This window comes from Pleuronectes platessa, chromosome 8 (genome assembly GCF_947347685.1).
Source record: "Pleuronectes platessa chromosome 8, fPlePla1.1, whole genome shotgun sequence".
In the NCBI taxonomy this organism is placed as follows: Eukaryota; Metazoa; Chordata; class Actinopteri; order Pleuronectiformes; family Pleuronectidae; genus Pleuronectes; species Pleuronectes platessa.
The window spans coordinates 25,027,661-25,163,270 of NC_070633.1; the positions used below are offsets into that span (position 1 = coordinate 25,027,661).

The 135,610-nt window shown below is 42.6% G+C and overlaps 3 protein-coding genes across 4 annotated transcripts in view; 2 read left to right on the plus strand and 1 right to left on the minus strand.

Annotated features, from left to right (window-relative positions):
- Positions 1 to 27,864: 27,864 nt before the first annotated feature.
- pdgfc (platelet derived growth factor c) lies at positions 27,865 to 73,232 on the minus strand. Of its 2 annotated transcripts, none has more exons than XM_053429597.1 (6): positions 72,245 to 73,232; positions 44,425 to 44,617; positions 38,497 to 38,677; positions 30,003 to 30,210; positions 29,669 to 29,886; positions 27,865 to 28,937 (listed from the first exon to the last, which is right to left on the minus strand). In XM_053429597.1, exons 1-6 carry the CDS (start codon positions 72,420 to 72,422, stop codon positions 28,824 to 28,826), a joined length of 1,092 nt encoding a protein of 363 aa, XP_053285572.1. In that variant the 5' UTR covers positions 72,423 to 73,232; the 3' UTR covers positions 27,865 to 28,823. The 2 variants fall into 2 exon arrangements, with proteins under 2 accessions (XP_053285572.1, XP_053285571.1); XM_053429596.1 differs by having other exon boundaries at positions 29,669 to 29,889.
- An 11,660-nt stretch (positions 73,233 to 84,892) lies between these two features.
- Positions 84,893 to 106,880, plus strand: glrbb (glycine receptor, beta b). The gene is made up of 9 exons (XM_053429070.1): positions 84,893 to 85,035; positions 87,753 to 87,859; positions 89,549 to 89,616; positions 94,618 to 94,844; positions 96,012 to 96,094; positions 96,606 to 96,746; positions 99,649 to 99,801; positions 103,194 to 103,486; positions 106,584 to 106,880. The coding sequence occupies exons 1-9, from the start codon at positions 84,914 to 84,916 to the stop codon at positions 106,878 to 106,880; spliced, it is 1,491 nt and encodes a 496-aa protein (XP_053285045.1). The 5' UTR covers positions 84,893 to 84,913.
- Positions 106,881 to 116,613: 9,733 nt separating this feature from the next.
- Positions 116,614 to 135,610, plus strand: part of gria2b (glutamate receptor, ionotropic, AMPA 2b) — a 35,464-nt gene continuing 16,467 nt past the window's right edge. The window contains exons 1-2 of the mRNA XM_053428379.1: positions 116,614 to 116,698; positions 116,844 to 116,984. Of these exons, the coding sequence (XP_053284354.1) occupies positions 116,614 to 116,698; positions 116,844 to 116,984 (226 nt within the window). The remainder of the gene's footprint in view (positions 116,699 to 116,843; positions 116,985 to 135,610) is intronic.

Sequence of the window (135,610 nt, forward strand, 5' to 3'; positions counted from 1 at the left end):
CCTCACACTGTGAAATAACTTTATCAGCTGCAGAAACTCTATTGCTGCTTTTAAATCCTCTCTTAGAAACATAATTTTACTTTTCAAAAGCCTTAAGCTCTGGGTGAATTACTATTTATGTTGTTTACTTTTATTTTTGTTTTTATTGTATTTGAATTAATCTAATTGTTTTTTTTCTGTTGTTTTATCCTGTTGTTAAGCTCTTTGTAATTTTGTCAAGGAAAATCCGATTAAAAGAGATTATAATTATCATTATTATTATTATAAAAGTAGATAATCAGTAAATATGTGATTTTAAACAACTTTATGTGTGGATGTACCTTGTGAGTATGTGCAATTTTTTTTGTCAATGCTTTAAACAACGTTTTTCACATTTTGAGTCATAAATAGTGAGAGCCACATGTTTATATATAACATCCAGCTTTACAGAAGTGAAAGAAATCTGCACATAAAACACTTTACGAGCATAAACATAATCAGGAAGTCAATTTTAGCATCTAACAAGCACTGGAGTGGACGTCCTTGATTGTCATTGGTCACATTCTCATTAATATGTCCATGCTGTGTTGACAACAGCAGATTGTTGGAGGTAATAAATCGTGATCGTTAAATCTCAAAAACAATATCCAGTTTGCATCCACATCACCCACCAGCTCTTTATACTAATAAATTACTTTTACTACACAGAAGTAATTTCCTTACGATCAGCCGCCCATTTGATGGAGTGGAGTTGTCCCACAGAATCTCATCTGGTAGTGATTCAGTTTGCCCGGTGCAATAACTCTGCTGCTGCTTCCCGCCTTTTAACTTTAGAGATGATCCCGCCAAGTGATCAGGTGGAGAAATCAGTGTGAATTCCTTCAGGATGGTTAGATGAACTGAGGATTTTAACATCCATGACTTTGGATTTAGTATTAAAGGTGAATTAGGAAAGATTGTCGCTGCATAACCCGACGATAACCATGATGACCAGCGGATCTCTAACAAACCTTCAGGCTGTTTTTCACTGAGGATTAAAGATGCACCAGTAAAAGGAAACTAGATTTTAAGACAAGTTTGTACAAACAACTTTAATTTGACTGATGAAGAGATTCCTAATGTTTCCAACTCATTCACTCCAGTCCTGCAAAAATCTATATTGTGCAGCTGTTGATGATGCATTTACATAAACAGTAAGTGAATGGGTCTTATTGTGCATCTATATACATGCACTGCACCTGCATGCATAAATAATTAATGCATGTGTTTGTAATCATAACATTTATCTGTGTGTGTGTGTGTGTGTGTGTGTAGGGTTATTAAACAGATAATGAATAAAATACAATTCTTTTCATCCACATGGCTGTTTGATGAATACTTGATGAGCTCTGAAATGAAATAAGATTTCATTCATCACGAGTGTGAAAAGCCTTTTCAGCTGCAGGGACATGGAGCATGACCTGGCTATCTATTTGCAGAGCATAATTAATTAATTAGAGTTGACCCCATAAAAGAATAGTCAGCTACGTGATTTTGGATGTCTTGTATAAAAATAACCGACTTGAATTTGGACTTTTAACTTCCAGGGTGACTCAATATACAGAGGAGTGAGTATATTAAATTTCGACCCTCAGACAGAACGGTGTTTATGTTTTTTCCTCTGGAATAAGTATAAAACTGTGTGAGAAGCAAATATGACAGTTGTTCCCTCGCTGGCGAGGAGCTTAACTGCGGATGGAGATGCGTTGCTATGCAACTGGGATTTCAAAAGCACTTGCAGTGGCAGGGTCACATTTCAGCGTCTGTCTCCACCGGCTCGGCAGCAACTGATGACTGCTAACAACGCTATTTTTAAAGCTCCTCATTTGCACCTCTCTGAATGTGGAGATATTCTGCAGCACACGAAATGCGACACTGTTTTCATCAGGTTATTACATCTTGCTTTGCTCAATCATACATTATTATTATTATTATTCCAGGGACGAACTTCGAGTAGCACTGTAAACATTATATATCCATTATCCATAATCCAGAGGATAAAAACACAGAAATGAGAATATATTATTGGATGGAGATGTAAAGGCCGATAGCTTTCAGCTTCTTAGCATCATAATATTGACTTGTTGTGTTATTTTTCATCAAAGCAAAAGGAAAGCACGTTTTTCCAATAGACCCACACTCTCCAGCTGCTACTCTATAATCTACAGGGTGAGTTAAATTTACCTCATGTATAAGTGGTTCACGATTTCAACCTCCCTGCAGGATTTTATATATTATTGTCCAATAACTATCTTTATAAAGCCATGGATTGTGAATAATATCACACATTAAGGCAAGGGAGAAAAAACAGCTCTTCACTCCAGCGCTCCTCCCTGAACACACACACACACACACAAACACACACACACACACACACACACATGCAAGTCCCAACATACCTTTATCAGAAAGTCTCTTAAAGTCTTAAAGAGCCCAAACCTTTAATCTGTGTAAATGTCAGAGCTCATGCTACCCCATTAAATATCTATTTCATTTCTTAATCTCAAGTAACATCCTTCTTTTGTGCCGCAGAGGTAAATTAAGCAATCGCCTCAGGCAAGAAATGATTCTAGATGAGTGTGCAACCATCTGTTGATTTAACTCTTATTAAAACAATGTGAGCTGTATTATATAAAAGTGTTTTTCCAGTCTTTTCAAACACTCACTTCCAGCGTTTTATACCGATCACCACACAAGCAGCCATCAGGGGGCAATTAAGAATCCAACATCTTGCCCCAGGACACTTGGGGAAAGTAGACTGGAGGAGCCGGGTGTTGAACCTTCTGGTTTGTGGACAGCTCGCTCTGCCTCCTGAGACACAGCCGCCCAGTATGGGACGTCGATATTGCAGAATTAAACCCTGGTATGGTCACCAGAGTATTGCAGGGTCAACATACAGAGACAAACCACTACCCACACTAAGAGTCTCTTACAAACATCACCACAGCCTGCATGTGAGGGAGGAAGCTGAACCAGGAGGGAACACACGCACCAGTAGAACATGTGAATTTCGGGAACTGGGAACTGTCTCGGTGTTAAGCAACAGATCAAACCACCACACCACCATTTTTAGTTTCTTAGACTAAATATAAGAAAAGAATGAGTCGTTAAGACGGCTATGTGTTTTCCTCCGGCCGCTCTGGCTCAGCTCACCACATCAAACCACATCCCAGTGCTGGAGTCACACACGGCACCTTTCATAGCCAGAGGCCAGCTGGGAGATCGAGAGGCCGGCGGAGCAGGGCCGGGTCTGTGGAGTCACGCACTGACTCAACCGCGGACTGACCAGGAAAAATAAAAACAGGATATAACAACTTTCTTTAATGTGAAGTCAACCACCGGGAACAACACTTCACAGCAACACTCACAGGCTGGTGCCGGAGGCCGAGACACTGGCAGAAAGGTCAACGCAGCCGGACGCACACACCCTGGAGCTCTGTCACAACAGCCAAGTGAGTGTCTGGCTCTTCTGACACGTTACTGATGAACTGTTTCACAACAAAATGGCTGCAGAGACAGAGGGAAATCGACAGATCAGTGTTTTTCACATTTCCCCTCTAGGTGGCAGCGCTCCCTTGCTGACCAGCGACGCTCTCTCTTGAGGAATTGGACAAAACCACTCATTTCACTGGCTGTGCTTGTTACTGGGATAAGTGGTGAACCAACAGGCATCAAAATAACTGCATTAGCTTAAACCGAGACGTGCAGCTCTTTCATCCAGACGCTGCCGCTGTCAGGAAGAGGAAAAGTTAATCGTCAGTCGACATCATTACTGCAGCCTCTCTTTCCCCCATATAGTGCACGGCCCGCTGTTAGGCTAATTCGATAATGGTGCCTTTAATTAGATGTAAATGATGGCACTTGCAGTAATGGACATCGCAGTGAGGGAGTCTGAGAGTAATGTCATCAGACCAGACTGTGACCGAGCTTCCAGCCCCCGAGCAGCAGCCACGATGAGATGTCCTCGAGCAATGCAGAGGTCACACGTCCTCGTGACCTTTGACCTGAAGCGGATTTGAAAAACAAACATGGGCAGATGACGAGTGAAGCGACATCACATTAGTATTCTTTTTGGGAAAAGAGTCGGGCTGATTGAAGTGAAAGAACGATTAATTTAATATGGTGTTACAATTAGGAAAGACTGAGGGACAGACTTTGACCTTAAGACCCCAGCGGGGGGGTAGAACGCTATCATCATATGAATCAGACTGAAGGAGACTTCCCCCTGGAGCCTGGTGGTGATGAAGAGGAATGGACGATGCAGCCAGGACGTCTGATGAAGAGCTTCTGATTGGACGGTCTGATCCCGAGGTGGAGGTGGTGCAGGGGTGGAGGTGGATCACCGACGGATCAATGACAGGGAGAGAGAATGTTTTTAACTTTGACAGGTTACAGGTAATTGGCTCGAGGCGAACGTGTCCGGCTGGGATTGGATGAAGTGAGAGAACGAGCTGATGGAGCCGAGAGGAGGAAGGAGCGGTGGCGCTGACGTAAAGGAGGCGTCAAGAAGACGATGTTGGAGAATATTAATCCGACATCCTTCTCTGTTTATTTAAAATTAACATTAAAAGTGGATAGACCCTTAAGGAACCTCAAGGAACTCTGGAAAATTGGGTCTTGGACACGTTCACAACAACAACAAATCCTCCAGAGGATCAGGCGAAGGGGGGGGCAGGCCGAGACAGGACGTAACAAATTGATTCTGCTGTGGAGGTCACGTGTTTTTTCAGAACATCCACACTGACATCGGCTCTGATCACCACAGACTCTCCTGACATCTTTGTCTTTGTGTCTTGTTCATGTGTGGCAGCGCTTTTTAAATCCAGAGAAAATGTATTTTGTATCACGTCGCTCGTTGAGAATTCTGCAAGGATCTCCTGCTGTGCTCCTCCGGACTTTCTGCAGACTTTACACGAGGAGGAGCAGGAGGAGAAAGTCTGTAGAATCTCCAGAGGCTCTGACTCTCCAGTGCTCAGTGAATCTCCAAAACAAGCTTCAAACATAAGAGTCAACACCAGAGGGGATGTAAGGAAACCACCATACATCTTATACTGGTCAAATACTTTCTTAGTATTCAATAAATTGAAAATATATCCTTTGCTTCAAAGCTGGTTTTCATTCACAATATTTGTCTCCAGGTTGTTTTTGTGTCATGTTAGTAACAACTTGTCCTTTAGCTAAATATACTGTTTTCAAATGGCCCTGCAGCCCAGTATCATTACAGTCCTTTGAATGGCTCTCCTCACTGTGTTTCAGTGAAGTATCCAGGCAGGTCTAAATGCAGTACCCACATCTTAAAAGATTTTCTCAGGGGTGGATTAAAAAAACCCACCAAACTGAGCTCATCAAAATTGGAAGTAATTTATTTGCAGAGCTCGGACACGCACGTAAGTACAAGTTGGTAATAACATCTCTTTAAAGGGAAAGTGCTGAAATGCAGAAACAACAGCACGGAAAGGCCGAGTCTCAATTTGCTCCCTAAACTGTTTGAGATCTTTTTTAAAGTTTGGACACACGTGCAGGAACTCGTGTCAGTGGTTTGTTGAGTAACTTGTGGAACACAACTCGAAGACTTGGACTGTTACTCCCTGACATTCGATTGCATCAGCTCCTATGAAGCTAAGATATCGATTTGATCACACGTGTGTATTTGATGTTTTTCTCAGTGATCAGCGATGCACAGTGGAGAGAATCATCATTACACAGAGGATGCGGTTCCCATTTTGAAATATTCTCTTTTGAAGTGGAGGCTACAAAAGAAATATTCCAAAGGGGGTTATCGCCTTTTTCCAGGAAGTCTCTCTTTCAACGCCAACTCCAATTTCACTTTGACTGACTTCTATTCTGAATTAGCATTTTGCTCTGATTTATTATCCAGAACTGAAGTTGCCATCTGCCGCTAACGACAAAGATGTATCTGATCTCAACTCGGGATCATTGAGTATAAAAGGAAAATCCTACACACATTGTCACACGTTCAACAATTGTCTCTATAGTTGTTTTTCATTAATTCTCAGACTTAAATCAAATGATCATTTATTTATCATCTTGTTAAATGATCGTTAATCGTCTTCACGCTCAGGTTCATCTGAGATTTGGCTTCACAGACACATGAGTCACCGGCTGAAGAAGTCTCCCACCCAATGAAAACCTCACACATGTTTTCATTTCACCGTACAAGGATGAGTCATCACAGTTTGTACCTCGACAACTGAATTCCTCAAACTTCATTATCCTAACTAAGTGGAAATGGTCAGGAGAAAAGTCAAGAGGCTGCCGTCTTCATTTGTTCTTCTCTCAACGTTAAGATCATAAACACATCCTCCTCTTCTCTTCTCGTTAGAAACATGGATCACGTCCCGACAGCATCCTGAGTGATTTATGTTTTTAATGGTTGATCTTGTGGAAGGATCTGAGATAAGATGTAGAAAAGGAAAGAAGGACGATAGTTACTGCCTTTAAACTGCTCTATATATAAGATGGATGACATGACAGCTGTACAAAGGGAAGCCAAAATGTCTCCATCGCCTCCTGGTGGCTGACTGCAGTACAGGTGATTAATCCCACCTCCTCAATGTTAACGTATGAGACATGGGCCAAATTACCAAGTCAAAACAGACTACAATAACAGAATACATTTTTCTCAAAGATGGTTTCTGTCATTTTATGAATCACACTGTTGGATGTTCAAGTTTTCATGTTTGTGGTTTTAATTACATATTTGATGCAATAAAAATGATGACAGATGAGACAGACGTCCGTATGTTTGGCTTCTTTTCTATGTAGCTGGAGGAAGTGGACACGTGTCGTCCATCTTTGTGTTGCTGCCACACAATCACACACACACACACACACACACACACTGCACTGCCGATAATCATGCATTAATATTCTCAGCCCGCGTCTCATTTAAGTGAAATATGATCAGAGACCGACAACAAACAACACAGTGAAATCAGCGGTGACTCAATTAGTGCGACCGGTAGATCGACCATTCGTCATTTGAATTCTGTGCCTCTCACTTACACAGTTCAGAGATAATAACACACACACACACACACACACACACACAAACACACACACACACACACACACACAAACACACACACACACACACACACACACACACACACACACACACACACACACACCAGTGCAGCGCTGAGCCATTACTGTGACCGGTGCATAGATTTCCTCAGATAATCTTTTGATCTGAGGCCTTGATTTTCTTGTTGAGGAGCTGCCGTGTTCACAGGCGCCTCAGGCTGCATTTGAGTTCTATTATTCATCAGCGAGTGTCACCGGGGCCCTGGAGGGAAGGAAAGACGAGGGAAAACAAGACGCTTCTTCTATTATTCTTTGATGCACCTCCTCACACAACACGGAGTGCTCAGCGTCAGTGGGAGCTTTAATTGCTGAGCTTCAGTGAGCGTCTCTGCTTCAGCAGAACAACCTGCCTCATTGTCCATTGTTTTCAGGATAATAAAAACCGGTAAATTCCGAGATATGACGCTTTTTTGGCAGCTTCACAATGTGGTGAATTTACGACCATTCAGTCAAAGTGTAATAAACGGTGCTATTAATATTCTTTGCCTTTTGAATAATGTGAAAAGCAGAGAGGAAACATTTGAAGAGAAAGATGCAGCATGTTTCCTGTTCAGACTTGAACTGTTTAATGTTCGAATGAACAAAAATAGATCTTTAATCTTAACTTTGATTCACAGGAAGTTGACTGAAGTTCTACCTGTCGATATTCTGCTGTATCCATTGTGGTTATGTTTCCCTATGTTCTCTTGGACTGGTAATTAGTGCAACAGCCAGAATGGGAGCACTGGTCGGTGGTTGAGCACAACATTGAACCTCAAACTGCCCATTAAGACTTTGATATATATTCCAACTTTTCCTATAACCTGAGTCGTGATGTCCAGTTTCACACACACATGTTTTTGATATATTTTAGACTGGTGACTTAAAATGGTCCCTAAGTGTTGAGTGAATGGGAAATGGTTTCTATTTTCAAACTGCTTTACAATACAGTTTTGCCTTTCACCCATTCACACACACGTTTTCATATAGCGTGCGACACTTTCTCTATCATACACCTCTCATGCATGGCTATCAGACACTTCGGGATGCACATGACCTTCTGGTCAGTGGACCACCCGCTCTACCCCCTGAGCCAGTAGAACCTTAACTTATTTAAGCACCTTAACATACGTTAAAGATTAACTATTTGATATCTTTAACAAAAAATGTAGAACGCCACAGAGTAGAGCGCTTACCCAATGCCCAACAGTCCACTTATGAAACCACGTTTAAATCTGCTGAAACCATATTTCTATTTGGATCTGCACAAAATTGCACAACCTCGTTGTTATTAGTCCTCTAAATATGCCTGAATATTTTCTTCAAGATTTGTGAATAATTCCTTGGAAATCTCTGCATGTAAGTAATTAAATATTCACTCCTTTCTTTGACCAGGTCCCATCCTTCCACCTAGTTTCATGGAAATCCGGTTAGTAGTTTTTGTGTAACTCTGCTGACAAACATAAACTCTTAGGTGGAGATAATAAATAAGAGACTGTGTTTGAAATGAGCAGAAATGTGTCATCCAGCTCCAGAAACAGCCGGTTCTGAGGGCAGGATCCAATCCAGAACCATCCAGATGTAATTATTCTCCCCAGTCTGCGATAGTAATGACTCGGGTTAAGAGAGTAAACAAGTCCTGTGGTGAACTGACAAAGACGAATGACGAACTCCTTCCTCCACCCTCCAACCTCCACCCTGGTGATTTGTCCCTGAGCGCCCGCGGCTGAGCCAGAGACGTTTCCACTTCTCCAGGCTTGAACTTGAAATGTCCGTCCTGAGCAGGAGAGCTGGAGAAGCAGAGGGGACGACATGGAGGAAATGATGCTCTAATTATCTAATAGGCCACTTGTGGTAGTCCCTCAGGAAACGGCCTGGTAACGGCTCTGTAATGGGCTCCGTCTCACACAGGTGCTTTCCCAGTGTGACTGCCGCCACCAGCACAGATGGAGGAACTTCATCTTCCTTTTCCTCCCGCCGTCATTTTCAATTTTCCTGTTTTATCTCTATAATTCAGCGCCGCAGTCCCTCACTGTGATGTCCTCTAACTGCACTGGTCATCTGTCTTTCTCATCGTCCCTCATTTATATTAAAATACTTTAATTAGACCTGTTTTTTCAATTTGGAATATTCTTTAAAAATGTTACGGTGACTTTTAAATTTTGATAAATGTTAAATAGAAGCTTTCTTAGCATTAGCAAATAACTAGCATTAGCAAATAACCCTGAACACTTTGTTTGAATGTACAAAGTTACATCTGGCAATAATTCTTTCATGTTGTAAATGTTAGAGTGATTATGTGTGTGACACAATGATCACAATCAGCTCGTGGGCTGTTCTCTTTGAAAGGTGTGATTATTATAATCCAACACACTGAACAGGATGCATTATAAAACAGGGACAAATTATACAGTATTGTTTCTCAGAGGATGTTTTAAAAAAAGTGTATTTGGTTGAGATGAGACTTTGATTCAGACTCATTTATTCACAATTGCTGTGTCGCCCTCCATCTCCTAATTTTTTTAAATCAGACAGTAGATTTTAATAATCAAATTTTGCCACAATCTTAATCAGCCGGTGATGCCGTCTTCTCCTCTGTCTCACCCCCTTCAATCCTGATCACATTTGAGTAAAAGCATCAAAAGACTTGTATCTATATCACATCACGTTCCCCTCTTGTCGTGCTCCTCATTGAAATATCCATATTTTTTAGTGTAACATCTCAGTTCAAATAAGAGGTAAACACACGACAAGGCAGGTTTAAGTATTTGCCGTTCACATGCAAGAAAGAAATGGAAGTGAAACCACTAAATTGAGCTGATGCAGTTAAACCATCGGAACATAAAAATGTGGGAAAAGAATATTAAACCTGTGGAAACGCTGTTTCTCAACCCTGCTCCAGCAGAGCCACAGAGGAATGATGAAGCATCCTGATTCCCTTTAAACCATCGATCCACTTTCATGTAGAAAGCGTGATTACGACGAGAGAGAAATAAACCACGGGGAAGAAGAAGAAGAAGAAGAAGGAGGAGGAGGAGGAGGAGGAGGAGGAGGAGGAGGAGGAGGAGGAGGAGGCGTGGGTGGAATCCATCTTCTGACCAGACAGCAGAGCTTTAACAAGGCTTGAAATATCTCCAGGCAGTTTAATGGGCACATTTTCCAGGTCTCAACATTCACCCAGAGAAGGAGGGAAAAAATCACAAGCTCATATTCTGAACTGAATTTGAAGCGTGATGTTAAAATCATTTAGCAACTAAAAAAGACCATTTAGATAAACTGCTGAACCACAGGGGGTCGTTGCTGGGTTAGTGGGAGCAAATCCCAGTTGACGTGGGTGAGAAGCGCCAACGTACAGACACGACCATTCACACACTCCCAGTCACACCTATGGACAAATCAGAGTGTCAACAGAAATCTGCACGTCCTTGGACTGGGGGGGGGGGGGGGGATGGGGGACCCACACAGAAACAAGGAGGTGCTTTAGTTATAAATCAGCGTTTTCAGTTTATGTTCTCCTACTGTTTCCCCCTCTGCTGTACTGATCACAGTTTGACTAAAAACAAGGTCAGAACTCGAATTAATGAATTGTTGTTGTTAAGTTGATCATCGTTCATTTTCATTGAGCATCACGAGCGATTTGCCTCTGAAAGAACTGTAGGAAAAAAACATGACTCAAAGTAGGGATGTTGGAAATGCACATTTTAAAATTATTATTTCTATCATCATTATTATCCTCCATCATTATACGTGTGTGTGTGTGTGTGTGTGTGTGTGTGTGTGTGTGTGTGTGTGTGTGTGTGGTTTAGCTGATAGACACTTCACGTTCAGCAGCCATCCACATGCTGTTGCCTGGCAACCAGTTGTATTGTCTCAGATCAGAGCTGCAGCCGGAAAAATATAAAGTCTCGGCGGAAACGACCAAACTGGGAGTTTCCTCCTCGTCAGAGGTGTCTCTGCAGCTGTGGATCACACAGACAGCTGTTTATAGACGGTAGATACATAAACACGATGCTGCGTCATATGCTCGAAACCTAAAATCTGTGAAATAGTCAGATTTATGGATAAAACTGGGATCTCTTCACACTTTTCACTTTTATTTCAGCCCCTTCATATGTAGTGAAACACTCTAACCCCCAAAACGTCATGTGTCAACATTAAAATTGATCACCACACTTTGTAATTTCCCTGAGATCATAGACGGTAAAAAAAGATGGACGACGTGACGGCTCCCTAAAAGTGAAGCCGACAGTAGCTCTATCGCCGCCTGGTGGCTGGTCATAAACCCCGCCTCCTCTATGTTAGCAGATGGGACACGTACAAGACAAAAAGTTTATTTCTCAAAAGAAGATTATATTGTTGTTTCCTCCCTCACACAATTTATACATCAATAGTTTTCCTCTTGCATACAGTTTAATGATGGATGTAAAATACATGTTTGGCTATAAGCTTCAAACAATGAGCCAGGGGAAATTATAAACTTCCTTAAAGACATCATGAATTAAAGCCTTTTGGCTAATTCTGTGCAAAACTAAAAATACTATCAGGTGCAGTTGGAAGCTCTAGTAAATACACTTGTGCATTTATATCTGTTGTCTACTTGTTGTGAGGAAGTGTTAATATTCTCCAAACTTGACCATCGCTGAAGTGACGCAGCAAACTATACTGATGAGCAGGTTCATGCAAAATGACTGAATGCACTCTCTGAATCACACATGAGGTACTTTGTGCTGCAGAGGCTTCAGCCTTCAGTCACTGAAGAGCGAGGGAACAAGGTCCTGGGCTTCAAGGGGGGGGAATCCTGTGAGAGCTGCAGAGGGACGCTCCTCCTCCCTGCAGGACCTGGGTCTGGCCTGAGGGGTTGTGTACTTATGCATTAAATAAACCAGTGAAGGCTCCTGCTTGCTGAGTAGCTTATGTGATTGAGTCTCACTGTATCGGTTGAGAATAGGATGTAAGTTCCTTTGTTGTCCACTTCATCATTGATATGCATGTGTTTACGTTAGAGAAAGATATGAAAATATTTCTCATGCACGACTGTCAGTTTATCAATATTCATGTAATCAAAGTATAATGACAGTATGACCCCTTTCTCAACAGCTTCAGTCTCATCTATGTGACGTTTGAATCAAGCAACTCATTACTTTTAACCTAAAGGCCGACTCTCCTGTGGACTAAGCTGGGATGCCTAATGCCATGGCAAGGCTATCTCCAAAGAACAGGAGAGAGGAGCTTTGACTGAGCTCTGCCAGTCATATACAGCTATGGATATCACATCAAAGACAAAGATTTCATGTGTTAATGCGCTTGAAATTCTTAATATTTGAAGTCCGTCTTGTCAACTGGACGATGCAGGTGTTATTTGTAGAGATTATTTATTTGAAAGCAAACACATCCAAGGATTTCGTCAGACTCGTCTCCTTCGTGAAACATTAGGTTCAAATCTGCAGAAGAATGAACACGGCTGCAGATGTTTGTGTGTGGATTCAGTGGTTTCAATATCTGGTTCATATTTTGACACATGGCAGCAGAGTAAAGCTCATCTCTCAAGTATGTCAAAAACAAAAAATTCCAGTTTCATATATAAATGAGAAACAAATGTTTGAAGCGCTGACTTGGAAAAAAAAAGAGGCTCATATAAGGAATATGTCGGGAAGCTGCAGTGCATTATCTCCCATATTTCAGACGGAGTAAACAAGGCTGAACATCTTCGTGCTTGTTTTCTCACGATTAAGTAGGCCATGTTATTTTCCTTTCAAAACCAGCACAGATGTGGACAGAGAGCGGTCAGAGCTCCGGTGGTCAGGGGTGGGGCCGGCAGCACGGAGGGGTTTGTTTTAATATGTCCGCTCGGGGAAAATCCTCTGGGGGAATATCATTGATTCCACTGCAGCTGTCTCACCGTGTTTGCATGCCTGGAATTGGGGTTGGGCCCTTTGATCTAAATGAAAATGTACCGCAGAGGTTTTGCAGCCCGGGCGAGTTCGAGCTCAAATCAGAGAGAGTGCTCCCACCTCCAGGTTTTTCCCCAGGTTCCCCTGCAGAGTTTACCTTCTGTGATCAGAGACATGGGAATAGCACGGCCCGTCGCCTTTGATTCATCTCTCTCTCCTGGCACAGCCCCGCGACCATTTGGGTTCTCCGGTGGAAACACTGGGAGCCGGTGCCAGCAGTGGCACAGAACCAACGCCTGCACGATTCCACCCACAGAGTTCTTTTTTATATCAACTCTGCTCTATCATCAGTCGACAGCTTCCCCACAAACTGGATAATACCGTGAATGTAAAATAGATAAACAAGCAGGGAGGCTGAGTTTTCACGATAGTTTTTTGCAACGTCATTTATATAATATATAATACAAGGAACAAAAATAATCAATGTTATTTCTACAACAATCATTTTCAGGTTATAATGTTATGTTGATTTAACATTGCAAAATAATGTTTTGATAAGTCTGAATACATAAGTCTGAACAACCCGCAAAATAAAATACTGAACAACATAAACCAGTTCACCTACAAAATATAAACCAATCAATTCCCAGTGCAGAGAATAGGACACTGTTGTGAGAGAGAAGAAGAAATAAGATCAAAATCCCCCCAAGATATGAGATTATTAGACCATAGTTTGCCTTCTGGGGGGAAACAGGAGTTTCCTGCACTCCGCTGAACAAACATGAACCTGAAAGGTGTTGTGGGTAATGGTTTCCTGAGGTGACCCAGTAAAAGAAAGTGTCTGACCGTCCCCATGGAGACAGGCTGGGGAGCGGTGCTGTGTGTGAGCAGTCGAGTGGAGAACCAGACTGATCTCAGACCAGCGCTGGACACAAACCCACTCCCCCCCCCCGAATACACACACAGGACATGGACACCTCCGACTTCACAGTGTTGTTGTTGTCAGCGTGTGGTCATATTTAACGTGTAAGAGACACAGGCTGAGAATATTTATACTTGATTGTTATTTATATTCATAGATAGATAGATAGATAGATAGATAGATAGATAGATAGATGGATATATGGATTTGTAATGCAAGTTTAAGACAACACTGTAAATTAATCACATATTTATAACTGCTTTACTACATAATACCAATATTAGTGTTTGTGTATATGATATATAGATCTACAGTAAACCTACGGCTGCACTTACTCTCCTGGCCAATAGGTGGCACATGTAGACACGTGTGGAACTTCTGATCTAAGATTTGTTGTCTCTCCGTAAATCAAACTCACTTCAAATTGTTTTTTGTAATCTTTTCTCTAAAATAAATATATTTATTTTTTGTAAACATATCTCATCATTTTATTTTTGTATTGCTCGGATCGAATGTTTCTGTCTTTCGTCTCCTTGTGATTTCTTATTCCCTTTATCATCCCCTCTTCAGAGTGTTTGTTTATATGAACAACATTTTCAAAAGAGTGATGTTGAAAAGGTTAATACCATCTGGAATTACGAATAACTTTTATCTGTAAACTGGCAAAATTATGCTTTTAAGTCTTTCGCACTGTCATAAAAACAAAAAATTTCGATCCAACAAAAAATTTGGATTTTCTCTTCAAGTATTTTATTCTTTCATGTTATTCCCTCTCTATTTACTTAATAAATCACTATATAAATATATTCAAAATATTTCATTCAGAATATTTAATCTGGTGCTTCTTTAACAGTGATGGTTTTGTTAGTAAATACGATAATTTTTGGTTATTTTAGAGAAGAACACTGATGGTGGAACTTTCCCTTTTGTACAGACTGAACTTCCCATACCGTTCAATTATAGGACTGTATACAACCAGATGTACATGTTTATATACTAACTGGGTTTATATACTGTACTGTACATTCAACCTAGATTGTACACTCAAATTTGACCCACTTTAATCTGATCATCTATAAATATGTATTTGCCAATTATCCAATGTCTACTTCTGTAAATAAGTTATAGCCTCACTTATGCTGGAGTTTTCACTTTCCTGCATTTAACTGTACATAATACTGTCTTTGCACTTCTGGTTAGATGCAGACTCTCATTGGCGTTGTACTTGTACTCAATGCACTTTAACAATAAAGTTGAATGTAAAGTTGAATCTAAGATATTGAACTGTTTGTCCTTGTCCCGTCGGAGACCCCGACAGGACGCTGCAGCCTTCAGCACCGATGATCATCACAAGGACCCAAGAGTCGTCCAAGTGTTTGATCCCCTTTTCCCAGGGACATCGTCACACATAGGATTTTTCTGTGAGATGAAAGTGCTGCATGGTTAAATGGACCATTCACATCTTTCACACATAAAGCAGCAGCGCCCGACTTTTACCCCGGAGCTATTTCCTCATTAAAAACACAGGCTCGTACCGCAGATCCACTATAAGCTGTAAATGAGGTATAGCTCCTCAAATGAAAAACTCCCATCACGTTTGGCACAGTAACACCGGGTCCATCCATGCGTCAGTGGCACTTCGGCAACATTGTGAAGTGTCGTAAAAAAATGAGCACATGTGGAGGTGAAGCTTTTTGTCAATTAGATGGAATGTAAATGATTGTTTGGTGGTTGAACTAATGACAAACCGCCTGCGCTAAGCTGGCGAAGTTGAAAGCAAAGTCAGGACCTCACAAGCTCCTGGAGACACCGCGGGCTGTGCCTGCTGGATCTAAACTCTCCTCGAGCCAAGCACTGAAGAGCCAATAAAAACAGCCCCGCTCCTGCAGTCACTTGGCACAATGCGCCTTCAGATGAAAACAAGCCTCTACGCCCCATCAATTTCATGTAGTGCTGTGTATGTACAGCGTGCATAAAAAATAAAGAAGAAGTCATAGTTAAACGTTAAGAGACGTCAGAGCGTGTTCTTTAAACAGCCAATATAAATTACAGGCCTGTGCTGTGAGGCCTAAGCACAACTTAAATGACTGTAATTTCAAGTTTAGAGTCGAGATTTCACCTGTTGAGAATCGTTTTCAGTGGCTTATGTCGTTGGAAATGAGAAAATATAGACTTCTACGTTCCTAAAGATGTTTACCGGGGTCGTTATTCAGAGCACGACCTGGTTATCGATTTGTCGTTTGGATGTTTCTGTGGATTTTTCCACTCAGAGGAATATGAAACAAAAGGTCCTCAACAGATTGCAGATTTGTTTTTGTGGCCTTCATCAACCTCAAGGCTCTTGTAACTGGGTTATGAATTTCAAAATGGTTCGGCCGTCCTCAAGGAACATGCCCAAAAAAGTGCACCCACTTGTTGGAGCTGTGTGAGCTGCTCTCAAGTCTCATCATGCTCCGTCACCGTTTTCAGGCCAATACCCGGGGGAGTCGAGAGGCTTTGATGCCTTCTCACACAAAGGGAAGGTGGATAATTCCTTTTAATAAATTCTGTATTTAATAATTCTGTTCAAGTTTTTTTTAATATTAAATTGTTTGATCTTATCTCAGATAGACTTCAAAGACGTTTGTATTAGAGAAACTCCAGCAGCCGATGATTTACAAAAATATAAAAAATTGCCAGATCGTCTCGAGACAAAAGAGGATGTGGGAAACTGAGGCTCTGAGATTGAAGGGTGTGTTTTTGCATTTTCTACATCAAAGCTTCCTCAGTTACGTTATACACTGAAACCCTGATTGTAAATCTGTCCACGGGTTCTGGTGAACGCTCCCAGTGGACAATGGGAGATCACCTGCGCACTGAAGATCACACCAATTTACTGAAATTATCCCCCTTCCTGTATCACCCCCACAGCTGCATCGCTTTGTCTCACAAACAAAAAGCATGATGCAATTATTTCCATAATTGCAGTATGTATTGCATTACGTATTTTCCATTTCATTATTGTCCCAGTATTTGAAAATAATACGTATTCAGACAGACATGTGGCGGCAGAAACAGAATCTGGGATACAATATTTAATTCAAGAAAAGAAATTCACTGTGCGTCCATTCCTGCATGAAATATCCTTCCTTCATAACTCACTGTATGGACATCACGACCAGGAGGTAAGGAGGGTCGCCCACTTACCAGAAGGTTGGTAGTTCAATCCCCTTCTTCTCCAGTAAACAACCAGTGGTGTACTCAGGCAAGTAAGAAGTGCCCTTGGGCAAGGCACTCAGCCCTTAATTGCCCCTAATGGCTGTATCAACAGTGGATTAATGGTGTGTGACATATACATTGAGGAATTGAGCATGAGATAAGAGTAGAGGAAGGTGCTATTACAAATACAGTCCATTTATTGCGTGAACTAGTCCCACGTTGCTTTTGTTGTGAGACTCTAAAAGGCAGTGACACACAAATTCAACCTTTTCTTTAATCGTCTCTTTCTCTCTCATACGCCGAAACAGATTCCAACCAAGAAGGAACCTGTTGAATTTGAACACAGACAAAGGATCGGATCCCGGAGTGAGACGGGAACTGTGCTCAGTGCTCGTTAGGACACGTTCCTCAGAAGGAGAGAGGAAACTCGCTGCTGCTCCGTGTCGGCTTCTACGTCTCAGTGTTAGCAAAACACAAAGGCTCTTTGTCAAGCGCTGCACAGAGAGTGATGGCTTCTGATGACACGTTGTGTTTCTGTCTCAGGGTGGAAGTGAACACCAGTGAAGAGACCTCTGGTATTGTGCTGGTTTACTCGGCTTAGCCTTGTCTTGTTGGTGGTAACATTGAACTAACTCTGCAGAAGAGAACACTAGCACTGACATCAGCAGCAACACACGTTGAGTGCCCACTGTGTCGCACAATTAATACCCACAAGGCCACCTTCTTAAAGGACCAGGCTCCGGTCGTAAAGTGGCTTTCATGTAAATTAAGACATTTTGAAGTTATTTTTGAAAGATGCAGATTATCTCAAGATGCAATATGAACGATCTTTGGCTTCTTATCATTAGTTTATATATAAAAAACTAGAAAATAGGCTAATTTGTATTATAACTGTTAGTCTGAGTTTATTAAAAAGTCTAGAAAAAGATTTGCAGAACTAATCTTCACTGTTATCTATCAGAGCATGAGACCGAAAGTTGAATTAAGAGGAACTGTTTCCAATTTCACATCTCCTTTTAGAGTGGAATTCCAACTTGAATATATTAACAGAGGAAATCCTATGTGTCGGTTATATTTACGTATATATTTTTATATATAGGTTGTGGTTTATAGTTTGCTTTGCATCTCAGGAGCCGAGCATCGGATCGTGGGCTGAACACAGCAGGAGCAGGAGCCTCGGACCATCAGCGAGTTATTTTCTTTGCTGCATGCCCGGACCTGCCCCATCGCCTCACTCTTAGTCACACGCACAAATGGGCCGAGTCAAATGGTTCGGGGCATCCTGTTTTCCTTTTTCAACACTGTTTGGAACGAGGGTCACAGACCACATGTGAGGCGCAACACAGGCCCCAGTCAGCAGAGCTCTAAATGTCCCATTCATGTCCAGGCACCGCTGAGCCAGTTCTGTAAAAAAAAAATCTCCCCGATTGATGTGGTCACCGGGAGAAAAAAAACAAAAACACAACGGACAGGGTCAGTTTACGCTCTGGAAGCGGAGGTGTACAAATTTAGGAAAACCAAACCCCCGGCTGATGACACAGGCATCTTCTCTCGTGCAGACTGTTTCCAGACGTTCAGCTTCTGGAAACTCTCAACACACAACGTCGCTGTAGTTGTGCGACGTACCGGTGAACACCCCGAAAAAATTAGTGCACTGAGCGCCGATAGCATCAGAGTCGCACTAATCTGAAGCAAATGTTTGCTTTTACTTAAAAGCAGTGGAGCACACGGCCCCTTAAATACCCTGTTTTATTTAGTGACACACATACACACACACACAGTCACACACTATGAATAAGTCGACCCTCCTCTGTTAACAATGTAGACAGAGTATTTTTAAATTAAGTCCTGAGTGAAGCTAAAATAAACTCTCCCATCACGTTAACCTTGTAAACACAGCGCAGCCGCTCTCCTTTTAAGGAAGACAAGGAAGCCATGCCGCCATTTCTGAAACCTACTGACACGCACTTTGACATCAGTGTTTGTCTGTGCTGCCAGTTTCTCTCAAACTTGCTCAGACTATTTATTTCTCGCTTGCTTACATTTTTTTTTTAATCCCCAAAACGCCCGGGCTGGAGCCGAGCTTGACTTTGATCAGCAGCTGTGCTCCTCCAAGCAGTCGTCAGGATGAGATGAGCTCAGAAGAAATGTGCAGGTGTCGGTTTTTACAGTGTGTATCTTCAGCGGTGATTACTTGAAGGCTGCAGTGTAAACTCATTAACCTCACACTCATTCCTTCACGTTGCTTTATCGGAGAACATGTTTGGAGGCCATCACGTGTTTCACCCCCCCCCCCCCCCCCCCCCGGTTAGACAAGGTGTGTGGAGACGTACCTGGTGAATCTCGGCTGTTCATGTAAAATGCTCCGCCGGCGGTTGCGCTCATTAACGGGCCAATTAGCAGCCGGCACAGACACGCACCGCCAGAAATCTCTGCGCTAAAGAAAGTCCCTGCAGCTGGTCACCGTTATCCAGTGGAACCACTTCATCCAGAGTAAATCTTGTGTTGTGTACACAGACGACAACAGAAAACAACAATATCGCCCCACACTGCTGCATTGTGTTAGCTTCGGGATACAAAGGAAGGGCTGTAATCATTTCAATGAATCTGATAATGACCCAACAACACTGAAACGCTCTCGAGACAGATAAATCCTTCGGTATCTAATTTTAAAATTACACCAAGATTAGTATGAAGTCCCAGCACCAAATTAGCCACACTGATAGATACTGGTGCTTTTGTCTGGTAAGATTTTTAAGTTTCTTTCTTGGTGCATGTAGCTAGCTGTTGTGTGACAAACAACAAACAGGTGAGAACCTAACTGTCAATGCAAAGGAGTAATTACACAGTTATTACAAGTGAAGCAAACTGTAGTTAAGAGGTATTTTTCATCACAACTATGTTTGAAAAATCTGATTTTTTCCCAAATGCATATAAGCAAAACAAATATTCAACATTTTTTAAATAAAGTCAACTTTTGATGTGTTATTCTAGATAAGACAGAACTTCTAATCTGCGTTTTGCCGAATGAAATAATGTAAAATTCTCTCTTATGTATATTTTATGTGCAATCTGCCAGGTCTTTTCATGAATCTCCAAAAAGTCTCTTTTGCATTTGCGCTTTGAATAAATCCCCTTATCTCTTAAGTGTTTTACCCGAATTATGAGTCATACATTATAGTTTCCTCCACATCTACTCGGCTGATTAAACATCAAAAACTGATTATAACACAGAATTCACAGTAAAACATTCATTGCTAAATAGTAAACATCTCACGTCTCTGTGTGTATGTCTGGTTTGTAAAAGTCTAATCAGCTCCAAACATGTCCTGGAGTGTCCGGAGGAGTCTGGTTGAATATCTGTCAGTGTCGCCCGAGTATCGGGATCCACGTCCCCTGACCACCGCAGAGAGCTCCCAGCGAATGATTGACCCACAGACCCCTGGGAGACCATGTGACCTTTAACGCCCGGGGGCCAACTGGAGCAGACTGTCAACTACGTGCCCACAACGTATCAATCAGCCGCCATGACACCTCAAAGTTAATATGCACGCGTTAATGGCATTTCAGCACCCAGCGTTTTATTTGTCTCGCAAGTACGGCTCCGTCAAACGCCAGACCGCTGCAGGAGAGTTGGATAAAGAAGAAGAAGAAGAAGAAGAAGAAGAAGAAGAAGAAGAAGAAGAAGAAGAAGAAGAAGAAGAAGAAGTCCCCTTATCGCCTGCAGCTTCATAAACTACAGAGTAAAACTTCATTGCACAACCAGCTGATTATGTAATAAGTCAAACATCTAAACACACATCTACATCTCCTATAACATGTAAAAAAAAAATTGTGTTAATAATGACAATATTTCCTCAGTGACACGTTCCATTTCAATTTCAGTGATTCAACCAAACTGATTCTGTTAGCTGGTCTTTCCATGAATGTCATTTTAATCTCTACCAAGGAGGTTATATATATAAACTTGGTGAAAGGATGCGGTTCTGATCGGGGAAGATGTTTCGGCAAAAATTAGGTAATCATTAACAAATCAACAAATCCAATGCATGCTTTTATATCTCACACGTTTCTTGCATGCTATGCACCATTTATTACATTATTTGTGTTCCTCTTTCCAAATTCTGTTTGACTTGTTCCTCCTTGGAGCCGAAGCCTCTTTAGTTTCACTCACAAAAAATGAACAGAACCCATTTATTTGAGTTGCTTGAATCTCATTCGATACTTTATTTGAGCTCTTCATAATGCTAAAGGAGGAAACCTAAGACTAGAACAAGACGGAGCTGCCTTCTCCTTTGTTTGAATTCATCATTAGATGATGCACAGTGAACCTCCGGGCCGAGGGAAGCTCTCTGCCAATTAACATGACGACACAGGAATCTGTGACTTTTGACCTTGTTTTCTATTAAGGATGCGTTTCCCTCATGGCCGTCGGCCGCGTGTGTCAGAGCTCATCAGTCCTCGACCCTCGGCACTGCCACCATGTTGTGTGTGTGTGTGTGTGTGTGTGTGGGGGGGGGGGGGGGGGGGGGGGGGGGTTCTAGGAGATAGGCTGTGACACTGAAGTAGCTCACACACGATCACAAACCCCAGATGTGTTCGGGGTTAACGTGAGGAAGTCAGTCACATGGCATGAAAGTGACAGGATAGGATCGAGGCTGAAGAGGAGTCAGCTTCTCTTTACACCTGATTGTGATTGTTCCATGAGGGCGGCACGGTGACACAGTGGTCGGGCCTTTCAACTCACAGCAAGATGGTTCTTGGTTTGAGTCCCAGTTCTTTCTGTGTGGGGTTTTGCATGTTGACCCCTGTGTCTGTGTGGGTTTACTCCCACCGTCCAAAGACATGCAGGTTACGTTTAGGTTAACTGACCGTGTGTGTGATAGGTTGATTTTAATGAAAATTTTCTGGAATTATTTGACTGATAATTTAGATGTGAAAGGATTGAATGTAAGTCTGACGTTAAGTTTTGTAATAAGCCTGAATTTTGATTGAAAAGTCAAAACAAGATACTCGAGAAGCTTCACACTCTCAGAACTCAGAGCCTGGTAAAACCACAACTATATTATTTAACATCTGATGATTTGCATGGCGGCTTATGAAACTGGGACTATCTGCAAAACATTAAACTCTCTGCTTCTCTCAGGTACAGTGCTCTACTTTGCTTGTGGTTTCTCAGATTGGTAAAAAACCTGTTGTGTGTGCTGCACTCTCACGTATTGGATTCATGGCCGGATGTTAAATGCATGGTGCGTTATAGAGTTTGGGGTAAATCTGAAAATGCTTTCATCTCCGTGTGGTAACGTGGAGTGGTTACACGCTGGACGTAATGAGGAGATGAAGACTGAAAATGGGAGACATCTGTCAAACGTCTCTTAACGCTGAGCTCTCCTCCACCGGGCGGCTTTTCTCACAAACGATTTCCTGACCCATGATTAATACTGTACGCCGAAGTCGAGAAGCGAACATTCCCAGCGAAGGCAGCCGCTTCCTCGAGAACCGCAACTGCAGCTCCCCTATAATTATCAAAACATAACATGCACCCGTAAATTTGGCCTTTCCGCTCATGTACGGGGAACCAATTAGGGAATGCTGGAGTCGTCATCTGGACGGGGCTGCCATACCCCCCCCCCCCCCCCCCCCCCCCCAAGAGACCCAAGCAGCCCCGTTATGAACGACCTGGAGTTGCAATCGATTCCCAGGCTGCAAGTCGAAATTTACAGTCAGTTGTCGGTTACAGCAAATGGATGGTTGCAAATGTGGAGACGCTGCAACGGCTGTCGTGAATCTTTCCAAATCCCCCGTATTTAGGTATGACAATAATATGACTTGATTGGAAAATAGAACAGGACTGTAACGCTTAGTTTTAAGTTTAATGTTGTTTACTTTTTTTTCTTTATTCCAGCAAACCTCGACCACATGTAAATCTACTCGATACAGAAATTAGGGATGGGAAAGAATAGAAAATAAGAGCTTCTACTATATTCCTTTCTTTCCATTCTATGCACAGGATCAGCTGACAGTGCGCGTGCAGCATGGTGTGACCCGTGCTCTTACTGGGGGCTTCCTTTATCACAGAGAAATACATTCAAAAACACAAAGATGTCACAATATCCCCAGATTGTTGGGTAAGTGTGAATCAAGATGTCAAGTTTTTCCTTGAAGGAGAGTTGACAACTTATATTTTTAAATACTGCACATACACTTGCAACACAGCAGGGATGTGGAAATGACAAGAGGGAAGTGAAACCTGGAGAGGACGAGTGTTGTAACCACTGGATGAAGAGCAGGAGGTCGAGGATTGAGACGGAGCCGGAGGGTTACTTCAGGTCCTGGGAGACGGAAACAAGATTCTGTAAGATAAGCAGAAATAAATCAAGGGACGAAACTTTGTGTCTTCCTACAACCATTTGTAATTTCTCTGTCAGAAACTTAAAGGTGGACAAAGCATCTCCACAAATAAAATCAAGGTCGTGATGATGCAACCAATCGCTAGTTACAGCTGTCAATCATAACGTTTGAGCCCACTTTAACCCCTTAATGCCTGAATTAATTTCCAATTACATAAAAAATAAATATTATTTGTGTTTTTGGTTGTCTTACAGATGCTAAATTAATTGGAGATTGTTAATTTCAATATAGCAAATACAATAGATAATACATTTAAGTATGAGGCAAATTAGCGACATTAGGCATAAGGGGGCATAACCTTAATTTAACAAATTTTCCAGTCTCTGTTATGTAGATTGATGCTGCTTTTGCTTGAAATTGAATGACAACATATGTTTCTGTACAATCATTGCTGTTCCATCATCACAGTATTTCAAATACAGCTTAATATCTAAAAATAACTTTGCTGCACAGGCCCAAGGGGCTAGTATGTATTTTCCACTCCGGCCACTAGATGGCGGCAGAGTGCCTCCTATACCTTCCTTGGTATGTTTAGTATTTGCACCATCAGGCACAATCAATACCTCGGCGGCATTAAGACCGGAATGGGATTTGAGGCCAATTCTTAACATTCGTCCACAAGGGGTTAATCAAATAACAAATTAAAACTTAATTTACTGGAAAGATTATTTCTGATGTTAATAGAACACAGAAACCATCTTTTAGGAAAACATACATTTGACTTGTACTTTGACTTTTGAGTTTGGTCCATGTCCCATCTACTAACATCGAGTAAGAGGGTTTATTGATATTGTTGTCAGCCACCAGGGGGCAGTCAAGATGTTATGGCCTCACTTCTGTGTAGCTGTCATGCCACATGTCTTTACAAACAGACTGTGGGCAGAAACCACTGAAGACTCTTCACACAGAATTATCTGGTTTAAGTCTTGTGGACGAACACTAATATTTAATGTGGGATTTAAAACAGTAAAGTCAACATTTTTAGGGAAAGACACATATATATTTTTCTTGACAAGCGATGAATGAGGTGATCAATACTACTCCCACGTATACACTCAACGAGTATATTACAGCCAGCAGCCTGTCAGCTCAGCATAACAGATGAGGAGAGGTGGAAAGTGCTTGATTAGCTTTGTCAGAAAATAACTAAATCTGCCGATCCCATAAACGCAGACGTCTATTATATGTCCACTGACAGAAAGAAGAGACGTCAGGGACAAATCTTTTCATACGTGTGATGCACTGCACTGAGTGACTCCTTCGTGATTGTGTGAAACGAGGTGTGGGAAGCTTCATCATCTTCGGCTTTTCAGAGATGCAGCGTTAAGGTCGCAGCAGCATTTTATTAGAGGTCAGTGCAGTGGCTTCGTGAAAAGAGTCTCTGTGGGAGGAGATGTTGGGACTGAGAGCTCTGTGCCTGTTATGAAGATGATTCATCTGTGGAGGAGGGAGATGGAGACACTGTCACTGTGGCTCGGTCTTTGGTTAGAGGGAGTTTCAAGCTAAGATGGACTCAAAAGACGACAGACAGTGATCTCTCTCTCTCTCTCTCTCTCTCTCTCTCTCTCTCTCTCTCTCTCTCTCTCTCTCTCTCTCTCTCTCTTGTCTCCCCATTCACCTCTCTCCCCCATTTATCTCCTCTCACCCCAACCGGTCGACTTCAGTTGAGTCTGGTTCCTCTAGAGGACTTTTTCAACTTCTTTATCGCCAAACGCTAAAATCATAGGAACTATTTGGTTTCTCCATTGATCTCGACTCAATATGAAGATGGACGACATGTCTGCTCATCGAAAGTGAAGCCGAAGCATCTTGATGGTCTCCTGTTGTATGGCAGCATGGTGAGTCACAAACCCTGCCTCCTCCATGTTAGCAGATGGGACAAGGGCCAAACTAAAAAGTTCACGTCAAATAGTGATGATACGTCATAATTAATAGCGGTACCTTAGTACTGGGGATTTTTTAAGGGAATGGCAGATAGACACTCTAGATCAGTTTATTGCACATTACTCTCAAAACACATCAAGGATTCATGAAGACACACATCTGAGTCATTAGCCCGGTGCAGCAACTTCTTTTTCACCACTAAACAGAATTTGCAGGAATCAAAGTAGATTTTAACAAGTCTCAATGGCTTCATACATTTCAGACCATGGCAAAGTCTGCAAATCTGCTTCTACACTTTAAATGTTTGCATGTTTAAGAGTAAGTTTGGTTTTAATTACTTATTTGATGCAACAAAAAAATGGATTCAAACCTTGAAACTGCGAGTGGGAGGAAGTGGAAGTTTTGACCTCACTGTGCATGTACGTTGGGATTCGGTGCAATAAAATAAAATCATTCTGTGCTCTTCATTACCTTTGACGTCTGTGGTGTTAGGTAACTGTTCCACCATGTGTAATGTGCATACTTAATATTTCCTGCACTTTGTGGAGCTCCTGCCCTTCTCTTTGTCTGCAGCCCACAGTGGCTGTTACCACTCACGCTAATTACCCTGTTAGACTTTTATTTTTTCGTGAGCACGTCATCAGGAGCTGATTATTTTTTAAAAAGCGCTGGTTAAGAGTTTGTTTTTCTCCTCAGACAAAATGAATTAGAACTCAGTCTCAGTCGGTTTTTAAGTAGAGACGTTTAAATTGCGCTATGATGCTGCGGTCTAACCTGACTGAGGCGGCTTCGGTTTCACGGCAGCGGAGGCAGCGAGCGGCCGAGGGTCATGCGGGCGAAGGGCGGAGGCGTCAAGTGCCGGACGGCAGTCGGTCACATCCTCACTGAGCACTCCTGTGTACGCGGCCCCGCTGAGAGGAAGGCCCCACTGCCCGTGCTGTGTCACATCTTGTGCCAGTGCATTGAGGTTTCCTCTGCAAAGTTACCCCCGCGCCCACTAAGGAAGGCCGTCTGTTTATCATAGAAACCACACTGGGAGCCGGTGTGTTTATACAGTAGCATCTGGCGTCACCGCACATGGATGCCAGGCCGCACATTAGATCTGAATAATTGGCCGGGGCGGCAGCGTGAGATGGACAAATGAAAACCTCCTCCTGGGTGACCTGATGGCTGGGGGGGGGGGGGGGGGGGGGTGAATGAACAACTCTGGTCATTGTCTGATAAGGAGAAAGTGGAATTAAAAAAGAAGCAGATAAGGCTTGAGGGAGAAGTGCTCACTATTTGGGTTTTAAGATAAAACTTGTTATATTAGGATTAAAAAAAGGCTGTTAGGGAACATTTTTGTCACTCGTACAAAATCCTGAGTGCACAGCTACACATTAAATTAAATCAAACTATTGCATTTATCTGCTGTATTTGTGCCGATGGGTTGAATTATGAGGTCCAGCAGGAACCCAGAGTTCAAACTTGGTCTTGTGTTGAGTGTTGTTTCCATTTGTCCTTCTGTATGCTCACCTAATGTTTACCAGCGCAGGTGGTAGGTTCCAGGCAGGTGAGGCTATAAAGCAAAATGCCAGTCAGTGGTGAAAGGGGGGAGATGGCTGCAGATTTTTCGAATTTTGTGTTCGTTGTCTTTCTCTTGTATGATTTAGTTTAGTTGCATTTCCAAGGGATCTTTTAGTCTTTCTGTTGTTGTACTTTTTCGTTAATAAAATGCACATTTTGTTCATCTACTCCTGCTTCTTCAGTATTGTCTGTTTTGAGCCATAACCATAAACCACATAACCATGACATAATTCGGAGCCGGATTCCGTGCAGTAGTGATCACGGTATTAAGGTCGGGATGCACAACCCATGATGATACACTCAACCAATTGTAGGTCAGTTTTAACGTGTTATTCTGGTATGAAATTACTAACTAAAACCGCATTTAAAGTCTTTGCACAACAGTTGCACAACCGTTTGTTTTGTCCCAAACCATCAACTTTAAAAATAAAATCCGACCTCACGTTGTGTCAGTCGCCACAAGTCAACAAGTCCTGTTTTCGGAACAGGTTCGATTTGTCAACCTCATTCAACAGAGTTGTTTGAGCACTAAGAGCCACTTGTCATCAAACATAGCGAATAAATGTAAAGTAGGATTGAATGAGACCAATATATTATTTTTAAAGAACTACCGAAAAAAAAATCCCTTCGAAAAAAGTTTTTAACGTGTACTTGGACTTTTTACTTTGGTTCATGTCCAATCTACTTACATGGATGAGACAGGGTTAATGACTTATCACTTTTGGGATTCTATCATGTCGTCAATAATTATGAAAATCCTATGTATGATACACACGTTTATCTCATAGCTCAGTTCAATGGAACCATTTGAAAATACAAACTCAATAGTTTGATGCTGTTTGACATCTTCTTACTTTGTTTACTGTTCATTACACCCGATGCTGCGCCTCCTGTTAGAAATGGAAGAATTTATTTTTGTTGTTCAGTACAATGAAATACACAAACAGCTGTTGCAAAAGAGATAAATAACTTTGGTGTACAGAAAATTGAAAAAAATATCCATGACACAATGTAAAAATGACTAATGATGAAAATGACTAATATCTACTGACACAGTGACACAGTTTGGACAAAAAAGACAAATTCCCTTTCATGAGACAAATAAATATCTAATACAAACAAAAGCAGATTTGTATTTTTGCTAAGATGGATTGAATGAGGAGCTGTAATGAGCTGGTTCTGCTTGTGCAACTTTTATCTTCTCCTTGAGAATCTTTGGTAGAAAAGTTACAAAAGTACAGAAAAGAAAAAGCAAATATTTACATGTGATATAGTCTCATTGAGGAGGCTGCGGCTGCAGATTTAACCTTCGGCAATACACAAGAAAATCAGCTCGTTGAAGAAGCACCTTCCTTTGCCTGGATGGTAATAATAGAGAAGCCGAGGGAGTCAGGCAGCCGGAGCCGGCTCACTTATACAAATAAAAAAGTACTTGAACAAAGAAAGCTCCCATTTTCCATGACACTATCAGCCCACGCAGGCTGAACTTTGAGAAAGACCTCGAGAAGAAGAGGCAAAAAAAAAAAAATGCCTCAATGCTCTTATCTCAGAGGAGCTGAGGAAAATAGTCTTCAGGGCACATAGGTAAGAGTCCAGATCTGCTCCAGTGAATTTGAGTCTCTCTATTGGTATTCCACAGCAGTCGAATCGATTCAGAAGTTTTATTAGATTCCAGTTTGTTCTGCTCCATCCAATTAGCCAGAGGACATTAGGATAAAGGGGAAAATCTTTTTGGAGCTCCCCGGCAGAAGTGGATGAGGCACAGAGCGTCGTGACAGTGGCAGAGGTTCATATTTTTTTACGTGCTGTGTGATTCCAGTGGCTGGTTCTATTACACGTGTGTGAGGTCAGTCCCAGTCATCGTTACACACACAGGCGCACTCCTCGTGGTGCTCCAAGGCCACATCCGTCATGGACTTCTGCAGGCCTCGGCCTCCGCTCCGGTGTTTCAGCAGCAGGACCTGCAATAAAAGAAGGATCTGTGTTTTAATACCAGTGACTTAGTTATTAGTCCCATCAGATGTTGAGATTTCTTGCTTTTAAACCTCACATTTCAAACCTGACAGGTCACTGGCGTTACAATCTGGCATCTGAAGCTAAGCATGTTCTCCAAAATTGTCAAGAAATAGAAATTACTCCATTAGTTTGCAGCGTAGCGTCAGGTTTGCTTTTGGACTGAGAGACTTTCTTTCTCTGCTGAAAAGTTAAAAGTATTCGTCTGTTGGAAGTTGGAAACTTGACAAATATTGGTAATGGGAAGGAATATTGGTTAAAGGGCAGGAAGCTACTACAGCAATTTTCATAACACTTTTCTTAACTTTTCTTAACTTTTGCATGATCTCTAAACTACCCAGTGATTTTTGTTCCTCTGTGTTTCATAAGATATGTAATCAAACACAATTATATATATATTTAATTAAATTGGACATTATTACATATATTCACATGTTCCCTTTGTCACAAAAAATATAAAATATCAACTAAATATCTGACATTTGCCTTCGAAACAGATTGTCTGATGTTACTTATAACATTAGTTCAATGTAAATGGCTATTTTTGAGTTAATGTGCTTTAATATAATGAATAGTGATTTAATTAAACAAAGTAACACTTAAACATGATGTTTATGCTAAATATAAGTGTATCATTTATTTGCTTTAAGGTATTTTGTTGATATCTCTGGTGTTTTACCTCGTGGTATTTCTTGGTGACTCTGGTGGGGACACACTGACACTCGTAGCAGCGGTGAGAGCAGCAGGCGCAGTTTCCACCACAGCGCTTCACCAGGAGGCAGCTGGGCCAGAAAATGGCATCTGTCCTCTTCAGCTCCTCACGCAAGGATACAGAGAAGTTGCGCGGCGTGCAGCTGTAGAGTTTCACCTCCTCTCGCAGCAGATTGAGATCAGCCCCTCCTCAAAGTCACAAAGGAGACGCAGTCAGAATCACTTCATCACCAGAGAAACACACTCTCTCTTATATGAGATAAATGTCCCTCACTACACCTCCATACTAAAAAGTGTCCTACCTCGGGCTTTCTTGTTATGAATGAAGGATTTCCCGAGCACGTGCCACGAGGGTTTGTACAACTCTTCCATATCCATCTGCCATCGTTCTGGCTCCAGGTATTTCATGACCTCCTCCATGGTGCCCAGCCCGGCCACAGCCTCCGACAGATCCTCGATGCCCTGCAGGGACGGAGCGGGAACTGCAGGGACCTCGGGACCTGAAGCACTCTGCAGGAAACAGACGATGAAGAGAGACGGAACAGAAAAGTCATTTATTAAAACATTTAAATATTGAGTTACAGCTGAAAACATGTATTAGATGCATTATTGAATGGGACATTTCAAAATTAGGAAAAAACATGTTCCTGCACTCTCTGTCTCTAACTAACTGTTAATACTAAAACCAGAGAATTACTCGGATGGAACAACTTCTTCATCAGTGACAGGATGTGTTTAATGGCTCCGGTGTGAAAGAAATGAACTGTAAAGAAGGAAAGTTTGACTCTGCAGTTTATGTCACGATAAAAAAACAAGGTTTAAATTGGTTTCAGGCTCATTTAATGCTACAGTGGTTTGGATCTGAGCTGAGTTCAACAGAAACCATGACGGCCAGTGCAGGCCAGCTGGGACCCAATTTAAACTGTACGTGTTAGACCTGGTAATGTGTGACTAGAGATCCCAGACAGACTGGTGTTTTTTTCCAAATCATTCCCACAGCCTTCAGTGGGTGGCATAAACACTTGGCCACTTGATTCTGAGAGATGAAGAAGAAGAAGCATCCACTCTAAATAAAATATTAACGTTTACTTAACGAGAGCCGCCACACATGGTGATTAATTATGTCTTTTCCTTTATCTTTATTCAAGAACCAAGGTGGTACAATTTATTTTTCCAACATTACACTTGGTATTCAGTTGGCCGTGGAGTTTTGAAAGACTTGTTGCACATAAAAAAAACAAGTGCAGAAGAAACAAATCTGTAGCAGAATAAAGCAGATGCTTCCCGCGTTGCAGTGAAGCAGCGTGAGGAGAAGAGCTGAAGCTGGAGCGCAGGGAATCCTTCAGAGCAACAAAATATTTGAGTACAAGCACACAGTTGACAAGCAGGAGCCCTGTGAGTGCAAGAGTGAAGCATTAGTCTGTAAGTACTGCTTTTAAATTGAGGGGCCAATTTCATGAAGGTAGGATACAATAAATAAACAGATTATTTATTTACTTATTAATTACAGAGCCAAACTGCCGTCAGAATCATCTCGGTCGCCCCAATAATTAGCAAGAATGTTTGATATTTGGGATTTAAACTCGGGATCGTAGCGTCCCTACTTTCTGAGCAGAACTAAAAAAAGTAAGCCTCAGTACTCTGAGGCTAACGTCAGCTAGCTACTATTTTCTTGTCTGATTCTGACACTTTTACCTGCAACTTAGTCAGTTGCAAACTTCTCGTAGGAGATCGTACCCACTCACCAAAGTTACACGTAGAGCAAGAAGAGACATTCAGGGTGAGCAGTGGGAATGAAAGCTGCACCATTGTCCTTTTTCAAAGTCAGTGCACCGTCAATCTCATTTCGAAGATGCTATTTTAAAGTAAAAAAGTTGCATAATGATGCGTTAAATGTCACAGCTCAGTTTCTTACTACATGAACTGGCTCCATGCACTGAACTCGAGAGGACATGTGAATGTATATATTTCTTTAACGTGTTAAACGTGATCACGTGTAGGTCGGCTCCTCTCCCGTCTTTGCATGGCAGCGTTTGTCCCCCCAGCTACAAGCAGCTGTGTTATTTGTCTCTGATTTCCAAAGCCTCCAGGCTGCAGCGTCTCAGTCACAAAGAAGATTGATACCTCAGGTGTTGGGTCTTCCCACAAGAGAAGAGGCTAATCTGTTAAACCTTTATGTCCTGTGACGCTGCGTTTGTACAACATGTCAGCTCCCTGGTCTGTCTAATCTCTGGTGACTGACAGGTAGACGGCCGCATTGTGACACTTACACAAAAAAAAAAGGCCGCTTGTGGAACATTTAAAAACGTCGGCTGCTGGGAGTTGGGTCTTGAAGGAGTTTTTGGGAAGGCAGAGATCTTTCTTAAAAGAAAAATAAAACGATTCCAAGAAACTTTGTCTTCCCTTCGATGACTTATAGGGGAGAATTCAAAAGGAATCCAGTGAGGATGGGGGGGGGGGGGTAGAAGAGGAAGAGTTTTCCTTTCAGTAGATGCCATGGCTCTGACATAGCAAGGATTTGTGGTATGATCCTTCTTGAATACTTTTTACCAAATGCAAAAAATAGTAGCATTCATAGCACGTTTAACACCACTTGGGCAAAACATCACCATTAAGACCTTATTTCAAAGTGTATTATTTGTTTTTACAAGAAAAAAAATGTCAAAACATATGAGATTGATGTATAGAAACCGCTAAGGCTCCTTTATGTTGCCTTTATGCATACAAAATTGATATTTCTGTTTCAATAGACATGACTTTCACTGCCAACACAATTTGATGCGTCCTTTAATGGTTGTTAAGTAATGTATCAGCTAGAGAGCATTTAAGAGTTGAGAGTTTCTAAGAAGAAGTGCTTGTTGAAATTTCTTCCTCCCATCCTATCGTTGTCTTGTTTGAATTACTAGCCACACTGCCCCCTATGATTTCTGGTGGTACTGCTTGGTTACTTCTCTTTTTTCCATATCCATAAGCTTTCAAAATGATCTCAGAGTCGAGAAGTTTTTTAGCTTAAATGAGCCTTAACAAAAAAACACCATTTAAAGTTGCATTTTCACATTGAATAATAAGTATAACACAGGAGACACCCCCGAGATTTACAGACAGCATCACTCCATGTAAAACACTCAGAACCCGGGTCCCATTGGTGCAGACATTTGAAATGAGCTGCCAGTGGTTTGAACATGGCAACACCACAGGCTGCAGACACACAGCTGATGCACATCTGTGTTCACGCCACAGATTCGACTCCTTTCTAATGAGGCTGCCTTCACAACCACTGAGCACTTCTTTGGTTTATTCGGCATCGACCGACACAAACAGCCACAAACGTCAAAGAAATATCTCATCGAGAAAGAACCGGTCATAAAGTAGCCGAGAGGAACACGTGAGGGTGAAGTGAAAAAGTCCTTTTTCTCTGAGCAGGAGCAATTAACAGCTTGTGAATGTTGACGGCGCAGCACACCCCCAATTAGCAGCGAAGTGCTCGCCCGGCCCCAGATGGGGAAACCGAGCGATCCTTCAGAGACGCATCAAGATGGTGTGAATGAAGCTGTAAGCAGAATGCTGAGAGCTCCTGTTTAAGGAATCCAGGAAGTGAGTTTGGTAACGGACCACCAACTTTAACTGGCTATGACTTTAGAATAAGTGTGTGAAGATCGACAGTTAAAGATTTAATGACATTGTCTAGAAACAGAACGAGGGAGGCTTCACAGAGGCTTCCAGGCCGAGCTCAGCAAAGCTCCACGGGTGATTTATTGTAAAGATGATAGATTGATGATAGATTGATGATCCTGGAATTTCAACAGTGAGCATTGTAAAGCTGTTTCTAATCACTATAACTAACGCTCGAGAGGCCAATGAAAGTGTCAGCGCAGAAATGTCTAGTTTCAGACTGAATGACTGAGTTTTCATTTTCTCAGCTGACTTTGCTTAAATATCAAATGTACTTTTGCCCATAAGTGGAAAGTGATTTCTCTGTTTGCACCAAAAACCTGGTCCCAAGTCACTGATTTCACTGTTATTCTAATAGTGCATTATCACAATTGTAACACAATGCACAATAAGCAAGTTACAAACACACAGATGTTTATGCACCAAGTGAAAGCTTTCTGTCACCTTATAACAATCCGCCTAGGTGCAACAGCAGTGGGCTTATAAAGTTAACAGGAGATGGCACTCTGATTGGTTTGTTGCATAAATCATGTTTAATTATGAGCCTGGAACCAGTTTGAGCCATGCACCTGATGCACAAAACTTTTCAAACTATAAAACGAACAAAAGTTGATTTGGATACAACCCTAATGCAATTGTATGATGCACTTTTGACCACGTCCTCAGATTGTTAAAATAGTGAAGGTCTTAGTCCGAACATTTCAGGAATGTAGAGACTGGGGAAGGACTGAAAGACAGAGTGGATCCAGTCCCAGGAAGGGATTGGAATAAACTCCAAAGCTAATGCTGATTAGACACAGCATAAAATGTACAGATTACAGATTTACCTTGGCCCACTGAGCCCCCGGGTCAGTCCGGGTCTGGGCGTCTTACAGTATAAAAACAAAGGCTCAATAGCATAAGCAAAGCTGCTTATTTTCTTTAACTCAAAAGCTCGGTTTAAGGATTTCACAGAGGAAAGAATGTCCCGAATCCTGAATGTCTCCGGCATAAATACAAGCAACTGTGTGGTGGCGGTGTTGCAATGACTGAGGTCAACATGGTGCAGCTACAAATTGGGCTTTTTGTAATTTAAGAGGTCTAAGAACTTCCTAAATATCCCATCTGCTAACATGGAGGAGGCAGGATTTATGGCTTATGGTCATGTAACACCTGGGTTAAAATGAACATGGGTTTAGAAAGAGCACTTGCTTTTCAAACTTCCCGAGACAGAGTCAACGTGTCACGTACCTCTTATCACCGGCGACCCCTCCAAGCCCCCCCCCCCCCCCCCCCCCGGGAAACAACCTTGTTCCCGAGCTGTGATTACCTCATTTCCAACTCTCTTTGTTCTCATGAAGCACGACCGCATGATCTTATTTCTGCTCCCTAAAATGACAGGTTCAGCTAACTATGTTGAGATGAACATTCTGAAATAGCATCTTGGGAGAGCTCTGGAAAACAATATCTTGTCTTTCGCATGAAGCTCACAAACCGCTTCCTTGCACGAGAAAGCTCTGAGTAAGCAGCGAGGTCTGTTGTGCGTGAAAAAAGTGTTTTCTTCTCTCACTCTGCGCCACACGCTGCAATTGAGGTTGGTATAATAACAGCCCTCGGTTTCATCATGCCAGCAGTGAAACTCCTGCGTTGCACTGCCGGTCATTAACGTTTGCTTTAAGTAGAATTTGCAGAATCTGCCCTATATCTGTGTAGAGTTCAGCTTGTGCTGTTATTCAGGGGAAACGTCACAGAAGTGATGTTCATCCTGCGAGTGTAAAACTCATTAAACCCATTAAAACAAACAGAGGTGATGGAGTGATCATGGTGGCAGGCGGTGCAGTTTAATTCTGGACCTCACAGAGACAATGATGTATGTCTTGTTTGCTCCTTGGACCCACAACGCCCGCCACTCAACACCCCTCACGCTCCGCTCAACAGACTCCTTCTCTTCTATGTTTTAACAACCTCTTTGCTTCCTCGGCCCTTTTGCTTTCCCCCCCGAAGTCTCTTCCTGTGAATTACAGAGCGGGTCTTATTTCCCCCCCCCCCCTCTCTTCCATCGCATGGAAGTGGTGGGGAGGAATTATTGCTTGTTTAAATATAAACTAAAGTGCTGGCCCCTGCGTGGCACGGGGTTCAGTAGCTGCTGGTTGACCACAGAGGAAACAGAGTGCTGCTGTTCCAGGCCTGCTCCTCCTCTGTCGGAGGAAGGTTCAAAGGGAACGTGCAGAGGCCAAAGCTTCCTCTCCTACCCCCCCCCCCCCCCCACCCCCCCATTCCTCACGGTTTCCGCACCTGAACATGAACTCCCTCCCTCAAACTGTTCCAGGTCGACATTAGAACACCAGAGGAAAATGCACTTTCACATCTGGTGTAAACTGATCAATTTGATTTTCTACCTTTGTATCCTTTCATATATTTTTATGAAATGTTTCTGCCTCATCACAATGACTTTTAGATGATCCGCATTATTTAACGGCTCATTTTAACGTACAACTTCTTTGGCCACTAGGGGTCTCTCAATCACAACAATGACACCAGACCTAGTTTGATAACGTGTCCTCACGACTCGGAGCAACGGATCCACAAAGCAGTTAGACGACAAATGATGTCATCCCTTTCAAGATAAACAAGCAGCATTTCCTTCGAAGCTTCCGAAGCGAACATGTGAGTCATAATTCAGCTGTATGCACGCTGCTATTTACAGTTACTCCACATGACTTCTCTCCATCGCAGTGGGAGTACATGTACATGGTTGAATTTTCACCATTGAGACACATTTGTTTGTCTTAGATTTTCGACCTGGCGTGTTTTTCATCATGTTCAGTGAAGCCTGTGTGAGGCAGCACTGCTATCAACAATGTTGTTTGGGATTTTTTTTGCGGGGGTGAAGAAATACTTCACTAATGATGAATAAAAGAAGAGAAAAAGCTTTAGAACAGAAGCGGAGAGAAAGGAAAACTTTGTGGGGAGAAGACAAATCACTATCCGTGACCTCAGTGGCCTAGTAGTGCTTGTCAGATTTCACACTGCCGCGGGCCATTAGGGATTAATGAGGAGTAGAGCTGTTTACTTAAAGCAAGTGAACAGAACTAAAACATGGCAGGTTAAAACATGGCAGTTGTCTCTTTAGTTTATCTCTGGGCTTTTGTCGGTGACGGGAGAAAAGGACGAAGGGATTCTGTGAGAGTGTGTGTGTGGTCTGAAGACAGAAAGAATGTGATGGAGTGGGAGGAGGACACAGAGAAAAGAAGACTTTAGTCTCAGATCTTTGTAGCGGTTGTAGAAACATATGACAGAAGCAGTGGCTGCTCTGAAGGTAATAATCACACTGTTCTCTTAAATTCAATGTTCTGAGCTAAAGCCAATTAGCTCATTGTTCCTTTACCTTGTTCTGAGAAGCACTTGAGAAATCATCCTGCGACAGAGTTAGCTTACAGAAGATTTGCAACAGAAAACTAGCATGGATATGTAAAGAACTTAATAGTAGACTTACTCCAAAATGCTCTTGTTGTGAAAAACAACTCACGTCAATCAGATAGATCCGTCCTTCGTGACTGGCTGGTTAGGGCAGATTAATATATAAAACACTGCCTTCATCCCAGCAAGATGACATGTGATGTGAGAAGAAGCAGAATCTCAATCTGAGTCAAGCTATCGTCCAACTAAAATCAAGTAAAAGGCCACGTAGAGAGGCACTTTATCAATTCATGTGTGAATGTGAGTCGTCCTGTCAAAGAGAACAAGATGCTCCTTAAATCAGTTTACAATCTGAAACACTGGCAAGAGCCTCTGTCCCTGCTGTTGTAGTTTTTCTAACTTCTCTGATAAAGTTTGTTACGACTGTAGCTTGATTCCATCGATATCGAATTCCTGTCCGTGATCACACTTGTGGCACAAACCTTGTGCCTGGGGTCATGGGCTCTTCAATGAAAGCCAGTAATGTACTGAATGGGTTTTGGCTGATGCTAGGAACACACGCTCTTTAAGTTTTATTGGGTAAATATCTGCCAAAAGTGTAAAAGACGAACGGAAACCAAAAAGAAAAACTAGTGATTATATTCTCGATTACAGGGAAAAGGGAGAAAAAACAGGAAACGGCCGAGAGAGAGACGGGTTATGTTATGTTACGTTGTCTGGTTTACATTTCAACAGAAAGATTAAAGTAAGGTATCAGGGGTATCTTTGTGTCGGGGGGGGTGGTACTGTAAAAACACATAAAGGAAGGTATTACCTTTTGGCTAAAAGGAATGAAACAAGAGGAACAGCAGCCCGACAATTTACCAAAGCAAAAGCACTTTCATCTCTTAATTCCTACTTTCCTTTCAGGGGGCATCAGTGAACCCCCCTCGGGGTCAGAGAACCTCTTTGAGAACGTGAAACTACTTATTTTCTTCCATTTCGGTATCAAGGAACATCACCAGTGACACCGGTGACACCGAGACACCTCGTCTGTCACAATTATCTGACTGGATGTGGAGATACAGCCCGGGTTCAGAGGGTATATGGCTTTATATAGAGCGGTAATGGAGAGCACAACAGTTATTTTAGAGTAGAAACCACACTAGTCCCAGGAAATGTGAAAATTACAGAGTTTGAAACCAAACACACACAAGCTGTAATCTGAAAGTCAAAGAGGCAGCATGTAAGCAAGTGTATTTTCGATATGTCTGTTTGGATTACCCAAGGTTGCTTTGTAGAAAGTCCCTATTTTAGCTCATGAAGGAAAACCCAGGTATTGCTTAGTTAGGTTTCGATTTTATTGTGGCGACTGGGAACATGTAATCTTACTCAGCACATTGCAGAGATAATGGTGATTTTGATGTCCCAGCCTCTGTGTATGTTCATAACCAAAATAAATGGCAGTGCATGAGCCAGATGTTCCAAAGTGCTTAAACATGATTTCTCCCCAACGATGCTCAGAACCTCGGGAACACTAAGGCAGAAACGAATGGTTGCAAATTAAGAAACCGGGTTATGCAACAAGCACATTATTTTAATTGTGCTTGCGTGGGGGGGGGGGGGGGCATCGCTTATACTCCCATGTGAACTCCCCGAGGTTCGAGACAGAAGCAGAGAAATTTAATGCTACGACTTCTCTCGCTGCACATTTTTTCAATTCCTGACCGTTGATAATGTGCTTACCACAGGCTGGAGGGAGAAGCGAAGGCAGAATCCCGGCTCAGAGGGAAAGTACTCGTCAGAGATGAAGCGAATCCTGACCTGGCTGCCCTTGGATGTCTGACTGGCTGGTACTGACTGTGACCCGCACCAGCGACCCAGGACGGTCTTCTCAGTCAGATCCTCGATCTCCACAAAGTCGTACCTGGCAGGGTCGGACACAGAAAAAAAAGTGCGGGAGGAGATTAGTTTGGTTTGAGACATTATGGAATAGCTTTTCACTTATTAAGAACACAGCAGGAGAGTGACCGGGTCAGATGCTTTCACAACAACAGCAAATCGCCTGTAATATTCAGACAAAGGGCGGCGCCTGGTTAGGAGAGGCAGGAGGTAGAACATGACGAATACATTCCAGAGCAGAAGTCATGTGTTTTTGTTTACAGCACAATGACACCACCAGGCATCGGCCCCTATCGCCCAAATCTCTTGAATCCCATAGTTTTTCCATGTTTACACCTTTGTTTGCATCTTCTAAGTGTATGGCACCTTTTTTTCATCCTGAGAAATTTGAATTCTTCCTGGCTGTGAATTTTCCAGACATCTTCTTGCTGTTTTCTCACATCTGTTGTCTGGAACATTTTTCCGGATATTTTAAAGGGAGCTGGCAACTGACTTGGACATTTGCATTCTCAACACATCGCTCTCTGGAAAACATCAGGAAAACATGGAAAGCTTGGTGTGCGGTGTCTGGAAGCCGCTCATGACATCACTCGTTACCGGGCCCCGGGTCCGAGGCTGCTAATTATCATGAAATTATCCTTATTCAAGTAATCCAGCTTCCAACTATGACAGACTGTGTTTGCACTTTCACTCGCCTGCCAGTTGCTGTTTTAATTACGTGTTTGCTCGTCAAGTCTGTCAGCACCTTTAACGTTTGCCACGGCGCTGTCTCCTCAGCTATTGATGGTGATACTGTAAATACAAATAACGCTGCCCAGGGAAATAAGGGGGTTTGACCTCATTAAAGAAAAAGAAAAATTCCTCCGCGATGACAGACGTGTCTGTTATTTACAGGCTGAATTAGACGAGGACTGATCTCAGGTCGGTTGGCGGTGCAGCAGACGCAGCTGTTCTCACTGTTTGGTGGTTAATGTTCGCTGATGCAGTCTCCGAACAGGCCTGTTACACAGACACTACATGTTGTCATTTAAATATGGTCTTAATTAATTCAACATTCCACTTTTTTATACTGTGTGTTGACTGTGGGAGAAAACTCTGTGTCTCTTTTCTTGGACTCGAAAACAAATTTGTTTGAAACACTCAATTTGCAAATCATTAAATTTGCATGAACGTTGTTGTTCGTGCTCGATTTTCGATGTGAATAAAAAAACGGAAAAAAGAAAATGGCCTGCAGACAGCTCTGCTTTCATTTCTTGACTCGATCATATTGAATGTTCAGAATTGCAGTTCCACTCACTGTCAACAATTCCTGTCAACAACCGCAGAAATTATCCATGTAATTGAACTGCACCACAGTTTAATTTGTTCATAATTTTCTTCCGGCTGCAAGCAACAATTTGAAAGTTGCAGTAGCCATTGGCAGCTAAAAGCATTGTGTGTGAAGAGTTCCAATGCAATCAGTGGAGCACTTATCTCCACCAAGGCCCAACAGTCTTCTTAAATTCAATCAAGCTTCAGAATCTAAATTGCAGACACAAACACGCCTGATTCCTTTCATCAAGATCCACGAATTTGAGAATATCAGTGAAAATGTCCAAAAAATCTCACAATGTTGAAGAAAGAAGAAAGAGTCGGTTTGACCCTTTGTTACCATCTGTTTCTACGCATTTTGTGTAAATGAATTTTACATAATCGTGCTAACAAACAGAACAATAAACAAACAGACAGGGTTTTTGGTTATTCATCCATAAAATTAAGTATATTCTATGTTGACAAATTTTTTATTACATGTCTAAGATCTTTCCAAGACATTTCTGTTAGGATGTTCTTTCACACATCTTAGAAGACACAGGTCAAATCATTTCAAGGGACATGAGGGTCCCTGCTACATGTTCTATCTTGTATGGGGTCCATGGTTGAGAAGAAATTTGACACCCAATTCAAGGCCATGAATTTCCCCCAACAAAATGGTGAGATTTTATTATATTACAAAAGGAACAAAGGCATAATTTTGCTTGTTGTGTTGATCAAAACTTCACGACCCTATATTTACTATACATGACAGTCACTCTCTCTCTCTCTCTCTCTCCACCGGCCACCCTGCCAACCCATAATACCAGTAAACATTATGAGGTGCAGAAGCACATGGCCGTGCTCCAGAACCTTCGGAGTGCCAAGGCTAACATTGACCAACCTCAGCACTGAAGTCACGCAGTTCAGGAGTTCAGCCTTTATTATTTATACCTGTGTGTGTGTGTGTTAGTTTGTGTGTGTGTGTGTGTGTGTGTGTGTGAGCCGCGCTGCGTTCAATACAGCCTTGTTTCACTGACTCTTCACAGTCTGGGATTAATCACTTTGCCATTTGCGTCAACAGGCACGCTAACCTCTCATTCAGTGCTGCCAATTCGGATATTTGGATTTCAAGGACATTGTTTACATTTTGCACAGGCTTGACAGATTCAGTTCAATCTGGTTTCAATAAAACAACATGGGGGGACATGAGCAAGACTAAAAATGGATTTTCTCTGATGTTAAATAAACTGAAGGGGAGGGGCAGGGGGGGGGGGGGCAGAGGGGGGGGGGGGCAGGGGTCCATAGATTTACCGACGCCGCTGCCTTTTTGATTTGGAAGGTTACGCAGGAAGTTTGTAATCTGCACAAACCAACTTATTGGGGAAAGTAAGACTCAAACTGCTCCTTTTGCAAGAAAAGTCATGACGAGTGAAACATTCATTTATGTGAAACCCAAACTAAACTTGGCATGACATGTTTTTGGAAAAGGATAAAATATCCGTTTAGCTTCTTTCACGGGGAGGGGGGGGGGTCAATGCAGAGAGAAACTTTCCTCTGTGAGACGGCTCCAGAGCTTTTGACAGATGGCTCATCAATAATGCACGGCGCCCTGATCATTACACATCGCCATGTGTTCAGAGTCACCGTGTCGAACAGCGGTTTCTCTGATTTACAAATGCATTGACACACAAACCAAACTGTGTGAACAGACACAGTGAACACGATCACACCGACGAAAGGAATCTTATATATCGGAGCTACCAGGAAAAGAATCATCTTCCTGCACAATGCAAGGAATCTGTGTTTTAATATTCACAAAGCTATTCTCCTGCATACTTTCCTCCTGGTACATTATTAATAGATGCAATATCTACCGTGGAGACGATGCAGATTAGCAACACAAACACTGTTCTTTCTTTTTTAGTCCTCTCCTCTCAGACAGGGAGCAGAAATGCCTTTTCTGAGAACAGCCCTATCAAGCACGACTCTGCTGCCATGCCAACAGCAGCAAGACCAATCCCCCTCCGCCGGTGGATTTGGTGAGAATGCTTTTCATCGTGCCACAGACAAACAGAATAAAAGATGAGCATCTCAACTACACAGCCTCCCTCTCATCTCTGCAAAGGCTCCCTCGCTCGGGGCTCGCTACCGAACACGGAACACTCCTCAGCCCTGTTGTTTATGCTTTATCATCAGCCGCTGCTGTGAATCACCGGACAGGAGATTACAGCCCTTGTTTATCTGCATCACATTGTGCTTTGAAAACAAGGTCACAGGAGCCTTTCAATAGCACTGTGTTTGAATTTGGCTTTTTGGTGTAACCCCACTGGAATGAAAGAAATTCTGTGATTAAACTTTTAGACAGACATGAAATATGGAGGGGATTTGCAGACGAGGCCAAAGGCTTATGCACAAGAGCGTCTGTCTATGTGTGGGTGTGTGTGTGTGTGTGTGGGGGGGGGGGGGGGGGGGGGACATGCAGGGAGAAGTAGAAGACAAGTGGGTAAACTTGTGAACGTGTGTCTGTTTCTGCTTGTGACTGCATGCTGCACTCATTTGTCTGCTGGCCCTGCCAAGAGTTTGGATCTGGAGATCTGATCAAAAACCCCACTGGGCCTCGGTGGGGGGTGGCGAAGAGAATGAAATATGCGGGAGTCGGGGGGGGGGCAGACACACGGCGCTGACTTGCATGACCCTGGAAAAGGATGTTGTAATTGTCTCTCGCTCTTCTCCCCCCCCCCTCGGGGACGCCGACTAGTGCGGTCTTGTGAAGGCAGGACGGCACAGAAGTTGTCAATCTGCACCCTCCCCCCCCCCCCCCCCCCCGGTGGAACTTTCCCTCACAGGGGTTTTGACAGCGGGTGCATTCGTCAACAGGAACCCGGCCCACCTCAGAGGTGTGCTCCAGGGCTCGAATTACCTGCACTCCTGATCCTCGGTGTTACTGACAAAAACCAATGCAGACATGATATGGAAAGTATAATGTGGAACAGAGGCATGAATCTCTCATGGCAGCACATCACAGCACTTTAGCCGACGGAATCAGCCGCGGTCGATCTCTGTCGGAGCAGAATCGGAGTCAGGATCTCTAACAGTTCACTGATCAGCGTAATTAAATGCACAAGAGCTGACGCTGGAACAGAGGCCGACTGATTCACGGCCACATATTCCTCCGATTCTCCACGCTCGGTTAACTTCTCAGAAGATACATCCAGTGCTGCTACGTCCATCATCCCGAGCCGCTCTGTGGAGAACTGCTGCTGTTGTTCACCTCTCCATCCATTAGGGGGCTCTCCAGGAATGACTTTTGAGGTCACCCTCCCCCCAGAGCTCCTCCATCTTCCCCTGGTCGGGGCTCCTCTCATGCTTTAACCAGTCAGTTGTGATATACTGACAGCAGAGCACTGAGCATAATGCACAGAGTGTAAATCGATTGTCGGCGGCTCAGAATTCCCTTTTAAATTGAACGGAAACAGAGGCAAACCCAGACAGTAATTGAAAGTGATCCCCTCAGTAGAGAAGAGGATGAATGCATATGTGTGTGTGTTTGTGTTTATGTGCTGTCAGTGAGGGGGAGACGCACATCTTTTAGATTAATCACGTGTGCAGCTCAAAATATTGACTACATCTAGTAACATATGTCATCCTTGACTATGTCATCATGGTGTCCTGGGTGAAACAAATCACTCTGCTGCTGGGTTTTCAATATTCACGAGCTGCTGCGGCAAACCAAAGGCAATTTCACAAATGGCCACACTCTGACTCTAAATCTTTAAAGATGGGACACAACGCAGACAGGACACCGCTCTACCTCTGTCAGACATGTGTCCAACATAACAACTGGGGAAGACCACATCTGATTAAGAGCTGGACGAGCAAACAGAGGAAACTACTTCTAACTGCTGGAGGACGTTATCATTCATTAATGTAGGTGTGATAAATGAAAAGACAACAGAGTATTAAGGATTTCCAGAATAAGGTCAAAGTATTTCGAGAGTAAAGTAATAATGTGAGAATATAGTCATAATATTTTGTGAGTAGTCATAATATTATAATTTATACTTTAGCATAGTACTCAGAATTGAACAAATACATACTCTTTTGACACATCAGCACCTTATTATCATAAATATCAAGAATTTGAAACGAGTTTCTTCTTGAAATCAGATTTTTTTTGTTAAATATCTAAAAAAAACTACTCTTATCATCTTTCAAAATGACAAGTGTAAAGCTTTGGAGCGTGTTTACCATCAGCCCACATAACATTGATCTAGAAAACCAGCCAAGTTAGAAGACTAGGACATTTGAATACATAATGTGATTATATGATAATAGTTCCTCTGTTGAATGCAATGGTGCCAATAAAAAAAGGAAAAGAGGTGATAACATTTAGCAATTGTATTTTTCCCTCATGAGCCTCTGCAAGTATTTACACCATTGAGATACTATTGTCAAAGTAGAATCTGTGTAGGTTCTTACTTGCAGATTCCATCTTCTGGGTCCTCCAGACCAAACCTCTCATCAAAGTGGAGCTGGATCCTCATGTTGCTGGGTGCCACTAGTCTCCAGGACAATGCAGTATTCCTGGGATACCTGTGTGGGAAGTCTGGGCTCTGGACCATTCCCTCTCCAGACACTGTTATTATCTTCTCCTGATGGGAATCTTGCACTCCTAAAAAACAGAGACCAACGACAACACATCAAGCGAGGGACTGAAATGATTCGGTCATTGGGTTTGCACAGGAGTTAATACAAAGATCTCTAAGTGAAGGTTTCAACATCTTATTTTTCCATGTCAACTGACAGCATGATAACTGCTTGGATGACATGCTATGAGTCGTTGGCCCAATGGTTCCCCATTAAAAGGAAACCTGGATCTGAAGGTGACTCACACTCAGGGCTTTGCTTGAAATAATAAACACAAGAGGCTGAAAGGCAGAAAGTGTGCAGAGGCAGGACTGAAGTGTCCATTCAAAGAAGGGCGGACAGGACCAGTCTTACACCAGTGAGGTCGAGCTCAGCAGTGGGAATGGCCAGAAAGAGCTGACAGATTGAGGGCATGGGAAATATGAACATAAAAAGTTGTAATCCTGTGTTGTTGTTATCGTGAAGTCATGAGTCTAAAACTTCAGCTCAAAGGTAACATAGCCTGATGGGTTTCACCGGGCTCCTCTCATAATGCCATTAGAGCCCACTGGGACCAGTGAGTGCAGGGTGTTAATCACAGTGATGAAGCCTGTCAGTCAGTCCCTCAGGGCTCCATCAGGACCTGTCACCTTCAGGAGACAAATTGCCAAGCAGCTTCCACCTGAGGCTCGTTGCAATGACATCACCCTGAAGATGTTCTGATAACTGGAGCGTTTTCAACACAAAGACGGATCAAATGCAAGAGTAGGATATGATAGATAATTTCCAAGTAACTTATAATGCTTTTGTATATTAGTCATAAACAGTCACTGTGTTTAAAACTATTGCTATGCAGCCTGACATGCTAGAGGTTTACACTCAGCAAATCACATACTTTTATATTGTGTTAGCTTACATGCTAGTAACAGCTGAGTTTCTACCAAAGTTGTAAAAGTGTGTGAAAATGATCAAATTTACATTAAGTGCAGAAACTTCTGTTGCTAAAATAAATATCTACACAACGGGACAACACAACTGGAACCAAAAGAGAAGCCAAAGCGCCACCTGCTGGCTTGCTGCAGTATAGGTCATAAATCCATGTTAGCAGACGGTACATGGGGCAAACTAAAAAGTCAAGTATGTGTAAAATCAACTTTAGCTAGTTCTTATCACATGGACATACGGTGCTAATCTTTCCAGTAAGTTTGGTTTAACTTGTTCTTTGATATATATAAAATGAAGTGAATTGTCACAATTGATAGAATAATTAACTTAGGATTTGCCAAGCGCATGTATTAGTGGCCTCACCATATAAAGTCTACCATTTACTGATGGGCGTTCCGGGACAGACGTTTCCTGATTAATCAATTCAAATCTGAAGATGACAACAGAGAGGCTGTTGTCATAACTTTGCATGGTGGGACGCTAGTTATTCACATTCAGAACAATCCATAGAATCCATGGAAATGCATTACAGAGGCCAAAGGTTGCATAATCTGCACTTGCACTCGTCAACACCCTCATCGAATTTGTTTTGGCAACAGAACAATTGGCAGAACAACAATATGCTAATATCAATGCTTGCTCAATCCATTGTTAGTAGTATCAACATGCTGTGTTGAAGTCTCGTTCCCCAAGATTACACAGAAATGTGTTCCGTCCTCCGTCTGCCCTCGATCTGTTTGAGCTGCATTTATTTTCGTACTGATGATCATTCAGCATACACAAACCAATCCAATATGTCTAGCCGTCAGTGGAACCAGCAGCGGGGGCTTAATATGCTCAGGAGAGGGAGTGTGCTGCTGCGAGCTTGTCACAGCATTAGACGGATGAGTAACCGTTTCCTCTGTGCAACTTCTGTCATCAAATTTGTATTTGAGACACATTTGGAGCTTGATTACTCTTCATTTTGCCATAAATTTGATTTGGGGATAATTCGTGCCCAGTGGTGTGATTCACTCTGAGGTTATTTGCTTGCATTATAGAAACCAAAACACAGTCAGGTTAAGTTTGTTCCTATGTTCTCACTCTGTGTAAAGTCAAATAACGGTTCCATGAGAGTTTCTCAGGACGGTTCCAAGGACAACAAATGTGTCAAGAGCTGAAAACAAGTGAGACAAACCAACTTCATCTGTTTTTCACTGACAGTCAAAAACCAAAGAATCAACAGTTCTGCACTCTGTAGCTAACACTGGTCACATTACACCTATTAGCGTATAGACAAAGATCATAACATAAACAAATTTACCAACTCAATAATTCTTCATAACTTTTGAAACAACATATTATTATTTGTTGTTTTAAGACGTATAAAACTAGGCTAAAACGTCAGTGTCAGGCAGATTTGATCAGCTGGCTAATCAGCTAGCTAGTCTATTTACACGATTACGCAAAAACTACCAAACCGACTTCCATGAAAGTTGGTATTGTGGTACAGTATGACCCAGGGAAGATTCCGTAAAATGTTGGTGTAGATCCAGATTAAAAGATGGATCTAGGATTGATTTTTCTCACAGGTTTTTGTCTAAAAGAACCCGTATAAAGTTGCCCACGGCACATATTTTTTACAGTTGTTCACACATACTTTTCTAACGCAGTAGTAATTCAATTACATGCAGCAATACTTTCCAGAAGATTGACAAAGCATCATTGGATTTTTCTGTCGTTAACAGGAACTCACTGTCTCGTCACTGATTCAATAAATAAACAACGCTTTTGTGGAAATGTAACTTGACTTCATTTGGACCTTGTGTCCTGGCGTCCCGTCTGACGCTGTCTGTCAACACAGCGAGCAGATAATACATCACTGACACCTTATGAAAGGAAACAAAAAAAAAAAAACTGTTACTTCAGGTTGCAGATTCACTTTGATGTTTTCATTTTGGGTTTGGTGGCGAGCCAGGTGGGAACAGACTGAATGACAGTGTGCCAGATGCAAAGCAAAACATCGCCCAGGCACGACTTCTCAATGAACAGGCTCTTTCATAACTGGGTGAAGAGTTTGACCCGGAGTACAAACTGTCAAACCAAGCAAAAGCCACTTTCTCCTGGCAAATCATCGCTTTTTGAATATATGCGGTTCTTTAGGACAGCAAATAGACATTGGACTTAAAAAAACAAAAAACTTTAAGCAATAATTTCTGCTCTGGGACAACAACTTTGTCAGGGGGGTTTATAAAAACATCATACTGTTCAAATAAATCCAGTGAAATGTTATAATCCTTGAGTCAATATTTCTTTAACGTCATTGTGCAGAAATATGGCAGATTTCTCTGTCAGTTGTGCTGCGAGTCGCTGCAGCACACTGGCTTTGATTGACTGTCTTTACAGTCATCTGCTGGCTCAGGAGGAAACAAGCCGATAGCTTTCATGCTATTAGAGCGCGGCCCTCCATCACAGTGACATGTTTTTAATTACAACCCCATTAGTGTGGACTCTGACATGCAGGCTAATAAAGTACACATTCAATAATGTAAAGGAAGAAAAAAAAAATTGTGATCCAACAATATATGACTCAATATGTTTTGTATCGCATGTGTGAGACACATGGTATCAATAGATGTGGCATATATTTGCAGGATTATGATTACATTTTCTGCTTTTTAGAGCACTTGGGGAAAATCTGTTCAATATTGACTGAAATGCCTTTTTATTATGACTGTAATTAAGATGAGGAAGTGGATATAAAGTCTGTGCTCGATTCAGCAGATAGGGAAGAAAAAGAAGTTCCACATTAAAGCATTAGTTCCTGATGAAAAAGTCCGTCCAGAGATATGCACGGATGAAAGCATGTTCTCTCCAAAAGAAGTCTGCAAATATCCAGCTAAATCCACACTCACTTAACACAAGTTACTTCAGTGTGGGGGGGGGGGGGGGGGGGCAATGTGTTTGCATTCCTCTTTTGTTCAGGTCTCGGTGCATGAAGCTCAGGACCGAGCGATCCAAGGGATTCTGCACTGGGATCTTTTGTTCGCTTGCATCAAAGCAGAAACTCCTCCTGAGCGAGCTCCTTCAGAGTTCATCAGCTGAAAACCAATATTAGATTAAAAAGGAGGCATTCACGAGGTCGTATAAACAGCAACGCTCCTTTGTAGTCCCGAAGCTTTCCTATATCATTTTTCAATAAACAACGGCGTCTGTTCATGCTTCCCTCTCAGCTGGACCCTCCCCGCTCACACCCTCGCCCTCGGATTTACCCTCCGTCTGCGATACTGTAAAAATGCGCAGACACGCCGCCGGCCGCGCAGGACCCTGGGTGTAACGTTCGGGGAATTACCTCACTCCCGGGGTTAACCAGTGTCATCTAATGATCAGAGACGCGGTCCCCCAGAGTGAATTACCTCAAACATGACTTTTCCTTGACCTACTTTTTTTGTTTTCCTCTGTGAGGAAAGTGGAGCCGACTATTAAGGGAGGAAGTGACTCTGAATAAATAGGAGCCTATACAGTGCAGCCATTGTGCTTTGTTCACACATTAGTTGGTGGAACCATTCATGCTGTTAAACATTAACCTTTCCCCTGCCACAGCAGGACCGGTGCGAGCATGTAGGGAACTATAGACATGTGCACATTGTTATGTTAGTGTACACCGAGAGCCTATATTAATACCACTGCTACTGATGGTAATACGAATTATAACAGTAATAAAGGAGTAATATAAATATCCACATACATAGAACACTGCGCAGCGAGGACACAATAGAGCGTAACACCTACTTTTAGAATGCCTCTGGTTCCAGCATCTATCTAGGATGGTTACAATATTATGGCTGATATCTAAAATCTGTGTTCGTGGGAATGGGATTTTTACTTACAAGGCTTTTTATTTGATTTCCATTAATTGTGGACAGGCTAACCAAAACCTGAATCTTAAAACCTGACCTCAGACGATGAGTTGTGCCTCATCAGGACTGAGCTTTGGTCCCCATGAGGTCTACTTGTCCTTAAAAGGTCAGTGTTTATGCTGGGAAAAGTCCTTAAGAGGTAAAAGGAGTGCACACACACACACACACACACACACACACACTGGCAGACTTTGCATTAATAAATATCAGATGCCTTTAAGGGAGGATTAACTAATGAGACCTGCCTCGTTGTCCAGACAGCTGCAAGTTTCTCATATAAAAGCTGCGGGAGGAATGAGAACTATTCACTCTGGCTTCTGTTAGACTCACCAAATTCATCTTTCCTCACATGATATCATTACAGTAACTCACCACATGTGTGTCGGCTTTGGAGTTTATCTGGTGGTCACACTGAATGATATAGGAGACACAACGTTCTGACTTTCTTCTGGCGAGCGAGGTACAGTCTTGGGGGGGGGGGGGGGGGCGCAGCACTTACATCCCCAAAGAATTGGTTCGGACTCGAACTTAAAAAACAAAAAGGGGAAATATATTAATTCCCACTGGAAATCAAACTGGTGAGGATTACACCGCCACATGGTTGTGGTTGCTCCGCTCGTCGGCCCCGATGATTATTTTCACACATGACGTTGCTGTAGATTGGTGCTGGGACTTCCCCCGTGTTCTCCCAGCAGCCTCACGCATCACGGATAACCGCTCACGACAGCTATTTCCTGTCCGATAATCGACAGCCGGGTCACTTTGACACTTAATCCAAATTGTTTTTAATTTCAGCGCTGTTACCCGCTGATCCAAAAGGAATGCAGACCCCCCCCCACCCCCCCGAGCTACAGAACCGGAGCAGCTTTATCCAGGTGATGAAACAGTACCTAACAAAGGACTCCCTTTTTTTTTGCAGGGCATGACTTTTTCAGGTTGGATGCAATCACTACCCACATCTGTTGCTTATTAAAGACAGTGCAGCGGTTACTACAGGTGCAGTAAATTCCCAACCCTGCTTAGGATATTTATTGCTTTTTGGGTTTACAGTCGGTCAGGCAGAGAGAGGGTTGAAACACGCCATGGGAATCTTTCATACCATTAAAAAAAATAATTTGGCTGCGTGGGACCCTTCCGCAGCCATTTAATCTGCCAGGCATATGCTCCTGTATGCAGGACTGAAGCAGAACAGGCTTGACACCCGGGTTCCCACGAGAGGGCGGCTGAGGAAAGATACCACAGATAGCAGGATTTGATTATAGACTGTGTATAACTCACCAGATTACACATGTCTTATGAACTGAATGACTGGTGCATGTATGTTGAGGTAGATAAATTATATGAACACAGATTTACATATCCATCTCTGCTCCATGTTAACTCTCTGGAAGGGAACCGGTATTTACTGTGATCCAATAGGAGCTGCCTTCACTAATATCTTTTCTAGGCATATGGAATACACTATGTGATATTAATATTATCGGTTATTTTCTTTCCCCATGTCCACTGGTTTGTATTGATTGGTTTGTCAGCAGAATTATGCAGAAACCACATGGATTTAGCATAATGACACTAATCCGGACAAAGGTGCGAATCCAGCAATATTTTTAATCACTTTCTTTTACCATAGAATTTAGCTGATATAAATGTAGTTTCATAAAGGGACTGTTGGGCCTCTGCAGAGTAATGATCTCTAACTGAGACCCTGTCTAGTTGAAGATTCTTTAAAATCCAGTAGCGTTGACTGACACCCCTGAGCAAGGCTGCAAAGCATTTCCTTATCTCCACCCTCGACCGTGCCAGAGAGTAGACTCCCTCTCTCTCTCTCACGGCAGAAATGTCCCTGATAATATTGATCAATCAACAACTGTCAATACTGTGTGACCTGCTGAAGTGCCCTTTGGCAAAACAACAGAGCTCTACCTCGATCACTCATGGTGGGTCCCACTGGCAAAGTGCAAGAAACTGCAAACTGCACAGATAAAATAAATCGAGATGTAAAATGAAAACGTTTTGATTGACCATTTTGGAAAAGGGTATTTTAGTCAGAACATCTGTTTTTAAATCATATTCTGTATTTGATATCATATCCACTGTGTTACCAGAGCAACAGAAACACAGCTAGAGATGCAGTTAGGCTCCAATCCCCTCTGTCACCCCCCCCCCCCCCCCCCCCCCGATGCCCTTTACAAGCCTTTCACACTTAACAGGTAGACAATTATGTCAAGAGAAAGCTTTCTTAAGTGCAAAGGTCAGAGGTCATGGGAAACGTAATCAGTCCGTGGGTGTAGTAACATAATAACGTGATGGTTTATAGATCCCTGCAATGAAATGCTCAATTTCACACCGCTACACCTACGGGGGGGGGGGACCCACGAGGGGGGGCGGGGGGAGAACGACCCGATCAGGAACCCTTAAGCAGGGCAGGTCATTTTTCCGAGAGAGCTGCTGCAGCCAGAGGTCGCCTGACTGAAGGGTGTAGCGTCTCTCTCTCTCCTCCCTATTGCTCTATCTCTCTCTCTCTCCTCCCTCTTGCTCTCTCTCTCTCTCTCCTCCCTCTCGCTCTCTTTCTCTGTCTCTCTCTCTCTCCTCCCTCCCGCTCTCCGCGAGGTCAACCTGGCCAAGTAGGACAGAGCGACATCTGTTGACACCTGCTGCAGAGGCAAAACATCTGCAGATCATATCAGATGGCCGAACCTGATACAGCCAGTGTGTGTCTGTGTGCATGCATGCGTGTGTGTGTGTGTGTGTGTGTACAGCTTTCCCACAGAAGGTTTATATTGACCATATGCTTATAAATGTCTGAAACAGATTGAGGGATTAGAGACAGGGATCTCAAACTTAAGGGTTTTATAGTATTAAAACAACTGCAGGCACATTTTGGTGGATTTCCATCTACAAGTGTTATTAACAATAATTAATTAATGCATTATTAAGTATATTTGTTCTCCAGATTATTATATCAATGGTTAGAACATGTTATAAACAGGTAATAGCTGAATTTAGTTTTTTATCTTTCTGCAGCAAGCTCTTAAACATTCAGAAGATTAGATAAATATGGTATTTTCTATTTTAAGCCACAGCGGCAGGTTGTTTACAGTAGTAAATGTAAATTCATGTGCCAGCACCTGTGAGTTTGTGTGAAATGCAGACGCACCAAAGCTAAACAGAAGTCTTTCAACCCCTCAGGCTCCGGCCCCGTCCCGAGTGAAACCCGTCACCACACAACGGCCTCACCTCGGGTTACGGCTCTTCCACGCCCCTCAGTGATTTCTTGGAGCCTCTAATTAGTGCCCACACTTGTGTTTGGCATCCCGAGGAAGGAAGATTGAGTGTCACTCCTTTCACTACAGCCGTCCATTTGTGTTGACCCTCTGGAATTCGGTGTCTGAGCCCCTAAGCCTGGATTTAGACATGATATCAGCCCCAGAATCAGTCATGAAGTGAAATATAAACCCCTCCCGTCTCTGTTTCCTCATTTATGAAATAAACCGCACCAACAGATACAAGCGAATGAAATGTAAGTCTCTCTCATTATGTCTTGAAAATTACTACAGATTTGAACATGAAGAAATCTCTTTGCCAAGGCCCGACACATGCTACATACACTCAAGAGACAGTCCGTCCCCTAAATATGTCAGATCCATGAATTATCCCGTGGGAAAACTCTGAACATGTCATGGATCCACCTCTTTGTCTGGATCCACCCCAAACTGTAAAGGGAACTTAAGACGGGGGGGGGACCTCCTTAGTACAGGTAATAAATGCCCGGTTACCAAATATCTACCTCCTTTTCGATGCAAAACCTCCAGTAGCATTGACACTGATTTGTTGGGAATAAAACAAGCGAAACAGACTTAATTGACAAATTACTTCTGGGAGGGCAATAAACAAGTACTTGGCAAAATCAAAGAACTAGAGCAGTTGCCAGGGACTTCAATGTGCTCAAATATAGAGCGGTATAATGAGCGTAAGGCCACTCGACAAGTTACAACTTGTCGCTCTCACCAAATTACAATCTAGCCCCGTTGCCTTCGGTAATGCATGGTGCCCCAAATCAACCTCAAAATCAGAGTTGATTTATGTTAAGTGGACAGAATGATTTAGTTTGAAAGAAAAAGGAAAGTAAGAAGCTTGTGAGACGTTTCTCACAAACATTGGGCAACGGGACTAACCGCCCCTTCTGGCTGGAAACCAGGCGCTGACAGATGAACCACGTCTTATTTAAACTTCTTTCCACAGCTGTGGATGGCAGCTCCGGGCTGCTTTGTAGTCACATCTGTGAGCCGGACAGCTGGATGTTTGGAGAAAATTACAGTTTGATCCGCGGCCGGAGACAGATTGGACGACAGCTTTGCCACACCAGATCCAGACACTGCGATTAGGCCTGATCAGAGATCCAGGTTTTGCAATAAATGTCGCCGAGAGGATGGATAGCTGATCACAACCCACTTTGTACTTCCCTGGCTCCAAGACAGAAACACTCAAATCTGCAATGAACAGCTTGGAAGAGGTCAATAATGCTTCCAGCTAATGATTTCTAAATTGATCTGGGACCCCCGCATATCTGCGCTGGAATCTCAGTACAGCTTAGGTTGCATCTTGGACGACGGCCAGATTCAGACACTGAGCGAGTTTGTCTTCACACAACTTCTTCCCCTCGTCCAATTACTCGAGTCTTATCTCGAATCATGAAAATCCTAGTGAGACGGACCTCCCGGTGGTTTTAAACATTCAGAGCAACACAGCCAAGAAGCAACGTCCATCTTAACACAACAGCCTTCTGAGGGTTTGGAGAATTTAGAGCTATTGCAAACTGAATGATTTATGCAAAGTTGCAGAAACCAAATATAAATTGATCAGTTTCTTTAAGCATCTTGTCCTGGATCTTTAATCACCTCCACACCACTGAGCCTGTGTAAACCTTTGTCTCAGCCGTCTGGAGAAGTGGAGCTGCTGTGCAGAACTCAGGGTAGTGAACGTGTGCTCCTTTCGACCTCTATTTACCAAGGGAGTGTTTGTGTTGAGCACAACTGCTCTTTTCCTGTTACATCCTCCACTTACACAGACAGGCCTGTTAATGCCGACTCCAGCCTCGGGTCTCTTGCTTCGGTCAGAACCACTGTGACTGCAGTTGTTGCAGAGATGCGAATCACTCTCCCATGATTCAACCGGACGCCCTCACTGGTCAAAAGCATGTTTACCCAATAATTCAGCAACCAACAGCCACACATCCAGTCCACCGCCTCCTACCATCAGTGCCCAAGTCAAACGCATGTCCTCCAAACCCAAGGGAACAATATCTGTACCTACATCCCCACATTGCAACTTGCCAAAGGGCTGCCATCGCTAAACCAAGCAAGTTTGTACCTGGATCTTTGGAGTTGACATGAGTAGCAATTTGAGGATTAGAACATGGGAAAATTGATGTTTCTGAGGGGAAACATCTGCAGGCCAGGGCAGTGACTTAGTGTCTGCAGGTTAATTCCTCTAAGAGGGGAATACAATAATTGTATAATTGCAATGTTGCGCACAGAGAAAGTCTGTATGGATTCATTCATCCGGCGGTTTCCAAAGGATTTGTATTTCAATCATTGTGGCAGCAGTGTTTGAAGAAACACAAAGGGCTGCAGTGTACGCGGCCTTGGAGAGCCAAATTGCAAAAAGCAAAACTCTGAAACACAAAATCTTTTTGATGAACAGCCTCATCCCTCTGCCTCTCACTGGTCTTAGCGTTTTAAAGTGCTGTCGGAATCGGAACTGTTTTCAAATCCGCAATTTCTGGTGTTGATGGATGTTTCCCCCCAAAAAAACAACAGACCAATCAGTGCGACAAACCAATCAGAACTCATCATTGAAGAGATATCCAGAGACAACACAACCATGTTAGGATCATAACAGCTGTTTGTGTTATTGTGAGAGGCGGTGGACTAGTGGCAGAAAAATTGGACTATGGGTAGAAAGCTAAGGACATCGGACTGGAAGGTCTTTGGTTCGACTCCTCGCAGTGACAATGAAAAACATACCTCGATGGAAAACACTTAAATCTGTTCCAAAGAGCACTCTCCCTACCCCCACTGTCTAAGTGCCCCTAAGCAAGGCACCTTAATCCCCCAACATCTGCTCCCCGGGCACCGTGCATGGCTGCCCACTCCTCTGTGTGTCCTGCTATGTTCACCAGATGGGTCAAAAGCAGAAGACAAATTTCCCTCATCTGCATGTAGTGTGACGGTGCATGTGTGTTTGGGATCAATAAATGTATCTTGTACATTCACATGCAGACATTATTATTTTACTAACTATTTATGGGAACTTTTACTAACAGCTTGTGGATTTAGATTTGATTTGTCACCTCCTTGTGATTGATCAGTGTGATTATGATTAACCTGCGTCCATAAAGTCAGTGGAACATCATTTAATCAGTTGCTATGCTAATGCAATTGCAGCCTATCAAATCATGACTTAGTTATTGCCCAGGTTGAGCTTTGTTTCTGAGTATCGAAGGGTTACAACCAAAAGTCTGTATCAGACCTTTAATCAACTCATTTTTATCACCGGAGGATTTCTGTGACGTCAGCCGGTCTCATTTTTATGTGCTTGTTTGGGAGCTGTTTTTCTTTTAGAGAAGACAAATAAATGGAGGAGCCGGGCACTTAGCAGCCAGTTTGCCTTTTTAATTGACGACACAGGTCATTAAGCCGCTGACTGTCCTCAGTTTGACAAACAGAACTCCTCTCCGACTGCTCGTAAATAGGCCTCTCGATCATCCGAGTCCATTTGCCTCTAAATATAACCCCACTGTTTAATGCGGTCTTTATCACGGAGACATAAACAAGAGATGGAAGCCAGTCACACAGCCAGTTACTGAAAGCCTTATTTTATCCGTGGAAACAATAGATGTTCGCGAAGCTGCAGTTAAGGAACAATAGCTGTGTAATCACATGCTAAGATAAGTGGTTACAAAACGGATGCCTTTTGCCACTGCTGGAGGAAAAGCGGATCTGTACATCTTGGGTAAAAAGGCTTCTTACCAAATCTTCATAATTCAGTTCCCGAAAAACAGGCAATCACGAGCTGCGGCTTAAACAGAAACCTGCAATTACCACGGATGCAAAGAAATGCAGAGTTGGTTCACGTGTGTTTTACTGATTGGCCAATTGTTGCCTGAATTATCAGGAAACAGGTGGTCTATGTTAGACCCTGAAGATATACTGTTTATTTATATATCTTCTAAAGTAATATAGTAATGAATGTGTCCTGACTGATGCTAAAATCAATATTTTCAACATATGATCAAAATGATCTCATGCAATGTAGTTTGTAACTCCTGTAAACCTTCAGTTATTTTAGATGATTTCATTTGACTATTTGTATTCTGGCCTAACAACCAGTATAGAACATACATGGCCCTGATAGCAGAGTCAGTTTGGCCTTGAGGAGTATTTAGCCACTTAAAAGCCATATATTTCCCCCATGGAAGATAAAGAAAGGAAAAGCTAGAATAGAAGTTTAATTAGATAAGTGGCTAAACTTTATTTATTGTTACGATAGATTAAAATGTTGCTGGATGTTTAAATAAGCAAGTTTCTCTAAGAAGTTTGCCATAAATTACATAAACTCATACATAAACATGTTGTGTTGGCTATTTGCACTGCCCCCAGGTGGTATATATATATGACCTTATTATATTATTATTATTATTATCATATGAATGAATGCACTTTGTGTTGTCACTGCACGACGCAGTGAAGCATGATCTTTTGCGAACCCTTTGAGGACCGGACCTCTGCAGCAGAGCGCTGACTGCAGTCACCGGGACAAAGCCAACATCGGCTCCTAATGGTCAGTAAATATGTGAACTGTGCACAGACTGTTAAACCACAACGTCTTGTTTATGTTTACACACAAGACAGGAAAATACACAAAACAGGATGTGTGAGTGTGGCGGCTCTGGGGTTTGTTGAAAAGCTGCGATGTTTGAGTTTATTCCTCTTTTTTTTTTGGTTGTTGTTGTGCAAAATAATAAATATTGTAGTAATGTAAAACTTGTGGCTGAAATTATAGTTAAAAAGTAATTTGCGCAGTAAACAGTGAAGTAACTGGGGAAATTAGCGGGAAAGTAATTACACACCTTATAATTGTGTTTATGTTTTGGCCACAAGGGAATTTTCATCAGATTGATCAGTGAGACAATCCAGTGTGTGATTCTCAACACTTGTGTGACCCGATGAGAACTCAGTCTGTTAGTTTTGCTCGTCTTTGCCTCTTCACCTGTTATTCTAGTCACATCTTTGAAAGGTTGAAGGTTTGGTGAAGTCATAGGTTCCTTCTCTTTAAACTGACACGCCTCTAACGACCATATTTGGACATAAATGTGGACAATCTCTTTTTTTTATTCTAAATTATATTCCTGTGTGTTCGTGGTCTTTGTTGCATCATCATTTGTTTGATTCTTTTCCCTATCAATCATTTTTCCATGCACGCTAGTTGACATCTATATTTTGAATGACCATGTTATAATAACTTTGTTATTGTGAATTCAAGTGGAAGAAAGATCTCATTATTATAATTTAAATGTTGATTTCCTTAACTGGCTCCCTTTAAAATCTATAGGACTTTAAAAAACACGACAAAAACAGAGATTCCCCTAAGTCCAGAGCTCTGTTTACTGGGGGACAAGTCTCAATTACCCAAGATAACCAAATGTAATTTTTCTGTAATTTCGGTGGGTACAACAACAGCTTGCCGAGCTATTTTGCCGAGACATTGGAAGGCGCCAGAAATTCCACAGGTGAAAGAATGGGTATGTGCAATGACTGAAACTGCATCCTATGAATGTATGCTTAGTAGATTGAGTGATGACAGGGAGGAGGGGGTGACTCCTTGGGACAGGTTTTGGAATTACATAAAGGTAAATAATGATCCCCACTAGGACCCTGGTTTTGTTGTTTTGCTGTGTTGTTCCTGTATAAAGAAACATGTTTAATTTGCCATGTACCATGCCTGAGAAAAGTTCAATGAAAACTTAAGTTAAAAAAAAAAAAAAACACAGAGAGAAAAAAAAACAACAAAAAAAACACGACAAACAGCTGCTGGACTTTTCAGATTTCACTGCTCGTGTTTGTGTCTGTGAAGAAAACATGCTGTGCAGTAGCAGGTTGCTGAATTCTCCCTGTTTGACATGATGGAAACACGGTGAGAAATGTTTAACGTCTGCAGCGACCATGCAAAGACGTCAACGCTCTGCCTGCGATGATCTGTCAGCACCAACATCCGACGCTGAGAACTACGCCAAAGACGAGTCAACTCACCGGGACACTTTACATCTCAGCTCAGACCTGTCAACAGGTGTGAAGGGAAACAAAGTGTTGAACAAACTTGCCCGTACGTGGCAGCCAATGAAAGATGGATTCTGACAAACGTTGTCGTGCACGAAGGATCCGCCTGGTCGATGGCGTCTCATTAGCCGGAGCGGTTCCGGGCCGTTTCAGCGCTGTTGTGTGTAAAAGCTCTAATTAGAGGCTGCTGAACAGATGTAAGATGTGGAGGAGGAGGAGGAGGAGGAGGAGGAGGAGGAGGAGGAGGAGGAGGAAGAAGATGAACACCTCAACTGGTTAGTAACCTGTCATACTCTTCTCTTTCACTGCATTACTCATTCACAAGGTGTCCTTGAAGCTGTGACCACACAACCTTCCCTGTGAAGAAGAAAGGGGAGTTTAAAAAAAAAAAAAGAAGATGTATGAATAGTGACGGTAAAACATTTAACATTCTGGTCAGTTCCTCTCAGGCAGCACAGAGGGCACCTCTAAGAAGGAGAACGCTCATATTTCTCCAGATTATATATAAAATGTGAACTATTGCTGCAGGAGAGTGCAAGTTTTATTAAATATAAAAGTCCAACACTTTAAATGTGGCCAAAACAAATAAAAAAAAGTATTATATTGTTTAATGCTGCCTCCGCTTCCTGCTATTGGTCCACGAGCCCATGGCTCAGTGTCATCTGCACAGAGACAACCTCTTTTTATGTGAATATTTCTGGGATTGTTGATTTGGACTTTTGTCTCAGGCGTCTTTCACACCTGTTATTTTAGTTCTGACTAAAGCGAACGTCTAAAGGTCCGGAGCAAATAAGAGAAGAGGTGTGAAATGGTTCCGCCTTCTCATTAAATCCTTTGTGGCTCTTTTGTGCGACTCATTGTGTTCATGGACTCTGACCTTGTTGTTTTCCTTGCGTTTGGTTGTTGGATTTATAATTTGTGCACTTTGAGTTCATTATTTCCTGTTTTATTGTGTCTCTCTCTTACTTTACTTCCTGTCTCTGTGTGGTTGAATTCCCAGCTCCGCCTCCACTCGTTTCACCTGCGTCTTGTTAACTTTGTGTATTCAGCCTTTGTGTTTCCTTTGTTCACGGCCACTTTTCGTCTCATCACTTTCTCTGTTTACATTCCAGCATTTTCTTCAGCACCAGGATTTAGACATTTGGTTTCCCCTCAAATTAGTGTCACCAACAACAAACCCTTTCTTACAGTGGCCGTGTTCACCTGTCAACCGCAGGTCTGACTAACAAACACTCAGCCTTCAGCCGTGCCAACTCCGACGCCCCGTGTGTTGTGGGCTGTGGCCCATTGGCACAGCTTCTTGGCACCACCTCGCTGGAGAAGAGCCACGGTGAAAGTTATTTCTTACACCTGTGCTCTTCCTGCTGCGACAGGTCCAAGTGTCTTGAGTAAGAAATCATCGTCATATCATCGACCCGTCAGGATTAAAACTCTCAGGTGAAGAAGGGGAACATTTATTAATTCATAATGATAATTATCATTAATAATTGTATTCCAAAAAAACTAACTAACAGTAATTTACAGTATACCCAATACTTCCTTTGAGATGAAAACATACTGTCCTTGGCGTCCACAGTGCTTTGGCACGGCCTCGGATGAACCAATCAACCAGTTGGAAGAGATCACATTACTTCCACTCTTGAGCCTGTTTGACATCTTTTGATTACACCATCGTGTCCGTGCGTTTGATTCCAGCTCCTCTCCAGACCTGCCTGTGTTTTCAGCACTTGACTGAATTCGTCACATGTGGTTTTTATGCCTCAACTGGTTCTCAACCATCTGAGCATTTAGCACTCCTCTGTCCACACCTTGCACCAAATGCCCGAACCGCAACCGCAATCACATTTAAAATCATAGAGTGAAACATGAATACGCATAATTAGCACGTGCAGAAAAAAAGACAGCTACTCGTGGTACGCACTGACGGTGGCGCTAGGAGAACATCTCTGGAATGGCGGGAGGAGTCAGCGTGTTTCAGCTTCGGGGCTGTTGAATGAATAAAGTGCATTTTTCCAGTAAGTCCATCGCTGCTGCCAAGTTATCGTGCAGGACCAGGACGGCTCGTGGTCCTGTGGCACTGGTTTGCTGCAGTTTGCACATTGTGTCACGTTCCTCACAGCGGTTTCCATAGTGAACAACAGTGGATGGACGAGGCCGAGCCAAGTGTCAGGATATTATGTGCACCGCAACTAATTAAAAAATAATAATTGAACGGGGCTTGGCGTATGTCCTCCGTTAGCCTCGGTGTCAGCTGTCATTTCTTAAGTGAGTGTTGCAGCAAAGTAAAATTCCAGATCAGGGAAAGTACGACGCTGAGAGAGAGAGAGAGAGAGAGACGGGGTCCGAACCCGGAGCTCCGACACAAAACAACAACCCTGTACCACCGAGGGTAATTTCACTCTTATTTTATTAAATGGAGATTGATGTGTATTGTGTTCAGCATGCACGCCCCCTACACACAAACAAACACACACACACACACACACAGTTGGTGAAATCATTCCAGTCCCTCATAAGACCGAATAGCTAATGTGCATTTTCATTCCATTTGGGCCGTAGAAATGGATACTGCCCCCCCCCCCCCCCGCCCTCCTCCCCGTGGGGATCCAATAGTGCGCATGCCGCGGGAGAGAGAGCGTACCCAGTCTGCGCCGAAAACCTATTTGTGCTTTGGGGAAAAGCCACACATTCTCAAAATAGTGTGTGATTGGGTTACCGTCTCTGTACGCCACTGGCATGGCGTCGTATATCACATCTCGCCATGTGTTAGGTGACATAATCCAGGCAGCATGGGACGGCGCGGCAGGTGTGTGTTTTTTATACCCCCCCCCCCCCCCCCCCCCCCCCCACCACACCCACCCCCCTTAATACATTAGGGCCGGGATATTTCACATCTCCATTTTAATGGCTCCTGGTTCTGACTCTGCGACTCGTCGATGGCACATAAAGAAGAAACAGAGGTAGTTTGATTTCAAGGGGCGTGCCTGGCTTATGGGTTTTGGTATTTTAGGTAATGGGAGCTGGAAGTGAGAAACATTCCTCCGTATAAACTTTGAGTGATGCTGCAGCTTTGTGACGCGCTGCACGGCCACATCCGCCATACTGGGAGAATAAGAGTCCATTTTATTAATATGTCCATCAGTTCAGCTCGGTGTGAACGAGCTCTACTGAGGAGAGCTAGTCAGACACATACGTCCCAGTGGCGTCTCGGATATGAAGCACATGAGGTGACCCTGCATTAAAGAGTAACACTGTGAAGTGTGAACACTGAAATGAACTATTAAAGGGAAGATTTTAAACACATAGTTTAGTATTAAGTGGATAAATCAAGACTTTATTGGTGGAAAATGGAAAGTTGAGATTAACTGAAGAGTTAATTTTATTGAGAACCGTTCAATTTAATCTCTTATGTTTCCTATAATAGTGTAATAGGTTTAAAGTTTAAAGTTTCAATAACGTATGAAATCCAAGACATTGTTGGTCCTAATATTTGACAAAATTAGAAGTGAATACATTTACCACTGCCAAGGACGTTAGGTTTTCATTAGCATTAATTTGGTAGTTGGCAGGATTATGCAAAAACTATTGATCTGATTTCCTTTAAATTTTCGGCAGGATTTCTGCTGCACAGGTCCCAAGGAACAACTTATTAAATTTAGATTTAGGAGTGGATGACTATAAACTATTATTTTGAGTTTCTTTAACATGGTGGGACAGGATATTGTCCTGGGCGGAAGAATGTGCCTCTAGTAGCGATAAGGATTTGTATGTATTTGTTATGACCTCAGTTGGTAACAGTTGTATGTCGATGTTGCAAAATGCTGTAAAATCTCTAATAGGACGTTATTATACGATTATATATTACGTATACATGTCTACATTTTTAACCGTCAAAATAAAAGTGTGATCTCTCTGGGGTTAAGGATATTAAAAATAGGTTTTTATTCAGACTATTGGCTTCATGTGGTTTACATTGGAATATTGGTTTAGACGTATAGTGAGAAATAAGAATATTAACAATTTTAATAACAATTCCCCTGACAAAGATCTCATCATCTATACAGTAACACACAGCTCAGTAACAGCAGAGAAAAACAGAAGTGGACAATTGTGTAATTTCTTGTTTAACCTTATTATCTGGGTTTAAATGAGCAATTAATCTTCCATATACATTCTGGACTATCAGCAAACACGTCCCAATAATATTTAGCAGTCACTAAAAAGCTGTAACTATACAAACATCATTTTATTCTCCTGTCGACAGCTGGAACTGTCATTTCTGTGTTGAGGGCTTCAATGTGTTTTCTAAAGTGTACGTTCATGCATCAGTGATTCCCTTTTTGCCTCTTCGCAGAATTAGCATATTTAACGACGGCTGCTTGATAACCATGAAATGCCTCTGCTGTGGCGGGTGAATCTAGAAGCCGGGTTTCACACACCAGGAATCCTTCACATCCTTCTGTGGAAATCTTCAGGATGTGGGAGTTTCACGATTGCAACAGTTTACAAAAAAGAATCAACCGGTGCCTGTGAATTCTGCGGTGACCTTGTCCATTAATCACAAGTTCTCCAGAAATCTGTTTCACCAACAGCAGCCATTCATGTGTACATCGCTTCCTTGTTTTGTGGTTCTGGATGTGTGATATGAATGTTTGTGTATTTGTATTTATTTTAAATGGACAATTACACACTAATTAACATGCATACTTAAATCCAGTGTAAATGTGCCATATTCTGACAATCAGGCTAGTTTTCATCAGACAGATAACATATATAAAATCACAGAACAGATCTCTACCATAATAAATGAAGAAATCAATGACAGCACATGGATGTCACAAGAGAGACGTACACCTGCTGCAGCAGAGACGAAGCAAAAGTCAGAAAAGGAAGACGACCTCTAGCAGTTGTAGTTGCAGTGAACGCTGTTATGACAGATGAGAGGGGGGGGGGATGTATCGGGTGCATGTTCTTTAGCCTGCTCTTTCTATCTTTTCCAGGATTACCAACCCTAGCTTTACTAAATCAATCTAAAGAAACAAGTGAGCCAAACAAAAGCACATAAATAATATATAATATATAATAATATATATCCCTGATATTCTGCCCTTAGGCAAATGTTTGCAAAGACAACATGTAACGCAACACTAACATGCAAAGGAAAGGCGTTGATTGAGACACAGCAGCTTTTGCCAAACATTTTTGATCCACTTCCTGTTTTGTTTCTCACATGATCCTCGGTAACTTCTCTCTATTTTTTTTTTATTGCCAGAAGTGTCACCATGAAACTCTTATTCTATCATAAAAGCCACAGCTGTGGGATCCTTCATCATTTGTTCTGGGTCAAACTGGCTGTCACTCAACTGTGAGCTGATGCCCATGAAGGCCAGTGAATCGAGGAGGACACTTTGAAATACCTCTCTGATAGGAGGTGATGACATCTGCCAAGCTATGCAGACATGCCCTCCAGAGACGGGAACCAAGGTCAACTCATCCCGCTGCCAAGGTTCTCCATCCAACTGGGATTCCAGCAGCCGTAAGACGTCCAACGCTCACAGCACAACTGAGGTCTGTGTAGAAACAGTGCCACCCTGGCAGCGGCTCAAAACCTCGCGGCCTCGACTTGAGCCAAATGTTTTATCAATGGGAGCCTCTGCTGCTCGAGAGGGAATCGGCTTTGCAACAACAGGAATGGTGATCACCGCTGCCAGCGTTTACAGGAGATCAAACAAACTTCCAGAGCTCCTCTTTTTTCAGGCGATCCCACCGTGTCGCTCAGGAGCCGCTGCCTGCCTCGACTCGCTCAGATCTCAGTGCAAAATCCACGGAAATCACCACAGTGTTGCTCAAATGCTGATGAGCCCTTTGTAATGCAAGCATGCAGATGTGGTATGTCAGGCAGGATGTCCTTTTTAGGAAACGTGTTAGAATGACTCTAGTTTGACTTTGCATGAAGATTGGCCTCTGTTCTACGTTTTGATAAAGTTTCATAAACCCTTACATCCTTCAGGGCTGCAGGTAAAACAATCTTAACGGGTCAAACAGAAAAGAATCTGCCAGGTAGAAAACAAAAGGGGGGGGGGGGGAGGGGGGGGAGGAAGCAACGCCGCCCCGGTGAATGACAGGTATTTGCTCTAACAAGTAATCTTGACTTAAGGCAGATACGCTCCACCCTTCATGTTTAGACTGGACCAGGCAGACTCTCTCTCCCCTCCGCCTGCCAGAATCAATGTTAGCATTGGAGCCTTGTTTAGAAGTCTAAATTTAAAAAAATGTGCATTTCTCTGCACTTGACTCACTACTGCCTCTTTGGTTTTTGTTTGATTCCAGCTGTTTCTTGTGGCAACTGGTCAGACTGCAGCCTATTGAGTCATTGTGCAGAGGCAGCTGATAATATTCACCGAGTTCTTCCGCTGAGGAAACTAAATCGCTTTCCGATTTGAGTGATTTCATTCCGTAGATAAGCGAGAGAAAACATGACAGAAATGTTATCGGTATTTATTTTGCTCGCGAGGCAACACGCTGACAAACTGGCGAACTTTGGAAATGAGAGTGTGAAGCCGATGGTGCAACCGGCTGACGACCCTTTTATCTGCAAACTGTTGATATCGCTGAGAGTGTGCAGGGCAGCAACGAGACCACTAGAGATGCCGAGCCGATAAGAAGCTGAAAGAGGGAACGCTGCCACCGCCTCATCAAAGATATCATTTAAATGTGTTATTTGTCCAGCAGTGTTTGCCGAGCATGAATGTGTTTCCTCACCAACACCCTGGTTTCTATTCACACAGATTCAGACACACCTGGGAGCTGCGAGTGCACCCGCTGAACTCCGGGTTCTGGCCACTCAGAAACTCAGGGATTAAATATCTTGCCTCGGGCGCTTCCTTCACCTTTCCAAGAGAAAATCGGATTTTTTGGATTCTTTTTAATCTATAAAACTTTTAACTTCTCAGTTTCTTTTGCAGGTTCACTTTCTTCTTGGATATGAAATGATCGTTGTCACAACATCCGACAGGTTGTCAGGACTGTGCCCTGGTAAATACTAACAGATGTATTCACTCTACTCAACTCGTTTATTAAAGCTGTTGACAAAATGCACTTTACTTCACTTTCCTACTCACCCACAGACGGTCTATAAAAATGGACGACCAGAGAGTGAAGCCAAATGCTGAAGTGCATGAATCCTGTGTTCTCTTGAATAGTGACCAGCAGAGGCATAAAGAGGTCAGTTTCTATCGCAGTCTTAAAGAAAATGACCCGAGTTCTCAAATTGATTTACAACTTCAGTTAAAATTCTCTTCAGGAGATTAATGTCTCGATCACTAGCTCTAAGTTTTCATCAATTATAAATGATGGTCCCATTTAGAATCAGTTAGACAATAAAGCACAGTACACGTTGGTGCATGGAGACTCTATGATTGACAGCTTGTGCCGTCCAATGGCTGCTCCTCCAAATATGGTTACCTCTAGTTTAAAAAATCTAAGATGGTGTTGCTCCTGTGACTCTAAATAAAAACAGATTTTGCTGCTGGATGTTTCCACTGTTTGCTCACATGTTCACTTTATAAGGTAATAATATGTTTCACCGATTGTTTGTGTTTCCCCCACGTTGTCAAACAAATCAATGGTTGCAGGTTTGATGCATCGTGCTCCTCAGGCTCAGCAGCTGCACTCACATTGACTCAGTAGAGACCATTTCTTCTTCTTCTTCTTCTTCTTCAGCAAAGCTTGAGCCTGTGACCCAGATCCCTTGAGAAGTCACTTGGCCTCTCGAGGCGGTGGAGGGAGACGCGGCTCTCTCGCTGCCCGAAATGACAAACAGCAGGCAGGCGGTGGCATGCTCTGCTTGCCAAATACAGCACTCCATGTTCAAATAGTGCTGACAGGGAAAACATAGACACTGTTATCCCGGGTCCTCCACTCCGGAGTGAGAAACTCCTCCTGCCAGGGCACATAGACCTGCCTGTATTCACCGGTCCAGGGGTTGGAGCCTGCGGCTGCTATCGTGGAAAAAATCACTTAACTGCAGATTTAGGCATCTTTTTTTTCCGTACATATACTGAATGTTTACATGGGAACCCGATGTGTTTTGTGACTTTCAAGATGGACGAGGCCATCAATGCGGTTTTAAAAATCCATGGTTCACATTATGAAGTGCATTGACTTCATTGAGAAAATAAGAAACCATCTTGGCCTCGTCCTGACAAACCTCCTCTCTATAAATGTGGTTTTGATCTGACAGCAGTGATATACTTCGGTGTAATTGTTGCCCTCGCTGCTTCCTGCTGAGCTCATTCAACATTCCAGCCATATGTTCTCTTTGATGGTTTTAATTCAGCCGAACGTCCCGGCTGCTGTCGCGCTGCCCACTCCGATGATTAAATGCATAGTGCTGCATTCATTCAGTCGAGCATATCGATCAAAGTACAGCTTCTTCTAAGTGGAAACCAGCTTTCCCAGGGTCCCGGGAAACATCTGACCTGTGTTAAACAAAGGATGGAGATTCCAGCTAGCTGCGTTTCATCGCTTTAAGACCCATATCGCAATTTCAAATTAAAACCCCAGAGCTGACCACTATGGAAAACTCTTAAAATAGCATAGTGGAAACTTTAATGCCAGCTGGCAACACTTGTAAATGCCAGTAGAAATGGATTGAACCTATATGAACCACGTCTGTTCAAGTCAGGCAGAGAAAAAAATAAATAAAATACTTTTGATGCATCTCAATATATAATTTAACATGATGATGCTTCATCTTGAATGTAAGACCATTTAATTTGTCAAATGCTTTAGAGCTAAAAGTGTTTAACTTGTGAAGTTGGAGGAGAATGAATTCACATCTTAAAGTTTTAAACTTTCCCAAGAAAAGAAACGACGGTGTCTCCTGTCTGATTTAATAATTCAGGATAATATTATGGCTGTGAGGATTCTTTTAACACTAACATGAAAGATGGATCTTAATAGCACATTACCCAAACAGTTAATCAGGACAATCAATTCTGTTGTGGATTCTTCAAAGGGGCAAAAGGAATTTCCTCCAATTTTATTTTACTTTCTTAAACATGCAAGATTTTTTTTTTACAATTTCACCAACTTCCCAGGGAGCAACTCAAGGATCTTGATGAAAAAAACCTGTTGGATTTTGTTGACTGTTAGAAAAATTCCATGCAGCTTGATTTAATTCAAGAGGACTCTGCAGAGTTCAGCACTTTACTGAGTACCATCCTATTTAGTGAATGTGTGAAGGTGAATATCAAACCAATTTGAACTGGTAAATGCATTATCAGGTTTCTTTGAACGAGAATATTTAACTTCAACTCACAATAGATGAGACAAATGTTTTGATCTGATTTGTTTGTATTTCTAAAAAACGTTTTTGGGAGACTTTTGGTTCATTTCAACACTTTTACTATTAAGTTTAAAGGTATGAATCCATTTTCTTCAACGATCAAACAGTAAAGCTTGTATGAGCCTTAGAAACGGCTTCAACTATCAGTCACCAAACTTTGCCTAAGCAAAAACTACTTCTACTTGCGGTTCCTTGATTGACCAAAATAACTCCTTAGATCTCTGAATGTGCTATTCACAGATGTTCCCAGTTGCCTGAATGAATGAATGAATGAATGAATGAATGAATGGGCGAGGAACACGTCCCATTCCACCTGAAACAGTCACAAATCCCAACAAGGCCACCCAGTCTCCTTCCTGTTTTTAAATGCCCTCTCTAAACTACTTATTTGTCTGCATCATAATCTAATGAATGCACAATGCAACTCTGTACCTTCAACCCTCCGTGCACGTATCTATGTGTGTATGGCTGGAAACCTGCACATGTTCCCCCTCGGGCCCGTGACCCCTGTGACCCCAGTTCTCTGACTAATCTTGTAATCTCTAGCGGAACAGCCGTCTCTGTGATCATTGGCAGGTCTAGCGCGCTGCATACCTTCCTCCAGTGGCGCTCAGAGGAGGATATGTGGGAATATCTGCAGGTAATCCACATATCTGCAGCCGGATTTTTCTAATAAGACCCGGGCCTGGGCTCATGGGTGGGCCGGGACACGGTGAGAACGTGGTCCTCGATGGGGAAGGCAAAGGCAGACCACTTAGACTCAGAGGAGGGATATGAATGAGGTGTCTCCTGAAGAGATGACCTGCGTGATTAGGGAGCCCCGTGATGCATCATCAGCAGGATGAGCCGTCGCTGTGATAAAACCACCGGCGCTGCCAGCAAATTACGGCCTAATGGAAGGAGGCACTGTAAATATTACAGCGTGAACAAAAAAGGCTTCCTCACTGTAATGAATCACAATCATTTGAGGCAGGTGGCCTCAGAGATGAGGCAGGGGAGGGAGATGCAGTGTGATGTGACACCGATATGAATGGAACTTTCTCTGAAGAGGCACAAACTTTAAATCCTGTTGTTCAGACAAAACAGAAAATATATTGTATAAACATTTCTGCACTATTTCACTGTTCCAAACATTTAAGGTAGAAATATAATCCTGCTTGGATTATTTCATTATTTCTGTATTTATTTGTTCCATTCCAGGATGTATAGGCTAAACAAGGCTCAGCTCTTTCCCACTGCCTGTCTGAGTCTACATCCGGCACCACATGTTGTTAAGTTTACGCAATTAATCAAAAGGTTAGAGAGAAATCATTTGAGTTACAGTTCAGTATTTTAACTCAGACACAACCGAGAGATTTGAGTTGCTTGAACAAAACAATAAGAAAACATCAGGTTTAGTTCCCAGGAGCAAACATTTCAAAAATAATTATGTTTACAATGTTGTGCGTTGGCGCCAAAATGTTTTATGGACACGTTGACTGTAAAGTTTTCATGTTTGCTGTCTGGTGGCCTGATGTCTCTTGTAAACTATATATATACCAATGAAAGCTGTTGTACTGTATATGAACAGAAGCTCTTTGGGCTTGAACCAAACTAACTGTATGTCAAGGGGCCAAGTCCCATCAGTCCACTTACACTCAATCAAGCTGCAAAACAGGTTCACACCCTCTTAGATATCAGTCCCCTGCATATGTCTGACTTTTTATCTCTGGGAAAACAGTGGGAATGTTTAGAAAAGTTCCCTCTTTAAATGTTAAAGAGAGTCATAAAGACTTCCTGGATGTGTACCAACATTAAACGGGGCTGCTTCTTGGCCCAGGCTTCATCATTCCACCAAGTTTCCACCAACAAACCAACCAACAAACAAACAAACAGGGGTAGAGCCTCCTTAAGGGTTCTCTAGAATGTAAAATCACGCCAAGACCCAACACTTCCCTTAAATTCATGAAATAGTCCTTTGGAAATATGTGATAATGACACAAACCCACCTTGTATCGCCCCTTTTTTCCAGATCCACGCCAAAAATGGCTGGATTCCTTTTGAACCATCCTTCTACCAAGTTTCATGAAAATCTGTTCAGTGGTGTTTGCAATCACCTGCTAACAGGCAAACAAAGAAGTGATCGGGGGTGACAACATAACCTCCCCGGTGGAGTTGAAAGCAGAACCCGTGATGGATGGCTACATGCATTTTCCTTCAACCCTGTTTAAAAAATCCCGAAACTGTACAAAGCATTCCACTGATGCAACTGCAGATGTCATTTTCCATGCAATGGTTTTTCTTAATAACCATGAAACCTTATAGCCATGTGGCGAACACATGAAAACAACATGTGCAATGCATGTTATTGTAACCAAATCTTCAGTGGCGGAGGAAGGAAATGTTCTCATTATGTGTGACCACCGCACACAACATTTACATTTCAGGGTTCATGCCCATTGTGTTAGCTTTGTGGGGACGTGTGAGATCGAGTCATTGACTGTAACGGAGAGCTGCTCTGCAACACTGGGGGACACGGCCCCCTCTGGGATCTCAGGGAGTCATCAGCAGCCGCTCGCTAACTTTAATGCCACAGGAGACTGTAACTCTCGAGGCAACTACCACCACTAAATATGCCAGACGGGTCCGGCTCGCTCCCGGCCCTCAGATCGATATCAAATTGTTTCTGGGAGCAGCAAGCCCTCCAGAACGGTGAGCACTCAGACGCTCCAGTCAAAGGTTACAGACGGCCTGGCCGGCTTCGACCCCGGGTCAACGTGTGGCCGTCGTTTTAAAGAGCTCTTTGACAGTTTAACGTCCCTCCTCGCACACTTCCTCCCAACACCATTCACTCCCTGCGCTCTCTCTCCTCCCGGTTGTTTTCCTTTCTCAGCCGTCCTGATTAAACTCGGGAGATCCCGGCGGGAGGCTCTGATTTCCCCGGCCCCGACTGTAACTGTAGTGAAGTCAGCGCTGCGTGTCCTCACCCAAGGCCAGTCCAGCCCAGCGGCTGCACAGGGCTGAGTAATGAATGAGGGTTTGACCGGTGCAACATCTGCAGGGTAGACGGGGCCTGTTTGCTACTTTGAACTGTTCCCTGTGAGGTCCTGTTCTCTCTTTGTGCTGTTCCCTGTAAATCTCCACCAATGTGTCAGCTCACACATGCAAAACACGGCTTTACATTGTTTCTCTTGTACTGCACACTCGGCTGAAGCCGGGGGCCTGAATCTGCATGTGAGGACTCAAACCCTCACATTTTAATGCTCTTGCATTTTTAAGCCCGCGTGCACAGGTTTGGTCAAATGCCAAACAAGGATGGACTCATTTTGTCAAGAGTACATCTCGGATCAATATGTCGTGACTTGGTGCTTTTGTAACAAGCTTCACTTGAAGATTATAATGTGTCTAAGGAAGTCGTGTGGGGGCGAAAGCAAAGAATCAATGCAGGAGCCGGATGAGAGAAAATAAACTGTACATAAATAAGTTCAAAAACAGAAAATGTAAAAGTTGGAATGATGCCCTCCCACTGCTTCTGCACACACACACACACACACACACACACAAACACACACACACACACACACACACACACACACACACACACACACACACACACACTTATAACCACAAAGAACTCGATTGCCAATAAGCCGCGATGGCAAGAGATCCCCGGAGGGTCATTATTTACTCATCCAGCTCCAAGCAGAAAATAGATGGAGACAGATCAGCTTCAGCCCATAACCTGGACGTGTCATCAAACATTAACAGACCCAGGGTCTGTGAATTTGATAGTGCAGCTCAGTGCAGTTCAGAGGGCAACAGAATGACATCGCCCGGAACGACTGCTGCATGAATGGAGCCTTTTTTTTAATGATCACAGGGAAAAAGCTCTCCCTGGGGGGACCTGAAATTTCAGAGGGTTTTCCCCCTTAAACATACACGAGAAGCCTTTAAAGGTAAAGCAGAAAAAAAGAAGGTAATTTTGCACTTCCTATCCGGCGGTTGAATGAATGAAACGCTCATTCATTGCAGTTTAAACTCAAGCAAGATGTGTTCTCTCCATAAAGAATGGATCCGAGCCAAGTGAAAACATTGTGATGAGTTTAACAAGTTCATGTTTAACTTTGACTGGTGAAGAAAAACCAAACGCGCTGAAAACTCACCGTTCTGCTCCTTTATGCTTGGAAGGTGAAACTTGGTGACATGACTTGATTCAGCTTCCGAGCCATAATGTTGGAGAAGCGATGCAAGGAGGAAAAAGAATGGAAGGATCATTTGGATGAGTGGTGGCTGGCGATCGCAGGGCGCTGTAGACGGGATGGTTTGGATCACCACGCACATGGGTCGCTCGCAGGACACCAGTGCTGCTTGGGACACATTTGGAGACGATAGAAGCAAAGTAGAATCCACATAATCTTAATCACCAGTCCCGGAGAGAGTGATTTCTTTCGGTTTTCACTCTTTAAATCAAGACTAAGCCTCCTCCAAAGCTCCCAGACCCTGACGCTGCTGCGCAAAGCAAGTGCGCACCTGTTGGTTTCGGGCGAAAAGTTGGTACACTGAGTTAGAGAAAGTTTTTTTTTTTTTAAGTGAAGATAATCCTGGAATTAGTTGTGTGCTCGTCCACACGCAGGCAGATCATCTGTGGTAGGAGATCGTTTGGAGACACACACGCATTCTGGCTGAAGCGTGCGTCCGCGGTGCGTACTCGCCTCCGTCTGGATAAATCCCCCGCAGATCTTTACGCATTACAGCAAAACCTCACACACACACACACACACACACACACACACACACACACACACACACACACACAGAGCAGATGCGGGGCGAGAGAGAGTCCAGCAACCTGATACGGTGTGTACCCAGAAACCATTCACACCAGCGAGACGAGTTCTGTTGTCTGGCGAGGGCTCGAAGTCATAACTCGCTGGAGACGACGCAGATGAAATATCGCTGCACGACACCGGGGTTGGGTTTTTTGGAGACTGACGGCACAACAGGTGCTGTGCATAAAGTAGAAGTTCACAGCCGAGGAAACTCCCCGGGATGTTAACTGTTCCGCTGCTGCCTGGTCCAATGAGGCGGTTCACACACACAGTCAGAAACTGTTCTGCAGGAGAAGCGTCAGCAGCATCTTCAGAGAACAGAGAAGCAGCTCAGAGCAAATACTGAAGACGATGTGATTCCATGAAGCGACTTCACAGACTGATCCTCCACAGTAGAACACAACATTTAACACTCAAACACCAGATAAGAAAACGATAAGATCTAGACAAATTCTAAACCTTTGTAATTTAGCACACCAAACTTTAAAAAGTTAAATTATCTCAGTATTATTTAATAATAATTATAATAAAAACAAGTGCATCTTATTCTATGGTGGCTGAATTTGTCACTTTTGACAAATATTGAACTTTAATAGTTATTTGAGAAGCAGTTTCCAAATGTAAGAACCAATAAAGGATTATTGAATCATATCATATTGTGTCCCATCTTGTCGCCTCACGGCTTTTCTTAGAGGATATCTTTTTTCATCCTTTCTACATCTTCCAGCACAAAAACTACTAGCGTTCATTTTTATTGATATCATTTTTATATTCTTTTGAGGATTTATGGAAATACAATTGATATGACAGAATTCTTTCTGTAACATACCATCTTCTGTGCCAACAGTTTTGTGGCCCCTTGTGGTCCTCTCACTTTTTTCTGCCCAGAGTCTCATGGTTCATCAAATTCATACGTGGTTAAACAAAGAAATCCACAGATTACATCCACATTGGGACCTTTATGATCCAAAAGGGAAGTTTCCATAAGCAAATATGTCTATGTAAGCTTGTTTTAGCCGCGGAGCGACTGTTTAGAGCCTTGAATCATTTCCCCAATAGAGAGATGAAAGATGAGTGTGTTCCCACACAAGACTCCTCTAACCGGCTGTTGTGCATTCTGCCGGAATGTTTCTGTGGACGGAAATGTTTAAGGGCTCCTCAATTTGTCATATCAAAGCAGAGACACCACTTGGAACAATACTCCCTCCTGTTCCCAATTTCCTTTCTCCCCGGCGCACGGTTGTACCTCATCAGCAGCGTTTCATGTGGTTCCTCCCATCCCTGTTGTTGGCAAAGTGCACTGGTGTATCCCCCAGTCGAATGGTCCGTCTGCAGCAGCACAGACACAACAATCAAAGGAGAGCCGGAGACATATTGAAACCATTGAGCCAGACACATGATGCAATGCTGCAGCAATTCACCCCCGGTCTCACATAGCTCAGAAACCACCACCTCAAAGAAAGTGCAGAGCAGACATCTCCCCAGCATCAAGGTATGAGGGGAGGCTTCTGTGGTTTTAATCAAAGTTAATGGCTGGGAAAAAGGAGGCATGGGGCACTGGTACAGTCATTTCATACGTGTGTTGCCCCCGTGGAGAGGGGCATATAGGGGTCTGCTTGTGCCTGCTGCAAGGGCCAAGGCCCTTTGTGTAAAGGAGAGTATCACATTCCAGCCCTGCAAGGGCCTGCAGCAGATGTCAGCACTTCACATTGTGGAATCCTTCTCCCTTTTGCACACACTCACACACACTCCTTCGGCCCTTGAGGTTTTGTCTGTAAAAATCGGGGTATTTTGTCTCGTTGTCCACGTTTGATTGCCGCTTCCACGGTGGTCCTGTGAAACTTGGAGGCTTTGATACAAAGAAATATAATAAACAGAGGAAATTAGAAACAAGGCAGACCTTTTGGGTCACGGCTAACACACAGAGACATGCCAGCCAGGAGGACTCTGCGTCCGCAGACTGGAGATGGAAATGTATACAATAGAGACTTCACAGTCGTAGGCTCACGGCAAAATCCCATTAGACGTGCTTGCCTTTTTGGGACAGATACTGTCAAACAAACAAATGCCGTCTCCCAAACACTCTGTGTTACACAACTCGTCTCTCACAGCGTCTGCGGTTTTGTTCCAGGTGAAATGAAAAGAAACACAGGGGAGAGGACATGTTTGCTAAATCTAGATTGCAGCTCATTATGGCACCTTGACGAAGAGAAGGCCGGGGAGATGACTTCATTAAGATGGTAAAACCTCCTGTGACAGCAGCAGCAGTAGTTTGCTGCTGTGTGGTCCTGTGGGGTCTTCTGTGGTTTGAGTCCCGGTGGGAAAAGTGCCAACGAAGGAATTTGGAAAGAATTTACTGAAGTTTTCTCACAATCTATAAGAAACTGAAGTCCTGATGAGCCCTTATCATTGTGTCCTCCTTCAGCATGTGGACATTATATATCAATGACATTCTAATGTTATAGGCTGGATGGGAAAGTTTAACTGCCCCTGGCTGCACTTGGCTTTGAAACCAGAGCCCCCTGGTGGTGCCCCTCAGGGCTACAGCGAGGTGGGTGCCCACCTTAACACTTGCTGGCCTGCTTCGGTTCTTGCCTGAACTGAGGAGAAACCTATTTCATCATGTGATTCGACTAAAATAAAAACATGAATGTGTTGTCTCCTAATGGTTTCATCCACCCAACCATCTTCTAATGTGCGTATCGTGTTGAGAGTCACTGGGAGTCGGAGCGCTCATCTTCGTGCATATTTGATTTCCAGCTCTAATTCATCACCACAGCACAGAGAGGTGTGCCACTGCTTTGTGCTTACTGTTCAGATTGTATGCTGCTTCTCAGATTGAGCTGTGCACCAAAGAGGTTCACATTCATTATACATCCTATAATAATAACTTATTTATTAAATATGGAACATGCTTTTTCCCCCTGATCTGTTGTGCTCAACTGAATTGTTCAATGTCTTCTCAGGAGACCTGTCACATTGCTTGATTGTTATAACGTGAAGAACTAAATGATCTAAGGTAATAAAAGTCATCAACACCACTAACAAACCTATCAAAAGTTTTCATTAAGGAGCGTCATCTCTTCTCTGCAGTGACAGACAAGTATCAGTACGACAAAATATGTATTTATATATCTATATTGTAGTGTTTTATTTTTACCCAGGTTACTCAGTTGGAGCTTATTATGATCAGTTTAATCTGGAACATTGCATCATATCGTCGTATATTTTCCATGAGAAAACACAATCAGTATCTACCGTTGACAAGTAGATCTAAATTGAGGACAAAGTACAATAAAGTACATCATGATAAAGTACTTAGCTGTTGGTCGGTGAGCCTATGAAAATGGAGGGATTAGGATATTTTTCACTATTTGCATTAAAGCTGAAAGTTGACACTTCAGTCACATCCTGAAGGCTTCATTTCAAATCCACTGAGAAGGCGAAAATACAAATAATGTGTCAACTACATAAGGAACCACTCTGGTAACGTTCTGACGATGTGTAGAGTTCACGGAGGCCGAGTTGAAAGAGTTAAAGGTTCCAGACTTAACAATGTTCCTGTGTTGTATTTGAAGCTTGAGGACAAATGTGATTTTAAGAACCAAAAACCATCTCCTCATAGTTTTACTTCTCGTCTCTCGTGCTTTTCTCTGGAGCTCCAACACAGATGGGACATTTTGTTCCATCTCTGAGCCTCTCTCCTGATTGGCTGCCTGTTTTCTGAGTGACACACAGTCAGACTAACTTAATAGATGCACGTTTATCTGCAAATTACATTTCACCAACTATTCTTTCTTATTTTGAAATCCTTGGGAGGGTTAAAGATGTATCGGCTCTCTGACTTTTAACAATCATTCGGCCTTTTGGACGTTTGTCTGTCTCGTATCTTTACTCGTCAGTGAAGGGTGTTGTGTTGTTTGTGAAGTTGCAGTGTTGTACCTACAATTGAGATAAGCTGAATAACACTCATGTCCGAAAAAACCTTTATTCATTTCATTAATCTGCAGCTTGTGTTTCACATCAGAACCTGAACTAAACTCGACTGAAATCTACTTTTCTGTTTCATCACAGCTTGATGCTCTGGAAACGAGACGGACTCCTGCTGCCGGAGGACGTCTGCACCGTGACGGCAAAGGCAACGAACCTGATTTGAACCCATTGTGTTGCCGAGATGAAATATTAACTGAGCAGAGAGAGAAAATCTGATCTCCAGCGGGTTTCAAAGTTTCAGGAGCTCCTCTGATGAAAGCAAAACACTGCAGCTCTGCGATAAATTCCAGCAAAAACCCGTTGAAAATGGTCGAACGTGTCGTTTTCTGCTCTTTGAGGATTTCCCCTCCTCATGTTGGAATTGAGACACGTCCAAAAAGCACCGGGGGGAGGATCCCCGCTGCCCATCAGCTCCCTGGCCCGATGCCTCCGTCGTGGTAATCCTGCTCATCGTGAACATCTGCTGTCGGGAGAGACTCAGTTTCCATTATGACAATCTGCTTATTTAATGATCCAGAGGTCAAATCGACTCCACTGCCAGACTTCATCAGGACGGTATTGTACTGGAAGCTGCCGCTGCTCGGTGATGGATTGTATGACGGTGAACATCTGTGAAGCGGCAACGTCTGTACTCCGACCTTCTGAATTTACAAAGCACCTGGAGTATGTGTTGAAGACAGATGATGTTTCAGAAGTATGAAGTATGATGATTCAGAAGTATGTGCTACGTTAAAGCGATTCATTTTTACAGTAATGTTAATTCTGGTTCATTCATGTTTACAGGTTGGACACAGGAAGCACTGTATAAAGTGGAGGAGAGGGGGGGGGGGACCTCTGTCAATAACTAAAGGGAGAACTCAGCAACTACAGGAGCAGGTCGGTAATTGAACGTGTCACTGTGTCACTGTGCCGATGCAATCAGGACATTGATCCAGAAAATAAAGGACTTTTCCTCTCGAGTCAGTGGAGTTAATTATTTTACAACTAAGGGTTTGATTTCTTTCATTTGCACATTTTAAAGTAAGACGAGAGAGAAGCATCAAAGCAAAACGAAGACTTGTTAAAGATTCAAGATTCATCTTCATCGTGAAGTTAATGCTGCAGACAACCACACACATTTATGACACTCATAAATTACAGTTATTCATCCCAACTTTATTTTCTTTTTATTGCCTCCAGGCAGCTGTTTGTTGTCAGCAGAAATAAAGATAAACTACTAATTTTCTTGAAACTTGGTGGAAGTTCATAAACTTTTGGGTCCAATGTGGGCAAAGAGGCATATTTTTGGAATTTCAAGAAAGACTGCGAGATATGTTGTTTTTGCAGATTTTTCTGGAAATTATAAACAGGAATATTTAAGGAACTGATGTCTAAGAGTGTTTGTAATCTGGTGCAGCTTGATTGCATGTTGGGGGTTGGTTGGGTCTTGTATGTGATCTCCTGAGGGCCATTCCACTTTCTTTATTATCTCCATTTGTGCTTTTTGTTTCTGTATCGTGTAGAACTTGTCTCTTCATCAAAATCACTTCAAATCCAGGATGAAATCGACTTTGCACATGCAGAACTGAAAATATATCACATATGCACATATTTTGCAAATCCTCCCTGTCGGTCAGCCCTTTGTTTCATCTCCATCTTTGGGTGATTTACATGAATTCCGTCTGGCAGCTTCTCTTTGCTTCTCCCTCCTCCAAGTCGTCTATCTCGTCGCTGATCTGAAGTCACGTCCTCGAAGCTCAAACAACCGACCATCACTTGTGAATTAAAACGACACACACACACACACAAAGACACACACACAAGTTGTTCAAAAGCTTCATTTTCATTTGAATAAGAATTTGAAAACGAGCGTAACCCTTCCTGGCTGCAGCAGTAGCAGAAATGTGGTTTGCATGCCAGGTATAATACCACAGCAGATTGGTTCAATCCAGCCTGACATATTTCTGGAATGGCACATAGTTGTCCATCGCACTTGGCTCGGAGCCAACCGGCGAGCATTTCTCCAGACAACACAAAAGGATCCTTGTGCTCGACGGCCTCGCCTCCTGATTGTAACGGCAGAACCGTGCCCTGTGACATAAATCATTAATCTCTATGCATGTGGTGCCGATTAATTTGTGTATGGAAATGGCATGCCATGTCAGTCAAAATTATACCACAGGGATCATTACGCCGAGGCCTCCCAAGTTGTTTGACATACAGTGATGAATGAGATATGGATCAAAATTGTGGGAAAAGAAAGAAAAATCAGCTCACTCCTGCTTGTGCGCTGGATTTTATTTCACTGAAAGAAAGGAGAAGAAAGAAATAACATCGGGCTTCCTGTTCATTTCTCCCAGCGTGTTTTCAACCAAATGAAAAATGACACAAACACATCTGACATTTAAATTAAAAAGATCTTTACGCAGGAAAGTTATGACCACAACCAAATCCAGGAGAATGATGTGGTTTGTAGAAGTGAATGAGACAGGGAACATAAGAAATGTTAAAAGTCGTTTCCATCATCACCCCCTTAATTAAGTCTGTCAAGAGTTTGAGAGAACTGTGGACTCAGAAGCTTTTTAGGTATTTAATATAGAAACAATTCAGAGGGATGAATTGGTGTGAACAGGCTGGAAGACTGAGTCCAGGAGATTGTTCCAGGAAGCTGAGCCGATAAGGGCTCTGACATCTACCGTGTCCAGATCCAATCTCCAATCTTCAAATGATTCTTTTATTAAAAAAACACACACATAAGTAATATTAAAGTGGTAGCGCTTAAATACAAACCTCCATCCACATCCTAGATACGACTGAACCGAAACCTGCAGAAGCGATTGTCTTGAAGCTCTGTGGAAGGAGAGGACGTGGGAAATGGAAGAAGTAGAGATTCCTGCTTCAGAGAATGAGAAAAACATATATTTTGAGAAAACAGCCTTTAAAGATGTGTACTGTTAGTGAAATATACAAATGCAGATGGAAAAAGTGCGTTAAAATAAACACCTAAGTGTGTGATATAGATGTTTTCATTCCACTATCATCTGAAAGAAGACGATGTATCGAATGTAATGGCCCCAAAAGTGTCTCCAAATGGACCTGTACATGAAAAAGCTATAAATTTCTACCTGTTGTGTTGCTTGTCGAGCGTTCAGCTTTACAGTTCTGGAGCAGAGGTGATATACGGCCGAAAGCTGAGCAGCAGAAAGCTCGGCTCTGCACACGAGAGCAAAGAGGATCGTCAATCATCTGCCGCGAGTCGTATCCATGCAGCCTTACATAACTTTACACCCTGCAAACTGAAAATCAATGATGTGAACGTGTGTAAAGTTTCGATATGTGATGGATTTGTATGTTTGATCTTGTGCCAACACACACACATGCTCCAGGTTGTTCATTCAGTGGCTCACATCTGTTCATCGAATGTAAACAAAGGGGTCAATATTAAACCTGATATCCTCCCAGAGTGAAGCATATTTAACACAGAGACTCAAAGCTGCATCTCATCAGTTGACCTTTGAAACAGTGGAGACACTTCAGGAGCTTTTGATCATATTACATTATCCTCATCCAGTTGTTAGTGTGGAGGTGCAGCTCTTCTGAATGTCCTTGTTTTTCTAAACACAGCAGTAGGACCCAGTTATCATTATATTTTATATAATTTATTATAGTCCAACCACACAAATGTATTTTATTTAACGTTTTTATAACAATATTATGCTTGTACATCAAATTATATATCACATCATGCTCCAAAATGTGTCGGTCCTATTAAGATTATTAATATAGCACATTTGAAATTATTCACAGATGACCAAAGTAATGTGCAATATAATAATAATAGCTACCATGTGGATAAAATGTGTCTTCAGTCTATTCTTAATTATGTCTACAGCACTGAATTGTTAACTGTACACTGTTCCAAAGCTGTTATTCATATTTCATTTCACATTTCCTGATGCATCATAATCAACCTCGAATGAAACAGAGACATCAATGGCCGCTCTGAACACGTTGGGCCTTCTCCATCCATCATGTTTATCACGGCCTCTACAGCCTCCACCGTCTTTCCGCTGCCGCTAAGTACATCCCATAAATACTGAAGCGTTATGCTGCCGTCACATGAATGAATGGGTGGGTGGGTGCGCTTCATTTACCCACCGCCGCGTCACGTGCGGAGCCGCGGCTGTGGCTGTGGCTGCTGTAGGAGGCGGGAGGAGAAGAGGAGGAGGAGCAGGAGGAGCAGGAGGCGGCTGTCCGTGGTGCTGATGGGAGGACTGATGCTCTCCGGCTCCTCAGCAGCCGCTACTGCGCATGTTGCATGACAGGTACACGCAAACGCCTCCATCTTGGGCATCCGAGGCGCAAAGGGCAGCAGCCATATATACACACACACATACGCACGCACACACACACAAACACACAAACACTGACACACACTGATGCACTAAAAATAACAAGAGCAAGAAGAAGCAGCAGCAGAAAAGGATAAACAAAAATTGGAAATTTGCCGAGATGTAACTTTTCTCTTTCTTTGCCATTGAACCCATTGAGGGAGAGGAGGATGAGGATGGAGAAGCGCGAGAGCGAGCGGTGCGCGCGGCTCTGTTAACCGCTGGATCCGCGCAGGCGGCTCCGCTTCCCTGCAGGAACCGAACAGGTGACACGGTGGAAAGGTGAGTGACACCGTTTGGCACCGTCTGCCATCGAGCACTTTCGCGTTATTTATGTTGTTTACGCGCGCTCCCTTCGAGAGGTGGGGTGGGGGGGATGCACGCTCGCGCCCATATGTATTGGCATCTTCCTCCCACCCCCCACCCAGGCTGTCATGGTGGTCGCTGTTTTTCCCGTGTTGTTCTCCCTCCTCTGCTGCTGCTGAAGGTTCGACTCCGCTACTTTTACTTTGCACTTGTTCCGAGCAGCTCGATGCGACGCGCAGCCACAGGTTGTGGGAGCGAGCTCCGGTCGGTTCTGCAGAATCAAGGTGTGCACGCGGGTTGTTTGGAAGCGAGAGGAAGCTCCGTGTGTTGATGAGCGGAGCGCAGGCCTGACCTCCTGTGTTATTACACTGTGAGGATGTCGTGTTCTGCAATAAATCACGTTGACTCGAGCTAAAAATAAAATCCTGAGTGGCAAATGTTATTTATATGACATATAGAGCTTTGTTGTTTTAATATCAACTAGATTGTGGGCTCTTTTTTTATCTCAATCATTTAATCAATCATTAATGTTTTCACACACATCACATCTACGTCAAATGGCTTAAATGGTCTGTAAATGTCTTCAGACCTCTCTAAATGCTTTAGTTCTTCCTATTCACACGCCTCGGGAGGGAGAGGCGGCTGTTCACAAACCAAAAGGCCGGCGGTTCGATCCCCACACAGTATAAATGTGTGTGAATGGTGGGAACTGTTGGGTTTCTCGAACAAATGTTTATTTCTCGACCATTTATGTAAGGTGCCTTGAGATAATGTATATTATGATTTGTTGCTATACAAATACAATTGAATTGAATATAAACTGTACTATAAAGAGCTTTGGTCTTTAGAATCTACGTGCTGCACTTTCTCTATCACACATCACTTAAACACTCTAAGCCATCAAGGGCAAGGTGGGGTTCAGTATCTTGCTCAGCGACACTTCGGTACACAGACTGACTGAGTTCGAACCCCAAACACCCAAATAATGATATGAACATTTTCGACTGTGTCAGGAATCGACCAGAGTTTAAAAAACAAGATTCCCAGCTGCAGTGAACTAACGTGGTCAGAGCAGAACTACTTCTCGACCTCGGACCCTCGGACCATAAAAGGCGTCTTGAGTCACCGTCAGCTGCTCGACTCTAACGATGCCTCTGCAGTTTTAACTTCGCCAGCAGTAAAACAAAATGAGGACAATGTTCCTCCAGTGGTGACACACGGTTGACTCAGTTAGAGCCAAGGTCAATTTATGGACACGGTCTCAGCCGAGCAGGAATCGGTTTAGTGACCTAAGTGGTTCACATCAGGTCAGTTCTATTTCTACAGCACAAAATCAAGACAGAACTTCTCTCAGGGCACTTTTCATTCAGACATAACTCTTTTTAATGTTATTTAATGGATATTGACAGGTGACCTGTCCAGGGTGAAACCTGCATCTCGTCTAACAGCAAGAGGGTTCTTGGTTCAGGAGTGTTAATATTCTCCTCCCTCTTCCAAAGACGTACAGGTTAATTGGAGACTCTGAACTGTCTGTAGATGTGAATGTGAATTGACAGTGGTTTGGCTCCAGGTGATCCCGTCTCTCATCCAATATACACTATAAATAATTATAAACTATTTGTAGATCATCTTTAATAAAAGAAGTGCCACTTAAATTGCTGCAAATCTCAGGATTCAACATCAACAATGAAAGTATTATGGCTTGGTTTTATCTCTACAGGTCTGCGACTGGACATCTTAGATATTAAACCTCTCATCCAAGAGACGTCTGCTGTTCTCCCCGGGGAAAAAAAACCAGGCCTCAGAAGTGATCAGAATGTATAAACTTCAGGACACAATGTCACCCAGAGAAAGGACGGCATCGCAGGATAAATCTTGTTAAGTGATTAGTTTTGAGATTCAGACAAAAGGACAAAAGGTTTCTAAAACAATTTAGAGCAAGAATTTGAGGGAATGTCCTTGTTTGGTTAATCTGATCAGTTTCTAGACGTGTGTCTGGTGTTGGAGAACTGCACTGAGGCTTTGGGAATTAGTCTCATAATGTGCGGTGCGTCATATCGCATTAATAATTGAGTGTTCCTAATTACACTGATTTCTTCAGTACAGCGTCAGGCTTCCACTGGATCCTTCTTCTCCCTTCTACCAGGAGCAAAGGGTCAGAGACTGGAGCTGTCTTATAGAGAACAGCCTGAGGCAAGATGGGACATTATAGGTCAGACAGTCAGCATCACCATCAGCTGTTGCACTCTGATGTGTGTGGGTCAGCGTGGCTCTATGTTGCCCCTACTTCCTCCTACTGAGTGAAAGCGCTCAAACCAAACCGCCCATGTTCATTCGCTGGACTCTCCCAGAATCGATAAAGCGATGTCGACTCACTTCGGGCAAAGTGGGGCGTTTGCATGAAGACAAACGGAGCCGAGCGGAGCGGGGGGGCCGATTTGTACTGGGGAACATGATGATCAATGGGCAGGCGGGGAGCCGAGCAGACAGGGAGTTACTGGGTCAAGGCCACGAGGAGGCGAGGGAGAGCGAGAGAGAGAGAGAGAGAGAGTGTCTCTGTCTAGACAATAAACACTCTCAGTTAATATACAGTTATGCCTGGCGGGGGGGGGGGGGGGGGGTGGTGGCAGGAGGATGGAGGAGGGAGAGCTTCGCTGTTGGTCTCCGTGTACCTGTGCAATGAAAGGGACACTTTCCTTGATGGGCGGATAATTCACACAGGTACTACAGCTGCTCCATGATTAATGGCCCCCTATCAAGAACCGCTAAACTGCTCTGTTCACGAGTAAAGGTGGTCATTTGTACAATGTACAGTTGTTTTATGGTTGTACCTGGCTTTGATGGCTTCGATTTGATATCCTCCCACGTAATGCAAACAGAGACGAGTCCAAAATATAATTGTTTTAACATTACAATGGATAAAGTGAATCAACAGCTTGAGAAACAACAGTCCGTCAGTCGTCCCTTAGAGGTCACCCCCCCCCCCCCCCCCCTCCCTCGACCAGTCCTGAATGACCGTCGTTACTCAGGTGCATTACTCCACTGATTGGATTTAAACTTGAACTTGCTCTGCCTGATTAAACCATGACCGATTGGTTAATTCACATTTCAGACATTTACTGTATGTGACATGCGTGCAGAGAAAATGGGATTGCATCATGTTAGGGAAGGGCCAAGGTCCCAGTGGTAGATGACGTACCCCGAAGCTTCCCTCTCCCGCCCAAGGGTACATCATAAGCATAAGATGTCTGATGTCACGAAGAACATGATGAAACGATTCCCTCTTTGTTTGAACTGTTTGTTTGCTTCCTCCTCAGGCTCAACTCACAGCAGAATGGGCGTCGCCAGGCTCGTCGTCTTCCTCCTGGTGCTCTCGCTTTGTCTGGAGGGAGGTGATGCCGGAGAGAAAGGAACGAAGAAGGGGAAAAAGAAGGGGAAGCAGGTGTACTGTCCATCGTGAGTACTGTGGTTATCACCAACATGGGCTGTATCCTTATACCCCAACACTGATTGGTTTGCAGAGGGCCGTGGGTCTGACGTCAGGGTGTTGTCAGTTCAGGGGAGTTGTAGTCTTTATGTTTGAATTGAGGAAATTAATCAACCGCTTCATTACGTTAATTTCGTTGCCACTCTAATGTGGGTTTGTGTGTATGTGTGTCGCAGGCTCCCGCTGCCATCTTTCCATCAAGTAAACCCAAGCTTGTGTGTCTGTTTTCCTTCATACTCTCCTGACGCAGGCATCAATCCAAGAATCAGTACGCACAGACTCATCTGCATGGCAGCCGCGTCACATACTGATCCTTACTTTGATTTCAGACGGCGGCAGAAAGATCCTCTGTGCTTGACCTTCAGAAACACTTGGGGAAAACGCGGCATATTTGCACACAACTGCACAACTTAATGAATTCAAGAGATGTGATGTTGAAAATAATTTTTAAAAAACAGCAATGTTACTGCCGTGCAACTGGGAAATGTTGTGACGCCACTCATGCCCAACATTGGTACCAGTACATGTCTCCTAGTGAACACCAACATATCCTGACTTGCCTGTAGGAGAGTGCATTGTCTCTATGCATTGCAGGGCTTCACCCTCTCCTCCCCCTAAACTCTAACAAATGTCTCGACTTTGAAACTCGTTTGATGTCCTCCCAGTATTGGCAAGTCTAAGCCCTGTGACATATTCCGTGTTGCGTGCCGCGGATGCCTTTGTGGATGAAGGAACCACTTGGTTCCAGTTTAGCTGTTGTGCTTGAGGTTGTCAGAAAGGTCTGTTAAGAGAGAGAGAGAGGGTGAAAAAAAAGAAGAGAAGGTTTAGCGGATGGGAATTATGTTTTTCACTTTGATCAGGGAACCGTAGAACATGCGCGCACTGTGCCGCATTCCTGTGGAGCACTTTAGCTCATCCTCAGTGCGTGATAAGGTTTACATAATGATATATAAAGTGCTTTGAGGAGGGGAAATTCTTTGGCAGGAGAAGTCACTGCCACCCACAAGGAGGCTTTCTTTCTCCTTCCTCTGCTGCCAGATCCTCTTCTCCTCTTTCCCTGTCCCTCTCCATCCCTTTGTTTTTTTTCACCAGTCAACCCCCAAAACACAAATGATGTTTGACTGAACGTGTTTGAAAAACAACACTGTACGTTACGGTGTTAATTTTCAGTAGACGGCTTGGTTTTGATTTTCAAAAGGGGAAATTTCTCTTTGGTCTCAACAAAAAGTGGAGATATACTGTGATGTAAACTCTACGCCACCCACATGGCAGATTAATTGACGCTGGCGGGGCGATGATATCCGGAGGTATTTAAAAATAGCATCAGTGTATGTTTCAGTACCTTCACGCACAATGTGTACATATATACACTGAAAGGCCAAAAGAGCACCACTGTCTGTGTAGTTAAAGACACAGGAGATGACAAAACTTCTTGTTAACAACATAATTTGTCAAATAAATAAAACACACTAAGGAAGCTTGCAGGATTTCTAGTTTTGGAAGTTTTATATTCGTAGGTAATAAAAGTTCTTAATGTTTGCCAGTATTGGTCAGATGATAAAAATGTAAATATCTCACCCTTTTGTCATTGTGTCAAAACGATAACCTTTATAACAGAGGTGGCCGCACTACTTAGTGAGCTAGCAGGCGCCCTACATACAGTGCCGCAGGTTCGATTCCTACCAGGCTCTTTAAGGCTAGGGGTTCCTCGTTCTCTCTTCCTATTTCTAAAATAATACTTTACCACAAAGAAATTCATAAACATTACATGAAAAAATCGTAATGTATGGTTTAAGGACGTAAAAGTTGAAAACGACATAGCAAACATTACCATCCACACAACTGCTGATCTTTTTACTGTGAGCATGTTAGCATGTTAGCTTAATAGCATTATGTCTTAGCTCTAATCACCCGATGCCTACTGCCTTGTAGAAATGAGAGTATGATTCTGTAGTTAGGAAAACTGATCTGGGGCCTCAAGCTGGGAAGGGGATCCTGAAAATGACTAATTGCATTAGTTCACAGCAACAACCATTTTGTGAGAATCCCCTTTAAGATCATGAGACGGCAATGACACCATGGCTGGAAACCCCCCGAGGCCCCATGCCACTAACTTTCTGCCAAAAGCTTCATCATGTTGGAGGTTGGTTCCAAGAGTAAATTGAGGGGTTCGGTTTGGGTCAATGTCGGGGCCCCATTTTGCCCCCCCCCCCCCCCCCCCCCCAAAGTCCTTTGAAAAGCTCTGGTGTATAGTTTGGTTATAAATGTGAGCCTTGATGACCTTCTACTTCTGTGTATCCTCCTTTTATGCATCCACAGTATTACTTCAACTATAAAAAAAATACAGCAGATTAAACAAATGAAAACAAATATTTATATGAGCATACTGGAAAGATGAAAAAATTATTCTCCGTCAATCTGTGGGACCAGGATCTGGAAACATCTGAAAATAGCACCACATCACATTTCTAAACACTCCTGCACTCTAACAATACCTGGGTGGTCCAGATCTTAAAAGCTAATTTAATCCCTAAACTGGTAGCGCTCTCAGGCTACGGTTTAATCAAGGAGTACACAGAGCGGCTCGCTGGTGTGCTCTGTGGATCTGTGGCGTTCATCTGCCAGGAATTTGACCTGTTAATGTGATCGTGCCTACAGTTGCCTCTCCGTCTCTTTTTGTTTGCAGACAGCTGTCATCCGAGGATCTGGCCCGAGTCCCTGAGAACTCCACCAGTAACATCTTGAACAGGTTACTGATCACCTACGATCCCAGAATCAGGCCCAACTTCAAAGGCAAGTCTCTCCCCGTCTTCATCTATCTCTGTCGATTTTTTAATTTACGTTTTTTTTGCCGAGCTGCCGTCACAGTAATTAAAGAAACCAGTACATCATGAACTCATTCCTCTGGACTTCTCCTCAGTATTCTGTGCGGGAATAAGTTTTTGCAAAGTATAAATGGTGCTTTTGACATTCGTGAAGATGTATTTACTGCAAATAGTTTCATGTAGTACAGCACTATAGCAATGAGGGAATATTATCCGATGTTTGGTATTGATCTCTCAGTTTAGACTGACTGTAAATAAAGAAGGGCAATGTGGCAGCTCTCCAAAAGTGAAGCCCAAGCTTCTCTAACGCCCCCTGGTGGCTGGCTCTAGTACAGGTCATAACTCCTGCCTCCTTCATGTTAGGGGATCGGACATGGACCAAACTAAAAAGTCAAGTAGGTTACACATCAAATAATTTTTTTCTCAAAGATGGTTTCTGTCATTTTTGGTGATGTTTAGTTTTAATTCGTTATTTAAAGCTATGAAGATGGGGTACCATGCTGTGAATGACAGCTGAGACTGACCTGTGATCAGTTGGTCTATTGGTGACTCCCTCCCCCATCGCTTCTCTGCAGACTCCAAATGCACAAGATGGCCTCATTGATATCAGGACTATTTTGGCTTCATTTGTAGGTAGTGGGAGGCAGTGGAGACCATCTTATAAACCAGTCTATAACCAATTGAGATGAATTGAAAACCCTTAAATTCACGAGTATGATGTTATTCTTCATTCTTTACTGTGCCAAGCGTCCATCTTTACAGTTTTCACAGTGGGCTTTAAACGTCACACCAAAGGGTGAACGCCGGGCTCCAGTCTCTCAGTAAAAACAGCCATGAGTAGAACTCAGTGACGGGCTTCAGGTGGCTCCTCAGATAGTTTCCGTCCTCCGGCACTTGGCAGCGGGAGCCGTATCTGGGCCTCGGTGTTTGATGTGTTGTGGGCAGAATCAGCTCCCTGCCCGGCTGCCTGCGACGGGTCCAGCGGCCAAACATCTGCTCTTGATTTCAGGGTGGGCTGAGAGCTTCCCGTCCATTAACATCCATGTCATAATCTCCCAAATTACATCCTAAACTGTGTCTTGTGCATTACTTGGACCGGGGCCTATAAAATGTGGAACAGCTTTTATGGACCGTATAGAGACTTTCAAGTAGCATCACGAGGGTTTGCTGAACATCAATTACTTTTTTCGAGGATGCCTTCACGTATCGGAGGTGAGAGCTTCACGGCATCTGCATATTCTGTACATTCATTTTCACAAATTGCCTGATGGAGTTTAAACTCGTGAAAAGTCCTGAGCCTCCAGTAAACACCTCAAAGGAAAGAAGGTTATTCAAAGCAGCGCGAGCAGTCTGCATTCGTCGAGGATTTTATTAGTTTATGCGAAGGGCTGAGTGGAGAAGGGATGCCACTATAAATGTTTACAGCGTTAGCTTAGAGCAGGAGTGCGATCCTCTTGGGAGGGCGTTTTTTATTGCTTTGCCGTGTTGATAAAGTCTTTCACAAATCCTGATCGGTCGCACAATCCTGTTCAATCAACCGGGAACAATGTGTGTTGATGTAAAAACAAAGAGTTACATGGAAACACACTGACACTCACTTGAGAGCTGTAAACACGCAGATGATGTGAATCACTCCTCTCACTCCTCTTCAATCCAGGGATCCCCGTGGAAGACAGAGTCAACATCTTCATCAACAGCTTCGGCTCCATCCAGGAGACGACCATGGTAAGAAGCCACTTATCCCACTTCCCCTGACAGGATTGATGATCAATACTTCTGCCAATCAGAGGCAGCGGTTCGGAGCTGAAAACTGCTTCAGCCCACAAGTTTGAGTAGGAACACGTGAGCATGTTCTCTAGAAGGTATCGGGCCGTTTAGCAGTGAATTATTATGAAGACTGTGGGGTTTCACGCCTCATTTGTCTGATGGATTAACAGCTGATAGAGAAATGCAGTTTTAATGCTAATGAACAGAGTGAACTCAAGGACTCGTGATCACTAATGAAACAAAAGGAGGAACATTTCTTAAGATTTCATTTAAAAGTTGCTGGGAGGGGCCAATAAACACTCAATAAATAACTTATATTAAACCCAATCTTAAAGTTATAATACATCTTTAATCTTCAATTACAGTGCAATGTTTTTACCTCCAACAGGGAAGTTATATCTTCAGCCCTGTGTGTTTGTTTGCTGCTTGGTTTGTGAATAAGGAAGATAAAAGTAAAACACCTGAACGGATTCGCTTGAAACTTGGTGGAAGGATGAATCAGGAAAGAAACCATTTAATTAGACTGGTTTTAATCTGGATCAAGGAGCAGGTCCAGGTTTTATTATTTTTACTTTCTTTGATATTTAGAGATTTTTCATCATTTTCCCAAGGAACAATTCGTGGATCTTGATTAAATCAGACATATTCAGGGGACTGATATCTATGAGTGTGTGAGATCTGGTGCAGCTTTATTTGATTTAAGGAGACCATTAAAAGCCCTGCTGGAGGCATGCACAATTTTTGTAATTGTGCCTAGTTGTAGGCTGTAATTTTTACATCAGAACACAATGAACAAATAATTCAACCAAGACAAAGATATCAGTCCCTTAAATATGCCTGAATATTTCATGCATGATTATAGGGGAAATCTCGCCACAAGAAAGTGATAAAATAATTTCTTGATCCCCCCCAACATGTATCGCTTTCTTTCATGGCCAATATCACAAAGTTGTATGGAAATCCATCCTGTCATTTTTGTGTTATCTTGGGGACAAACCCTAGCCTGACGTTGTCATACTCACAATTCTAGTCAACTAGAATTAGCCCCGACCTCAAATGTTGTGGGCGGGGCTAAGTACGTCTGGCATCCAGGCTAGACAAACCCACCAGCCAACAAACAAAAGGACAGAACCATAACCTCCCTGGCGGTTGTGGGTAAACATATAAAGATTGAAAAGAAAAATCTTATACTACCATCAGAAATTTCACTTCTTTCACGCAGGAGGATGGTTTGGTCAGTTACTTTCCAGACAGAGAGGACTGTCAGTTCTGAAAGGAACCAGACAATGTGCATGCTCTCCAAAACAGCGCCAGACAAGAGCAGCGGGCCAACATGTGGCACACTTGGTTCTTACTTTCAAAAACCTGACATCTTTCAAAAGCAGGACGCCTCCGTCCTCACAGGGACAGGGAGGGGATTTATGAACTTTTTCCCTCAGTGTCCTGTTGCAGCAGGTCTGGACAGTGTCTCCGTCCAGACCAGTGATCAATCTCTGCTAATTTAATTTCATGAGGAGTGACACTGTGAGCGCAGCCCCAGCTCCCAGGCTGGATCCTGGAATCGGATCTGGGTTCAAATCTACTGTGGAAATATTTCCTTTGGCTGCAGATCAGAAAAGTGTGTTCACCCGTAATATCTTCCAGGGAAGTTTCACTCTGGGACACGCAGAGAGCAGGACTGCAAAGAATTCAATGTACAGAGGTGTGTGAGGTGGATCGGGAGGAGATGTAAGAGAAGAAAAAGGAGTAAATCAAGGAGAATAAAGAGAAAGAAAGGAAGAAAAAAAGGTAAAAAGGAAACAGTGAAGAAGAAGAATGATGTGAGAGACCATGAAAACAAAGAGAGGCAGGCAGAAAGAGTATGATGAGTATTAGTTCCACAGAATCTGAGATTTCTAGCATAAAGTAATAATATTACGAGATTAAAGTTGTGTCTTTCAAGGGGAAAATCTGAAGATCAGTCTGCTGCCTGCGTTAAAATGTGGAATATGAGGCATCTTGTTAAGTTTTACTTTAGTAGAAGTTTGACAAGTAACAATTTATAAAGATTTAAAGACAAAGACAGTGACTTGAAGGAAATTGCTTCTTTACTGGAGGAGGAAATGTGACTCTTTCAATACGTGTAATTCAAAGATTGGTTCAAGATTTTGGATCTTCCCTGCTGTTATTTCCTAGAAAACTTTATTGTCATTAAATTACGACTTTCTCTCATAATACGACATTTCTCCTTTTGTAATATTACTGCTTTTTTTTCCTTGTAATATCACAAGGGTCTTTTCAATTTCGACTTTATTCTCGTAACATTACGATTGTTCTCTTTCAATATTCCAACTTTCTATATATAATATTTTGGGTTTCATTATTTTAAGATTATGAGTGTAGTCTCAGAATCATTATTTTTCTTTCATCTGACTCTAATACTCTGTCGTAGAAGAGAGAAGATTTGAAATAAGAGACCGGGACGAGAAATGTTGACTGAGCAGAAGAATGTTGGAGGAAGAAGAATCAGACATGAGAAGATTGTTGAAGGCTTAAAATAAAAGGAAAACAGTGACAAGTCAAGAGAACAAGAGGAGAGAAGAATGAAGCCAGAAGGTGGAAAGAGATATAACATCAGGACAGAAGAAGGAAGAGCCAAGAGTGAGACTGAGACAGAGAGATGAGGAGCTCCCAGATGGCCACTTTCCCTGTCCCCTCTTCTCCCCCGGGACGCCTGACAAAAGATAGAGAGAGAAGGAGAGGGACGAAGGTTGGGGAAGAAACAGAAGAGACAGCCGGCCACCTCCTCGCTTAATTCATCACTCTGTGGGGTCTCCGGTCCCAGGGAGCCTTTCTCATCATTCACACCTCCCTGGGCCAAACTGCGCCACATGTCCTCTGTAGTTAACACATCTGCTTTCACTTTGTGATTCGCCAGGAGACGAGCGACTAATCTGATACCGCAACATTGAATAAATTGTGCTTGTGTAAGTTTGTGTGTGTGTGTGTGTTTCTTTATTAGTTTGAGTTTTCCTCGTCGACTACACAGCTTGTGTTAAATCTCTCTGGGATCGAACGCAGCACTTGGCAGCTTGATGGCGAGCCAGAGGGACGATGTATTTCCTTGTCTGGTTTCTCCGAAAGACGAAGGTGTGGGAATTGGCTCGTGTCCCTGACAAACAGAGGCGAGCCAGCAGGAACTGCTCGTGCTGTCGCTCCAGGGCCAGTTGGACACTGAATTTAGGTTGTGTAGAAACAAGAGTAAGACATCAACAATTTGACCACTGCTCACACACAGACACACAAAACAAAACCTCTACTGGCAGTGAAATAAAATACATTTTATGGTTACTGCAAAATCACTTGGACTAATGCAGCACCTGTTCTCAACCTGCCTGTTTGAGATGTGTTATCTGGCTGTTGGTAATTCTGTTTGGGGCTTTTTATTTGTGGAACTGCAAACGTGACCCACGGCAAGAAAAGTACCGGCTGTAAGAATCTGCTCACCTGTTTACTCAAAGTTCAGTAAATCTCGACTCCACGAGTGACCAACCACTAGGGGGCGACCATGAGGATTTGGCTTCACTCACAGATTCCTGCGTTGATTTTTGTCGTAGTGGTCAAAGATGGAACTGCAGGTCTCATGACATCTTCGGCCTCAAACACGTCCATGACAGAAGCAGCAAAGACGACTAACAAACAAATAACAGTTTGACTCATCAGTTCTATCAAAGGCCCCAAACGGATCCTGACGGAGCATCAGCAGTAAACTAGCTGGAGACAATGGAACCAATAAAGGTCACATTGGACACATTATCCACTGTTTACTTCATCTGTGGTTTAATGAGATTAATTTTGTCATTGAATTTGAATCCGAGAGACAAAAATAAGATCTTACATGTGTGTATTCCAGTCCAATTATTTCCATTGTGGTAATAATTGCCTCTGTGTATATGTAATCTGTGGTAATGGTTAGTGACAGTGGTGGGAGGACGGGTGGTCCTAGCACACAGCTGTTGTACGTTTCTACCACCGGTGTCACAACTTTCAACAAAATACTTTCAGCAAATAGAGAAATCTGTGTCTTCTCTCCTTTAATGCTAATGGGTTTATTGAGAGGAGACAAATGAGAAAACATTCCTGCTTAAAAATACATATTTTTAAAGTTGAGTCACTTTAAATGTCTCAGAATTGCATTGGCCCTGAAAGCTCAACAGACAAAACACATCCAGTCATTGATTTGACAACACATGCATGGAAAAGACTCAACTGAATACAACACAACCAAATAGACAAAAAGCTGCAGATGCACAACACTACCAAATTGACAAAAAGCTGCTGATACACACAAACGACTAAATAGACAAAAAGTGGCAGATGCGCACAAAAAAACAAATAGACAAAAAGCTGCTAGATACCCACAGCACAACCAAACAGACAACTGTGAGGCAAATACTCAATGGATGAACACACACAAACACACACACACACACACACAGATGGTATTTTGGTGGCTTTGTTTGACATGTCATCCATCTTCACACTCAGCAGTAAATGTCCTTCCCGGCACCTGGTCCCAGATCAGCTTGAGGGCCGCGAACAAGGCTGCCACGGAAAAAAAATGAAGCAGTCCCGAAGCGTCGCTGAGTGAAACGTTCCTTTCAACAACAGCGAGGAAATTTCACTAATAAGCTCACTAATGAGAGATTTGCTGTATCAGATGTTAGCGTGTTGGTAACATTTGACCCTGTGGAGATTCTTCTATGTCATCTGGTTCTAAAATAGACGTTGTGAGTTTTTTTTTTCAATGCAGCTGTGAAATTTCCCTCTGCACTTTGAAGAGGTGATGTTGACATGAGAAAATATGGTTTGTCACTGACGTCTAAAGTGTTAAAAGAAGGACAACATGTCCACCTGTCCTCAAAAGTCACTTTGAAGATGTCTCCTTGTCTCTAACCTCGCTCGTCTCGAACCCGACAGGACTACAGGGTAAACATCTTCCTGCGGCAGCGCTGGAACGACCCCCGGCTGAAGCTGCCTCAGGACTTCAAGTCGGACTCGCTCACCGTGGATCCCAAGATGTTCAAGTGTCTCTGGAAGCCCGACCTGTTCTTCGCCAACGAGAAGAGCGCCAACTTCCACGACGTCACCCAGGAGAACATTCTCCTCTTCATCTTCCGTAATGGAGACGTCCTCATCAGTATGAGGTATTATTGTCTTCTCGCTTAAAATGTTATTCGTTAATTGCAGGCTACATTTGTATGACAATAACTATGTTTGCAGATTTGATGTGTCCCTTTGCCATTGATTGGTTAGAGCAACACAAACCAGAGTGGAGCTTATATCTCTGCCAAGTCCAAAAAGTTCCCCTAAAATCCATCTAGCTTCACCAAATTACACAAACACATAGATATCAATACTCTGAACTTGTCGGTGTCTGCATTTATTAACCAAGATCCACGAATTCCCTGGGAAATTGCTGAAAAATGTATTAAAAAAAATCAAATCACGTGCTATTTAACAATGGAGATCTGCACCAAAATTCTATTTCTGCAGATTCTATAGAGTAGTTTTTGCGTAATTCTGCTGACAAACAAACAAACCAACGAACTAAACAAACAGAGGGTGAAAACATAACCTCCATGATGGAGGTAATAACCCCTCCACCTATAAACAACATCAAATATAACAATAACATATTGTTATTCTTGATAAATGGAGCGTCAGGCAAAACAAAATGGCAATGAACTGCTTTTAATCACAACACGTACACGTTCTTTTACCCAAATGTGGCTCTAAATATCTGTGTAAACAAGACTAAAGAAAAAAATAATACAATTCAAGAGATAATTGCGTCAGACAATTACACAGGGACACAGAAGTTATAATGTAATATTTGTTTGTTTGTGTTCTCATTGCCCTGCAAATCTGCACTGATAATTACCTCATATTCCTGTGTGCTCTGTTCCAGTGAGTCAGACTGAGCTGCTTTTTTTTTATTTACCATATTTTCCTTGATTTTTCTTATTGGTTTTGTTTTTGGGTCGATAAGGATTATGGCTGTGAGATTGAAATCTCTAAAGATAATGAGGCTGTTGACAAGCTCGCGGAAAACAATTTCCGAGGGGGCTCAATGCAAACTGGCCCGGCCTCCGCGTACAGTCGGTTATGTCATCTCCTGAGATAATTACTGAAATCCGTCTGTGAATTCAGAGCGCTACAGATCCTGTTTTTAGCACCGCTCAAAAAAGAAGACGTCAGGGTAAACCCTTTAAATCTTGTGAGATCTCAACATAACACATAACAAGTACGAGACACTTAATCGGAGCATTAATGAAATAAATCAAATCTGTCTTTTCTTCACCGTCCTCCAGGTTGTCTGTCACCCTGTCCTGTCCACTGGACCTGACATTGTTCCCCATGGACACACAGAGGTGTAAAATGCAACTAGAAAGCTGTGAGTCTTTACATATCATCACCTTAACTCATCCACCTCAGCCAACACATCTGCTGGCTGCTCTTTGGGGGGGGGGGGGGGGGGGGGAGAAGCTGTATTTAATCATGACTTGGAAATATATTGGTGTTTTTTTTTTTATAATATATCTGTTTGAGAGTAAACGAGACGTTTTTTCCTTGTGTTCAGAAGCCAACTCCAACGGTGATCACTTAGAGAAGTGGAATAAATCATCATATCTTAAGGTTGCGGTGAAAGTCTCAGAGCTAATTGAGTTTGACTGTTGTTGTTTCATCTTGTTTACGAAGCAGTTTAGAGATAAATACGTAAAATAACTTCAAGGCCAAACCCTGCTGCTGCGATTGATATCATTCTAGTGTGCAGATTATGGACGTTACATTTAATACCGTGATTGTATGTGTCGGCACATCCCAACATGTGACGTGTAAATCTACATCTCGTTAATGTCTATGCTGGCTGACTTGTTGTGTCCTCTTCACCTCCTTTCCTCTAGTCGGCTACACCACGGACGACCTGCAGTTCTTCTGGCAGACGGGAGACCCGGTGCAAATGGACGCCATCGCTCTGCCGCAGTTCGACATCCGACAAGAAGACATTGATTACGGAAACTGCACCAAATTCTATGCAGGAACAGGTAATGTGCTTGTGATGAATGCAAGTTTTCTTTCGTAGTTTAGATTAAATATGTTAGTAGATTTGCCTAAAGGCTCATTTATGCTGCCTTTACTTACGAAAAAGGATTAATCAGTTCCAAACAACGTAACTACATCTGCCCACGCACAAATTATTTACGTTGGCATGGTTGTAATGCAATACATCCACTAGAGGGCAACACAGAGTCGAGAGTTTGTGACTACAGCAAACATGGCGAACAGTCGAGGAGGTTTTGGGCAAAATAAGTAGTTTCGTTGACCATTCTTGAAATGTCTTCCTCTGTCTTGTTGTGTTACTTGAACTATTGGCTACAGTGCCCCCTATGATTTTTGGTGGTACTGCTCTGTTTCCTCTGTTTCAGCCGTACTTTCAGAGGACGTGCATAAATACGACTGAATGAATGCAACCTATAAAACATTGAGCATAAATGAGCCTTTAGCCAGTTCTCTTGATTAAATTGGAAGTAGAGTAAAATATTTCAAACCTCTAAACTTACTTATTCCATCATCTCAGTTAACCACAATCACCCGCAACATTTTTGACTTTAGAGCTGTTCATCATTCGGGCTTTTCTTTCATCCGTTCATTAATTATTCTCTTTTTGTTCGGCTCAAAGCTGCAAGTGTCTTAGGCCCCGAAAGTATCTTCATGTTTCTGTCTCATCCCCTGATTGTCATTAAGTTTGTGTTTCCGCTCCTCTAAGTGCATTTTGTTTGTCATGACAACTCGACAACTGCCCTCCAGGTAGACTTTGAGCACAATAACAACTAATTATTTCATTGTGATCTTGGTCTGGGATTTACTGCTAGTTGGACATTTTCCTTGCGTCGTGTTTTGGAGGGAAGGTTTTGCTCCGTGTTGCAGCAAGTGGTGTAATTGGTTCCCAGTCAATGACATCACAAGAGGGGCATGATTAACTGGGTGCCTTCGGTGGAAAGATGGACTTATAGGACTTATCTCTGACCTTTCAATATTGTAAAGACTGGGGAATTTTGTAACATAAAGATTTTTCACAGAGAGCATCATTGTTAATATCTATGATCTATGATCATACAAGCAGCTAAATACACAAAGTGACATCAGTTAATCCCTCAGCACTCAATAATAGGAGTTATACCTATAGACCTTTAGCGTGGAAGACATCTCGACTTTAAATGGGCTCGTGTTTACTTTGTTCGTGAGAGAAATCGATTTGAACCTCCCCATTTTGTGGTATTCAAAACTTGCACCTTTTACGTATTGTGATGTGTATGCAAAGAATTTTCAAAAGGGGAGAAGCCACAGAAGTTTCATGTTTTTCTTGATTGTAAAGCTATGTTTATATACATTTTAGTCTTATTGGAGTTTTCTTTGTCTGAGGAAAATGTTTCAATTCCCAAAAGTGTCATATTTTGCCTCAGTATGTGTTTGTATTGTCGGCATTATGCAACCTCCCTGCTTGCTGAATTGTTCGCCCATTGCTTCTTCATATTTCCGTAGCAGAGCAGACGTTTTCAACCACTTAAACACTGCACACCGTGAAGAATAAAAGTTGTGAGTTGTATTTTGAGTGCCAGTGGAGGTAGCAATGTTGGTGGCCATCACACAGACGCCATTTACCAGGATGCTGGCACAGCTAAGGGGAGAGAAGACAGAATATTCCTCTTGTGAAAACAGCAGTAAAATAAGTGTAAAGCTCCTGATACTGTGCCACACAGGTATTCAGACCACTGTGAGTACAAAACATCATTTGCGATTAAATAGAAAAGCCAACAGAGCCGGTGCGACTGGTGAGACACACTGCTGGCAATGAGTCAGCCTTCTGACGGGCTGCCATGACAACCTGGCCTGGCACAAAGCTCGTCTCTGTGTTCGATGCTGCTCCGCGAGATAGTCCCGCCCTTATATGCCTCATAGAGCTCACCCTGGTTAAATATTACTGTAGCCCATCCACTCTACCGTCCCGATGGACCCAACATGCAGCCTCACAGGGCTAAAACACAGCAACGCAGTGGGAGGTCGGATGTGTACGGATGCTCATTCCATACTGGTTTAATCCCAACTCATGGGAACCATACTTCTGCCGAGATGGTCTGGTTGAAATTTATCATTTATGAGTTGTGAGCCATTCTGCTCTATTGTGAACTATAATCTGTTCTCTGCGTCTCTTGGGTAATCGACATGTTACCAATTGAAAGCTTCTTTTTGGGTTTGCTGCCCCTGAAACGATGTCAAAGACCTTCTGCACATTGACATTGGTGCTAATGGTGCACACAGCTGAGCTCTGCATTGTGCTCGGGCAAACGGAGCCAGATCAGACACAGACCTAACCCTGGCACCGACATTTTCCTCTAAACGCTTAATGTGAGTTTAATCGACCAAGTCAGGACAGGGCCATTACTCTCACCTGCCCCCAGTTCCAGTTCAGGGGCTGGGAGCTCACACTCAGGTTCACGTTTGTGGACTATGCTTGAATACGCTGGAACATCTGAGTTGACAAAAATAGCACGATGCTGCGTTCACGTCGTATAACTCAGACTGTTGTGATTATGAGAAGATAATTTAAAGTCGTTTTGAGATTTGGGGAATTTATAGTGTCGGCTTCTCCCACTTGATGGAACCATAAAATGACTTATTAACAATACACAAGTATCTGATTGGAGATAATTGCCTTTTCATGAACTGCCACTTACACACGTAACAGCTCTAAGTTGTAATGAATGGAAGTTTTCCTGTTCTTCCCGTGCCTTCAGTTGCCATGTAGACCAACCCTCTTGTGTTGCGTCCTTTAAACGACTGAGCCTCTGAACTGGACATCAGTATGACTTCATGTCTCCCTCCCATTTTTTTGAATTTGAACTGTCATCCCGTGGCGTGTGACCCTTCTCTTCCTTCCTCACGCAGGGTACTACACGTGTGTAGAAGTCATCTTCACCCTACGGCGACAGGTGGGCTTCTACATGATGGGTGTGTACGCCCCCACGCTGCTCATCGTGGTCCTCTCCTGGCTGTCCTTCTGGATCAACCCCGACGCCAGCGCTGCCAGGGTCCCATTGGGTATGGATTATCTATAGATCACTTACACCCGTCTTCCACTGACACAGATACTAAAGAAGATCTGTGAATATCCCCTGTTTGTGTGTGTGTTGCATATTGCAGGAGTGGGTGAGAGTGTGTATGTTGTTGAGGTAATTAGATGTGAAAACTCGATCGTACAAAACGCCACAGAGAAAAGACTAGTCAATAAAATAAAATATATATTTCTGTGTTTTTAGGGATCACTGACATTACAGCCCCCAATTATCTCCATCATGACATCATCAATCACTTTGACACACAAAGGACTTTATCTTTCAAGCGTTGTGTTGTGTCCAGTGTTGGTCTGTGTGCGATAAATCACTTGACGTTGTGGTAATTGACAGATGGGACCCACAGCTGTGGTGACGTTGGTGCAAATAGCAAAAATGCAGGGTTAAATACATATATATGTGCGTATGTTTATGTGCCATAGCTGCACTTATATAACTAAATATAATATATGGTCACTGGAGGGATGGGCACATCTTTGTTAGATAGTCATTGCTCTCAGTCATGCATCTAAATGTCTAAAGTCCTAACTTTATCTTTAACTTTTTGAACCAAGATTTGAAAACAAATGATGTCAGAGGACAAGTAGAGTTTCTGTGTGTTGACGAGGAGGATTGTTCAGGAGACACTGGGCCGGCTAACGAGGAACACTGATCCCTATTAACCCGGTTAATGAAGGGTTGTGCTGAGCCCCACGAGGAGCTCGGCCCTTTTTTCCAAACCAGGGAAGCACTCAACGTCTGTGGCCTGAAGAAAGTTCGGCTAGATTAGCAGGCTGTTAGCCCGAGCCCCCGAGGGGGACGGAAGAATGTCTCAGCACCGGTAGTGTCTCATTTAGTTTGTGTTTTTCTTCTCGCACTGAATAAATCACAGCTCGACAAGAACCACAGGAGCGATCTCCAGTGTTTCTCTTTCCTCGGTGCTGCTTGTTGGCTCGCCCTGAGTTTCAGGAATCCCTGCATGACGGAGAGAAACTCACAAACTGCTTCATTTAATCTACTTTCCTCAGTGTTGACTTTTTCTTCACCTCATTAAAGGTTACATTTTTCTCATCACATCGTCATTGTGTCACCAATTTAGGTACCAAATGCATGAATGAGCAGAATAAAAGCCCAGCTTCAGTCGATTCAAATTGCTAAATCACATTTGCAAACCCAGACCAACCATTAAATATAGATACACAGAAATAATGGTGTTATATTTACTTCTCAAATGTGTAGAAATAAAGTAAACACAAGCTTACACTGATCTAATTGTTGTCTAGAATTTTTTTTCCATTTTCCATTTTATAGGACTGACAAAGTGTTTGTGGCTTCAACCTCTATTTCGAATATATTTGTCTTCGTTTTTTACATATTCATCTTTCCCATATAAGATACAGACCAGAATTTGATGTTTAAAGCTGCACTTTACCTTTGACACAGCCTCCTCCATGATTGTGTGTGTGTAAAATGTCAGTGTTACCCACGTGTAGCATCACACAGCCCCCTCTGTGTGTGCAGGGCTGCATGAATAAGAACATCCATTGTTATCCCTCTGCAGTCGTCAACTCCCTCCTTTTCTCCATCCTCCCTCCAGTTGTTTGTCACCACTTTCATCCCATCATCACTCCAGCTCCACCTGGAAGCCTCCTCTGACTTCTCTGTAAATGGGATCAGCGCAGGTCAGTCATCACCCAGGTGTGGGACCACTTTCATTTATTGCTCCCTGTGTGTCCCTGTGTGTTTAAATGTGTGTGTGTGTTAGCACGTGTGTGTGTGTCTTTCGTGTGCACTAGTACACGTATCTTGTGATTCTCAAGTTAACACAGCTTGTCTATCTTTCAGGGGACTGGGAGAAAGAAAATAGTTGACAATGCATTACAGGAATAGATGTTCATCATCTTTCTGTCTAATGTGAGGAGCAGATTTATTTTGTACACAAAAAGCTGAATATGTCACAGACAAACAAGGTAAACAAAGCAATCTCAGTATTCCTCTGGTTTTTCTCTCTGGGATAAAAGGTGGATTTCGACAATGCTCTTCTTTCTGACTTTATTTAAATCCTTCGTGGAGGAATTGTTTGATTTAGACGTCCTGAACCTTGTATGAACCCGAGTGACTTTCACCGAGGCAAAACCCATCGGCCACTCTAACGCATTTAATGTCTCTTAGAAGGAGAGCTATATGAGAAAAAGGGAAGTGAAGCCCCTCGTTGGCGGTTAGAAGACACTCTTAAGAATCGCTGTAATTATTTCTGCTGCAGCCTGAGACAAGTGGCGCTGTGCAGAGGGGATCTCTAACCTGTAATCCTGTTGGCTAGCAGAGCTAAAAACAATTTCAAATTACTCCGTCATTAGAGGCGGTCTGAGCTCTCGGAGATGTCCTGATAAACGGGGTAAGGGGACGGTCACACGTCCTGATTGTGTTTATGGTTTCAGAGGCTTTGTGGGGACACTGGGACGTTAACTCGCTCGGTATTTTGTGCATCGAACAGGAAATACATCAGTTTATTCTTTCAGGATGAGGTGGATCTTATACTTTTTCAGTGGAAGAAAACATCCAGGCAGGAGAAATGTCTTTTAGTCAAAACAGGTCTATAGCCACAAATACAGAATAGTGCTGGATGATACAACAATATCAATGTGCTAAATATTTTTTATCCACGGCAATATAACCAAAGTACAGAATATATTGATATAATACTTGAATGAACAATGAGGAGGTTTAGCACAGAGTTGATTGACCTCATAGTAGTTACGTGTTTTGCTGTTTATGAAGTGTTTGTCATTCTCATTCAAATCTGTATTTTTCATAGGAAGTACAACAAAGTTAGAAAATTTATTGTAATAATTATCAATATCCACTGAGATGAAGATATTTATTTTCAAGTACCAACTAATTAAATGCAACTTCAGGTCTTTGCTTGAAGTCGGACACTTCAGGCAAAGACCTGTTAAGGATATTAAAATAAAATTTTGTAAGAAAAGCATAAAGTGCCATGTGATATAACAAATCACAAACTACAATGACAGTAGAGAACATATCACAGCCAAGGGAAAACAATATCCTAAATATGTTTCCATACACTTCTGAGAAATTGACTATTTTATCAAAAACAAAATGTATTTGGTTCTTCCAATAAACCATCCATTCAGCAAGCTCTGGACAAATCAGTTCAGGAAACTCTTCAGTGTATTTCCACTGACAAATAAAAAACAACAACAAATAAACCGGTGGAAGTAAAACCTCCTGAGCATTGATAAATTTACTGAAGTGCATTAGAGAGAGAAAGTCACAGTGGAAAACTTTTCTTAGGTTTTACATCCAACTGTCTTTCCCTTTGCTGATTGACAAGGTCACTTCTCCTCTGTCTTTCCTCAGGGATCCTCTCCGTCCTCTCGCTGTCCTCTGAGTGCACCTCCCTGGCGCAGGAGCTTCCGAAAGTGTCCTACGTCAAGGCCATCGACGTCTGGCTCATCGCCTGCCTGCTGTTCGGCTTCGCCTCGCTGGTGGAGTACGCCGTGGTTCAAGTGATGCTCAACAGCCCGAAGCGCATCGAGGCCGAGAAGGCCAAGATGGCGTCCAAGGAGAAGGCAGAGGGAAAGAGCCCAGCTGCCAAGAACAACACGGTCAATGGGACCGGAGGGACGCCGCTTCATGTCAGCACCCTGCATGTCAGTGGATACGGTTTGATAACTTTAGTGTGTCTGTGTGTGTGTGTGTGTGTGTGTGTGTGTGTGTGTGTGTGTGTTTGTGTGTGTGTGTGTGTGTCAGTGTGTGTGTGTGTGTGTGTTGTGTATCTTAACCATCAAGACACCAGACACCAAACAACCAGTTCTTTCTAGTGGTCGTGCTATTTTCGATATCCATTGAGAGTAAAGACCCAGCATCTGCATTCATATACTGAACACATAGATGTAAATAGAAATGAGTAAATATTGGCGGCTGCCCCCAGAGGCTATTTCATCGTTAGACAATAACAGATCAATAACTGACCCATGACTCCATCAAGCAGTTAAAGCAAGGTGGTGACTATGGTGTCAAAACTCAAAACCTATCAATCCATAAATGGGAAATAGTCGCTGCCCCATCAATATGGTTATTGTTTCACTGGAGCACTGACACTCTCCTCTTTCTATTTATATATATATATACAGATATTTACCATGTGTTGAAAACCTTGAACAAAACCCTGATTAATAGCAGGGAAGGAAACCCAAGCGAAAACAATCAAGGTTTCCTTCAGAATAAAACTATAAATTACCATTTAATTTGACTTGTATCAAATTGGATTTTATTCCTTGTGCGGATATTGAGTCTTGTGTGAACGCACTTGATTTGAATAACGATTACATCCGTAGTCAGAGTATAAACAAAGTCCTCTTGGGTATTGATGCTGCGTTTAATTACATTGCGATGATCGAGCTCTTCCTCCCGGATGCTGTGTGTGTTTTTGAGCCTCTGTTCATTCACATGTTTCTAAGTAACATCCCACCACGAGCAAAAAAACTGCAAAATGTCAAAATGCATATTCCAGATCCAACTATACGACAGTGAGGCTCAGAGATCTAATCTATGCAAATCCAGTCCTCAGTGTGTCTCACTCACACAGCTCAGTCCGGGCAGTGCTTTGTGCTGCTCCTCCACTCGGACGTCTAATTGAAATGAATTTACCTCTGAGTTCCTCCGGACCACGTTCGGTTTGAGAGGATTACATCGCTCCGTTGAGGTTTAATAGGTTTTCTTGTCAAAGCCAAATCAAAATAATGAATCTTTAATGAGCTTAATGACTTCAGAGGATGTGATTAGATCCCGTTCACCCTGCAGGCTTACAGGGGAGTAGATGAAACGGATAAAACATTACACCGGATCCTTTTGCATGATGTTTGTTCATAAGCAGCTGGTTGTATAGCAGAGGGTGTAAGGGCCAGCGAAGGGAGAGCAGCCATATTAGGTTGTGTTGGAGAGGACACAGTAAATCTGCTTTTGGCTGAAAAAAATTGTTCTCCTAAAATAAAAGTGTTTGATTTATCTGTGTCCGAGCTTCAGGCTTAAACAGCTCGTTTTGAATAATCCTACACAGCATAATTCAAAATCTCAGTTTAGCAGCTTGAATGTGATGTCAATAAAATTAAAGTGTTTAGTTTGGTCCATGTCCCATCCAAGGAAATGGAGGAGGCAGGAGGTTTATGACTTATAGTGCAACCAGCCACCAGGAGGCAGTAGAGATGACTTGCTCTCATCTTTGGGAGCTGTCATGTCTTCTATCTTCATACTCAGTCTATATGGATATAGCATGGATGTGAGAGGGTCACATTTTGTACTGTAGTAGATAATGTAGTCGTCTGTATGTAGGTCTGCAGCCTCAGGCTTATAAAACAGTGTTTGTATTTGCAGATAAACAGTTTATGTTGTTTACAGGCTACTTACATTATTTTTAAAGTACAATTTGAACGAGTATTTGGACGAATCTCAAAACTCAACAGGCAGAGGGATTAGAAAACTGATTTATAATGAATTACTGGCTGTGGTTCAAAAAGAGCTCATTCAGCATGTGGCTGCTTGGGCCGTCTGTAGTCGTGGTCTGTGTATAAATACATCTCTATACATTATATACAGTGCAGTATATATATTAGTAGTATATCAGTCAGTGGTCAGGTATCTCCTGTTTTCTTTAATTATCTTTATCATGCAGTATTGTTACAAGATACCTAGGAGATACACGACGAAAACCTAATAAGAACATACCTTTATTATTATAGTTTACAGAGAAGAGGAGGAAAAATTTTAGTTTGTGATTCTCTGGTTCCTTATTCCTACGTCATTATCAGGCTTTACCATCTGGCAGCTCACAGTGAGCACAGCTTGAGACGAGATGCAGGAGGAATTAATGCAGAGCAAACGTTCCAAATCCAGGTGAACAGAGCTCGCAGAGACTTTTAATTTCTGCCAAAGACACGTCTTCAAAATCCCTGAATTATGAGTCTGAAGACTTTTTGTAAATGAGAGAGACTCTAACTGTGGCTCAATGTCAACTGGGATTGGCTCAAGCCCCCACGAACCTATAGCATAAGCAGTGTACATAATGAATGGATGGATCATGGGACAAAATAACCTGCTGTGAAGGAACCTGAATACTTTCTGAAGCTGCTGTAGATGCATCACTATACCTGTGGGAGAGACAGAGATAGCAAACGGATGAGATTTGAGTTTCCAGAAATAAATGCCAACATTTCTGTTCTATTCTGAGATGCAGGATCGTATTGTTTTACCATTTAAAAGAGCTTCAGCTCATTTAAAGATGCAGAATGTATTAACTGCGATGATGGACTGACTTTTATATCTTATGTATAGATACAAAGAAGGAAACTAAAAGAGGAAAAGCTAGTCCTGCATTTGCATTTTCCAGTTTTTATTTAGCATCATTCTTACCCTGGCCATTTATAGAGTCAACGTCATTTGTCAGTTTGTAGTTGTTTTGAATGGAGCGACCACAAATTTTGTTGCAGACGGACTGATGTTGGCATGTGTGAGTGGAAGTCTCCATGATAGTGTCAGTCTCCTGCTCAGTCATCAGTTCTAATCCACTTTGGTCGTGTTACACTGCCTCGGGTGCAGCCAGCAGCACCGTCAGTCTGTTAGTACGACTTCATCTCAGCTCATATGTTGCTCACAGATAAATGCACTTTGACAGGAAGTGATGCACAAATCAACAGCGAATCCCCCCCCCCCCCCCCCCCCCCCCTTCCTGTGTTGTTTCTCCGCTCCCAGGTGGCGGAGACGCGCTGCAAGAAGGTGTGCACCTCCAAGTCGGACCTCCGCACCAACGACTTCAGCATCGTGGGCTCGCTCCCGCGGGACTTTGAGCTGTCGAACTTCGACTGCTACGGGAAGCCCATAGACCTCCACTCCGCTCGCGGCAAAGCCCTGGCCAAGCACCACAAGAAAGCCCCCCCCCCGAAACCCGTGATCCCCTCCGCCGCCAAACGAGTCGACCTGTACTCCCGAGCCCTCTTCCCCTTCTCCTTCCTCTTCTTTAACGTGATTTACTGGTCTGTTTACTTGTGATTGCCTTGAAATCATGTTATATTATCAATCCCTCACTTCACCACCCCCCCCATGTGCTCTTTATTGATTACATTACAGAAAAATTGAGTTGGAATCCAAAAATGGACTTTGAGAAATGTGCATCTTGCCCATTCAAAACGGTCGCAGAGAAGAAAGATGAACCATCTATTAATAACTATTGTTATATTTATCCTCACGTAAAATATCTATGTTCAACAAAGATTATAACCATTCTTTACCTTACATAGATATATAGCATCTTTGTTTGGAAATATTTCATTCATCGATAATGGCACTAAAATGGTCAAAACAGGATTAACGGTAAAACTGTTGTGATGAATGACGCGTCGACAAATCCTCAAAGATTCATTCCTTAACGACCGAGACGAACATGCACAGATCTATAGAAGAGCATTTGTAAATAGCTGTTTGATTTCTTTTGCCCTGCAAGTTGAATAAGTTGCAGCAAAGTGTATTAAATTTGTAATTACAATGCATGTTTTCAAAAAAATTGCATGTAAATGGAGACCTAATTTAAATATATATATATATATATGATGTATTTATTAGAGTTTATTATTCTATGATTTGCTCTCGAGATGAAAAAATTGATACGTGAAAACTGTTCCTGTCTAGATGGTCATGTGACACTGCCACTCCTACTAATGTAGCGTCCGATGTCTCCCCCACTGTAATGTGTGTGTGTGTGTGTGTAAATGGGTCACTAGTGATTGTGACCACTGTGTGTTTGTGTTTGTAAGCAACGAAAAATAAACAATCGAACGACTTTTCACCTTTTGGTCTAATGCACATTGTGTGTGTGTGTTTTTTGGGGGGGGGCTGTAGGTCGACATGCATCCTCACACATCACACATACAACTACACACACAGCTGTTTCTTCCACTGAGGCTAAAACCAAAACATCTACTATTCATACGAACCTGCTTGGATAATGACCCCGGACAGTTAGTGTGAGACTTCCCATATGAAATCAGTCTGCGGCCTAATGAAGCAGGATAGACGTTGACCTCATGTCACGACAACAGAGTCGTATTAATGAGGCTTGAGGTGAATTCGCTCTCATGTAAGGGAGGGGGGAACAGTCATCGCTTTGCATCAGAAAAAACAGATATTTCAATTTTAATTCTCTCTGTAGCTGCCATGGTTACAGACACAAGGGAGGAGAAGTGTTTTTCTGTCACAAAAAAAAAAAAAAAAAGCAGCCGGAGAAACGACTGCTGAGACGAGACCCAGATGGAACAGATGAGGCATGCACGATTAGGAGGAACCCGCTTTTCCCTCAAGTCATGGAAAAGACATTGATTTGCAGTTGATATCGACGGAGAGAGGAGGGTCAGCTCAGCCGGGGGCCTGAATGATTCTGCACCGCACTGCCCCCCGATGGACGAGTCTAGTATTTGTTGAATGTGATGAGGAAAAGAAGAAAAAACGCTCTCCAGGGTGGAAAAAACAGATGGAGCAGCAAGTTGTGTGGAAATGAAGATGATGGCACTGCCAGGGGAAGAAAGCCAATTTCTGCTTCATGCTGAGTCACATGATGCAGAAATCCAATTTTTATAGTGAAAATGCTTAAAACTCTTTATTCCAACACCCTTAAGAGGATGGATGTAGATTTAAAAAAACAGGAGAAATCTGCCAATGATGCAAGCAAACACGTGTGTAACGAGTAAATTCACTGCACTACTGCAAATGCAATTGAAAACTTAATCGTGTCAATGTTGTGATGGTGTGTTTGCATGTGCGCTGATGTGTGCACGCTCCACGCCCACAGCCCCAGCACCCTGCGACTAGCACAGTGCAGTAACCTATATCACACAGGGTGCTCTCTAATCCGACATGACCTCTCGCCAGGCAACCGCCCGGGCCACCAGCAGAACCACCACGACAGTCAGGAGGTGATTAGTGCCGGACCAGTGGGGGAGGAGAGGCCACTGGGTTTATCGGAAGCTCGTTTACTGGGAACGAGGCGTTGTGCCTTCCCCAACCTTTATCCTCGCCCCGGAAATGAATAAACACATTTCCTCAACCAGAATAAGAAGCGTTGAAACCGACGTCTTGAGTTATTGTTGTCATTTGAAATTATGTTAGGTCAAATTGTTGTATGATAGAGTCAGGGTGTTGTTTTATTGAAGTATTATCAGTAGCTCCTCACAGTTATAGTCCAGTGACCTCTGCTCTCTGTGTTTGTGTGTAGCTGCCCGCTGGTTTGTTTGTGCGCTCGCTCTCAGTGTCACGAGGCAATTTTATCTGAAACCTCAGACATAATGGACTTTTTTCCTTTTTGAGGTCGGCCACAATTTCCCACTGTCCTCGCAGACAGCGCGGCTTGTTTTGGTGGCGGATTTCTGAAAACCTGGATGCGGAGAAGGTGCGGCGGATGCCAGAGGTCAAGGAGTCGAGAGGCTCGGTTCCAGCCGCTCCGAACCAATCTGTGAAAGAGCCGTGACCACAGGTCCCATCATTAGAGTTAGTCCTGCCCCGACCAGACAAAAGGTCAGACCGGAGGGACACAGGGTGATGAAGTGCTGAAGGGGAAATATCATCACATCTGAAAAGTCTGATAGTGGAAGAAAAAAAAAAAAGGAGAGAGGGGGGTTAGAGAAGAGAAATGGAAAATGAACAATAAAAGTGTCCGTCAGAATAAAAACATTGTGTCTACAACTCTTGTTCAGGAAATAAATAACAGTGATTATCTAATTTTTAAACTGGTATTTTGAGTTTATGCCTGGACACAGGGGCAAAAAGAGAACACTCCGCTGGAAACATGAGAACCATCAAGCAGTAAGAGGTTTACGAGGATGTGACATTAGTAAGAGAGAGGGGAATAAAAATAGATGTAAGAAATTAATCTTTTACACAAAAAAAAAAGAAGAAGATATGTTGGCAAACCTGGCGAAACTTGGCTCTGCAATACTCAGCCTCTCACCCAGTATCAACTGGGATGGCTCAAATGGTAAGTGGTATAGATAATGAAGTAAGAATGACTGGATGTATGGATGGATGGATAGATGGAGCATGTATTGATAAATAAATAGATGGATGGATGGACGTTCATGGTCCTCAGATAATGAATCTTAACCATTTTTTATCCATTCATCACATTCAAAATGTCTTACTTCCTGTCATATGTTTTGTGATGTTCTGATTAAATATCTTCAATAACTTCATTCTCTTCCTACATTTCATATCATGAGATCCAATGTGGTTTAAGTCCTAAGTTTGGAGCCTCTCATCCGATCCAGGCTGTTTTAAAGGTCAAACTCAGAAGCTGTTCCAGTTCCGAGCTGAATCTCACTGAGCCTCAGACCTCTGCTCTGACCTTGGGACCGATCCCTCCAGGTCCGGCTCCAGAGATCCTCCCACGGCAGCGTGCTGGTCTTAGCAGCTTCTGTGTCCGAAGGTCTGGTTATGTATTCACGGCGCCTCTCGGCTGTGTGTTCTCCGACTGCCCCTGAAGTCACTGTCACGTCAGCAGCCACTGAACGTCACCGAGACTCTGCTGTGGTCAACTTTCTGATCTCTCACATGACACGAGGGACGATTGTCAAAGCCTTGTCCGAATGAGAAGAAATATTGTTTTTCATTCCTGCTGCTTTTGTTTCTCCTTGTAACTCCTTATTTGTTATGTTTTCCTTTTTTTATTGTCTTCCACTTTAATTTCGTTTCCCAGAATTGGCTACAAATGTTGGGATAACACTTCATCATAAATCCAGTGCATGCTCTGCTGCAGGAGACATTATCTGCTCCTTCTCGATGCATTTTGTTTGTGGGAGTTCTCGTGCTCAGCTGTTTAATAGCATGGTGCAGTTAGCTTCAGTGTTCTGCCTGAGGTAGCAACAATGCTCTGTACATGAAGAACTGCTTGGGATGCTCACATTATCCAGGGCAGAGTTATTGTGGAATTATGTAATAGATCAAAAATGTGCACCCGGTGTACAGTATACAGATTTGATTAATCATCATGTGCAGTATTGCCTGTACATAATTCATATTATCCAGCTGTGGGCTTCATTCATTCTGTCTTGAGGAAGACGAGTGCTGAATATTTCATGGATCATAAGGAAGGAAATGTAGAATGATGTTTTCCTACCTTTCCCCTGAGGGCAGCTGCTAATATCTGGTGATTTGAAGCCAAAGTTTTCTCCAGAGAAATCGAGCCGGATGGAGAATTCAGATATTTGTGAATGTTTAGCCGACTGTGTAAAGTGTTTAAGAGCAATTATGCATGAAATGTGATATCAAGCTGTTTTCTTTGAGAGCAGTCACTGGACCTCTGGACGGAAACTGAAACTTATAGCAAGCATTTCTCTTCTTTTTCCAAGTTATAAGGTAAAAATTTCAAATTCACGTGTCGTGCTCTTGTGTCTCTTGACTTTCTATTTTCTTGCACATTAACCCAAGTAGATTAGAGACTTTTGGCCTCTTTTATTCACAATCTTGTTTGTCTGGGCTCCCCCGGGGAATCCCTCAGGATCCCCCAGGGGGAGCTAGAGGGAGGGACACCTGGGACATCACACTTGAGCGTCTAGTGGACCCTGGATAAACGGAAGACAAAGGATGGATGGTAAAGGTATTTGTTTAAAGATATGTTAAAATTCTTCATTGTAACGTCTTGTTTATTTCCAATAACATCAGAGAAATCCACAATTTAAAGGCGAAGTTTCATTTTGGCAACAACTCCCATGATCCAACGCTACAACAACAACATCGATATTTTGTTGTTGTTTTGACTTCCAGCTTCTTTACCTGAATAGCAGCAGATCTCTTGATGAGATTATGAATTCATTTCACACCGTGGATCAAACCAACGAAGAAGAGGAGAAAGTCATTCAGAAAACAGGCTCCTGTTAATTCCCCCTGGGAACCTCCAGAGGATGTGAGCAGAAACATTCATCCCCTGTTTCTATGCTCTGCAGCTTATTACAGCGGAGCACAGCATCTATTATAATATCTGTTAGTGACGGATGACGTATCAGACCCCCGCAACAACACACAGTATTTCTCCATCACAGGCTAAGTGTCATGTTGAAGTGCCCTTTAGCTCGACACTAAAACGCTCCTCATTGTGAGTCGCTCCAGATAAGAGCGCCCACTAAATGGCAGAAATGTAAATGCTTTCTAGGAAGTGGTCACACAGGATTTCTGGGACATACAAACCTGAGTGTTTAGACATTTCTCCAAAGGTCACCGACTCGGTTTCACCAGCGTTTGTTATTTTGCTCCCCAGGCCGCAAGAAGGGAATTTACCAACACGACCAGATGTTTTCAACCACATGTTCAAAGCTTCCATTTCATTCCGGTGTCTTTTCTGTGTAAATTGACTCAAAGGTAAACATTCTTACCCAGACGGCAGCGTCTTGATTTGATTACGAGTTCCTTTCTTTTCACTTGTATAAACCCTATTAGGAAGCTCTCTGGTGTTATGATGGTTGATTTATTCAGCAGGCTGCAAATTTGGTGCAGTGAGGATTGTGGCGAAAGATAATCAAAGCTGAAATTACACATCAATCTGGCGGCAGCAGAGTGAACCCATGCATGGCGGAACCTCCACACAAGGTCGGAGAGGTGAACATATGTGGTTCAACATGTGAGGATTTTTATCACGACAGCTTTGGAAACCAGTTTTTTTTTATGTTTGGTCAATGTAGAGGGCAACGGGTACGTTTCTGGACATGAATCCAATGATCCTGGAAATTTCGGATACATATTGAGATAGTTTTGTTTAGTTTTAGCAGACAGCTTCTAAAGTAACGATGGAATAATACATGCAAAGTTAATCGTTGCGATCTGAGTGTCACAGTGTTGTAAAACAGTCGGATAGGACAAGGGACACACACTGTCAGACAATAAACCATTTAAACAAAGGTTTTAAACCATATTACAGAACTGCCATATTTAGACAACTTCTTGTGACGCTGTTTTACTGATTATTTCCCACTGATTTCCAACATAATCATGGAAGAAACTGCCACTATTCAGTTACAGGTCTAAGAATTGAATTCCAACCAGCTGGTCAAAAATCAATAAAGTAGAAAGTGTCTCATTTTTGATAAATTCATATTTACTTTGGTTTAAAGGATCAGTTTCTCCTCAAAAAGTGAATGAGTCGTACAATGTACAACACTGTTTTCTGTCAACATTTATCAAAACTTTTTGTTTTACCTGAGAGATTTCAGTCTATTCCCTAACTTCTGGAAATCAATCCAAGTTTATTTACATTTAAAATAACATGTAACGATGTGTTTTTGTTCATGTTGCCGTCCATAGGGATTTCAAATTTGTTTCAAATTTGATATTCATATGATGGAGAAAAATTTGAAACCACATTTTCATTGACCTATAGAGCAAATTTTTTAAGACATCTTAATTTGTACCTCATTATTGTTCGTCTTGGGACATTCTCAAGGACTAACATCCAGAGTTCAACTTGACGGAGTTCCTTGTTTAGCCGGACACCTGATCATTTGAACACGTGTGTGTGTCTTGGCCCTGTTGTATTAACCTCCCTGTCCCTAGATTTCAGTTATTGATACTAAAGGTGGCCACAACCAAGGTAACGCGACCCATTGTTTATAATGATAATAAGTTGGTTTATAATAAAACCCAATGATCTTTGAATCCCCTCCAATGTGTTCGCTGCTCAGGAGCCAGAGTGATGTGCTGTCCGTGGTGCTGAAATACAACAACGTGTTTCTCCTAACTGCCTCCCCCTCCTCCTCCTCCCTTCCCCATCACTCTCAGCCTCATTAGTTTGCTCCCTGACTGCTATCTGACACGCTCCGATGATTAATATACATCCGTCTGTGCAGCCTCAGATATGCATATCACAAAGCCAGGCGACAGGAATTGGCATTTGCTTCCCGTTGGCCGAGAGGCAGCGGCTCGTCTGGATTTTAACCCTGTTTGAAATGGCACCGACGACCGGCAGCCGTAGATTTGCGTTGGATTTGTATGCAGAGGGAACGTAGATCAAAGTTAAAGAGGGGATTCTGTTGATGCTCATTACTGGAGGGCATGAGCGATGGCCTCCAGCTGACGAGATGTCGGAGAAGTAAACGTTGACTGCTAACGTGGACACATTTATTTCAAGATCTCAATCAAAATTCTCTATTCACGCACTTTCTGATATTCAACAATAACACAAAATGTTTGTTACAAGGGAGCTGTTGGGGCGGAAAAGGAGTTCCTACTTCAACTTGGTCAAAATCTCTGTTTTGACTCTAAAAATCAAAACCAAATATATTCAGCAGATTATGTCACTTAGAGGAATCAAGATTAATCCATGAAAATCTTTGGTGTAACTGTGGAAATGTTGCTTAACACTCATCTTTAAACTTATGAATACGAGATAGAAATGTCAGAGTCACATTTAGAGGCTTATGTTAAGTTAATTCATTACAATGTGTATTTTTGTGTTTTTTTTTTCTTTGAAAATAATTACTAGCTGTTCTCCTATAATCACAATTTCATAATTACTCCACTCGAAACAACTCAGACTCCCAATCTGTCCAACGTCTCATTTACAGTTTGGTTTGATGTGAGGTATTATGGGATGCTTTGCCATCTCATGTGTTAAACGTGGATGTTGAAGGTTTGCTTTTCTTATGCGTTATATTTGCAAACTGTATAATCCAGTACTCCTAATGTTATTGTTTTTTGCACAGACCATATGTTGTTTGGTAATTATATTTTAATGATGTAAACAAGAAGAGCTCTGGTCAAGACCCTGTGAGTTTTTTCTGTGGCTCTACATCACATTTGACTTCTAAATGTGTGGAAGGAAAGGAAACAGGAAGTCCAGCCTGTCAGTTAAAGGGGCGGGGTCTATAGGAGGGGGTGGGAACCTCTCATTGTCTTTCTTCCTGCATTGAGCCACAACTGGAGCATGAGGCCTGCTTTTGTTTGCTGTTTTATTCATTGGGATTCCTTTTTAAGAGATGTGTTTAAAATCTTGACTTTGAAAGTTAAGCTGCAGAACATGTGAAATATCTTTTGACTCGTTGAATCAGACCAAGGAGTTGTTAAAAATGTGTTTTATTATATTCTTTGCTGAGGGACTAAGACTTGGAGAGAATCTTTAAGCTCCGCCTGGTAATGTTTGCTCATGCATAATGGAAACGCTTTAAAATAGAATTTTAGTCCCCTTAATGTTATATTAATGTTACTATTTATATTAAACATTCCAGTATGTGTATTCCAGAGTTTGTGGATAAGGTCACCCTGAATAAGCAAGCAGCGTTGTGAATTGATTTGTGTATGGTGGTGATTTAATAATTAAATTTACCTTAAAAGTCAGCATTAAAATCTTAAAATGTAAATTCAGTAGGGAGCAGATATCAGATGAATGTGGGCCACTTCAGGTGATAGCACTTCTGGCATTTTTGTGGCATGAACAAAATGGATGGTGAGCCTAAAGTGGCCATCTTGTAAAATGGCAAATGTAGCCCAAATATCCCATCCCCTTTTCTGGCAAACATATGGTGCTCTAGGCAAGTTGTAATCTGGATGTGTTCCATGTGGTGAATGGTGAATTTGGCCCAAATAGCACATAACAGATTTGGGCCATCTTCGGTTGACGAGTGGCGTTGCTTTCTTGTGGCCCAGATCTGGCAAATAGGAGCCGGCCGGATCATTATGTGCAGTATGTGGGTCAAATCATGGCCAACACATTTAGCTATGTAGTAGGTTTAGTTAAAGGTTCAGTGTGTAGAATCTAGTGACATCTAGTGGTGACGTTTCACATTGCAGCTGAATACCCCTCAACTCCCCCTCCCCTTCCAAACATGAAGGACAACATGTGGGAGCCTTCAGTTGTCATAGAAATTCAAATGGTTTAGTTTGTCCAGTTTTGGCTTCTGTAAAAAAAACATGGCGGCCTCCGTAGAGAGGTCTCACTCCTGATGGAAATATAAAGCATTTAAGTAAAAAAGAAAACAACAATTTGTAGAGTTTAGATGAAAAACACGAAAACATCACTAGGATTATTTTATATCAAATTTCTGCTGATAGATCCATTTCACATAAATCTTACCCACTGGACCTTTAATCTAAGGTTGGAGGGAATAAGACAAGATCAACAAGACATGGGAGGTTTGACTTCCTGCATGCGACCATCAGAAATATGTATCAGCAGCACATAATTATGATCCTATGAGAGCTTGTATGAATCATCCATGTTTGGGGATCTCGCATCTTAATGCAGCTCATTAAAACAAAAGCAAAGAAGATCTCCCTCACAACCGAGGCTTCCTTTGTACGCCTCGAGCTTCAAAGTGCGGAGCTTCACTCGGCTCTTTCCGCCTGCGTTCGCCTCCTCATTAAGATTCCTCACTTGTGGGTGTGATGCTGAAAGGATCTCAGGCGCGCCGAGCGGAGACGCGCAGTGTCCCCGTGCGTTCAGGGGAGGAGGAGGAGGAGGCATCAGCTGCCGGCAGGAGGACAAGGAGCGGAAGAAGAGGAAGAAGAAGAAGAAGAAGAAGAAGGAGGAGGAGAGAGAGCAGAGAGCCACAGAGCAGGCGACCATTCCTCCAGTGCTGCTGCTCCCTCCGCCGCGAGACACCTGCAGATAGAACCGCTCCTTTCCCCCGCAGATCGTTGTTTTCGATTTCTCCCCAAGGCTGAAGCTCTCCAATATGTGTCGGATCTAACGTCTCCGGAGAGAACCCGGAATATCTGACTCCCTTTGGTGGATGTGGACACCTAAACCGTGGACATGGAGAAGATTGTGAATTTATCCATTTCGGTGCTGCTGGTTTTATGGGGGTGCGCGCTTGGAGGCTCGCCCAGTGTTCAGATCGGTAGGTATCTGTTAGTTTAAAAGCAACAAAAAAAACCATTTAATATAAAAATCGACTCGGGTGAAAGATGAAGATTTTGGTTGGAAAATGTTTTCATTTTTTTGGCAAGTGTAACTGGTATATATTTTTTATATTCCGGTTTCAGGGGGACTGTTTCCAAGGGGCGCGGACCAAGAGTACAGCGCGTTTCGGATAGGAATGGTTCAGTTTGGCACTTCTGAATTCAGATTGACGCCTCACATCGACAATCTGGAAGTGGCGAACAGTTTCGCCGTCACCAATTGTTGTAAGTAGAACATAATTTATTCCTCTTCTTTCTCGAGCTTCCCTACAAGTGTGCACGCCACCCATGATACATCCATGCCCATATTGTGCTTTTCTTATTACGCGTATTTACGCACGATGGAGATGGAGATGGAGATCACCCGAGCTGTGTGATCTTTATTCTGTCAGTGAACATCTCGAGGATGTGGTGCTGATGCTGCTGGAGGATGAAAGAGCAGCGCGTGGGCAGGAGGAAAGTTGGTTTCCACAGTAACAGTCAGTCACATCCATCCAATTTTCATTCCATCAGATTCAGAGATCAATGGGGACTGTACGCTGCAAACACAAATCGATCCAGCAGTCTTAACGATTCTTTTATTCTGAAGTGATTGAGGAGAGATTTGATTCCAAATAAACATAATTGTCATCCTTGAATAAAACGTCGTTTCTAGGAGGCTGCAGATTCAGAAACTGACTTTTCTTTTCTCATTGGAAAATGAAAAACCGACATCTTATCATGTCTCACCACATCGATTAAGATTTTTTTTCATTTAGGACTTGCTGAGGTGGACGGTTTTTGCAATGGGCAGCGATGTCACGTCTTTTCCTGGCTCGGGAGGAGCGGGGCTGATCCATCGTTCGCTCCTTTAACGCAGCCGAAGGTTTCCATTGAGGCTTTAACGCTGCTGCTGAGGATTAATACACGGGAATGATTGGATGAACCCGTTTTGATTGTAGCCTTTGACCAAACCTCATCACGTCTCTCAGCTTGTCTCACATCCAACTCCACCATTTACCGCCCCCCTCCCCCCTCCCCCCTCCCATTCCCATCAGACTTCTCTTCACTGATAATCACATGTGATCGATCACTTCTTCGAACCGGAAGAACCGAGACGCGGGCTCTTCCTGTCGCATCAGGAGGTTGTGAGGTCGCTGTTTTTTAATATCCTCGGCTCCCACATTTCACTAGGTGGTTGCCAAGCGACTACTGCTCTCAACAGTCTCTTAAACATAAATCAAACGCTTCTGATTGGTGCGCATCGCCCCAATCGATTTTCATCACCATATAAAAGCTTCCTGCTCAGTGCGCGCGACGGATCAGAGCCACGACGCACGACGTTAAATTGGACTATATGTTGAGGCTGAAGAATTTACCATGTGACATGTGATTTACATGAGTTCCACTGACATTTGTTTTAGCATTAATATCTTTAAATCAGGTCCAAACATTTGCAGAAAAGTTTCTTACAAACTTCTATATGTTTATCTCTATCTAACATGATCAACACTGGGGAAATCTTAACCTGACCTTTGTATTTATCCTTTATTTAACAATGGAAGTCCAAGAGATGAGATATCTCCTCGATCAGTGGGAGTCCTGGTCAAGATGGGCAGCAAATTAAGCAAACATAGCTTCAGATGTAAATTCAAGGACGGTAATTACAGATGAAAGGAATCAGGCACAGAAACATACAGGGAACAATAGAATATATCATAATAAATTATGAAGAATAAAAAGCAGATGGTTAAAGAAAGGACATTGTTCTATATACACATTTACTATAAGTAGGGTTGAGGTCAATCTTTTAAATGACCATTCATTGTCTTAGTCTGATTCATTTGAGTGCTTTGGCTCATGTTGGATCAGGGAGTGGATCATCTGAGCCAAAGTCAACACAAAGAGCAGCAGCAGCAGCAGCAGCAGTGGTGATAAAAAGTCAACTCAATCATTTTTATCTACCCATTAATCCTATTTCGTCCTATTAATTTGAGCCAAATTGGTGTTATTTTATTTTAACTCTCCAGCAAATTGTTAAAATTGTTATGTTCCAGCCTTTTTAATGCTTTGAACAGCTATTCTGAATAAGCAAAGTAATTTAGTGTCCATGTTATTACCAGAATAGAGCCCCTGCTCCATGCTGACGGACTGGTTCAACTGGGGGTATAGAAGAGGAAAAGAAGGAATGGCTGTAGATTTGATTTGTAATGTACAACACTGAGGCTGAATATATATCCACGTTTTATCCAAATGTCCACTTGAGTCAGTTAGAAGTCGGAGGGGGTAAGGGTGGATGAGGTGAGGTGGTGGAGGGGAGGAGGGTGATTTGCCTTAGAGCCGGTAGATGGCAGCCTGCCTCACCATCCACCTCCGTCTGTAATTACAGTGTATTAACATCACCACTCTGCCTTTTGTTAAAATGCACTTTATGAGACTGCAGAGAAACGTCGATGCTGAAGCTTGAACGTTACAAGGTTTTCAGAAGCTTTCTGCCGAACCCACTACAGGGAGCTGCTGCTTATTGTGGAGGTGTCAGGTGCCAGCGGCCGTTCTGGATCCAGCGATGGCAGATTTGTCTTTAATAAAGAGTTAATCATGAAGGGAACATGAAGCCACGATGAGTTAAGAGACAGATTTGCCCCAAGCTCATATTTTTTGACACGTAAATACATCTGCACAGTCTTTGATTACGTCCCAAAGAACATATCTACAGCAGGGAGTACAGTCTAATTTATATATCCCATTGGTCGTTTATTCCACCCATGTATTATTATCTATGCCATATCTCTTCTGAGGGTCACAAGGGAGGCTGGAGCCAATCCCAGCTGACGTTGGGGGCGAGAGGCGGGCTACATTGTTTTTTTATTCATCTCTCCGGGCCGATATAATGCGTTGACATGTTTCAAGCATATATGGATCTGTGGCCGACAGACGTACAGTATCACTGTGGTCGTACTCGGGTCTGAGCGGCTGCAGCAGCACACTCCATCAATGCAGCGTGTCAGAGACAGTGGGAGGGAGGATGATACATTCCTCCATCAATAACAGTTCATCTGGACAGGGCTGCATTCGCTGCCAAGACCAAGGGAGTCATTCTCACTGTGTGTGTGTGTGTGTGTGTGTGTGTGTGTGTGTGTGTGTGTGTATGTGTGTCGCTGTATCTGTGTGCTATCCACCCGAAGCAATGCATTTCTAAGAATCTTGTTCAGACTCAGAACACAGCCGCCTCCAAGACTCCACAAGGTTCAATGACTAATGCAACTGAACACACATCATCGCTGTTAAAAATAATGTTTATGATTGATTAAAAATTCATGGAATGTTTTTATTTTGCGATTTTCAACTCACTGTGGTTGATGTTTTTTGGCATAAACATCAAATAATCAGTTTCCATGAATGCAGTTCAGCTCTTGCAACTTTAACCTTCCTCGACAACTTTGTTGTAATTTGAAAAACGGAGGAAACAAGGACAACACAACATTATCCCTCTACATTTTCTATTTGGACAAACCACATACGTACTCACTATGGTTTGGTATCAATAGTTGCATTACACTAGTTTAAGCTTATCTTATAGACTGTAAACAAAGATGTACAACGTGGCTAAACTTCCTCCATTTGCAAAAAAACGTTTGGGTGCTGCCAATCTGACTCGACCAATCGGGGAGTCAGTCTCAACTGTCAATCATGATGTTTCAACCCATTCTTACAGCATCACATAATTCATTAAAACCAAATTTAGCCAAACATTTTTCAACCTAATATGACAGAAACCTTCGTTAAATTATGTAACGGGTACTTGGGCATTTTAGTTTGGTCCATGTCCCATCTGCTAACATGGAGGAGGCAGGGTTTATGATTTATGTACTAAACCCAGCCACCAGGGGGCGACTTAGACGTTTGGCTTTACTTTCGGAAGCCGCCATGTTGTCCATCTTTATATACAGGCTACGGGTTTATCAACATGCATGGAAACGACTTCTCCTGTTATGTAGTGTGACACTGGGTAGCACTGTAAGTGTGTGTGTGTGTGTGTGTGTGTGTGTGTGTGTGTGTGTGTGTGTGTGTGTGTGTGTGTGTGTGTGTGTGTGTGTGTGTGTGTGTGTGTGTGTGTATGTTTGTGTGTGTGTTTGTGTGTGTGTGTGTGTGTGTGTGCCGAATTAAAACTTAATTTTCTGCTTTAGCACCGATGCTCTTATTCCTGACACCCACTCCTCTCACAGCAGACCACTCCTCCTCCTCTCGCGCCCACAGAGGTCACTGACACCTCTCCGACGATTTAACACTTCAAAGTTCCGGTTCGTCGCGGTTGAATCACGTCGCACTGTGATTTCATGCATCCACACCGGCCACATTTGGTGCGGTGGAGCATTGGTTATAGCCAATATATTGTTCACACTTAATTAAGAGCATTCTCCTCCATTTTCAGAGGGAGCTGTGAAATATTAAATAGGCCTGGGAGCTGGCCGGTCAGAAAATGAGGCTAAAGAACCCTCTGTGGATCTTTGCCTGCCCTGAATAAGCCCACAACCGTGTCCTCATCACTCTGTCCTCAAAAAACACAGGACGGAGAAGACATCGGTTACAGTCAAAGTCTCTCTGCTTGAAGTCGCCCTCCGAGGCAGGGGGGAAAATGTGTCTGTGCCATTAGTTTGTCAGGGAGATTTCGCCCTCCAGCAACGATGCTGAGTCCATCGACTCGTTTAGGTGGAAAGAGAAGGCAAAGCTAAATTTCAAAGGCTTGGTTCAAATTAAGAAAATCACCTGAGTTAGACAGTAAATCACTAAAAGTGGCTTTTCCCAGTGGAGTTTGGTGCAGCTTGCGACTGTCGGGCCTTGAGTTCTAGTTGTTGATAGGTTGTTATTTGGCGTTTTGGAAACAAGAGGTTATGATACAGTTCTGCCCATAACATTTAAATGTATTCTCCTTATTGAAATCCAGTGTTGAAAGTATGTCAATTATCAATTGGACTGTACTTTACCAGTAGTATAAGGAAGGGATGACACAGGTGTCCCATCCTTTAGTTGAGCAGGCGTGTAGCACAGAAGAGGATATCATATCTTTCCTCATGATGAATTGTGTTTTGGTCGATCTCTTATTCATCCTTATGACCGCACACACATTTTGTCTCTGTCTAAGGTCGACCTGCTTGTTTTCAAAGTTTCTGCTTCTGTGCCACAAAAAAAACAAATTTCTCTGCATTTCTGTGGATTTGCAAGTAAAGACCCTGAACAGATTGCAGCCACAGACAACAGATCCTTATCATAAAGAACATGTAGCCGAGGCTTTATCCTTGGCTCGTTATCGAGATGTCCCCTCTCGTATCTTTCATCTGAAAACTAAAAACAACTCGTTCACTTTCCTGCAGCGTTCTTCGTTGTTATCAAGCCATAGAAGCTCGTACAGTGACAACAACAACACGCCAAAAGCACCGTTCGGCCTTCGCTGTGACGGAAACAAAATCAATCACCAGTCTGCTACTGTGTCCTGGAGACACAGGGCGGCTGGAATAATTATAGATCTTTGATGTCCACTATTCATCACTGATGTGATGAATAACATCCTTTTGCAGCTGAAGTCTGAGGCAGTGTTCAGTTTGGTGAGGATTCAGGCAGAGGCATCGTATATAAAGTTATTTAGTTGGAAATGCTTTTAAAATACATGTTTCCTTTACTCTTCAGCCCTAAAATATTTACAGCTAACTTGCTTTAATAGTTTATTTAAATTTTAAATTACAGCTTCAAGTACATTTTCTTTAAAGGTTGCAGAAATGTTGGACTTTGATTTTGCATTGAATTTAATGTGTTCTGAGTTTTTAGACAAAATTCCTGGTCACCATCAGTAGATGGAGATTTAATTGATCTAAGATAAGAGGCATGAATCTGGGAAATCTTTCATGTAAGTCTTTATGACAAATGTTTGTCTCACCAAGTAGAAGTTGAATGAACTCTGAAAAGTGTAATTTTCTTTTATTTACCAAACAACCTCACGTGTTGACGGGTGATGCTCATCATCATTCTCAGGAGATTATGACCTTGGCCTCATGGTGGTGATTCAGATTTGATCCGGTTTCCTCGTCTCGTCTCACGTGGAGTTCTTGTCGAACTTGTTAGGATTTGAATGTGTGTGTGAGAGATGAAGGGAAAAGATAAAGAAAGAGGAAATGATGAATGAAAGTCAGAGGACGGAGTCAGAGGCCTTTACAGTGTGATGAGCAGAGTAAAGGAACAGAAACATGGGCCCATGTGCTGCTGTTGTAATGTCATGTCTCAATGAGCAGAATGTAGGAGCAGGTGAAAAGGGCAAGGAGGACTCTGGGTAAAGCCTCTTTTGACTTTAACTATCTCTATTTAAAACATTACAGACCAGACTAGACTGAATTCAAAGATGGACGACATGACAGCTCCCCAAAAGTGAAGCCAAATCATCTTGATCACCTCCTGGTGGCCACCTGCAGAACATGTCACAAACCCTGCCCCCTCCATGTTAGTTCATGGTAAAGTAAATATTAAATTATTTTCAGGTAGTTGTTATTATGCTTATTTATCTGATAGGTTATTTGATGCTCTAAACATATGGTGAAACATGATTGACATTTGAGACCGTTTTCTGATTGGTCGAGTCTGTATCAGTGAGACTGTGAAAGATGTTGACGCCTGTGTTCTGTATGTTTTGGCTTCACTTTTGCAACCTGCGAGGAAGAGGAGGAGCTTGTTCATCTTTATTTAAGGTCCTTTACGCAAATAGTGACATCTTAAAACACAAAAATGCTAAATCCGTGCTCATATAACCTCATTCTATGTAATGTTGGCTTATGTAAACCTTTTCTCTCACCTGCTCCAGTCTGAACCTTTTGCGTCCCTGTAAAACCGGCACCGTCCTTTCCACAAGCAGCTCAGTAAATCAACATGGACGACTGATGGGTACTCTCCCTCCCTGCTCTTTCCATTTAGCCCCGGCTCTTAACCCGCGCTCGGTTTGTCCTCCTCATTCACACCTTTGATCCACTTCAATCATTTCTTTATATTATCAGGAGGTCTGTGAGGCGCCGTCTGTTTTGCAGACCGAGCTGTTGCACTCTTTTAAGAACGTGTTCCCTGATGCTCGAACAAAAGGCCTCGTCTGGAGTGTGGCCAACACGTCTCAGCAGCTGTTGTCTTGTCAGGAGCGTTTTCTATAATCACACCGAATATTGTTAGCGCATCAGAAGATGTAAGCTGATATTATAGTGTCAAGATCTCCTGCCAATACTGAAAATATTAGAGAAAACTTCATATACTGCATGTGGGTATTTTGTGGTTTATTATTTCATTCCAGTGTTTTATTTATTGTTGTGACACGGTGTCATCTGCCTTCTTGTTATATTCTTTCAGCCTGAAGTGAAAATCTGACTCTGTTTAACGAGGACTTTGTAATGAATCTTCATTGATTCGGGACATTAGCCTGTAACTCAGCTTGAATCTCATTTAAACCAACAAATTAATATTGATTTGACACTGATACAAAATAGGATGAACATGAAAAGATAAATACAAAAAGCTCATGCTGCCAGATGAGAAATCTTGCAGATGACAAATGATGTTCATTAAAACATAACCAGTATTTATGCTGAGAGCTTGGGCAGGATGATAATATATGGCTGTTATATTGGTTTAACACGGTCTTCATGGATTTCTCATGCATTGTATCGTGCGAGTGTCATTTCATTGTCTGCAAAACAAAATCTCCTTTGACAACAGTAAAGTCGAAGATGAAAACTGGTGACAAATGAGTGAGAGAAGTTTTCTGTGATTCACGATTCGTCCTGCTCTAATGTTTGTCCCTGTTGAAGGAACCTTAAAGGCCTGTTTTTGATCTGCTTCTTTCATATGTCAATAATGGAAAGATTAGAAGTTTAAATACAGTTTCCTTTTTGTCTGTGTCAATGTTTTCTCGACTCTATTAAAGTTCTGACATAAAGAAATATATTTTACTTTCAGAAATGCTGACAACAAAGGGGCATTGAAATCTTTAGGTCTTTGTGAATGTACATTAAGTAAGAAAAGATGAGTCAATATTATATAAAGTTTATGGCCAAAAAGGATTAATATTACAAAATGGCATTTGACCATCCAATGACAAGCGTGAATGTGGCACACTCAGCATTATCAGCCGCACACGCTTGGATAATAACATTGGTAAAACCAATTTGTGGAGGGACTGACCACAAGGACGGCCAAGTGTGTGATAGCTGCCAAAAAAGATGTTAGAGGGACAAGGACCTGGACCATTAGAAGCAGATAAGAAGAAGAAAAGAGGAACACGGTGAGTCAGGGTGAGAGCGGGGGGGAAGGTTTTGTATGCACAGCAGCAAAGTCAGCACTCGTGTCCCCAGGCGGGCGATATCTTTGTGTATGACAGGTGTCTGAAGGAGACGTGGACACATATATACACACACAGCAGATATATTCAGCTTCCCACTCGGGCGGGAGACGAGCAGTCGGAGTGTAACGATGCAACAGGCGACTCCGGACTGTCCTCGGCTGTCTGCTCTGATTTCAACACTGTCAATCTGAAGTGGGAGAAGATGCTGCTCATACACAGGTGGGCTTAGAGCAGGGACCGTTTGAAAGGACATAAACTCTGGGTACATACAGTAAAGCCAATAAGGAAATACCTGAAACTTATTGTCAGGTATTCTCTCAAATGACGAGCAGAGGGTGACACCACTGGAAGATTTCTATAGCATACTATTCTTGTCACTTGATTTAAAATACTGGAAAACATGGTTTCCAAAAATCTAAACAGTTCTGGACATAAAGCCCATCTTGAGGCTTCCAATCGGCAGTTCACAGACCACTTGGTTTAGAGTTTGGATGACAAGATGAACACAAAAGGCCTCTCATCTCTTTAGCAGCTTAGGGTTAGGGTTAGGGTTAGGGTTAGCAGCATCCCCCCCCCCCCCCAGCTGTGATAAACAGCAGGAGAAACACTGGGGAAAAGGGGGGAAGCTGCATAAATTATCAGACACTTCCATTCACCATTTGCTCACAGAAGCACAGAAGGAAGTTCCACTAATTGCAACATTCAATATCGTACACTCAACCGCTGACCTATTATTTTCTCCCTGGAGATTTCCATCACACTGTTCCCACTTGTCGTCAAGTCCCAGTTTATACAAATGCAGCTACAACGTTTTCTATGTTAGTCATTTTATTTTGAAAGTCTGGACCAAAGCAGTGGTGAAGCAGACTAGAGGAGCCGAACCATCAACTTCTTTTGGTCAGTGGACGACCCGCTCTACCACCTGAGTCACGGGTCAATCCCTAATGCATTACTATCACAACTACATTTACAGCTGAGCCATACATGGTGTTTACATCCAAGCCCATTACTTCTGAGCACACGTCAGCGTGTTACTCAGTGTTCTATCGTGTAACGAATTCTGTTTTACTGTCGTGTCTGCACAGCAAAACATCTTCTGTGTGAGAGCGCTGTTTGTCAAAAAAACAGATTTGCATGAAAATCCCTCACAGAAAGAGAGGAAGCATCAAATCCCATGAGAGCTGGATCTGGAGCGGCAACCTCAATCTCACTTTTTAATGCTCATTTTATTCTGTTAAACCGAAGCCTCCGCAAGGTCACCACGCTGTTTGCTTCCTTTTGAAGTGAGAATATTTTTCTAATCTCCATCTTTTTTCCTGCGAGCCTCTTTGGCTGGCACCGATTCAGAGAGTGTGAGCGCTGGCAAACACACGATGTCCAAAGTGTATTTTAAATGGTCCGGGGGGGCACAGTGGATGAGAAATGATGAAGTCGGAGGAGATGCTGTCTTGGTCGCTGCAGGATCTCTCATGTTAACGACTGTGTGCAACTTGTCACCTGCTTTTAACTCCCACATACTGTTACTTTAATTATGTTGTGTCCTCCTAGGTAGCATAGTATAAAATAGTATAATGTAGTCTAGTATGGTATTGTAGCCCATTGGATTGTACATAGTATCGTACAGGAAGGTACTGTATATTGTGTAGTAAAGCATAGTAGCGTATAGTAGTATTGTAGCCTATAACATAGTAGCCTAAAGAATAGCCTAGTAGCATATTATACAATTTCATTGTATAGTATGGTATAGCATGGTAGCCTGTAGCATAGTCTTGTAGTATAGTAGCCTAAAGCATAGTAACCTATAGTATTGTATAGCATAGTAGACTATAGTTTACCATTGTATAGCCTATAATATAGTATTGTGTTATTATTATCATAGCCTATTGTAGAATAGTATCTTGTCATATAGCATAGTAGCCTATAGTGTAGTATAGTAGCCTAAAGTTTTATATTGTATGTAATTAGTTAAATTCTCATTATTGGCCTTTATTTCCTAGAAATGTCTTTTCTTTATTCTTGTAATATTATGATTTTCTTTTCTCATAAAGTTATAACTTTATTCTCATAATGTTACGATGAAATCACAGGAATAGTTTTTCTTTAATCCTAAGTATGTAACATGGAATCATCTAATTTGTTATAATATCGGCTACTTGGTTTCAGGATGAGTATTGTGGTGTTGAAGTGGTATTTACTATAAGATAATATTCTCCATCAAGTTTAATGCTATTTCCCTGAAGCCTTACCACTTGTGACTGTATTAATTATAAGAGAAATGGTGGAAACTTGATTGGTCGGGGACAGAGAGATGAACCAAAGGTCACAGTAAAGGGGGAGGAGTCAGAGCTCAAATGGGGCTGTTGAGCTGATGAGAGACTTAATGTCATGTTGTTCAACCCAGAGACTGGAGAGGTGAAGAGTCATCAATGGGATCTCTCACGGCTCCGTCATTTTCTCTAATGAGAGAGAGAGAGAGAGAGAGAGAGAGAGAGAGAGAGAGAGAGAGAGAGAGAGAGAGAGAGAGAGAGAGAGAGAGAGAGGAGGAAAAATAATTGGTTCCAGTGCATCTCCCCTGGGAACTCTAATATAACATCCAGTTTACACGTGATAGTCAAGTATCATTTGAACAGGAGCTATCAAGCACAGGATCCTGGCACTAATGCCTCTTTTCTCTGCTTCACCTCTCCGAGTTGATCCCGACTCATCTCCGGCAAACAGGGCCTGTGAGGTTGCTATGGCAGCTGCTGGGTGAAGCCGGGTTTTGAGAGATGCAACTCATTTTGCTCTGGCGGGTTCCAGCATCATTAGGACGTAGAGCGGCAGCTCCCAGCTCCGCTTTGGTATTTCCACCAAAGGTCAGGGGACACAAAATATGTTTTATTACAGGAGGCAGATGGAGTTTGAACAACAGTAGCCGTGCGTGATGTATGGGCTCAGCTTCGCCGAATCAATATGGCTGAAGAATTCTGTATTGTGCTGCTCGGGATGAATTAGTGTGCCGGTGCACAGCAGCACAGCACCGAGCTTCCCTCTGCTCAGATTTAAGAGCTGGAGTCTGTTTTTATAGAGAAATGTTTTTAAAATATGATCAAAGCACAACCGTATCTTTGTGAATAAGCTATACAAAAAAAGGCAGAGCACGGTCACATGTTTGGTAAATCAAAATGTTTGAGAATCTAATGTTGATTCATTATGCTTCTTTGCACTATGCAGTCTGTGTGAGGAAGAGGATGCTTTCAGTCAATAGCTCCGATTGTTCTTTAAAACCGTTTTGTATGGCTGAGAAGTTAAATGGAAAAGTTTGTAAGTGTTTGCATCTCTGAAGGCACCAACACATACGCACCTACATATTCTTCATATGCAGAGAGAATTCAGGGAGCAAGATTTTGTGGCTTGAAGCCTTGTTGTTTCCTTTTCGAGCTGATCAATCACGTTTCAGAAGGCTGTGGTTGCCCGAAGGCAAACAGTCTGTGTGGAGAGTAAAGAAGACGGAGCACACCGACTGAAGAGCTTCAGATTTTTAATTGATCTGCATTCCCCAGCATGAGCCAAAATGTAATCTTGACCTAAAACGTCTACAGAAAGATGTCAGTGTTTGTGAGGAGGAATGTTTGACTGTCTGGACTGTGAATAGTGAACGGTGAGCTGAAGATGGAGTCTTGGCCCGGATATCTACCGATGGGCAGGGAGATTGATCCGTGGTGGACACGGAGTATGACATGAATACTTACACTTTGCTGAATTCTTTGAAAAACTAAATCTCTTTAGCATCAAATAACCATCAGATAAATAAGCATAATAACAACTACCTGAAAATTATTTAATATTTACTTTCCCATGAACTAACATGGAGGGGGCAGGGTTTGTGACATGTTCTGCAGGTGGCCACCAGGAGGTGATCAAGATGATTTTGCTTCACTTTTGGGGAGCTGTCATGTCATCCATCTATGTCATCCATCTAAAAAATTGCTCCTTCAAATTTAATGGTCACAAATATATAGAAAGTAATCATGTACCATCGCACTCTTTTAGCCATTAACTGCTATTCTGTTCTATTAGCACCTTTGCCAACCTCTGGTCGGTAAACTAATTCCAAGCCACGGCATCTTTTTGTGTGAGTCTGTTGTAGAGGACATTGTGGAGGATTCTGTAGACTCAGAAAAACTTTGGTGATATCAATAGAGTAATTTTTTTAAAAGCTACTCCAGCTCTACAAAATTCTAGATCTTTTCACCACCTGAGTAGAGTTGACTTTGCTTTATGTAGTTGCCGGATTCTCATTGATTCAAAATTAATAAGGGAAATGGCTGCATTCACAAACGTTGGTAGAGCTGTAGCAGTCGACCTTATCTGAGCTTTTCAGTCCTGCATCTCTGACTGAGATATCGGGGGGGGGGGGGGGGGGGGGGGGGGGGCGCCGTTCAACGATCACACACTGAGCCTTCAGTATTGAGGGTATTCATCGGTTTCTGTTCTCGGGGAAAACCTCCATCCTCCATCCAGGGCCTTCAGAAAAGCCTCCAGGAAACAGGTCAGTGAACAAAAGGAGAGGAGGAGAGAGAAAGGAGACGGAGAGACGAGGTGGGAGGAGGGGAGTCCAAGTTGATAGGAACTGAGCTGCACTGTTCCACCAGAGACCAGCTGCCGGAAGAGCTGCTCAGAGGCAGACAAAAACACTTCCCAGTGTGCCTGGCTGGGCCGCGCTGACACCTCCCAGCAGTCCTCCCATCGGCCACTCAAGAATCAGACTGGGAGCCGTCACCCAGGCAACAGCCCCCGGTGCTGCGATGCATGTTTGCCATTTCATTTAGCCGATGAAAGAATGTCATTAAGAAGAGGGTTTGCAAAGGTTATTGAATATTTCATAAGCCCTTTTAAATTTTTAAGAACAATACCTGTATGTAGTATTTATACTTGTAACCGTGGAGCAGAAATCAAACCTATTTGGCTGATGCCCTTTTTTTGCTTTGAAGGAGAAAAGAAATATGACATTTACAGCTTCCTCAATATGAAATTATGTATTTTCTGGGACTAGAGAGAACACGGCTGAAATATGTTTCCCTGGCAACCGTCTACAGAGGCACTGGAACCAGATCGAGTGTTTATGGGATGCAGACAGAGCTCTCAGAAGTTATAAAGCACAGCCCACGCTCCATAAATGGGAATTTAATATATAGATAAATACTTTTATTCAGAGTGTTGCAGCCGGGTTGAGTCCTTTAATAGTTTAATTCCTCGGGAATCTTTTGAATCTGTGGGATGAAGCGTGTTTTAATTGAGACGGGCAGAAAAGAGGAGCAGTCTTTAAATGGCTCTGAGCTTAAGTCAGAACTGTCTCTGTCCATTTTCTATTTCTGAGGCACAGCGATAAGGATTCAAATACTAAAGTCGAGAGTCTGAGATTACAGGAGCATTAAGGGAGGACGGCAAAGAGCAACCTGGTGTGGATCTAGCTTCACCTACGACAGGAATGTGACAAAGATGGTTTTAAAACACAAACAGTACAATTAACAATAGTGTTGATGAAGATGAGGAGGTATTAAACAATTATGAAATCCATAACTACAAACTTTAAATGGAGTTCACCATTTTGTAGTGGTTTCTGAGTGTTTAGTGATGTTTTTTATATGGTTGCAGAAACAAAACCTTGAACCATCAAGGTGGCATTTAGAAATCTCTCAGTTTGTTCTGAAGGGATCAAATAAAACCTAGTTAGTCCAGGTTTTTCAGGAGAGACACAACCAACAAGGTTAAAATCTGGGCTTTGCAGCGAGTAGATCAGTGACACAAGTGTGCTCAGGATGCTCTGACAGGAGTGTTGGCTCTATGCCGCCTTACTTACCGGTGACGGATCCGTTTAACATAAAAGCCCTAAAGTCCTGAGGCCCTTTTTTCTCTGCAGTGAGAACAGGAGTGTTAGAGAGGGCGCGATATCTAACAGGCAGCTCTGTTAGCTGTGACTTTGAAAGCTGAGGGTCTTCACCACAGTGTGTGTCTGTGACCATGTGTGTGTGGAACTGTGTGTGTGTGTTAGCCTGAATCATCCTCTCTCCGAAGCACTGAACCACCATTGGCTCTCTATTAAACATAAGATAATTCGTCCACTGCTGATTTAGTGGATGCTAAGCCTCATGAAACTATATAACCCCCAAAAATATGTTTTCAAAAGGATAATTTAAAACCTATGCAAATGTCTTACAGCCTGAATATAACATGGAGCCTATCGCATTTAAACCTACTATATATATGAAAAAAATAATGGCCTTTGTTATGATTTATTCGTAATCAAACCTTAATGTGTGAATTTTCACATTGTTGCAAATCATATCAGATGTAGTGTTAAATCTGGACGTGTTATCAGCAGGTCATTTAGACCGAGTCCATCTCTGATCAGTGACGGTGAAGTAAACAGTGGTGCAGCGGTGCCTTTGGTGCCCGGGCGGTGAAAAGGAGGTCAGTTAATTGGGACGGCTAAATATATTTCAGCAGGGTACACCTTCTCCATGGAAGGTGAACCACGGTGCCAGAGAGGCTGCTGGGACACATCTACCATCCTAGTGATAATGAGCTGATTAGAAGTACCGATGACCACAGACTCGCTGAGTGCCCAAATATTTGCAGCCCAATAATAGATATAAAAGTGTGTTTTTCCAGAACGGAGCCATTATCCAAACCCCGGGACCTTTATTTACTGTGGAAGGTAACAGGCCTTTATCTGAACCGGGTTTAGAGGAGCTGCTTTAATACTGTAACCCTCTGTTTGTATAATTGGTCGTATTCTAACACGGGGCTTCATTGAGATCCATTTCCCCGTTTGACCTTTTACAGTTAATGCTTAATGCTTTGAAAACAAACACCGGTTTCTGTAACATTTCAAATTAAAAGCCCTCTTGCAGTTCAGTGGACAGATATTCAATGCACACTAAGCTAATTTCTTAAGAGGCTTCTTTTATTGTGAAACATTGCACATCGTACATTACTAGAAACCACAGTTAGATGAGACATTAACCCACATAAAACCATAATGACCTAAACAGATAGATTATTTATAACTTAGATGAGTAGCCTTATCCAGAACAATATAATTAAATTTATGAAAGTAAATATACATATATATATTTTGAGAGATAAATGTCTTCTTCACTGCTAATGACAATCTTTTAAGTAAAGAATATCTTTGTGCAAAGTTTACTTCTTTTTAAATCAGAGCAGGAACTTGTGGATAATCTCTATGAAGAATTAGGGGAATTGAATTTATAAACAGTGCCTAGACGTTGATAAATGATTTTGTGAAACATGCACTAATTCAGGCGTGTGTTGACCTTTAATGCAGCCTTAAGATCAGGAAACTGATTTGAAGGGTTGCAAAGTCTTTGTGAAATGTGGTGCGTGAAGGTGCTGAGTTCATTATAGCACATTTCAACGTGTTGGTCTGCAGGCAGAGAGTTTTCTTTAATCTCAAAGCAGTTTTGATCTTTTGCAACTTTTCCAGAGCTGCTGTACTTTCACAAAAATATTTTCCTCAAATTATAAGTGCAGGTGAGTAAATCCAATATACACAGTTACATGGATAATGATCCCTTGCTCGTGCTCTACAGCATTTATCTCAGAACTATGTATTTCATATGTCAACATGCTGGTTTCTTTCACATCGCTGGCTTGAAAGAGGACATTTTAACACCCACTCACACGCCCACGACCATAAACACAGACAAACCGAGCACAAGCACACATACAAACAGGGTTACGCGCTGTGCACTATTGTCTGCAACAACAATGTTAGGATTACAAATTCCCAAATCGACACCGTGTTTATCTCACTTGAACATTCCCCAGATTAAGAGAACCGCCGTTTTTAGCTTTTTACATATTATCTTTGAGAACAGAACGATACTGAATTTATATCTCAATTTACAGACATCGAGCTATTTTTTTTTTTGTCATCATTCTGCTCGTGGTGTTTTATTAAAGCGACCTCCTCAACACAAAGTCTCTCAGTTCTCTCCGGTTCTATTCGTTGTGGGATTTTCTGAGGGCAGAAAAAACTCCCTGGTTTCATTGGAGAGCAGTCGGATGTGACGGAGGCTTAATGGCTTTTTCCACAATCCTCACTGTTTCTGAGAGTTACTGTTTGTGGCTGGCTTTTTCTTCTGTAATTAAACATTTCTGAATTCCTCACTGAGGAAGCTCATGCAGACGTCTCACCCATTTAAAAAGAAAAAGAAAACCCCTGGCTCCTCGTCCTTTTGCCGTCTCACAATCCGGAGTCAGAAAAAATCCTCTGTGAGCGGCGGCGGCGGCTGCATGGAAGAGTTGTTTCCGGATGTGAATTATCATTTTTCGGTTATAAAGTAACATGCTGTCAAAGTGTTTGACTCTGGCATAAGCTGCGGCACAGTCATGGGGATCTCCAGGCTGCTAGCGTGAGCTCAGAGAGTTTTAATCCCGGGCAAACTCAGCGAGCTGCATCAGCCAGAGAGTGTCGGCACAGAAAGCTTTAGAGACATGACAATACGCAGACTTGACGCGGAGCAACTCTCCAGCTGTATTAGCTTCAGGGGGTGTCAGCGAGGAGTGCTATAGTACACAGTATATTTATTCTGTTCTATGATGAGATCTGATCTTTGTTCTTTCTTCCAAAAAACAAACATCTACAGCTTTGCAAGGCAAAGAGAGAATTGGATCCTTCTCAGGGCCTTTGCAGCTCAGAATAAGAAATGGCATCTCTTTCATCACGAGCCGGAGTTTGCATGTTCTCTTCATGTTTGTGGGGGTTTTCTCAGGGTTCTCCGGCTTCTAACAGTCAAAAGACGAGCAGATTACTGTGGGGCTCATTTGATAACTTTTTTATTATGGTCTGTAGTTATGAATGTGTGTGAACGGCTGTTTGTCCCCTATAATCCTGCAACACGCTGACCAAACTGAACCCCACCTCTCGCCAAATATCAGCTGGGATTGCCCCCCCCCCACCACCCCCGCACACAATTATGAAACAAAATGGTGGAACAGATGATGGACGGATCGCTTTCATCGACCGCCGCTAAAAATCTGAAATGATGAAAGGAGCTGAAAAAATCCAGTGCTACACAAGCACGTGTGATTTGTTAGAGCTGGGCCTAGGATTTTTAACATTGTCCAACAGCTTCGTTTTGAACTGAAAACTCGAATTATCAGTGTTTTCATCTTTTACCCATAAAAAGCTGTTTATTTCATTTAGAGGAAGCTAAAAATCTGAGAAAAGATTTCAGATCCAAGCAAAAATCTCCAAACCACCAATTTTCTTTGATAACACGTCCTCTAGATTTTAGAGCTGTGCGATGTCATATCCTGGTAATTACAGTCGTTGGCAGCTTTTTTAGACACGAGGACATAAATCTGTCAGATCAAGGATCAGAAAGACAGGAATGTATTATTAGTATTGGATAATTCATTGACGTCAAAGCAGCATTTAACTGCTGTAAATGTTGTTTTTCCATTTTCTCAGTACATTTGCCTTTTGGAGGCAAAACTATTCTGATTATAGTTTTTATTTTCATCCCAGAACCAAATTTAAATCACATAAGTCGTTGCTTCAGGTTTTTCCCTCAGTTCACTCAGTTATCAGCTCTGAGCAGAGAACCGTGACTTGTTGAACATGGGACCTAACCTCCTCTCTGAGGGATGTTTCCTCCTTTTCACTGAATTTGTATGAAACCATTTTCCAGTTCCTGTGAGATTTAGGTGAAATTAGATTGGGCGAGGTCTGATCCCTCTGTGGCCACATCACCGGCCACTGTCATCTGCTGCACAGATCAGGAGCCGCTCCAGCCCCTGAAGGAACAGCCTGGACCCCTCGTCTCAGGTGGCTGTAATTGAGCGGTTTGATGGATCGTTTAAGATTTTAGAAGCACCCGCACGCTGGCGTGAGATGACAGCCGGCCCCGCCCCCGCTTATTTTGGCCTTTTTTCTGATGAGCTCTGCATGTTGTGAAGGTTTGAGACGTACAAGGCAGCGGGGGGGCTCAGCTGCCTGGGGGATGCATGGGGAAGCTGTCTTTTGATTACTGGGGAGAATGGTTTGAAGCATCTGGACTGGGTACAAAACTTGAATTTAAAGCGATTTGATAAATGTATTTTTTTCGTTTCCTGAGTGAAGCAGCAAACTTCTTCTAACTTTGTCTGTCATGTTCTTCTGTCTTTGGAAAATAGCTGTAACTGTCTCTGTCTTTATAACAGAGACAATTAGCTCCTGACGATCATGTTTACTTTGTGTCAGAGATGCTTTTACTCCTGGTGTTAGGGTTTCATTTAATCTCGTATTCATCTTTATTTGTATTACCATTAGCTACAGAAATTCTAGAGGAAAACTTGGAAAAAGCCATTTGTTGCAGAAGTTTTTCAATTCCCTTTCCTCATGTACCCTTCAACATGGAAACTGCAAATGTATTCATGTCGGGTTAATGGCGAAGGACCCACTTGTAAGCCAGCCTTATTTTCACCCCCCAGTATTTTGACTTGTTTAATT

Coding starts and splice junctions, on each gene's coding strand:
- pdgfc (XM_053429596.1), bottom strand. CDS start 72,422: ATGTGCGTGGTGATCCAAACCATCCCGTCTACAGCGCCCTGCGATCGC. Junction 38,678..44,424: donor CCAGAAGATGGAATCTGCAA/GTAAGAACCTAC, acceptor CGACCCTGCCAG/GTACGACTTTGTGGAGATCG. Junction 29,890..30,002: donor TCATAACAAGAAAGCCCGAG/GTAGGACACTTT, acceptor TGTGACTTTGAG/GAGGGGCTGATCTCAATCTG.
- glrbb (XM_053429070.1), top strand. CDS start 84,914: ATGGGCGTCGCCAGGCTCGTCGTCTTCCTCCTGGTGCTCTCGCTTTGT. Junction 94,845..96,011: donor GACGTCCTCATCAGTATGAG/GTATTATTGTCT, acceptor ACCGTCCTCCAG/GTTGTCTGTCACCCTGTCCT. Junction 99,802..103,193: donor CGCTGCCAGGGTCCCATTGG/GTATGGATTATC, acceptor GTCTTTCCTCAG/GGATCCTCTCCGTCCTCTCG.